The sequence below is a fragment of the Vulpes vulpes genome, chromosome 4 (genome assembly GCF_048418805.1).
Source record: "Vulpes vulpes isolate BD-2025 chromosome 4, VulVul3, whole genome shotgun sequence".
NCBI lineage: Eukaryota > Metazoa > Chordata > Mammalia > Carnivora > Canidae > Vulpes > Vulpes vulpes.
In genome coordinates, this window is record NC_132783.1 from 78,680,698 (window position 1) to 78,824,876 (window position 144,179).

Consider the following 144,179-nt stretch of genomic DNA (forward strand, 5'->3'; position numbering starts at 1 on the left):
GAGACACATCACTCTCCCCTCTCCACATCCCCCACCCCTGACAGAATCTGTCCTCCTCTGCCCACGTGATCCTTTTTCCACAAGTGGGGGAAGAAAAGCATTTGGATGAGCCAATGTGAGAAAGGAGAAGGACTGGTGAGGGAGCTAGGTCTGTGCTCCACGTTAGGTGGGTGAATCAAGATCTGTGACAACTTGGTTTGGGGGTGAGTCCCAGGTGCTAGAAGACTTCTAGACAAGCCTAGTGAGAAGGTAAACTGCAGGCTCTGCAGGAGAACTTTCTTTCTGTTGGCAGGTGCTCAGAGCCTGGTGGGTGAAGATGAAGACAAGAGAGCCTAGGGGAGGTGGAGAGATGGCTATAATCACAGATCTGTTTGGGAGCCCAAATGGAGTGCCTTTGGCATCATGGGGGGCTCCAGAACTAACTAGGGGCATGGAAGGGAGAGCTACAGTGTCCTATAAATGGGTAGAGCCATCAACACATTAACCATTTCACCTCTAATCTGTATGTGTTTAAGCTATCATGGCTCTCAACCTTACCTGCACTTGAGCATTACGTGGAGTTATCAAATCCCAATGCTGAAGGCATGCCCAGACCAATTAAATCCAAACCTCCAGGATAGGACCTAGGCATTAGGTCCATTTGACTTCATGTTTCCCAGCTGACTTCAAGATTGAAAACCAACAGCTTCAGAAAAAAATACAATAATGTTTTCCATTCTATTGCAGTTTTTAGAATGTAGCAAAAGCTACAATTTCCTCAAGAAAATGAGGTTAGTTGTGAAATTCAAACAAGAATCATAAGAAAAGGCTCTGGACACTGTCAAAGGTGGGAATCACTACTACTACTACTACTACTACTACTATTATTAAGACTCTAAGGAGCTGGCAAGTATTTAATATATTAAATATAAGAATGTGTAACATACTCTACTCCGAAGACATATCAGCGTTGTCTTCAGAGGTGCAATGGTATCAAGAATGGCATGAAATTTAGCTGAATGTAGAAATATAACTGAGGTGTGTGGAGCTGGTATATGCAGTGATACACCTACTTAACTGTAATCTCTCCCTTTTTATCTCTGCCCTTTTACTTAAAAGAACAGTAAGGAAGAAATAATATTAGAAAGAAGGATGGAGGGGCAGCCCAAGTAGCTCAGCGGTTTAGCGCCACCAGGATGGAGTCCCACGTCAGGCTCCCTGCATGGAGCCTGCTTCTCCCTCTGCCTGTGTCTCTGCCTCTCTCTCCCTCTCTGTGTCTCTTATGAATAAATAAAATCTGAAGGAAGGAAGGAAGGAAGGAAGGAAGGAAGGAAGGAAGGAAGGAAGGAAGGAAGAAAGAAAGAAAGAAAGAAAGAAAGAAAGAAAGAAAGGGAGGAAGGGAGGAAGGGAGGAAGAAGGGGCACCTGGGTGGCTCAGTTGGTTAAGCGGCTGCCTTAGGCTCAGGTCACGATCCTAGAATCCTGGAATCGAGTCTTGCATTGGGCTCCCGGCTCAGCGAGGAGTCTGCTTCTCCCTCCCCCTCTGCCACTCCCTCCTGCTTGTACTCTATCTCTCTCAAATGAATTTGTTTTTAAATCTTAAAAAAAAAAAAAAAAAGAAAGAAGGATGGAGAAGACACATCCTCTTCTACACATCCTCTTCTCTGCCTTCCTGGTCCTCACTAGTCCGTGACTTTTGCACCACATACTCCTCCTCACTTCCACACTGTCCTGGCCCCCTGGTCCTGGGCAGAGATCCCAGGTTCTACAAATATGGAGAGATTCATATTTTCAGCCACAGGTAAAAGAAACTGGATCAGAGAGCTCAAGTGATTTCCCTAAATTCCACAGGTTAGAACAAGAGAAATATCTAGTTCTCCATAAAACCTAGCCTAGATTCCACTATGAAAACATTCTCACCAAACAGCTAATTAATACAAGAAATTGTCAAAGCAAAGACATTGGAAGAAATGAAAGAGCCTGGATGGGAGGAGAAAGGACGAGAAGGAGCGGCCTGCTACAAAATATTCTGCCTCAAGGAAGGTGAGACGACACAGGCAGCTGAGAAGTAATAATGCTGAAGACACAGCCATACTGATGCATATCACAAAACCTGAAATTGAAGGGAACTGAAGCCTTTCATTGTGACACATTTCATCATTTTCTCAGTAATTGCATCAGTTTTATAATTTCTTCCATCACTGACTCCCCAGTGGTCCTGGCATCTCCTCGTCCAGGATGTGGAGGTGGCGGGTAATGGTGTTTGCCTCCAGGAAATTAAAGACCCCTCTCAATAACTGCATTAGTCATCGGCACTTGCTGCTGTGATTGATCTTGTAACCACCATCAGATCTGGGCACAGAAAGGATATGAAAATTCATAAGTAGGAAAACAATGTTATCTTCCCCTGAGCCAGCTAGATCTTTATAAGAAGTGTCTACAAGTGGGTTTTTTTTTTTTTTTTTTTTTTTTTTTTTTTGCATTTCTAATTTGCTCATCAAGGGGCATACTTTTGACAGGCTGGGTGGGATACAGCCATTCAGGACTGGAAACTATTTGGGATCACAGGAAATTGCGAATTCTGTCTAGATTTTCCAGAGTTGCTCTGTTGAGTTCCCTGTTGCTCCATTACTTAAAGGAGCAAAATATTTCAGAATTATATTTCAACATTTCAGGACACCCAGAAGGCAGGGAGCCATAACACCAAAAAAATACTCTCTCTCTCTGGCTCCGTGAGAAGTTACTGGAAGAAAAGTATACTCTGGTTTTCTTACTGCTTTATATGTTGGTCACCCCCTGATAGCAGGGGCTTGGGGAGGTGATGGGTACACTGTTCCATAAGCAGAATGCCTCAAGCTGAGCCACTCAACAATTGTGGCCTATATTAAAAAACAAACAAAACAAAACTGTAGGCAGCAATCCCAATGAACAAACACTGTTTTCTGGGTTTTCCAATCCAATGGCCCTAAGAAACTTGACAAATTGCATCAATTGTTTGTTTAAGAACATGATAATCAAATTCTAAATATATCTACTTATTCTTTGATCCATTCCAGTGCTCGCTTTTTACCCTACAGGTGTACTTCACATGCGAGAAACACTAAGTACAAAGCTATTCATTACAGAGTTATTTGTGATTGGAAAAAAAAAATGTAGGGACACCTCAGTGGCTCAGTAGCTGAGCATCTGCCTTCGGCTCAGGTTGTGATCGCAGGGTCCTGGGATTGAGACCCGCATCAGGCTTCTTCCAAGGAGTCTGCTTCTCCCTCTGCCTTTGTCTCTGCCTCTCTCTCTCTATGGGTCTCATGAATAAATACATAAAATCTTAAAAAAGAGAGAGAGAGAGAGAGAGAGAGAGAGATGGCCTAAGAATTTAATAAATTTAATGTAAAAAAAAATTAAAAAATTAAAAAAAATTAAAAAATAATAATAAATTTAATGTAAAACTATCTTTTAACCAGTTTGCTAGGCCATAAAGTTGTCATAATCCAAAATAAATGGCTTTGAAAATATGCTGTTATATATACATCTGACTGTGGTCATGCTAGACACACTGGATAATTCAAACAAATTATTGAAGAAAACTTGTCCAGTTTTCACCTTGTTTTTCCTTCAAAGAGAAAAACTATATTATCAAAGCACAGTCCCCTCACTTTATAAACTTCGAGTTGAGGAAAGTATGTAAGTGTTTAAGAATAAAAGGCCTCCTACTAAGTTATGTGGGATCAAGTATATAAAGTTTTATGTCAGTTGTGACCCATCATAAACCCACACCCAAGAAGAGCTATTTCCCATTTCTTATTGGAGGTTTCAGGCCATCACGGGAGAGAAAAGTAAACAAGAGCTGGTCTCGATCTTGTCAATAACTGGGAAAATGCAACTGTAATAAAAACAAAGTGGACTGTAGGAGTAGGGGTGATTTTCCCCTTGACAAGCACTAAAAGTCATCAATGCTATAAATCAGTCTGGTGGAAAAAGAAAAAAAAAATGAATACCCTGATTCTTAGATTCAAAAATTCTTATTTGATCTCTTATCTAGTATTTATTTGAGGGCCCACCTAAGCCATACAGACCTATGACAGGCAATTGTAGTCCAAAAGCTCATTTTATTGACTTAACATGCTATATTTTTTTACCACAGGGACATATCTGGTGAGCTGCTAAGGCTGTAGAGGCCAACCACCACCCCTGGCCCCAGCAATGCATTGTGGCCTGATGTTCTCTGACTGCTTCCTGACCTTCTACCAGACCCAGGGGTCCCCAACCAGGCCTCCCCTGAGACACTAATTCTGTGGAGGAGAGCTCCATGGCCAACTTGGCTGAGCTTGAGATTCATTCCTCCTCATGCCACCTCCTACACAGGTCCTTAGTCTTTCGGGTGGAGTGCAGAGCAGAAGGAGAGGGCAAAAAAATAATCCTAAGCAGGTTCCATATCCAGTGCAGAGCCTGACTCAGGGTTCAATCTCACAACCCTGAGATCACGAGCTGAGCTGAAACCAAGGGTCAAATACTTAACTGACTGAGCCACCCAGGTGCCCCTGACCCTTAGTCTTTTAATGTTCTTTGAATAAACACTTTGTTTTCCAATAAAACTACAAAAAAAAAACCCTTAAAAAATACTTCATTTCTATTTTTGAAGTAAAATTTGCAGATCTGTAACAATGCCAAATCACATTTTACTGAGGCGGTAAAAATGTTAATAGAAATGATTCTCTAAACAGCTGGCCCTGATTTTTTGGATTTGACAAAAGGGTAAAAATTCAAATAAAATTTAAGGAACCAACACAAGGTTGTATTTGTTTTGTTTTGTTTTGTTTTGTTTTGTTTTGTTTTAAGTTTTCATCCAAAAGAAAAAAAGTTTTTGTCTATATTATGGACTAAATTGTATTCCTCCAAAACTCATATGTTGAACTCCTAAACCCCCTTACCTTACCTTAGAATGTAACCTTATTTGGAGATAAGGTTTTAAAGAGGTGAATATGTTAAAAGGAAGCTGATAGAGTGGGGCTTTAATCCAATATGACTGGCATCCTCATAGAGGAAGCAGAAGTACCAGGGATATGTGTGCACACAGAAAAGTCATGTGAAGACACACTGAAAAGGCAGCAAGCCGAGAAGAAAGGTCTCAGAAAACAAACAAACAAACCTGCAGACACCTTGATCTTGTACCTCTAGCCTCCAGAACTGTTAGAAGCATTGTTTAAACCACTCCATCTATATATTTTGTTATGGCAGCCCTTGCAAATTAACTCAATCTACCATGATACTATTTCATAAAAGGAAGCACATTTTAAACCACAAAGGACATAAGTTCTAATAATGTAGCTTTAACTTTTTTTTAAAGATTTTATCTATTTATTCATAGAGACACACAGAGAGAGGCAGAGATACAGGCAGAGGGAGAAGCAGGCTCCACACAGAGAGCCTGATGCAGGACTTGATCCAGGGTCTCCAGGATCACGCCCTGAGCTGCAGGCGGCGCTAAACCACTGCACCACCAGGGCTGCCCAATAATGTAGCTTTAAAAAAAAGTTCCCATATTCTTTTTTTTTTCTCATTTTCCTATATACACCAGTGAAAACTCTGTCACTGACTAAGAAACCCCTGCTCTAATATTATTTTTCTTTGGGGTACCTGGGTGGCTCAGTCAGTTGAACGTCTGCCTTTGGTTCAGGTCATGATCAAGTCCTGCCTCAGGGAGCATGCTTCTGCTTCTCATTCTCCTGTAGCCTCTCCCCCTTGCTTGTAAGCTCTCGCTCCCTCTCTCAAATAAATAATATCTTTAAAAATGAATGAATAAAATAAAATTGTTTTTCTTCTTAATTTTTCATTCACTTGTTTGCAAACTAAAAAATAACCACAGACTACACACAACCATCAATAACTTCAACCTAGCAGGTATGTTCTCACTGTGAGAACATAGTTTATAAACATATCACTTGCTATATATAACAAAAGAAATCTTATAAAAACATATTTTCTCAAATAAATTATAACCTTTTCAATTTATGATTATTAAAATTAAAATAGAAATATCCAATGAAATTATTTTCAAATGCAGTTAATTTTTAAGTTCATCATGAAATTTGGGAAAATTTACAGCAGGAAAAGAAAAGTCACAGTGTCTGTCAAAATAGCTTGCTGATAAGATTTCACTAAAATAAATAAAATGTAAGGGTAAGTCTTTAATATGGATTATTAGTATCTTATATAAACTGATTATCATAAGCAGATTTTTAAATTCTTCTTCCTGCACACACATACTTTTATTTGGTGCACTCATTCAGTCATTTGTAAAGAATGACTGGTTCTTTAGACAAGTTCATCAGACAAGTAATTTCACATTTCTTTTTTTTTTTTAAGATTTTATTTATTTATTTGACAGAGAGCACAAGCAGAGGGAGGAGCAGAGGAAGAGGGAGAAGCAGGCTCTCTGCTGAGCAGGGAACCCAATGCAGAGCTCAATCCCAGGACCCTGCGATCATGACCTAAGCTGAAGGCAGATGCTTAACTGACAGATCCACACAGGTGCCCCTCACATTTCATTTTAAGTCAAAAGTCAGAAAATATTTCTTGTACATACAGCACTGAGAGATTACAGTATATTTAAGTATTATTTAAATACAGAGAGAGTTTTTTTAAATGGAATTCTATAAATAACACTAATAGGAAAATACATACCATACAAGCTACTTTGGATCTAAGAGCCTTAATTCATTCAAATATTGAAAGAAACTAGTCTGAAATTTTTCTCATTCATAAAACACATTGTGATAGAATGGGTTCAAGGATGGAGGAATCAATCGGTACTGATTCACAAACATGACAGAGAAATATAACATTGTTAAGACTTAAAGACTTGCTGGCAGCACAGAAGATGGTCTTGCTTTCTCTCTCTCTCTCCTATTGAGCAGGCACTTTTCATATTTCATAGTTTCTGAACTTCCTCAGGAGTTCTGAGGGAGCATCCCCAGACCAGCGGAAACGAAGGTGCCAAGAGTTCACATTTGAAAAACCTTTAAAGCACAGAAGAGAAGATTTTAAAATCAGAGAGGTAGGAAAAGAAAAGTCACAGTGTCTGTCAAAATAGCTTGCTGATAAGATTTCACTAAAATAAATAAAATGTAAGGGTAAGTCTTTAATATGGATTATTAGTATCTTATATAAACTGATTATCATAAGCAGATTTTTAAATTCTTCTTCCTGCACACACATACTTTTATTTGGTGCACTCATTCAGTCATTTGTAAAGAAACACTTATCTAGCACCTATTACGTATTGCCAGGCTCTGTGCTGTGTACTGTGAGACAGCAGTGCATATCTCCTGACAGGGGTAACAGAAGAATCCACCAAACTATTAATGTAGAAAAAAAATGGGGGGAAACAGGAGAATGGAAGACCAGAGAAAGGCATTCAGTGTGGACTAGAAAGAATAAAGGTAAAAACTTCTGGAAGGAAATCACATTCAAAGTGACCATGAGTAGGAATTAGCTAGACCAGGGAATCTCAAACTTCCATATGCATAGTCATTATCTGGAGATCTTGTTATACTGGAGAGTCTGATTCTGGACGTCTGGGGTGGAGCTTGAGATTCTAGATTTCTACGTTGATCCAAGTTGATTTGGACAACTTGATTCAAGTAGTACCCAATCTCCACCTCTATCCCACCCTGTCCCCTTACCCTACTTTTTTTTTTTTGGCTTTTTTTTTCTATAAAACCCTTGTGAGTATCTGATATTAAATATTCATTTATTTATATATTACACATGGAGACGCCCCACTAAAAAAAAAGGAAGGGCACTGTTGGTGGGAATGTGAACTGGTACAGCCACTCTGGAAAACTATGTGGAGGTTCCTCAAAGAGTTAAAAATAGAGCTACCCTACAACCCAGCAATTGCACTACTGGGTATTTACCCCAAAGATACAGATGCAGTGAAACACCGGGACACCTGCGCCCCAATGTTTACAGCAGCAATGTCCACAATAACGAAACTGAAAGGAGCCTCAATGTCCATTGACAGATGAGTGGATAAAGAAGATGTGGTGTATATATACAATAAAATATTACTCAGACATTAGAAACAACAAATACCCAACATTTGCTTCGACGTGGATGGAACTAGAGGGTATTATGCTGAATGAAGTAAGTCAATTGGAGAAGGACAATCATTGTATGGTTTCACTCATACAGGGAATATAAGAAATAGTGAAAGGGATTATACGGGAAAGGAGGGAAAATGAGTGGGAAAAATTAGAGAGGGTGACAAAACATGAGGGACTCCTAACTCTGGGAAACAAACAAGGGGTAGTGGAAGGGGAGGTGGGCGGGGGATGGGGTGACTGGGTGACGGGCACTGAGGGGGGCACTTGACAGGATGAGCACTGGGTGTCATACTATTTGTTGGCAAATCAAACCTCAATAAAAAAAGAAAAAGGAAGGGACTTCTTAGTGATCACAAAATGTAACTAAAATGAGGAATAGATCTCAGATTTCTTTTTCCTTTCGATTTATCTATTTTGATTTTTATTTATTTTTAATTTTTCGGGGGTTGGGGGGGCCTGGGTGGCTCAGTCAGTTAAGCATCTGCCTTCAGCTCAGGTCATGATCCCAGGGTCCTGAGATGGAGTCCTACATCTCTTCTCCCTCTCCCTCTGCTCCCCCTGCTGGTGTGCTCTCTCTCTGTGTCAAATAAATAAATAAAATCTTTTTTAAAAAAATAAATAAAGTAAAATTTTATTTATTTTTTGAGTAGGAAGTATATTTACATGGCTACAATTCAAAAGGCACAAAGAATACATACTCCAAAAGTCTTCCACCCTTCCACTCTTCTGATGTTTCCAAAAGACAAATTTGCTACCAGTTGCCTGCCTATCTTTCCAGAGATAGTACAGGTATATACAAATACATGCATACATTCTCCAACACCACCTTCTCATCCCTTCTTTAACCTAAATCCTAACATATGGTCCACTATTCTGTTTTTTCACTTTTTGTTTCTAATATAGCTTGATGTTTGGTCTTTATCGGTATATGAAGAGCTTTCTCATGCTCTCTTACAGCAGAGTATTCTGTTGTATGATACACAAAAACTCAACCCTACTGAGGGGCATTTATTTGTTATTCCGCAGTGAATAACATGGCACACATGTCATTTGGTACATAGGTGGTCTGTAGGATAAAATTTGTGGAAGTAGCATCAAAGTCTTTGTGCAGGGGCACCTGGGTGGCTCCGTCGGTTGAGCATCTGTCTTTGGCTCAGGTCCTGAGATGGAGCCTCACATCCTGCTCCCTGCTCAGTGAGGAGCCTGCTTCTCTCTCTCCCTCTGCCCCCTTCCCCAGCACCGCTTGTGCTCTTTCTCTCGTGATCTCTCTCAAATAAATGGATAAAATATTTTTAAAAAATCATTGTGCATTTGTAGTTTTAATAGACATTGCCAAACAGTTCTCCATAAAGCTTGACCCAGCAGCAGTTGTTTTCCTTCACCCTCATTAACACCATGTTAACAAACTTAGTAACCTTTGCCAGGCTAATGAACATGAAACAGTGTGGTTTTAATTTGCCTTTCTCTTAGTATGAGTGAGTTTAAGTATCTTTTCATATGTTTCAAGGCTATTTGTGTATTTTCTCTTCTGTGAACTATCTGTTCATTTCCCCTGTTCATTTTTTTTACTGAATGGTTGATCTAATGTCTCACTGATTCATAGGAACATACATTAAGAGAATTGCTAATTACATTTTGCTAATTACATTGAGATTAAACATCTTTTCAGATGTTTAAGAGCCACTGTATTTTCTCTCCTAAACTATTTATAGAGTTTCCCTCCTATCAACAAGAATTAATTTATATTTGGATGAAAGAACCTCATGTGCTTAAATGCTTAATAATAAAAGGATATTTATAGATGCCTCTAATCGTGGGAATTTGGACACTTCACTTGAAAGGAAATTGGAAACAACTTTCAAACAGCTGTCGTAACGAAAAGGTTAACAGTAAAAGATCTCTAGAAATACAAATAATTTATTCCACAATAGTAAGGTTTCTTTAATTCTAAACAACTTTGTTAAAAACTAGAGAAAAGGTCATTTTCCTTCTCTACTAGAGGGAAGGTAAACTGACAAAAGTTTTCTTGCTGGCAATTTGGCAAAATTTATCAAACTCATTAAAAAGTTTAAACCTGGGGATCCCTGAGTGGCGCAGCGGTTTAGCGCCTGTCTTTGGCCCAGGGCACGATCCTGGGGACCCGGGATTGAGTCCCACGTCGGGCTCCCGGTGCATGGAGCCTGCTTCTCCCTCTGCCTGTGTCTCTGCCTCTCTCTTTCTCTCTGTGTGACTATCATAAATAAATAAATTAATTAAAAAAAAAAAGTTTAAACCTTTAACCCAATAATTCTACTTCTAGAAATTTATCCTAAGGAAATAACCACTGATGTGCTCAAGGGTTTAACTATAAGAATATTTATCATGACATCATTTATAAATGTTTTTTAAAATCAAGAAACAATCTAAATCTCCAGCAATAGGGCAGCCCAGGTGGCTCAGCGGTTTAATGCCTGCCTTCAGCCCAGGGTGTGATCCTGGAGTCCTGGGATCAAGTCTCACGTTGGGATCCCTGCATGGAGCCTGCTTCTCCCTCTGCCTATGTCTCTGCCTCTCTCTGTGTGTCTCTCATGAATAAATAAATAATATTTTTAAAAAATCTCCAGCAATAGAAAGTTGGTTAAAAGTCTTTGATATAGTCATTAACAATTTTTTAATATTTATGGAAAAATAGAAAAATTCTTATAACATATTGCTGACAGATAGTTACAAAACAGTTTACACAGTATGATCTCATTCCTAAATTCATTATTGCATAGATATTTACATAAAATTTTTGGAAAGTCTACAAGGAATTATCCCTAAATAGTTGGAATAGATGTTTTTCATTTCTGATACTTTTTAAAAATCTGTATTTTCTTATTACTCTGCAATGAATTCCTTGTGTCTTTTTTTTAAGATTTTATTTATTTGAGAGAGAGAGAGCATGAACAGGGGGAGAGGCAGAGGGAGAAGCAGACTTCCTGCTGAGTGCAGAGCCCGAGGATGCAGGCTCTATCACAGGACCCTGAGATCATGACCTGAGCTGAAGTCAGATGCTCAACTAACTGAGCTACCCAGGTGCCTCCCTTGTGTCTTTTTTTATGTTAATACTATTGTATATTACAGAATAATATACAAAATATGCTTCCATTGATATTTTAAAATATTATCTAAATATCTAGTCAGAAAAATACACACAGAACAGTTGTCAATGATTGTCTTAAGACGATGATCTGTTGGGTAGCCTGGGTGGCTCAGCAGTTTAGTGCTGCCTTCAGTCCAGGGCCTGATCCTGGAGCCCTGGGATCAAGTCCCACATCAGGCCCCCTGCATAGAGCCTGCTTCTCCCTCTGCCTGTGTCTCTGCCTCTGTCTCCCTCTCTCTCTCTCTCTCTGTGTGTCTCTCATGGATAAATAAATAAAATCTTTAAAAAAAAAAGAAAAGACGATCTATTTGTACTATCTTTAGAATTATCAGAGAAAACAAATTTTAGAATTTCCCTTTTGGGAAAAAGAAAAAGGAAATTTCTGACAACTGTAATTGAAATACACACACACACAAACACACACAATATGTACAGTATGATCCGCTTAGTTTTAGATATACTGACAAATATAAAAATATAGCAAAAGATCAATAATAGATATGTCTCTAGGTGCTAAGATTACAAGTTGTATTTTCTACCTTTTATTTGACCACATTTCTCACATTTCTACTGTAAATATATTTGTTATTTCATAGTTTGAAAAATGGTATTTTCTAGTTTAGGTTCCAATAGAAACAGACCCCCAAACAAGAATTCAAATGTAAGTGGCTAGTTCGTTTTTTAGTAGGCTCCACATCCAATATAGGGCTTGAACTCATGACCCCAAGATTAAGAGCTGGATGCTCTATTGACTGAGCCAGATAGGCTCAGTAAGTGGCAAATTTAAAAGATGATTCACGGAGGCCCTGGTAAAAAAGTAGGGAAAGGAATCAAGTTTATAAAAAGTACATTATCATGCAAGTTGCTACCCTGGGCAACTGGGGTTTGATTGCACTAAAGACCCTTGGAAGACAACATAAAAACCCCTCAGAGCTGTCCAGTTGGAGAAGTAAAGGAGCCTCCCACTGGCATTCATCAATAGCTGATGGCTACATCCAAAGGGTGTTTATTCCCTAGCACTAAAGCCAGGGAATAAACCGGCTCAATTGCCAGAGAAAGCCCTCTGGTAGAAACTAGAGAGTTGACAAAGGGAAGGTAGATGTCCAGAACCTATAGCAGCACACATCTGCAACATATGATCTTCTTTTTTTTAATTCCAGAATGTTATACAAACTATTTTATTCTAGAATTGCATTTATCAGAAGTTATATTTATTGCATATTTGAATAGGAAGAAAGGAAAAGTGAGACTGTTTCAAACATCAGTTTTCAGAAACTGTGCTCCATATTTTACTGGTTGTAGTGAAGAGTCAGAAGAGGATGTGGAATATTTGATAGATGTTCATCACAGAAGAGGCATCAAAAGGCAAACTCCAGGGAGCCCGGTGGCTCAGCAGTTTAGTGCTGCCTTCAATCCAGGGTGTGATCCTGGAGACCAGAGATCGAGGCCCACATCAGGCTTCCTGTATGGAGCCTGCTTCTCCCTCTGCCTGTGTCTCTGTCTCTCTCTCTCTCTGTCTCTCATAAATAAATAAATAAATCTTAAAAAAAAAAAAAAAGGCAAACTCCAAAGTAAATATCAACCACTGCTTGAGGAAATTATTAAAATATGCTGTAAAGGTATGTGAGAAGCCACTCTGGACTCGGTAAAGCTGACATGAATAATATTTCTTAAATGTTGATGTCACAGAAATTTACAGTAAAATAAAGTGACAAACAATCACACAACTGCAGTTTGGTATATAAACTCCAAATGTAAGGTGCTACTCATTACACCCAATAATCTCTTAAGTGGCATTAAGAAAATACTGGTAAATGCAGCTTTTCGTAAAATCTCATAATTCTTCTCCAACAACAGCTTCTCAGAACAATGATCTTCCCGTAACACTCCCCCACCTCTTAAAAAAAATTAAATTAAAATTAAATTAAATTAAAAGGGATCCCTGGGTGGCGCAGTGGTTTGGCGCCTGCCTTTGGCCCAGGGCGCGATCCTGGAGACCCGGGATCGAATCCCACGTCGGGCTCCCGGTGCATGGAGCCTGCTTCTCCCTCTGCTTATGTCTCTGCCTCTCTCTCTCTCTGTGTGTGTGACTATCATAAATAAATAAAAATTAAAAAAAAAAACCACTCCCCCACCTCATTCCTTGGTCACAGTAAGAGAATACACCCACCATATGAGGGCATCCAAACTGACATCACAGGGGCACCTGGTGGCTCAGTTGTTGAGCAACTGCCTTTGGCTCAGGTCGTGATCTCAGGGTCCTGGGATGGGTCCCGCATCTGGCTCCCCACAGGGAGCTTGCTTCTGTCTCTGCCTCTCTCTCTGCCTCTCTCATGAATAAATAAATAAAATATTTTAAAAAATAAACAACTGACATCACACTGTATTGCACACCTGAAATTAACACAACACTGTATGTTAACTACACTGGAATTTATAATAATAAAATAGGAGTAAAAAAAAACTGATACCAAAATTTATTCTGAGTAAATTATAATAGATTTATCCTCTGGAATACTTATCTGCTATTTAAAAGAATGAGTTAATTCTAAATGTAAGAGTCTAAGGAGAAGCCCCATAATAATAAATGCCAATACCAAAAAAAAAAAAAAAAAGGCACCTACCATGTACCTGGTCTAAATATCTTACATATTTTATTTACTACTCAGAAAAACCCTTAGGAGGTAGACACTAATGTTTCGGCCATATAATAAGAAAACACAGATACAGAGAGGTTAATTCACTTGCCTAGGGTCACACAACTCATCAGTGGAAAAGCAGAGATCTGGTTCCAGAATAACATAGAAAAATGAGCACAGTATAATGCCATTCTTTATTTTGAAGCCCTCATAAGTGAACGTATATTTGTATATGCTTGTTTTAGCATAGAGAAAAATGTGGAAGGAGATGCACTTGGGCATCTGCATTGGTTACTTCAGGAAACAGAAGCAAAGAACTATGGGAGGCTGGGGTAGACACTAAGTCACTGTCTATATATGAGTCTTTGAATTTTCTGATAACAAGCTCCTATTACTTTGGGGTGTTTTAAATATATAAATAATTAATTTTTTAAAGGAAGAGAAAATTTCATGGAGTCTGCTGGGAGGGATTCCAGTGGGGCTCCCAGCCTCATGCCTGAATCTCTGACATAATCAGCTGCCCCTACCCCTCCAGTTTGGGTAAACTCAGTCTAGGTCTGAATCTGAACCAGAGTCAGAGGGAGGCCCCAGGGGTTCAGGAAGCACAGATCTGAACATTCCAGGCTGAATAGAAAAACATTTTTATGTTTGCCTATGTGTGCCTGTGCGTAGATGTTTGTACTCGTGTATTTGCTTAAAACTGTTTTTTTTCTGAAATTCGGGCTTCTGCTTTGATCAGTTTGTTACATTATAACCATTCCCAGTTATAAGGCTGATGCAACCAACCATCTGCAGACTCCACAAAAGGAAATCTTGAGTAACCGGCAGAGACACCTGAACCACACCCTAAGAATCTTTATCCTAGCAAGTAATGAGCATATAGAAGTTCTCCCCAAAGAGAGATTTCAAGTGACTATTTCTAGAAAGACAGTAATTCACCATAAATTAACTGTCTTCTTTTTCTTTTTTCAGTAAAGATTCAAGGATTCAAGGACTTTCAGGAGCCTTTGGTTTAAAGGCTAAATTCTAAAGAGGTGTGGAATCACAACCCTGAGAATCAAGCAAGAATCTGCAGGACAGCGACAGGGTGTGAATATAACACATCTAGACGAGATCAACATAGTGGGATGGCTAGAGACACAAAGAAATGATAATCATGGCTGACATTAACCCAAGACCTGCTTGGTAGGTTAATCACTGTGCTACGCATTTTGCACAGATCTCAACTACTCCTCATGATAACTCTATGAGAAGGTACCATTATGATCTTGATTTTATAGATGAGGAAACTGAAATCAGAGAAGTTAATTAACTTGTACCAAGTAATACAGATCATAAGTAGTAGAGCTAGTATGTGAACCCAGGTGGTGTAGCTTGGATGCTTAACCTCTATAATGCTCTGCTTCAGTGGATCTGTATATCACTCAGAATGTCTACAGAGCTACTTGCAGATAAGGTACCTTCTCCAGTTGGTGCAATGCCTTACAAAAAGACTCTGAAGCCAAAATACCTTCCTTCAGGTCCCCCCCTGGCTGTATACAACTTGTACAGCTTTGAGAAAATTACTCAACCTCTCCAGATGTCAGTTTTCTCATTTGTAAAATAAGAATAATATTGGTACCAACCTCACAAGCTTGTAGTGAGGATTAAATAAATTAACATATATAAAATGAATATTAAACAAGATAATACATGTCATGTAACGTACACAAAGAACATTCCTATACATAGGAAACACCTAATAAATGGCAGTGTTATTTCAGAATAACAAAAATGCCCCAAATTTTCCCTTGCAAGGAATGTATTGAGGAATGTGTCTTCCAGTTTCTGTGTCAGTGCTAAGTAAGCAATCTTTAAATTTGGCACTATTGTTTAGTTGGAAAAGGTTGAGAATAAGTACAGTATAAACCAAGCCCTTTAATTTTAGAAATTCTTTGTCTGCAAAGCTACATGACTTGACTTACTTGGAGAATCAGGATTTTGTGGGGAGAATGACTTCTCCAAGGACTTGGATTCTTCTTGCTCCATTTTCTCTGTGGTTGAACCCAGCTCCTCTTTCTTGATTTCTCTTTGCTTGTTCCATTCCTCATTTTCAATCGTTTTGTTAAGACTCTGGTCAGATTCTTCCAGCATCAGGTCTTTTTTACCTCTGACAGCCCAGTGCATTGACTACATTAATTAAAGCAGACACATAATATAAACATTATATAGTATTCCATATTTAAAGTTCGATATGTGGTAAAATCTGACATAGTATTATGAATTTTTCTGTAGGTTTTATTTCAAAATAAAAATGTTAATTTTGGGGTGCCTGGCTGGCTCAGTCAGTGGAGCAGGTGAGTCTCGCTCTCAGGGTGGTGGGTTTGAGCCCTGGGTTGGGCCAAGAAAGAAAAAGGAAAAGGAAAAGGAAAAGGAAAAGAAAAAGAAAAAGAAAAAGAAAAAGAAGGCCCTTCTGTTGGCTGGGAAGGAAAGAAAGAAAAAAGAAAGAAAAGGAAGAAAAAAAGAAAGAAAGAAAGAAAGAAAGAAAGAAAGAAAGAAAGAAAGAAAGAAAAGAGGTGGTGCCCGGGTATCCCAGTCGGTTAAGTGGCTGATTCTTGATTTCAGTTGAGGTCGTGATCTCGGGGTCCTTGGATAGGATCTCGGGGTCAGGCTCCATGCTCAGCCAGGGAGTCAAGTCTGCTTATGGATTCACTCTCTCTCTCCCTCTGCCCCTCCCCCTGCTTGTGCTGGCTCTCTCTCTCTCTCTCTCTCTCTAAAAGAAAGGAAAGAAAAAAGAAAGAAAGAAGAAAAGAAAAGAAAAGAAAAGAAAAGAAAAGAAAAAAGAAAAGGAAAGAAAAAGAAGAAAAAAGAAAGAAAGAAAGAAAGAAAGAAAGAAAGAAAGAAAGAAAGAAAGAAAGTGATACAGAAAGAAAGAAAGTGATACAGAAAGAGATGGTACGCCTGGCTGGCTCAGATGGTAGAGCATGCAACTCTTAATCTTGGGATTGTGAGATCAAGCCCCAGGCTAAGTAAGGAGAATCCTGAAAAAATAAAATCTTTAGGGGGCATCTGGGTGGCTCAGTAGGTTGGTTGTCTGAATCTTGGTTTTGACTCAAGTCATGATCTCAGGGTCATAGAATCGAGACCTGGGGGATCCCTGGGTGGCTCAGCGGTTTAGCACCTGACTTGGGCTTAGGGCGTGATCCTGGAGTCCTGGGATCAAGTCCCGCATTGGGCTCCCTGCATGGAGTCTGCTTCTCCTTCTGCCTGTGTCTGTGTCTCTCTTTCTCTGTGTCTCTCATGAATAAATAAATAAAATCTTTAAAAAAAAAAAAAAGGATCGAGACCTGCATGGGGCTCCACTCGGCAGGGAGTCTGCTTGGGATTGTCCCTCTACCTCTGCCCCTATCTCCACCTCACTCTTTAAAATAAATAAATCTTTTTAAAAATAAACATGAAATCTTTTTTTAATGTTAATTTTAGGGGTGCCTGGGTGGCTCAGTCGGTTAAACATCTGCCTTCAGCTCAGGTTATGATCTCAGGGTCCTGGGACGGAGCCCCATGTCAGACTCCCTGCTCCCCAGGGACTCTGCTTCTCCCTCTCCCTCTGCCCCTCCCCCAGCTCAAGGTTCCTCACTCACTCATTCTCTCTCAAATAAGTAAATAAAATCTTTTTTTAAAAATGTTAATTTTGGGGGATCCCTGGGTGGCGCAGCGGTTTGGCGCCTGCCTTTGGCCCGGGGCGCGATCCTGGAGACCCGGGATCGAGTCCCACGTCGGGCTCCCGGTGCATGGAGCCTGCTTCTCCCTCTGCCTGTGTCTCTGCCTCTCTCTCTCTCTCTCTCTGTGACTATCATAAATAAATAAAAAAAATTAAAAAATGTTAATTTTTGAAAAGGGCAGTGGCCTCAGCTGATGCAAAAAATAATCTGCTTTTGGTCTGATTGGTTTGGTTCTGTTGTTGGTTAGTTTGGTTTCTTCCTTTTCCTGCATGTGCACAGAATAAAAGAGGCTGGCCAGTGGCTTTCTCTGTAGAGGGAAAGGATATTGGAAAAATAGAAAGTAAGAAACTCAAGAATTCAGGGCCCAGAGAGCTGAAAATGTGGTCTGTAAACATTACAGGTCAGTTAGGTACAGGTCTTGTACCGTGTATTTACTTTGTGCTCTGGTACTTTTGTCTTGAAATAAAAGTGCCTGCTATTTTCCTTAGATGGTGTTGAGGATTAATGACTTACCTACAGTAAATGCTTTGATAGCCATCAAGCAATTGTGAGATAATAGTTTTACTCATCCATCCACTTTATAAGAATAAAATATTTTATCATCAGACCTCTGTATCTGCTGATCCCAATGAAAGAAATACACAAGGGAAAAATCCAAACTGCATCTAACCTCATATACAGGCACCTCTCATGCTTTGTACTTCAATCAAAGGACTAATATAAGAGCAATGCTAAGCAACCTGATTTACAGGGACACAATTAGGTCTTATTTCTGTGTTCACAGATTGTATTTCTCAGTTTCCCTAAGATACTAATTTAACAACACTCAACATCAAGCAAACTAGTATGGAATGACTCATTTCAATAGAATGATCAATAGAGACACCTGGGTGGCTCAGTGGTTGAGCGCCTGCCTTCAGCCCAGGGCCTGATCCTGGAATCCCAGGATCGAGTCCCACATTGGGCTCCCTGCATGGAGCCTGCTTCTCCCCCTGCCTGTGTCTCTGCCCCTCTCGCTCATGAATAAATAAATAAAATCTTAAAAAAAAAAAGATCAATAAAAATATCAAATGATAGTAGTTGACAGAGACTGAGAGGGAGATTAGGAAGAGGACAGTCTGTACAGCAAAATAATGAACTGCACCGGACAGAGTACCATTGTGTGTAGGGGGTGAACCAACACTAAATAGACACCAAGCCTGGGGGCAAAAGCCACTGTCCTACAGTCCATGAAATTAGTATGCCATGAAATTAGTACAGTCCATGAAATTAGTATTCTATCTTCTCAATTAACTTGTTTACCAGCTTTCCCTGATGTGTTTTTTCCCTTAGGAAGTCCCAGTCATTTTTTTTTAAATTCTGGACTTTGGGGCGCCTGGGTGACTTAGTGGTTAAATGTCTGCCTTCAGCTCAGGTCATGATCCCAGGGTCCTGGGATGGAGGCCCGCGTCAGATTCCCTGCTTCTTGGGGAGCCTGCTTCTCCCTCTCTCTCTCTCTCTCCCCCTGCTCATGCTCTGTCTCTCTCTCTCTCTCCCCAAATAAATACATAAAATCTTTAATATAAATAAAGTAATTAATTTAATATAACTTAATTCTAGACCTTGGTTAACAATAAAAAATTGTGCCTACATGCCAGTAAATATTAAGTAGACAAATAGAAAAAATAAACAAATAGAAAAAAAATCAATTGACTCATGTGAGCCATGGATCAGTTGAACACTATTCAAAATTGATTAGTTGTTATTATTCTGGATCAATAGAAGTAAATTATTTGCTTGTCTGGGTGATCTTTGACCTGCTTTTGGATAACATTCAATTAGGACTGACTGCCTTCTGAACAGGCCCAGAAGGTGCTTCCCATCTGACTGGGAAAAGTGCAGCCATACAGGCATAGTAGGAAGCTTCCCTAGTCATTTTTAGCCAACTGGACTCACCCCAAGGACACCTCACCAAGCCCAGGAACCAAGAAACAATCAGTAGACAAACAGACCCATATGAGGGTAACTGGCAGTCCCAACAAGTCCTATAAGAAGCAATCAATTTGTCAAACAATCAGTTCACCAAAAATGCATTTCTATTAACTCTTTTTTAAAAGATTTTATTTATTTGAGGGACAAAGAGTGTGCATGAGCAGGGGGAGGAGCAGAGGGAGAGGGAGAAGCAGACTCTCCTCTGAGCACAGAGCCTTATGTGGGGCTCAACTCAGGACTCCACACAGGGACTCAGGGCTTAGGGCTTGACACCAGGACCCTGAGATCACAACCTGAGCCCAACTCAGATGCTTAACAACTGAGCCACCCAGCACCCCTCTATTAATTCTTTATAAAATGTACAGCAACGGATATGACATGACAGTTATAACAGTTTATAAGAATTTTTCTCAGCACTTTAAGATTTTATTTATTTATTTATTCATGAGAGGCACAGAGAGAGGGCAGAGACAGAGGCAGAGACAGAAGTAGGCTCTCTGTGGGGAGCCCGATACAGGATTTGGTCCCAAGACCCTGGGATCACCACCTGAGCCAAAGGCAGACACTCAACCACTAAGCCACCCAGGCGCCCTAACCAGCACTCTTTTGATTGTGGCTTTGCTACAACCATTTTCTCACAGGCATCCTAAAGCCATTCTGCCACATATTTCAGAATTAGAGAAAAAACATTTCATACCCTGGATCCTTTGGGGTAAAATTATTTAGCATGACAGCAGTGAATTTCCCTAAGATCCTTTTAGCTAGAAAGATCTCTGTTTTCAAATTATCCCAAGACCCAAGGGCCACAGTAACTGAAAACCTCACTCCATATCTCTTTTTTAAAACCAACATCACGTATCTAAACTTAAATTTCCAGGACGCCTGGGTGGCTCAGTGGTTGAACATCTGCCTTTGGCTCAGGATGTGATCCCAGGATCCAGGGTTGAGTCCCACATGGGGCTCCTTGTGGGGAGCCTGCTTCTCCTTCTTCCTGTGTCTCTACCTCTCTCTCTGTGTCTCTCATGAATAAATAAATAAAATCTTTATAAATAAATAAGTAAATATTTTTCAAATTAAAATGTCAGGAGAGGGGTGCCTGGGTGTTTCATTCATTAAGAGTCCAACTTTTTTTTTTTTTTAATTCATGAGAGACCGAGAGAGAGAGACAGACAGACAGACAGACAGACACAGGCAGAGGGAGAAGCAGGCTCCATGTGAGGAGCCCGACGTGGGACGTGATCCGGGGACTCCAGGATCAGGCCCTTGGCTGAAGGAGGCGCTAAACCGCTGAGCCACCTGGGCTGCCCAGAGTCCAACTTTTGATTTCAGCTCAGGTCTTATCTCAGGGTGGTGGGATCAAGCCCCCTATCCACACCCCTGCCCTCGTTGGCTCTAAGCTCGGTGAGGAATCTGTTTAAGATCCCCTCACTCCCTCTGCCCCTCCCCCTCTGTCTGCCTGCCTGCCTGCCTGCCTCTCTCTTTCTTTCTACAAAAAAAAAAAAAAAAGAACTATCAAGAGAGGGGGATCCCTGGGTGGCTCAGCAGTTTAGCACCTGCCTTCAGCCCAGGGCATGATCCTGGAATCCCCGGATCACGTCCCACATCAGGCTCTTCACATGGAGCCTACTTCTCTCTCTGCCTGTGTCTCTGCCTCTCTCTGTGTGTCTCTCCTGAATAAATAAATAAAATATTAAAAACAAAAAAGAACTATCAGGAGAAACTTCTAAAAAGGAAAAGGAAAATAAATAGCTAGTAAAGTGACAGAGACTTGGTGTGGGGAAAAAATACAGTTTCATCACTCTGGGATCATAGAAATCTGTCACCCCTGAAGTTGTGCCCATTTGAAGAATTCTCCCAAAGGAAATTCCTGTGATATGAACTATATGTGATGCTGCAAAAGTGCAAAAGTGCCTTGAAGGTACAGAGACTAATATTGTTCTCACCAATTCTTCTCCTTCCAGAGGGATTATACTGCTTCAATAAAAAGCAGAAACACAGAGTTGGTGATGTAAAGGGTAGGATTTTAGGAGATTTAACAATCTACAAAGGTATAGGGCAAACAAATATGCATATGTGTTTTAGATAAATGTCACCTAAAATTTAAATCCTTTTTTTAAAAAAGATTTTATTTATTTATTCATGAGAGACACAGAGAGAGAGAAGCAGAGACAGAGGCAGAGGGAGAGGGAGAAGCAGGCTCCATGCAGGGAGCCCAATGTGGGGCTTGATCCCCGGACTGCGGCATCACACTTTGAACTGAAAACAGATGCTCAACCACCAAGCCACCCAGACATCCCTAAATTCTTAGTTGTAATCATTTTAGTCAGATGGCATATGTAACATACTTCACCCAAACACCCTAAGTAAGAATGATGTTTATCTACAAAAGGAGAAACAACGATCTCTTTAGATGATGAACAATGTTAGCATCATAATTGCTATTAATTTCTCTGTGGGGAAGGTGAAAGGATGAGCAAATCCACTCACACAAAAAACAATAACTCAATGTTATAGACAGAGGTGAGGCTTTCACTTGTAGGGCTTAGAAGAGAAAGGAATGAGAAGAAATTTACAGAAAGTCTATTTAGTTACAAAACCTGTGAGACTTGGCATCAAGGATTCAAGTCCATGGAGAAAGAGAAACAAAAGCAAATCAAAAACAACAAGATTTTGCCCAAAGAAGCGTGTATGTTAAAAAAAAAAAAAAAATCACTGCTGATTTAAAGCAGAAAAATGCTTATCATTTTTGTACCATTAATAAAAATAAATCTCAAACCAAATGCTGGCCCAGCATACTATTTCAATTTTATTGACAAGACAATTGGTGCAGACAGTAATATCTAAAATATTATTATTGTAAGACCTCAAACAGTCTGTAGTTAGGCTAAATTCAAAGCAGAAATGACATGTTTGGAGACAGAAAATTAGCATTTTTTTTAAAGATTTTCTTTATTTATTTGAAAGAGAATGCATACACATGAGTGGGGTGGAGAACCAAGGGAGAGGGAGAAGCAGACTCCCCAAAGAGCAGGGAGCCTCATGTGGGGCTTGATCCCAGATCCCTGGGATCATGACCTGAGCCAAAGGCTGATGCTTAACCCAGTGAGCCACCCAGGAGCCCCAAAAATTAGCATTTTAAGGAAAGACATCAGCCATTTAAATTAGAAGAGAAATTTGGAGAAGAGTTTTTGAGAAGTCCATAGCAAATTTGATATTTGTGGTTAAAATTAGGTTCAGTGGGTCATCGGGATGTCTGAGTGGCTTAGCAGTTGAGTGTCTGCCTTTGGCTCGGGGTATGATACTGGAGGTCTGGGATCGTGTCCCACATCGGACTCCCTGCATGGAGCCTGCTTCTCCCTCTGCCTATGTCTCTGCCTCTCTCTTTCTGTGTCTCTTATGAATAAATAAATAAAACTTTAAAAAAAAGTTCAGTGGGTCATCAAAAACAACAACAATAACAACAACAAAGTATAAATCAAAAGACATTCACATAGCAAAGGTCACTAATTCAGTTGCAGTTACAATGTGTCACACTCAGAAGAATGGAAATATGGTGATTCACATCTCTTAAATTATAGCCCTTCAGGTTTACATTTAGATTTCCTTCTTGGGGATCCCTGGGTGGCTCAGTTGGTTGAGCGTCTGCCTTCAGCTCACATCGTGATCCTGGGGTCTTGGGATCAAGTCCCACATCGGGCTCCCTGTATGGAGCTTGCTTCTCCCTCTGCCTATGTCTCTGCCTCTCTCTGTGTGTCTCTCATGAATAAATAAGACCTTTTAAAAAAAAAGAATCAATTTAAAATAATTTGCAGCTTTCTTTAATTAATCAGGCTCTGTTTTTTATGGAATTTACAAGCCTTGAGAAGAGAATATGCTAATATGAACGAAAAAGATGGAAGAGATGAATTTGCCTTGGTTCAAAATTCAGCAGTATTATATGAGCAACATGAGAAGCAGTTACCAGAATGTATAAAACAATAAATGATAACAAGAAGTGAAGATATTGAATCAAACAACCAAAGAGATTGACAATTATAGTCATGAGCTCTTCTGGTGCTGATCCATTGAATTCTCTTTCACAGGATTTCTGAACAGAGTTGTATCCAGATTCTAACAGCTTCTTGGTCTTCTCCCTCCTATTGCCTACTAATATTTTAAGCTACTATGTGAGTCGAATATATGGGCAGCCTGAGCTTCATGAATTCACTTCATCCCAGGGAGAAACCTACCGTTTTCACCGAGTCACTCAAAGCTTCCCACTGCTGAAATGGCATCGATATCTGGCTCCTCCGCCAGTGGTCATAGCGGGCACGACTCTCTGTATTAGTCAGAATATCCTTTGCCTTCTGCAGTTTCTGAAAAGTCTCCACTGGAAAACAAATCAAAGATGAGCACTTCTTTCTTGAAGGACTTATTTTAAACTCCTTAAACTCTCTCTCTGCGACTATCATAAATAAATAAAAATATTTTTTAAAAAAAAAGGGGGGGATCCCTGGGTGGCGCAGCGGTTTAGCGCCTGCCTTTGGCCCAGGGCGCGATCCTGGAGACCCGGGATCGAATCCCACGTCAGGCTCCCGGTGCATGGAGCCTGTTTCTCTGCCTCTCTCTCTCTCTCTCTCTCTCTCTCTGCGACTATCATAAATAAATAAATAAAAATTTTAAAAAAAATAAATAAATAAACTCCTTAAACTCCCAGGCAAAGTGATTTCACTGAAATATGTCTGTTGTTTACTCACTATGTGACCTTGGGTCAGTTCACCTCTTCAAGCTTTAGTTTCCTCACTTGCAGAGTGAATCACAAGGATAAGTGAGATCACATATGTAAAGTGCCTGGCTCACAGTTTATCCACTCTTTTTACTGAGCTCCAGTGATATGCCACATGCTAGTCCAGGTGCTGATGATACAGGTGAGAACAGTAGACATGAACTACTTAAGAATTGACATTTATAAAGAACAAAAAAAATTCAGTTTTGTCTCCTAGGGAAAAAACTACCTTTGCTAGTGGTAGTTGTGAGCAAGGGTAGTGATCAGTCTAGATGAACAGTGTAAATGAAGATTCTAAAGCAGGAAGGAGCATAGTGATATAGAGAAAGTAGAGAATGCCATTGTGGGGATCCCTGGGTGACTCAGTGGTTTAGAGCTTGCCTTCGGCTCACAGCATGATCCTGGAGTCACGGGATCGAGTCCCACATCAGGCTCCCGGCATGGAGCCTGCTTCTCCCTCTGCCTGTGTCTCTATCTCTGTGTGTGTGTGTGTGTGTCTTTCATGAATAAATAAATAAAATCTTTTTTTAAAAAATAGAATAAAATACTAAGAAAAAATGTTAACAAAAGAATTGCAAGACTCACATACATTGAAAACTATAAAACACTGTTGAAAGAAATTAAATATCTAAATAAATAAAGAGATCTCCACTTTCATGGATCAGAAGACCTAACATTGGTACTCCAACTGCACTATAGATTTAATGCAATCTGTCAAAAATCCCAGGTGCCTTTTTTGCAGAAATTGACAAGTGGATCCTAAAAATCCATATGCACAATGCAAGGGACTCAGGATAGTCAAAACAAACTTAGAAAATAAAAACAGAGATCCCTGGGTGGTGCAGCGGTTTGGCGCCTGCCTTTGGCCCAGGGCGCGATCCTGGAGACCCGGGATCGAATCCCACGTCGGGCTCCCGGTGCATGGAGCCTGCTCCTCCCTCTGCCTGTGTCTCTGCCTCTCTCTCTCTCTCTCTGTATGACTATCATAAATAAAAATAAATAAAAATAATTTTAAAAAAAAAGAAAATAAAAACAAAGTTGGAAAAACTCACACTTCCCAATTTAAAACTTTCTACAACACTACAATAATGAAAACAGTGTGGTACTGGCATCAGAATAAACATAAATAAATAGGATATTGAGAGTCTAGAAATAAACCCTCAAATTTACAGTCAATTGTTTTTTTTCTTTTTTTTCTTTTTTTAAAGATTTTATTTTTAAGTAATCTTAACACTCAACATGGGGCTCAAACTCACAACCCCAAGATAAAGAGTTATATGTTCCACTGACTGAGCCAGCCAGACACCCAAAGCCAACTGGTTTTCTACAAGATCATTCAACTGGGGGAAAAAATCATCTTTTTGGAGTGCCTGGACAGCTCAGTTGGCTGAGCGTCTGACTCTTTATTTCAGCTCAGGTCATAACCTCAGGGTTGTGGGACTGAGCCCAGTGTCAGGCTCCACACTCAGCACAGAGTCTGCTTGGAGTTCTCTCCCTTTATCTTCCTCTCCTCATGCACTCTCTCTCTCTCTCTCTCAAATAAATAAATAAAATCTTCAAAAAAATCATCTTTTCAACACGTGGTGCTGGGACACCTATAACAGAATGAAGTTGGGGGTGCCTTGATGGCTCAGTCAATTAAGTGTCCAACTCTTGATCTCAGCTCAGGTATTTTTTTAAGATGTATTTATTTATTCAACAGAGAGAGAGAGAGGGAGAGAAAGCATGTGCGCATAGGGAGAGGCAGTGGGAGAGGGAGAGAATCTCAAGCAGACTCCCTGCTGAGCATGGAACCCAACATGAGGCTCAATCCCACAACCAATCTCAGCTCAGGTCATGAGTTCAAGCCCCAAATTGGGTTCCACATAAGGTATAGAACCTACTTTTTTAAAAAATGAAGTTGGATCCCTACCTCATACCATATACAAATATTAACTCAAAATAGATCACAGATCTGCACTTGATCTTAACCAAAATGCTGAGAAGTGATAAAATGGATCACAGATCTAAATGTACAAGCTAAAACTATAAAACTCAGAGAAAATATATAGGAATAAATGTTTATGACCTTGGATTTGGCAATAGCTCTTTATATATGACACCAAAAGCAAGAGCACAAACGACAAAAGAAAAAAAACCCAGAAAATTGTACTTCATCAAAACCGAACATTTTGTACTTCAAAGAACATCATCAAGAAAGTAAAAAGAAAAGCTATGGAATGGAAGAAAATATTTGCAAATGATAGATGTGATGAGGGATTTCTATCTAAAATTATAAAGAACTCTTATAACTTAATAAGAAGGCTAATAGCCCAATTTAAAAGTTAGTAAAGGGGGATCCCTGGGTGGCTCAGCAGTTCAGTGCCTGCCTTTGGACTGAGGTATGGTCCTGGAGTCCCGGGATCGAGTCCCACATCGGGCTCCTTGCATGGAGCCTGCTTCTCCCTCTGCCTGTGTCTCTGCCTCTCTCTCCCTCCCTTTCTCTCTCTCTGACACTCATGAATAAATAAATAAAATCTTTTAAAAAATAAAAAAAATAAAAGTTAGTAAAGGATTTGGATAGACATTTCTCCAAAGAAGATAAACAAATGGGCACTAAGCACACGAGAAAATGTTCATCACTAGTCATTGGGAAAATACATATCAAAACCACAGTGAGATACATCCATTTCATAATCACTAGAATGGCTAAAATAAAAAGGTAGATAATAACAAGTGTTGATGAGGATATGGTGAAATTTGAAGCCTTGTGCATTGCAGATAGGATTGTAAAACAGTGTACTGCTTTGAAAAAGTTTAGCAGTTCTTCAAAATATTAAACATGGAGTTGACACATGACCCAAGAATTCCAACCTTGGGACGCCTGGGTGGCTCAGCGGTTTAGCGCCTCCTTCAGCTCAGGTCATGATCCTGGAGTCCCGGGGTTGGGTCCTGCATCAGGCTCTCTGCATGGAGCCTGCTTCTCCCTCTGCCTGTGTCTCTGCCCCTCTCTCTCTGTGTCTCTCATGAATAAATAAATAAAGTCTTTAAAAAAAAAAAGAATTCCAACCCTAAATATATACTCAGGAGAATTGAAAACATATGTCCACACAAAAACCTATATGTGAATGGCCATAGTAATATTATTTATACTAGCCGTGAAGTCAAAACAACTCAAATTTCCATCAATTGCTAGTTGGATAAACAAATGTGGTACACAGATATAATGAAATTATCATTCAGCTACAAAATAAATGAAGTACTGATATATCCAACAAAATGGATGAGCCTTGAAAACACTCTAATAAATGAAAGACAGCACTCACAAAAGGCCACATATTGTATGATTCCATTGATATAAAATATGCAGAATAAATGAGGGGCACCTGGGTGGCTCAGCTGGTTATCCATCCAACTCTTAATTTCAGCTCAGGTCATGATCTCAGGGTTGTGGGATCAAGCCCCCCAGTCAGGCTCCATGATCAGTAGGGAGTCTGCTTGAGATTCTCTTTGTCTCCCTCTCCCTCTGCCCCTCCTCCTTCTCTAAAATAAATAAATAAATCTTTTTAAAAAATAGGTGAATCTGTAGAGAGTAAGCAGATTATGGTTACCAGGGGTTGGGCAGGGGGAAATGGGAAATAATTGCTAATGAGTACAGGGTTTCTTTCTTTTTCATAATAATCATATAAGGTGGATATTATTATTATTATTATTATTATTATTATTCCCATCTTACAGAATCCAAGACTGAAGAAGTTGATGTAACTTTCCCAAAGTCTCAAAATTTCAAGGTATGGAGACACAAATCAAACCAAGCCTGCCAGGTTCCCCAGCTGGTTCTCTCCACTTGACTGCCTTTCTCCTCCTTCCATTTTCCTGCAATGGATGTTACCTTCCAACCCCCACTTTCTCCTCCACCTCCAGGGCTAATAAAATGTAACCATTCACCAATAACATCCAATTTTTGCCCTTGAGAACCTCAGAGTCTAGTAAGGAAGCAGACATATAAACAAATCATTTCAATTACAAGGTGATATCGAGGCAAGACTAGTTCTGTTTGGGAAGTCAGAAAATATTTCAGTAGTTTTCTTGGAGTCATCCTTGACTTTTACTCTCACATCTCATTTCTAATCCCTTAGCAAACTCTATTGGCTCTACTTTTAAAATATATCTAAGATCTGACCCGTTATGGCCACTTCCACTACCATCATTCTCGTTCAAACCACCATCTTCTCTTGGTTGGAGTATTATACTAGGTTCTCAACTGATCTCCCTGACTTTGCCTCAGTCTGCTTACTACACAGCAGTCAGAGAGATCTTTTAAAAAACAACATTGCTCCTCTGCTCAAAATGACTTTTAATGACTTCCCACTTCTCTTAGAGTAAAAGTGAAAATCTCTACCATCAGTGGCATGGCTAATAGTTCTGACATGCTCTGCCACCCTCTACCTTCTCTTCCTTCTCTGACCTCATTTTCTTCTACTTTCCCCATCTCCTTTTGCTACAGCTATAGGATCTCCCCTGATACATCTTGAGTACACCAAGCACACTCCAGCCCTAGGACCTTGGCACTTACTGTCCTTTCTATAAAGAATACTTTTAAACTCAGGCATTCATATAGCTGACTTCCTTCAGATGTCATCTCAAATGCTGTCTGGTAGAGGGGGTCTTCCCTGACTATGATATATAAAATGACTGCCTACCAGCCCATGCCTTTATCTCCCTTGACTTGCATTATTTTTCTTTATAATACTTGCCCTCAGCCATTGTGTAATTTTTTTATGATCTGTCTCCTCAACCAGAATACAAACTCTGTGAAAACAGAGGCTTTATCTGTTTTGTTCTCTGTTGTATCCTTTGCACAGAAACAGTATGGCAGGTGCTCAAAAAAGTCTTTGTTCAATGAATCAATGAGTGAATGCTTCCTATTTTGAATGTGAATATATCTTTATCTTTCTATATACAGTGCTACTCCCTTGAGTGCCAATCACCAAAGAAATGACACATATCATTTAAATATTTTGTGAATTAGGAATATTTTAATACCATCAGTGGGAAAACTAACTTAAATTGCCCTGATAGTGTTCAAAAATACCTCATGGTGAAGGATGCCTGGGTGGCTCAGTTGCTTAAGCACTTGAATCTTGTTTCCAGCTCAGGGTCATGATCCCAAGGTCGTGGGGTTTAGCCCTGCACCCTGCTCCATGGTCAGTGTGAGTCTGCTTGAGGTTCTCTCTCTCTCCCTCTCCCTTTGCCCTTCACCCTGCTTGCATGCACTCATGCATTCTCTCTCTCTCTCTCTCTCTGTCTCTCTCATTCTCTCTCAAAATAAATAAATAAATAAAATCTTAAAAAAAAAAAAGAACCCTTAGAAGTAGTCAAGAGTCTCTCAAACCATTGTTGTGGCAAATGTACAGTCGGTACTGACAGTATTGAAAATACTGAAGTACTTCTGTACCCCAGGTGGTAAAGAATTGCTATTCCTGAACCCCAGTCCTCCGAACACCACCATTTTAACTGTTTCCCCAGCAACCAGAGATACTCCTTGCCACAGCAGGGTTTCTCCAAGACCCTGCTTCAAAGCTGGACAGCACAGTATCTAATAGGCCATTAACTATTTTTTGAAAAAAAAAGATTTTATTCATCCATTCATGAGAGACACAGAGAGAGAGAGAGAGAGAGAGAGAGAGGAGAGGCGCAGAGACACAAGCAAAGGGAGAAGCAGGCTCTGCGCAGGGAGCCCAACGTGGGACTAGATCCCGAGTCTCCAGGATCAGGCCCTGGGCTGAAGGCGGTGCTAAACCGCTGAGCCACCAGGGCTGCCCCGCCATTAACTATTTAATATGACCACTGGAGGTGGTAGTGATTAGTGGGTTAAAGGGAAGACTTTAAAGATGGAGCTAATGAAAGCTATAAGAAACTAAACAAACTAATAAGCAGCATCTTGCCATAGCAGCTCACTCCAGTGACTAATCCTTCCTACTGCTGACAACAATTAAATATCCCACTGTACAAATAAGATGTCACTTTTTCCAACGGGAATAAAAAGCTCATTAAATTATCACCATGGATGCACACGCCAGTTACTATTACAGCAGCATTTATAAAGATTTACATATTTATCTATGAGTCACTTTTTCTTTGCACATTATTCCTAGCCTGTTTTCCAGAGTCTCCAGAATGAAAGAAGCCTGCTTGGGATTATTCTGATATCAATCCCTTAACAACAATTGATAAGCAGAAAGCTAAAATACTTTATCTTTCTTGATCAGTGGCCTTTCCTTGTTCCATCCTCTCTACCACCTTTAATAAAAATGAGATTGTGTTCATATTTGTCCTTTAATATATCAGCTAACAAAATGAGTCACACAAGATAAACATTTACCAGTTCTGGGAAGAGAGCTCTCATTTACAAGCTTGTATGAGCAAATGATGCTAGGACCTCTGAGAGACATTCCTTTTTAACTCCTAGGTCTACTCTGAAAATACAGAGGTTCTTTAAACATCGTATTTCACAATAGAATTTGTATTATTATAGTCGTACCTTAAATGTAGGCCTCTTACAATTACTTGAAAAATATTAATAAAAATATGATGTCAGAAAAATGCTTTGAAAAAAACCTGGAGGAAAAAAAAAAGAAAAAAACCTGGAGGAAAATATACCACTGTTAATAGTGGTTCTCTGGCAGGGAATGATAAGAACAGACTTCCACTTTCAAGATTATTTATTACTGTATGCTATTTTTATTCAAAGGGGAAAAAAGCAATAATTTTTAAAGTGGGAAAGCATAGAGACATGGAAAGGTATCAGTTAGCAAGGACAAGGAGCTCTCCTTCAACTATCCACATGTCTTTGAAGCCTACAAATAAATAACAAAAAATACCATCTCACAGATCCTTATTTTAGTCTGAAATCCCTTTCTTCCAGGTTGGAGAGAAGTTACTAAAGCATTGGCCTGAAACAGTTACCATCATGTGTACACACAGGACTGGCATGAGCAAGAGCTTTTTTTTTTTTTTTTAAAGATTCATTTATTTATTTATTCATGATAGACATAGAGAGAGACAGAGAGAAAGGCAGAGACACAGGCAAGGGAAGAAGCAGGCTCCATGCCGGGAGCCCGACACAGGACTCGACCCCGGGACTCCAGGACTGCACCCTGGGCCAAAGGCAGGTGCCAAACCATTGAGCCACCCAGGGATCCCCAAGCAGGAGCTTTTAACTCAGTGACATAATTTCTATAGCATAGAAAGTAGTCCTGCCTACATCACTGACACCTGAAGAGAAGAAGAGATTTCTAAAAGTCTAAAATCCTAGAATTTAGAATTAAAAAAAAAAAATGAAAAGGAGAAAGAGGTAATGTTTACTTACAAAAAAGAGAACTATCCCATTTTATTAAATTTTTCTGTTGTGGGGGCCTGGGTGTCTGTCGTTTTAAGCCTCCAACTTTTGATTTTGCCTCAGGTCATGATCTCAGGTTCATGAGATTGAGCCCTACTGAGCTCCATAATGGGTGTGGAGACTGCCAGCACCCCCTGCCCACCCATCCCACTTTTGTGCATAGATGCACATACGATTTTTTTCTCTAAGAAAAAAAATTTTATCTTGGAATGCTGCGTAAAAATAAGAAAAGAAAGTCCACTGATTCATAATTGCCAACATTCATTGAGCTATTCTTGCATGCAAGATACCTCATTTAGTCTTCACATCAGATGCATGAAGCAATATACTACTAGTCTACCACTTTTCCTATGAGAATGCTGAGGCTCAAAGAGATTGCCCAAGGTCAATTAGCTCATCAATTGGAGCTAGAAGCAATCCAGACAGACAAGACTGTGTTCCATATCTACCACTCCATCATGCTAACAAATTAGTAATTTCATTGGAAATGACTGAGACTACACTTAATGGACTACACCAATGTAATTTCTCCTACAAGCAGTTGCTCTATAAGCTTTCACTTCGATGAAATATGTTTCAAAATCTACCCAACATATTCTGGATTTCTGCCAAACTAAAATTCAGTATCTGGGGACACCTGGGTGGCTCAGTGGTTGAGCATCTGCCTTCAGCTCAGGGCATGATCTTGTGGCCAGAGATCGAGTCCCACATCAGGCTCCTTACAGGGACCTTGCTTCTCCCTCTGCCTATGTCTCTGCCTCTCTTTCTCTGTGTCTCTCATGAGTTAAAAAATAAAATAAGGGATCCCTGGGTGGCTCAGCGGTTTACCGCCTGCCTTTGGCCCAGGGCGCGATCCTGGAGTCCCCGGGATCGAGTCCTGCGTCGGGCTTCTGGCATGGAGCCTGCTTCTCCCTCCTCCTGTGTCTCTGCCTCTCTCTCTTTCTCTCTCTCTCTCTCTCTCTCTCTCTCATAAATAAATAAATCTTTTTAAAAAATAAAATAAAATAATAAAAAATAAAATTCAGCATCTGGGTGAATTTTTAATATTTTATTTATTTTTTAAAAGATGTATATATTTGAGATGGCTGAGTGGCTCAGCAGTTGATGGTCTGCCTTCAGCTCAGGTCATGATCCAGGGGTCCCAGGACTGAGTCCCACATCAGGCTTCCTGCATGGAACCTGCTTCTCCCTCTGTCCATGTCTCTGCCTCTCTCTCTCTCTCATGAATAAATAAATAAAATATTTTTTAAAAAAAGATGTATATATTTTATCTGAGGAGAGAGAACACACACACGGGAGCAGGATTGGGACAGAGAGAGAGGGAGAGGTAGACAATCTCAAGAAGACTCCCTGCTGAGCGCAGAGCTCGAGGCAGGGCTTGATCTCACAACCCTGAGATCATAACCTGAGCTGAAACCAAAGTCAGACATTTAACCAACTAAGCCACCCAGGTACTCCATTTAATATTTTAAAATACTAGGGATCCCTGGGTGGCGCAGCAGTTTGGCGCCTGCCTTTGGCCCAGGGCGCGATCCTGGAGCCCTGGGATCGAGTCCCACGTCGGGCTCCCGGTGCATGGAGCCTGCTTCTCCCTCTGCCTGTGTCTCTGCCTCTCTCTCTCTCTCTGTGACTATCATAAATAAAAATATATATATATATATTTTAAAATACTGTTATCAGTACCCTTAATCCTTCTTCAAGTGTTATAAAAAACCACTTAAATTTTCAGAAAGTCATATTAATTCAAATTGAGTAAATGGGTGCTTAAACAGATTTGAAAATAATTTCTACCCACAGGTTGAATCCTCTATCAACTGCAAGCCTGACAGGGGAGGATATGATGTCTGTGTACCTATCATTTTAAACAATATTTACAGTTCAGTGTTTTTCTGAACAAGAAGCCATGAGATAGCCCATACATGAAAACTCCCATCACTATGACAACCAGAAATGGCAATGATTGCCCAGTGATTCATTGTGTATCCCAAATAGAAACTGTTTGTCAAGGACAGAGAAACAACTCACAGACATGCTTTTCCTGGAAAAGAATCCAGTTAAAGAATAACCTGGGGTAGTGGTTGTTTTTAAGTGTTTATCAAATTTCTATACTTTTATGTTAGGGCATCTATCTTTTTTTAAAGATTTATTTATCTGAGAAAGAGTGCAAGCTGGAGGAGGAGAGGCTGAGAAAGGAGAGAGAAATTCCTCAGGCAGACTCCCCACTGAGCTCGGAGCCCCATGCAGACTTAATCCCAGAACTCCAAGAACATGACCTGAGCCAAAATGAAGAGCTGGCTGCTCAACCAACTGAGCCACCAGGTGCTCCAGGATGTCTACCTTAATAGTAACTCTAGTTCAAAGAGGTAATTAATATGTTTCCTAAATAAATGTTCAGGAACTCATTCATTAAGTCATTCAATAAATGATGTGCACAAAGTAAGTGTCCTCCATGGTAGTAGGTGCTCTATGAGGTGTCGGGCATATTACTGTGAACAAGATAGCAGGAAGCCTGTCTTACTGAGTTTTCATTATGACTAACAAGCAAATACGCAATAAGGAGATGGCATGATACACAGTTTGCTGCCTGTCGTATAGGGTGCTCTGGGTAGCTGGGCCACACGATTTCCCAAAGGAAGTGATGGCTAAGCTGAAACCTGACACAGGAGCATAACCTAAACAATCAAAGCAAAGCAGCGAGGTGTGCAAGCCTCAGAGGGAGCCAGACAGAGGAAGCAGCAGGCATAAAGGTCTGAAGTGCAGGGCACCTGGGTGGCTCAGTTGGTTAAGTGTCCATCTCTGGACTTTGGGTCAGGTCTTGATCTCCCAGGGTCATAGGATCAAGCCCTGCATCAGGCTCTGTGCTAGGGGTGCAGCCTGCTTAAGATTCTCTCTTCTTCTGCCCCTCCCCTCACCCCCTAAGCCCCTCAACAGATGTGCTCACTCTCTCTCTGTCTCTAAAGAATAAAAGTTCTGAAGAGTCGAAAACAGAGCCAAGGCTGTGTGGCAGAAACATGGGGTTGTGGGCATAGTGGTGGAAATGGAGAGATGGGGAGAGGTAGAGAGCACATGAAGGGGCTATCTATAGGCCCAGCAATGACAAAGAAGGAACTATTACTACATGTACAAAATGGGCAAATATCACAGACATAATGTAGAGCAAAAGAAGTCACACCCAAAGGAGTATATACTGTATTCCATTTGTGTGAAAGTCAAAGCCACACAAAACTAATCAATGATAATAGAGATCCAAAAATGGAAAGGATGCTGACTTTGAAGAGGATGTGAAAAGGGACCTCTGGGGTGCCAGAAATATTCCACATATTCCTCTGAGCAGTGGTTAAACTGGTTATATAGACAAAAATGTATCAAGTGTATATTTACGGTCTGTTCACGTTGCCTTAAACAAACTATGCCTTAATAAAAAGAGTAAAAATCAAATGAGCAAAAGTAATAGTTAAGTCTAACAAAAAATGACTCCATATATTAGAAAATGACCTGGTTATACAAATCAAAGGGATAAATGATTTCCAGAGAAAATTAATAAAGAGCTTTAATGCTACAGATGACTTTTCTAGTGAAGAGGAGTTTGGATCTTATCATTTGTGCAATGTGGATTAAGACAGGTCTTAATCAGGGCAGCCCTGGTGGCTCAGTGGTTTAGCACCACCTTCGGCCCAGGGTGGAATCCTGGAGACCCAGGATCAAGTCCCATTTTGGGCTCCCTGCGTGGAGCCTGCTTCTCCCTCTGCCTGTGTTCTCTGCCTCTCTCTCTGTCTCTCATGCATAAATAAATAAAATCTTAAAAAAAAAAAGATGGGTCTTAATCATATTTTCCTTATAGAAAAGTCATATACATATACATACAACACACAAACCTATAGTATGCACATACAGTAAATACAATCATCTAATTTAAGATAGTATTACCCACCCTGAGGATAAAATCAGGGTAGAAATACACAAAAGACTTCAACTGCATTCATAAAGTTCTTGTTTGTGTGTTTGTTTGTTTGTTTGTTTGTTTGTTTGTTTAGAGAGACAGACAGCATGCATGTGCAAGTGGAGAGGGGCAGAGGGAGAAGGAGAGAGAGAATCCTAAGCAAGTTCCATGCTCAGCACAGAGCCCAATGTGAGGCTCAACACCCCCCCTCCCCCACCAATCTGAGCCAAAACCAAGAGTCAGAGGCTTAACCAACTGAGCCACCCAGGTGCCCCTGCATGAGTAAAGCTTTAAGCTAGGTGTACATATATGGGCATTTGCTATAGTATTCTTATGCCTTTTTGTACCTATTAAATATTTCATTTTTTCCATGATTAAAAAGAAATCCACTACCTGTACGGTGAAGCTATTAGAGGAGTGATGTAGAGATCCAGGCATGAAATGATAAACTCACTACTCTTGGGACTGTGAAGATGGAGGGAAGAGGACCTCCAGGAGAGAAATGTGGAAGGAAAATCACCAGGATTTGGTAATTGACCGGATATAGACATAGGGGAGAGAAAGGAGATGGGTTTCTGCTTGAACAACTGAATGGATACTGGTGCCATTAACAGGGAAAAAAAAATAATAATAAACAAATAATAAATAAATAAATAAATAAAAGATGGGGAAACAGAAAAATAAGCAAGATTTTAGAGTGAGAGGAAAACAATGAGTTCAATTTCTGACAGGGTGACTTTGGAACATCTCCAAATGGAGATGTCTAAGAAGCAGTCAAAACTAGAATCTGAAGATAGGAATGAGAACCAAGTTAATGACAGATTTGGGAGCCATTAACAAATATCCACTGATTGAAACTACAGATTTGGACAAGACTCCAGAGAGAAAGTGGGGAGTAAGTCCAAAAGAATTTAGGAGGGAAACTTAGGGCAGAATTGAGAAGGAGTCACAACAAAGAGCAGCCCAAGAGTTTGGAGGAAAAGTATGAGCATGTATGTTGGTATCTAAGAGAAAAGGGTGATTCAAACAGACATGATCAACAGTGCCAATTTCTGATGCAAACACAGGGAAGATAAAAACTAAAAAGTAACTGTTGGATTTGGCAGCCAGGAAGTCCTCAGTGACTATTAGAGCCACTTCTAAGAAAGGTGAGGAGGAAGTCAGACTGGGATAAATTGAAAATTGGTAAAGGAAAATAGAGATATCAACAGTGAACTTCTTTTTCAGGAAGTTTGGCTCTAAAAGGAAAGAGAGAAATAGAAGAGGAGCAGGAGGGAGACAGGCTGATTCGTATTAATTCAAGCCAAGATACACAAAAGGCTTTATGTCAAAATTCATGTTTTCCTTTGAAGATTGTATTTATTTAGTTGACAGAGAGAGATAGATAGCAAGAGAGAGAGAGAGAAAGAGAGAGAGCATGAGCATGGGGGGAGAGGGAGAAATAGGCTCCCTGCTTAGCAGGGGGGCTCAATCTCAGAACCCTAGGATCATGACCTGAGTCGAAGGCAGCTGCTTAACCAACTGAGCAACCCAGGCAAACCTTTGATGTCAAAATTTATGATAATGGAACTTAAATTATGATAAAGAAAAAAACAAAAGTATGTATATGTTTTCAGGTTACATATAGACATATTCAGTTCCCCAAGAATGAAGAAAATACAACAAAGTTCTCATTAAGACAATCACTTGGTTACAAACATACTTAAGATATGTTAACATCAAGAGCTGGTGAATTAAAGCATAAAATGGATAAATTTTAAACCAGGAAGTAGCATGTTAGGGCAAAAGAAAAATGGATGCTAAATGCTATTGGAAAAAAGACCCTATAAGGTCCCTCCCCTCCTGCCACCCAATAGTGCAAAAACATTCTTTGGTATTGAATGAAAGAATAAGTTTGAGCATAACATACAAAAGGAAATTAAGTTACTATTCAGTAGCTTTTGGTTCTAGATGCTATTCATTTTCGTGGAAAACAGATATTATTAAATATTTACCAGCTTTGGAGTTTTCAGGATGCTTGTCAGGGTGACATTCCAAAGCTCTGACTTTAAATTCTGCCAGGATTTGTTCAACCTAAAACAAAAATCGATGTTTAAAATAAGGAATCCAGCTTAAATGGCATAAAGGAAGAAGTTGGGCATCATTCCTTCTCAAAACAGCCATGATCAACCCAACATTTTATTTTGATCCTTATATTTGTATTTTGACTTTTTACTCTAAGAAATAATTTCCTCCATAATGAAACTCAGAAAGCACCCAATAAAAACTTCTATGCAAACAGTAGTCCATGATCACAATTTAATTTGCTACTGCATTTAGATGATAGCCCAAGACACCTGTGAGCTTAATATATTTAAATGTCAAAAATAGAAGGGTTTATCTTAAGAATACATAAATTTAGACATATTCACTCATCTGAGTTCTTCATGTTTTTTCATCATCTGACTTCTTCAAAAGATGCTTAGCCATCATTCATTATTCAAGGATGCCTGTCTAGTTTATAAATTATCCATTATAAAATTCCCTCTTTCGCCTTTTGCCCCCTCCATTTTCTTTATTAAAAATTTCATGGGGATCCCTGGGTGGCGCAGCGGTTTGGTGCCTGCCTTTGGCCCAGGGCGCAATCCTGGAGACCCGGGATCGAATCCCATATCAGGCTCCTGGTGCATGGAGCCTGCTTCTCCCTCCGCCTTTGTCTCTGCCTCTCTCTCTCTCTGTGACTATCATAAATAAATAAAAATTAAAAAAAAAAGAATTTCATGATTTTTTAAAAAGGACAGAATTCAAATCTGTTAATTACGTTACCAACTAACAGTGTGGCTAGAGATTTTGATTGGGGGGAAAAAGAAACTTGAGCCCAAACTAACATGAAGCTTGAGAGGTATTTTGATTTGATTTGATTTCACTCAGCCCTCTAATCTTTGTTATACTTCATCATCAACCTGTCTTTGTTACTTGAATTCCAATGACAGCAGCAGAAGACAACAGTGGTTATGTGGCTTGTTTTATTTTTTTTTTAAGATTTTATTTATTTATTTGAGAGAGAAAGAACACAAGCGGTGGGGAGGGGTGGAGGGAGAAGCAGGGAATCCAATGTGGGGCTGGATCCCAAGACCCTGAGATCCTGACCCAAGATGAAGGCAGATGTTTAACTGACTGGGCCACCCAGGCGCCCCTGATTGCTTCATTTTAAAATCCAGTTCTGTCCCAAGACTTTAGGCAAGTTATATAACTTCCATGTGCCTTGGTTTCCTCATCTTTACACTATATGATCAATAGAAATAAGGCATTTAACACAAAGCCTGATCATAGTAAGACTTCAATAATAATAGCTAAAACCAAAGGTCAGTGGTTAACTAACTTGTCTGAAATCATTTAGCTAGTTAATTAAAAAACTGAATTTTTTGTTAACTAAGCAGTTGGACTTCAAATCCAATAATCTCAACCACTCAACTGTTTTATATGGCTGAATTCTTCAGGCTTTATGGACCTATTATCAAGTTCCATATTTACTATCCACAAATTAATGAAAGCAAATTACCTCTTGTTTGAGAAACAAATTCTCAGGCAGCTCAGCTTAATATTGTCATAAGACTCATGGAAAAAACATAAATTTATCAGTTCCATGTTATTTTTAATTTTCAAAAAAAAATTCTTCACATTTATAAAGCCAGGCTGTATTGGATAAGCATATACATTAAGTACCCAGACTAATACCTATTCTTTTCCCTGTTAAGCATCTACTGAGAATCCCTTGGGATAACAGGAAGGGATAGACTTCCTGTTAAGAACTGTAATTAAGGGGCAGCCCCGGTGGCTCAGCGGTTTAGCGTCTGCCTTCAGCCTAGGGTGTGATCCTGGAGATCTGGGATTGAGTCCCACATCAGGCTCCCTGCAAGGAGCCTGCTTCTCCCTCTGCCTGTGTCTCTGCCTCTCTCTGTGTGTCTCTCATGAATAGGTAAATTTTAAAAAAATCTTTTAAAAAAAAACTGTAATTAAGGGATGCCTGGGTAGCTCAGCGGTTGATCATCTGCCTTCAGCTCAAGGCATGACCCTGGAGTCCCAGGATCGAGTTTAAATTTTTATTACTCAGCCATTAGAAATGACAAATACCCACCATTTGCTTCAACGTGGATGGAACTGGAGGGTATTATGCTGAGTGAAATAAGTCAATCGGAGAAGGACAAACATTATATGTTCTCATTCATTTGGGGAATATAAATAATAGTGAAAGGGAATAGAAGGGAAGGGAGAAGAAATGGGTAGGAAATATCAGAAAGGGAGACAGAACATAAAGACTCCTAACTCTGGGAAACGAACTAGGGGTGGTAGAAGGGGAGGAGGACGGGGGGCGGGGGTGAATGGGTGACGGGCACTGAGGGGGGCACTTGATGGGATGAGCACTGGGTGTTATTCTGTATGTTGGCAAATTGAACACCAATAAAAAATAAATTTATTATTAAAAATAATAATAATAATAAAATAAATAAAATAAAATACTAGGGCAGCTGGGTGGCTCAGTGGTTGAGCTTCTGCCTTTGGCTCAGACTGTGATCCCAGGGTCCTTGGATTGAGCAGGGAGTCTGCTTCTCCCTCTGCCTATCTATGTCTCTGTGTCTCGCATGAATAAATAAAGAAGATCTTTAAAATAAAATAAAATAAATTTTAAAATATCAAAAATCCTAAAGATTCTAGTAGTAGTATAAGCATTTTTAAATTATTTATGAATATTCACAATCTCTCTTTGATAACGTTTATATCAATACAGAACAAAAAGTAAAAGCCACTTTACTACTTATCCCCCCCGAAAAACAGGTTTCACTCTTCAAGATACATTTTTTGCACACTTATATATATACGTACGTGTATATATATGTATATATATATATTGGAGGATTTTAATAAGATAAATGGGTAAAATTATACATATCTATCAAAGGTAGAAAATTTGGGGAGTGTTTATTGTTGTTATTTTCTTTTTTCATTCCTATCCCATTAGGAAACATTCTAGTATTAGCCCATGGAAGCAAATGTTTCAAAATGGTTCATTCTCAACAGTGCTAACGTATGTGATTGTTAGTTTCTTCTTTATATTTTCTCTTTTTTATTTTATTTTAATTTTTTTATTGCAGTTCAATTTACCAACATATAGCATAACACCCAGTGCTCATCCCGCCAAGTGCCCCCCTCAGTGCCCATCACCCAGTCACCCCAACCCCCCACCCACTTCCCCTCCCACTACCCCTTGTTCATTTCCCAGAGTTAGGTGTCTCTCATGTTTTGTCACCCTCACTGATATTTTCACTCATTTTCTCTCCTTTCCCTTTATTCCTTTTCACTAATTTTTATATTCCCCAAATGAATGAGACTATATAATGTTTGTCCTTACTTCGCTAATTTTATATTTTAAAAAAATTAAGAATATTCCATAACTGTCTTTCATTACTCTTTATAGTTTTAGTATCACAAAATTTATCATGAGTCTCCTATATAGGGCTGGTTCTGGATAAACCAACTAGTAAAGTGGGTTAGTTTGTCTTGTGAATGTCCTGGCATCCACCCCATGTGCCTGTGCCAACTGCAGCCCATGGACAAATGAGGCTCGCCATGACAAGGTCCACTGAATCCTGCCTTCTTGATCCAATGTCCAATGGTCTGGAAAACTGCCTATTATGCTGGCCAGTAAACATACAAACAAATGTTCAACTTTACTCATAATCAAATAAATCAAAACATCCAAGTCATGATAATGACCAGTGTCATTGAAAGTGCAAAGAAATGAACATTTCTATATTCTCCCAGTGAAAATGCAAATTTCCTGGAAATATGTGTGTATATGATAGAATTAGATAAATATCAATACATATACTCTTCAATACAGCAATTCCAATTCTAGGAATTTGTCTAAGAAGACAGAGGTGGGAAAATTATTTAGTTATAAGAAGGTTCAATGAATAAAATGTTCTAATTTTTTTTTTAGATTTTATTTATTTATTCATGAGAGACACAGAGAGAGGCAGAGATATAGGCAGAGGGAGAAACAGGCTCCATGCAGGGAGCCTGACGTGGGTCGTGGGACTCGATCCCTGATTTTTTTTTTTTTAAGATTTTTATTTATTTATTCATAGAAACACAGAGAGAGAGAGGCGCAGACACACACAGGCAGAGGGAGAAACAAGCTCCATGCAGAGAGCCTGATGTGGGATTCGATCCCGGGTCTCCAGGATCACGCCCTGGGCTGCAGGCAGCGCTAAACCGCTGCGCCACTGGGACTGCCCTCGATCCCTGAATTTGGATCACGCCCTGAGCCAAAGGCAGCCGCTCAACCGCTGAGCCACCCAGGGGTTCCAAATGTTATAAATTTTAAACAAAAACTTATGTGCCCAGTAATAAGACTTAAGTTAATTGAAATATTGCTATAGACTAAGATATCTTGCAGTCATTAAAAAATCATCTTGTAGAAGACTTTTAACAATCTAAGAAACATTATGTAACATATTTCTAGGAGGAAATGTAAACTATAAAGCATTAAATGATAAATTTTACTTTAAAAGGGATTATGTAATATATATGTGTATATAATAACAATAATAATAAATAGCTAAGATTTATTGAGACTTACTATATGCCAGGCACTGTTCTAAGCACTGTGCATATAGCATCTCATTTAATTCCCACAACAACTCTGAGGTGGACACTGCTATTATTCCCATTCTACAGATTAGAAAACACATCAATACAGTATATGTGCAGACATAGATATGTCATACTCTCAGATTTTAAGCATTTAGGTTAACATTTTTCTCTGTTTTCTCTGTTTTCTCTTCATATTCCACATTTCTTATTGAAAATATATTAGTTTTAGAAATTAAACTTGAAAACTTAAAAACTTACCTTTTCCATAGTCTATTAGCACAATATTTTGATCTATGTTAGGAAATACTCTACTACAGAATAACCACTAATCTGATTTCCACTTAGATGGATCCTTTCCAACTTTCCCTGGCCACACAAATGCCTGGTCTCTCCCTCCATGTGTCTAAATTTTGACCCAGTAATATCACTTCAAGCCTCATCTCTTCTCTGAAATCTTTTCAGATATTCTTCCTTTAATTCTTGTTGCGCTTATAAATAGTATCTCATAGCACCATACTTATTTTTTCTCAAATTATTTCCTTTATTATTAGCTTTGGCTCCTCAGCTGGATGCCAAGTTTCTTACACACTATTTCTCACCTTTTTGTTTTGTTTTGTTTTACTCCCATTACTTCCAGTACTGGCCCTGTGCCAAGTGTTGAATAAATACTTGATTATTGGCTGACAGATACTCTTTAAATAACATGATTATAGCATAATAGGACCTTTCTGAAAATTATGATTTATTCATCAAAATAATGAACTGATTCTAGTGATGGAAACTGATATGCTATAGAAAAGAGAAGATTCATTTTAATAAGTGAGTTAATAAGTATCCATCATTTCAATTAACTTAGCATGAAATTGGATTTTTCCCATAAAACCCCCAATATTAGCAATATCTCTGAAATAAACTCCATAAGATGATCCTACATCATTCTAATAAAATGATAATTAAAACATGAGCTAGAGAACCAACTTGAGCCACAAAATATATAATGGCAGTATTGTGTTACAATCCATAAAATACAATAATTTTAATCTATGGTGACAAAAAAATAGTTTAATAAATAAATGTGGGAGAAAAATAACTTTTCTTTACAGAAGAATTCTGAATAATAACTGTAAAATGAATGAGGAAAATAGGAAGTCACCATTAGGCAAACACCATAGTAGTAATTGTTACAGGCAAGATATGCCAAAGGATGCTAACTAAAATCAGCTGGTGAAAGTCTGCGGAGACACACTACAGTCTCAAAAAATGTCCACCAACAATATTTGTTCATGACAAAAGGGAAACTAACAACTCTACAGGGCAAAACAAAGCAGAAGAAACATGACAAACACCACCTTGACTATGTGTTCGGGTCAGTAAGACATATCAACATCATGTAGCCCAGATGTGATACACTGACAAAGGTATAATATCACTTCGGCAGTCTTCTTTCCAAAAACACATATCTTCAGTCTAATCAGGAGAAAACCTGAGACAACCCAAACTGAGGGACTTTCTAAAAAATAACTGTTCATTACTTTTCAAAGTGTCCAGATCATGAAAGACAAGGAAGGTGTGTGAAATTGTCACTGTGGAGAAAAATCAAGGAAACGAGACAACTAAGTGTAAGAAAGGATTCTAACTTGGATCTTGGAAGAGAAAACGGACAGTAGTAGAGAAACTGATGAAATTAGAATGAGACCTATCCTTTATATCAGAGGTTGACTAACTCTGGCCTGAAGGTCAAAGCTGGGCTGTCCCTGTTTTTTTAAATAAAGTTTTATTGGAAAACAGTCATCATCATTCATTTAACATATTATCTATGGCTACTTTCTTGCACTACTAGCAGAACTGAGTGGCTGTGATAGAGACCATAAGTCCTGCAAAGTCTAAAATGTCCCCTAGCTCAAAAAAAGTGAGGGTGCCTGGGTGGCTCAGTAACTTAGGTATCAGACCCTTAATCTCTGCTCAGGTCTTTTTTTTTTTAAGATTTTATTTATTTGTTCATGAGAGACACAGAGAGAGAGGCAGAGACACAGGCAGAGACACAGGCAGAGGGAGAAGCGGGCTCCACACAGGGAGCCTGGTGTGGGACTCGATCCCAGGACTCCAGGATCCCAGCCACCCAGGGATCCTCTGCTCAGGTCTTCTTGATCTTGGAATCATGAGTTCAAGTCCTGTACTGGGCTCCAGGTTGGGCATAGAGCCTACTTTAAAAAAAAATAAATAACAAATATAACATAACAGGGATCCCTGGTGCCACAGCGGTTTGGCGCCTGCCTTTGGCCCAGGGCGCAATCCTGGAGACCCGGGATCAAATCCCACGTCGGGCTCCCAGTGCATGGAGCCTGCTTCTCTCTCTGCCTGTGTCTCTGCCTCTCTCTCTCTCTCTCTGTCTCTCTCTGTGACTATCATAAATAAATAAAAAATTAAAAAAAACAAATATAACATAATATAACAAACATAACATAAGATGTTTGCTATCTCAGAACTAGTACTGGGGTGAGACAAGCAGAACACCTAGATTTAAAGAGGTACTCTCTCTTTCTTAGGTTTCTGCACTTGCACAACCCTAAGAGTCAGTGCCTCCTTAAATTTTGTGTCCTAAGTGCCTTGCATGCCTCACCCTAGTCCTGACTCTATCTGGTCCTTTACAAAAAAAAAAAAAAGCTTGCTAGCCCAGGGTTAATACTACTATTGTGCCAAAAAAAAAAAAAAATACTATTGTGCCAAAGCTAATTTTCTAATTTGTATTCTTTTACTGTGCATGATAACTGTAAATATAATGTTAATATTAAGGGAAGCTGGATGCAGTGTATATAGAAACTCTGTAATATTTTTGCAACTTTTCTATAAATCAAAAATTACTCAAATAGATGGAGCACAGAGGATTTTTAGAGTAGTGAAACTATTATGTATGATAAATGTCATTATACACTTGTCCAAACATATAGAATGTACAACCCCAAGAGTGAACCATAATGCAAACTATGGACTTTGCATGACAGTAATATGTCGGTGTAGGTTCTTCAGTTGTAACAAGTGAACCACTCTAGCTATGCATGAGTAGAGGGGAGAAGTATAGGGAAAAGCTCTATGACTTTTGCGCAATTTTGCTATGAATCTAAAACTGCTCTTAAAAAGTCTATTAAAGGGACACCTTGGTGGCTCAGTCAGTTAAGCCTCTGCCTCCAGCTCAGGTCATTACCCCAGGGTCCTGAGATCGAGCCCTACATTAGGCTCCCAAGCCTGCTTCTCCCTCTACCCCCTGCTTATGCTATATTTCCCAAATAAATAAATTAAATATTTTTTAAAGTCAATTAAAAATCATTTAATGGGGAGGTCCCTGAGTGGCCCAGTCAGTTAAACGTCTGTCTTGGGCTCAGATTGTGATATTGGGGTCCTGGGATCCCCCTGTGTTGGGCTCCCTGCCCAGCGGGGTCTCTGTTTCTCTCTCTTCTCTGCCTGCCACTCCCCTGCTTGTGGTCTCTCTGTCAAATAGAAAAAAATCTTTATTAATTTTTTTAAAGATTTTATTCATTTATTCATGAGAGACAGAGAGGCAGAGACATAGGCAGAGGGAGAAGCAGGCTGCCCAAAGGGAGCCTGATGCAGGACTTAATCCCAGGACCCCAGGATCACGACCTGAACCAAAGTAGATGCTTAACCGCTGAGCCACCCAGGCATCCCAATAAATAAAATCTTTTTTAAAAAAAAAGTCATGTGCAGTCCGGGTGGCTCAGCAGTTTAGCGCTGCCTTTAGCCCAGGACGTGATCCTGGAGGCCTGGGATCAAGTCCCACGTTGGGCTCCCTGCATGGACCCTGCTTCACCCTCTGCCTGTGTCTCTGCACCTCTGTGTGTGTGTGTGTGTGTGTGTATCCCTCATGAATAAATAAAATCTTTAAAAATAATAAATAAATAAATAAATAAATAAATAAATAAATAAATAAATAAAAAAAAAAATTTTAAAGTCATTTGGAGAAACCTGACTGGCTCAATTGGTAGAGCATACGACTCTTGAGCTTGAGGTCATAAATTCAAGCCCTAGGTTGGGCATCAAGCTTATTGCAAAAAAAAAAATTAACAGAAAATATTCATTGAAATGTCAATCATAGAATAGTCCAAATTTACAAGGTTCCAAGTCTACAATTACTGTGAGGCCAAAATCGCCCACATACACAACTTACTATGTCCCAGGCACTGTTATAAGCATGTTATTTATCATATATCATTTAATCCCCATAACAACTCTATGAGATGGGTACTATTATTACCCCCATTTGCAGATTAGGAAACAAAGGCATAGAAAAGTTAAACCATTTTCCCAAGGTTACATAACTAGTAAACAGTAAGATTTAAACCCAGGTGGTCGGGATCCCTGGGTGGCGCATTGGTTTGGCGCCTGCCTTTGGCCCAGGGCGCGATCCTGGAGACTCGGGATCGAATCCCACATCGGGCTCCCCGTGCATGGAGCCTGCTTCTCCCTCTGCCTATGTCTCTGCCTCTCTCTCTCTCTCACTGTGTGCCTATCATAAATTAAAAAAAAAACAAAAAACCCAGGTGGTCTAAAAAAAAAATAAACCCAGGTGGTCTGAAGTCAATAAGAAAGAGAACTAGAAACAAAAAATAGGTATCTCCATTATCAAGTTTATGCTCAATTTTCAAGTCTGTGAAATCTTGAAACCAAGATGCCTTATCATTGCTACTGAAATGGTGACCAAATATCAAAAAATCAAGTAAGATATAAACCAGAGAAGAGGGATCCCTGGGTGGTGCAGCGGTTTGGCGCCTGCCTTTGGCCCAGGGCGCGATCCTGGAGACCCGGGATCGAATCCCACGTCAGGCTCCCAGTGCATGAAGCCTGCTTCTCCCTCTACCTGTGTCTCTGCCTATCTCTCTCTCTCTCTCTCTCTCTGTGTGTGACTATCATAAATAAATAAAAATTTTAAAAAAATAAAAATAAAAAAAATAATAAACCAGAGAAGATGCTTTACACCACTGGTGTGTGGTGTATGCATTAGTAAAAACTTTAGATTTCATAACATGTGTCTTTTGTGTAAAATCTAGTTCAAGGCAAAAAAAGCTGACTAACTTGAAATCAACCTTCTCCAGTAAATGTTTTTGAAATGAGGGTATGTTGTTTTCTACTCAACAGTGTGGAAATCCTCATGGGATTTATATATGTCATTTCTTCAATTTTCAACAGAAGCTTGTAATTGTAAGAACTATATACTAGAGGAACCTGGGTGGCTCAGTCGGTTAAGAGTCGGCCTTCAGCTCAGGTCATGATACCAGAGTCCTGGGGTGAAGTCCCGGGTCTGGCTCCCCATTTGGCTGGAAGTCTGCTTCTTCCTCTGCCTCTCTCCCACTCGTGCTTATTCTCTCTCTCTCTCTCCCTCTATTGCTTTCTCAAATAAATAAAATCTTTTTTTAAAAAAATCAGAAAAAAGAACTATATACTAAAGCAAAAGTATTATATGTGTGTGTGTCAACACAGTTGTTATAAATAGAATCAAAATATTAAGTTGCTTTGAAACTATAACTGCTAAATTGCTTTTGAGTATGAATAGTTCTGGTCAACTTTTTAAAGCATCAAATCAAGGAATATTTGAAGTAAAAGAAACCATCCAATACAAATCAAGTAAAGGAAATGTCACACTAAATATTCAAAAAATGGAATTAAAATATTTTAGGGGGGCTGGCCTGACTTAGTAGAGCATGTGACTCTTAATTTTGGGGGTTGTGAGTTCAAGCCCCACACCGGGTGTAGCGATTACTTACAAATAAAAAAAATTTTTAAGATTTTATTTATTTATTCGACAGAGAGAGAGCACAAGAAGGGAGAGCAGCAGTCAGAGGGAGAGGGAGCAGCAGGCTCCTTGCTCAGGGAACTCAACTGCAGGGTTCAATCCCAGGACGCTGGGTTCATGACCTGAGCTGATGGCAGACACTTAGCTGACTGAGTCACCCAGGCACCCCCAAAATAAAATATTTTTAAATGGGAAAGATATAAATGAAAAAAGGGGAAAGATACATATAAAAGGAATTGACAAAATTGTGACAGATCATTTTAAATAACTGATTGTAATCCTAAACATGCTATGTCATTGACAGAATCAGTAAAGAAGGAATAGCAAGACAATGCTTTCATTCTCCTTTTAATATATGCCACAGTACATACATGGAAGTATGACATAATTGGTAACTAAATTGCTGGCTATAATGAAAGAGACTGTTATAAACATTATTCATAAACAATAGGATTTTTTTTAGTCTATTCAAAACTAATCCTCCTTCTTTGTAGACTGAGTAAACAATAATATAACTATAAAAGACTGACTAAAAGGGTCTAGAGATTTATTATGGGGATATAATGACCCTTATTTTATAACTCAGCATGACAATGTTTTTTAATCCAAATTGTGAAGCTTATCAAGGTAAATTACGTTTCTTTGATTTTAAAAATCTCCTTCAAAAATTATTTGGCAATAGTATAATTCATAACACAGATGGTAAAAATTGTAATAAATGTTCTCTATTGCTATAAGTAAATCACCACCAAAGTAAACAAGAATAACATATTATCCTAAAGAAGAAATATGCAACTAAAAGAGTATTATAACCTGGGCTGTGTGTGTGTGTGTGTGTGTGTATTTAACTACAAGATACTTAATATAGGGCAGCCCCAGTGGCACAGTGGTTTGGTGCCACCTGCAGCCCAGGGTGTGATCCTAGAGACCCGGGATCGAGTCCCACTTTGGGCTCCTTGCATGGAGCCTGCTTCTCCCTCTGCCTGTGTCTCTGCCCCTCTCTGTGTGTCTCTCATGAATAAATAAAATCTTTAAAAAAAAAAAAAAGATACTTAAGATAACTCCCTCAGTGTGATGAAGATAGAGATTTTAATCCTTTACATCCAACGTCACATTCTATTTTCCAAACAAAATTAAGCACATTTTGTTACTAAACTCTAGCCTTATGAAACAAAGATAAATAGAAAAGTGTTTTGCTTTAAAATATTTTAATATTAATAGCTATATTTTAGTAATAAAATAAAACATTTTAATAATTATTATATAAGATATATCTAATAATTGAAATGTACTTCTTACTCATCTCAATAGTATTTAAAACATTGAAAAACTAGGAATAAATGAAATATTTAACAATAAGGGGATAATCAATTGTAATACAACAATAAAGTGAAATGTTTAGCATTAAAATATTTATGAAGAGTGTTTAATAACATGGAAATGTTATAATGTTAGAATATTATAAATTTTATAATGTTATAATGTTAGTGGATAAAAAGCCAGAATCAACAAGTAACATATGTTATCTTCCCAAACATGTCTTAAAAAAATATATATATATATAGGAAAAACACTGAAGATTAATAAACAAAACATTAATAAACAAAATATTAATAGTGTTACCCTTGGGAAATAGAATTATAGGAGTTTTCCATAATTTAAAAAACTTTAGCAACCTTCATCATTGTCTATGTGACCCTTTAAAGACATTATTTCAATGTAGATCAAGTGAACAACTACAGCATTTTCACACATTGTGTTTCAGAAATCACCCTTTTAAGTAACTTCTCTCACATGATTTTAAAATGTTAACATAAAAGGATGTTTCTTGATTTACATAATTTAACTGCTCATATAAAAATACATATTTTAATTAAACATTTTAAAAACACTAATTACTAGAAAATTATATTTCAAAAAAAAAGAAAATTATATTTCATCTCAATTTTGGTATAAATTACCATAACAAAGCTATAGCTTATGTATTCTGTGAAATACTGCCAACAACATTACAATAAAATTTCAAATACATATTTTTTAGTATATTTGAAATAAGTCTATGGCCATGTGCCAGAATACACATATTCAATCAGAAACATCTATAAAATCACAAAAGGACACTATCCAAATAAAGACCCAAGCTTTAAACCCTTAACTGTCTCTAAGCCAAATGTGCTTTAAAATAATATAAGGTTAGGTTTTTAGGCAATGTGACTAAAAGTACAGAGTTACAACCTTAAATAAAAACTTGAAAAAGAACAGCATTATCCACTGTCTTACCGAAGACAGTTCATCACATCCTAATAGCATGTAGTAATCTTCAGTGTCTTCTGACCTGTAATTCAGAATTGCATCCATTTCGGTTACTAAATCAGCTTCTCTTCCCTCTGAAATAAGAGACAGAATAAGCTGTGAATTAATCAGAAAAGCCTTTTTAAATCTGGTTCTCAGCAGCACGTTCCAAACAGCAGTAACTAGATTTAAGGCTGGCCACAGTCAATACACCATATGTCATCCTAGACCTTTGTAAACTCTACCCTTCATTGGCTGTTTGCAGAAGAGAAAAGAACAGGCCACGTGCCTACCTGTTGCAATGCTGTCTGGGATCTGTAGTTTGAGTTTATGTAAATAATGCATTTGAACCATTCTTTTTTTTTTTTTTTTTTTTTTTTTTAAGATTTCATTTAACTTGAGAGCGAGAGAGAAAGCACAAGCAGGGAGGAGCAACAGAGGGAGAAGGAGAAGCAGACCCCTGCTAAGCAGAGAGCCCGACACAGGTCTTGATGATCTGAGCCAAGGGTAGACACTTGATGATCATGATCTGAGCCAAGGGTAGACACTTAAACCAACTGAGCCACCCAGGCACCCTTGAAACATTCATTTTATGGGTTGACAAAGTCTGTCTATTTTTATGTACTCCCCAAATTAGCCATTTCTCCATTTCTTTTTTTTTTTAAGATTATATTTATTTATTCATGAGAGACACACACACAGAGAGGCAGAGACATAGGCAGAGGGAGAAGCAGGCTCCTCGCAGGGAACCCAATGTGGGAACTCAATCCCCGGAACCCAGGATCACGACCTGAGCCAAAGGCAGCTCAACCACTAAACCACCCAGTGCCCCTCCATTTCTTGTATATTTTTATCTTTTTTCCTTTATTTTTTTACGAGATAGAAGAAAATTTGAAGCAATACAATAAAACTCTCAGAATTTGTTAAATCTGGGTAGTGGGTGTTTTTCTGAGTGTTTAGACTATTTCATAATGTTTTAAATAGTTTGAGCATAGAAGGAAATAGACAAGGAGAGAAAATTCTCAATCATTTGATAGTTTGTTCATTAAACAAGTATTTATTAAGAACCTGTTCTGCGTCCAGTGTGATTGTGGGAAAAGGTGTGGTAAGTCAGTTGGTTCTTAACAAGCTTACATTTTGATGGAGGAAGACAGACAAGAAACATGAAAACAAACAAAATCAATTAAAATAGTGATTTATACTATGAAGGAAATAAAATAGGGCAGTAAGAAGAACTGTATGATGACCAGGTTTGGTTCACTGTACCTTTGCTCCTGAGCTGGTTCTTTCCAGACTCAAAAGTGTGTCTGGTGCAAAGTGTGTTCAGGGAATATGTTTCAGTTCACTGTGGCCCTAGGATACACAGGTCAGATCTAGGATTTAGAGAAGGTGAGTAGTCACAGATGGAACATTTTAACCATCTTAACCCTTTAAACATTACCTTGAAAAAAGAAATGTTTTCATGGAGCTCACCTATATGCATCTTCTTTAAAATTTATTTTGGAAAAGAAATAAAGCACTGAAGCACCATTCTTACAAAACCTTCATTATATATCCTCTCTTACTAAATTTCTGTATGGAATTTTAAAATAAAGGATAGCTATTTCTGTTTTGGAAACTTTACATCCCTTGGGGTATTTAGACACTTATTTGGAAATCACAAAATGCTGATTAGAATAACTAACAAACAGCCTTCAAATAATGTAAAGTTGCTGCTATGGAAAATAGGGTAGTAAGTCCTCAAAAAGTTAAACATAGAATTACCATATGATGCAGCAATTCCACGTCTGGTTATTTACCCAAAAAAATTGAAAGCAAGGACTTGAGCAGGTATTTGCACACCCATGTTCATAGTATCATTATTCACAACAGCCAAAAGGTAGAAACAACCCAAGTGTCTGAAACAGGAAAAAATAAAACACAATATAGCAGTGCCTGAGGGCTCAGTCAGTTAAGCATTTGCCTTCAGCTCAGGTCAGGATCCCAGGGTCCTGGGTTCAAACCCCAAGTCGGGCTCCCTGCTCAGAGGGGAGTCTGCTTCCCCTTCTCCCCCTGCCGCTCCCCATGCTTGTGCTCTCTCTCTTTGTTAAATAAATAAATAAAATCCTTCAAAAAATAAAATGATGTAGAAACATACATAATATCTGGGAAATGTTCATATTCCAATTTTTTGGTGAAAAAAATTTACAAACCAGTATGTACTATGTAAAAACTCACTGAGCACGAAGACTCAGTGGGTAAAAGTCTTATCTCAATCTAAACAGGAAAAATAGGGCAGCCCAGGTGGCTCAGTGGTTTAGTGCCACCTTCAGCCCAGGGCCTGCTCCTGGAGGCCAGGGATCCAAGTCCCACGTCAGCCTCCCTGCATGGAGCCTGCTTCTCCCTCTGCCTGTGTTTCTGCCTCTCTTCTCTCTCTGTGTATCTCATGTATAAATACATAAAATCTTTAAAAAAATAAATAAATAGATGGAAAAATATAAAATTAAAATTTTTAAATATGTATGGTACAATATCAGTTTTATAAATATGTTATGTATATTGATAAAATACGAAAAAGCATATATACCAAAACATACCATTATCACTACATAATGGGGTCACAGATAGTTTACATTTTATTCTTCTTACTCATCTCCATTTGCTAAGATAAACATATATTATTCTTTTAATTAAAAAGGAGGAATAAAAATAAAAATTAAAAAGGAGCAATAAAAAACAAATCAGTAAAAACTGCAAAATGCCAAACATCACACAGCTATTTACAGACTTAATAGAAATGACAATTCAGAGTTTGTTCTTCAGGTGGTTTGATTTGGTTTGGTTTGTTGCATTCCCCACTGCAGCTATGTAGTTAGTCAATTTACTCATCCTGGGAAGCTAACATTGTGCTGTAGAGTTGACAAAGAATAAAATGATCTCTGCCATCACAGGGTGGCCCCTCTCTCAGGTATCTGGGCTACTATCCATTCCAACCGGTAAGTCCAATTGTTGTATCTTGGGAAAAACTCCTTGCTTACAGGAATCATAATGCAAGGTAAACAATGCCAAACCCTTCTCCTTATTCCTAAATGATATTTATACTTCAGAACTTCTTTTAAGGGTAAAGTATTGCACTGCTATATCCACACTAAAGCTGTGATCAAAAATAGCAAAATAGCATGGGGCGCCTGGGTGGCTCAGGTCATTCTCAAGGTCCTGAGATAGAGCCCTCCATTGGGCTTTCTGTTCAACCGGGAGTCTGCTTCTCCCTCTCCCTCTGTGCACTTTCTCTCTCTCATATGCATGCTCTCTCTCTCTCTCTCTCTCTCAAGTAAATAAATAAATCTTTTTTAAAAAAATAACAAAATGGCAAAAATATACCATGTACTATGTAGAATACACCATATACCATAGACCTCAATAAGCCAACTCTAAGTTCCATCAAAAGACAATCCAGGGGATCCCTGGATGGCGCAGCGGTTTGGCGCCTGCCTTTGGCCCAGGGCGCGATCCTGGAGACGCGGGATCGAGTCCCACGTCGGGCTCCCGGTGCATGGAGCCTGCTTCTCCCTCTGCCTGTGTCTCTGCCTCTCTCTCTCTCTCTGTATGACTATCAAAAATAAATAATTAAAAAAAAAAAAGACAGTCCAAAAAAATTAAGTAAATTTGAGTCCAAATATGTATATATATTACATACAATTATTATAGTGCCTATATTATAATCAAATGCCTACACGTAATACTTTCATTATTTAGTTACATACAAAATGATCAAATGATCTCACAATATTTTTTTGATCTCACAATATTTAACTTTTAAAATTTCCTTTAAGTTACATGTTTTAAATCATACATTATGAAATAAATGTAAGTTTACAAGTACAAGGCATCTACCTTTTTTTCTAGAGGATGATATTGGGGGCAGCCTGGGTGGCTCAGTGGTTTAGCGCTGCCTTCAGTCCAGGGTGTGATCTTGCAGACCCAGGAACTAGTTCCACGTCGGGCTCCCTGCATGGAGCCCGCTTCTCCCTCTGCCTGTGTCTGTGTCTCTCATGAATAAATAAATAAAATCTTTAAAAATAAATAAATAAAAAATAAAGGATGATATTCGGAAAAACTTTGCCTTATATCTGAACATATGTAATACTTTTTCAATTTGGGAATCCTACTTCAATAATTCTCATGTTTTAAAATCATTTTCATAAATTTTTTCTCTTAAGTTATATATTATTTAGAAAAGTTTTCATTCCTTATTTTAATAAATATTAGCAGTCTTTTGGGGGCATGGTTCAGAAAAAGTAATAATACAAGATAACCAGGTATTCTGAGAATAGTTGGAGTGCCACTTATTTATTTCTACTCTTTCCCAAAATTAACCTCCAAACCTGCCATGGCATCTCATTATAGGGTTTGTTTTTAATGTTCTTTGGGGTTTTCTACCCAACAAAGGTAACAAAAATCATGTTGGGACCTCTGGTATTTGGAGAAATGATAAATGATAAAGCTAGAACCATTTCTCCTTATGCCAAAATAAATTACATACAATCAAATAACCCAGAAGCCATAGAAAAAGTAACCAATATGAGTATATCATTTTCTTTTTAAGTAGCCTCCATACCCAGCAGCCCTACTCGGAGCTTGAGCTCACAACGGTGCGATCAAGACCTAAGCTGATGGGGATCCCTGGGTGGCGAAGTGGTTTGGCCCCTGTCTTTGGCTCAGGGCGCGATCCTGGAGACCTAGGATCAAATCCCACGTCGGGCTCCCGGTGCACGGAGCCTGCTTCTCCCTCTGCCTGTGTCTCTGCCTCTCCCTCTCTGTGTGTGACTATCATAAGTAAATAAAGAAAAAAAAGTATTTAAAAAAAAGACCTAAGCTGATATCAAGAGTCCATCGCCTTAACCAACTGAGGCACCCAGACCCTCCAATGTGAGTATATCAATAGTAAGTGCATTTTTGTGGCAAAAAAAAAACAGCAAAATCAGAAAGTTAACAATGTGCAAGGAGAACAATTTCATAATTCTCAGACAAAAGACTAACTTCCTTAATTTACAAAAAGTGCAAACAAATTAGTAAGAAAAAAACTAACAACCCAGTAGAAAATTGGGCCGAGAATATGGATACTTTTAGAAATATAGATGGCCAATATACGTTAAGAGTATCATCTCATTTATAACTATGAAACTGCTAATCAAAAGAAAATAAATTGTTCACCTTTCAGGAAAGTGGAATTTGTAAAGTTTGATAATACCCAACACTAGTGAAAAAGTAAACACACTCATACATTAATGGATAAGAGTGTAAATTGGCACAACTTGGCAAATTGGTGGTATTTAACTTTTATAAAGCTGTATCTCCTTAACCAGGCAATTTTGTCTCCATGAATTTACCCTGTGGATTTGCACCAAAATATGTTCAAGGTGATCACTGCAACATTCTTTCAACAGAAAAAAATCAGAAACAACTAAAATGTCCCTCAATGGACCGGAGAAGAAGATGGCAGTAGATGAATAAATTATGGTATTTGCAGAATAAACTACTATACAGTCATTAAAAAGAGTAAGATAGCTTTCTCTGCAAGTACAGAAATGTATTATCAAATGAAAAGGGAAGTTTGAGAAGCATATTATAGCATTATCACTTTTGTGCAATTATACATATTGCACCTTGTATCTTCTTTTAAAGCTGGTGTTTGGGACGCGTGGGTGGTTCGGTGGTTGAGCATCTGCCCTCCACCCACGGCGTGATCCTGGAGACCCGGGACTGAACCCCACGTCGGGCTCCCTGCATGGAGCCTGCTTCTCCCTCTGCCTGTGTCTGCCTCTCTCTCTTTCTCTGTGTGAATCTCATGAATAAATAAAATATTTTTTAAAAAATAAAAGAAATAAAAAGCTGGTGTTTTTCTTCTTAGGGGGGGAGCTGGGCAGGTACAGAAGAGAGGCTTTTCGTTTCCGTTTATACCTTTCTGAACTGTTGGTACCAAGTCCAAGTAGCCACACCACCAGTTTTGGTTTTTTGTGCTTTTTAGTATTCTAAAAGAGCAACTACCATTTGTTTTATTTACATATGGCTACTGAAAAAAAAACTTTCAAAACACATACTCCAGAACACATAGTTCTACATGATTATGTAGAACTTTTTAACAGACTTACAGTTCTTTGCACCTCAAGACTCTGAGTCAGACGCCCAACCCCAGAACCAACCGCAGAAAAAATACCCAATCTCCTCTGGCACCTGGAGGCGTCGCCCACCCCCGGGACTACAACTCCCACGAGGCACTGCGGGACTGGCGTGAAAGGGCGTCGCCGGAAGTCCCAGTTACATCGCGCCTCCGGGAACGATCCCTTCGAAAGGGTTTTTGGTGTTTGTTTTGTTGGGAGTTGGGGGGTTAGTTGGGGGGGGTTGCTTGCTTGTTTTTTAAGATTTTTATTTATTTATTCATGAGAGACACGGGGGGGGGGGGAAGCAGAGACACAGGCAGAAGGATAAGCAGGCTCCATGCAGGGAGCCCGACGCGGGACTCGAACCCGGGTCTCCAGGATCGCGCCCCCGGCCGAAGGCGGCGCCAAACCGCTGAGCCAACCGGGGATCCCCGGGTTTTGTTTTTTGTTGCTTTTTTTTTTTTTTTTTTTAAATCAAATGCTCTAGTCTTTAAGTGGCAAGGGAAAAAGGAGCTAAAGGTCGTGGAAACCAGAGGAAACCTAGAAATTCTGACTACCAGCGTCAGAAGGGCCGAGGGAGAAGAGAAATGAGGCAGCTGGTCGGCGGGCTCCGCGCACCCCGAGCGCTTCTCAGCCCGCCGCTCTCCGGCTCGCGGCTTCCCTTCCAGGCTCGCGCCAGGTTTCTGTCGTGCTAAACAAAATCGGCACTTTCCCATGGCGGTTTTTGGCGACCCGAGCTTTCATCTTAGGTTTAGTTACCCGGCTTCCAGAAACTGCCTTTATTTACCCCTTCGTCTTGATTTCCCACGGCGCCCCGCCCCGCCCCGCCCCGCCCCCGGCTCCGGCTCCGGCTCCGGCTGGGATCCCGGGCGCCACCGGAGCGCTGTTAGGCCTCCGCGGGGCCAGGCTCTAGCTCCGTGCCTGCGTGTTCCCGCGGGAAGGACCGAGCCCGCCAGGACCTCAGCCTCACCTGTGTCCGCGTCACCAGGTCGTCCCCTCCTGGCTGTGAGGGCGAAGCGGGCTTTGGAGAGCAGTGCAGGATGTTGAAAGGAGTCTTTCTCTTAAATCAGACATACAGTCGAATTTGTGAAACATTCTTTAAAGGCTGTTGAAAAAAAATAAAAAAAAAAATAAAGGCTGTTGAAACATTGCTTTGAAGCTTTAATCTGTGATCCCGTTCCTTTTTTTTTTTTTTTTTTTTTTTTTAATTTTTTGTGATCCCATTCCTAATAGTATAGGGATATGGATAGTGGGAAGGTTATGCGTGTTGGGGGGGGGGGGGGGTGGTATGTGGAAACTATACTCAATTTTGCTGTGAACCTAAAACTCTAAAAAGTACAGCTTTTATTAATTTAGAAAAGTAAAAAGAAAAAAAATTAGAAAAGTAATAGCAAGAACAGGAAATGTAGGGCAGCCCAGGTGGCTCAGCAGTTTGTGCCGCCTTCAACCCAGGGTGTGACCCTGGAGACCCCGGATCGAGTCCCACGTCCGGCTCCCTGCATAAAGCCTGCTTCTCCCTTTGCCTGTGTGTGTGTGTGTCTCTCTCTCTCTACTCTGTGTCTCTCATGAATAAATAAATAAAATCTTGAAAAAAAAAAAAAAAAGAGAACAGGAAGTGTAATAACCCATATTGAGCTCCTACTCTGTGCTAGCAGTAAAGCTGGGGTTTGAGCGCTGCTGTGTCTGACTCCTGAGCCCATAGAGAAGAAAATGCATAAAAACACTACATTAAATTATCCAGCCAGAATTTTGGTGTATTGGAAAATGCACACTACAAGGCTGTTAGGAGACCTGATTTCTAGCATCAGCTCTCCACTGGCTCCTTGTAGAGCCATACTTCCTTGATTTGTGCCAGAGCAATGATTCCCAACCGTAAAGGCTTCCGCCGAATCATCTGGTAACCTGGTTCAAGGCCAGCTTCTGCTTCAGGATATCTGGGTGTGGTTTGAGATTCTCCGTATTTGACAAGCCCCCAATGAAGTCCCTGTTGATCCAGGGATCACACTCCAAGTAGCAAAAGGACTCGCTCTAACACTGGAGCACTCTTATACTCAGTAGTTCTTTCCCCTTTAAACTTATGGCCTTTACTCTCAAGGAATTATTAAAGGATTGTCAAAAAGGAGAGTAAATAAAAATGCCTCTCTCAAGACATAAAAATAAAAAATAACTTTTTAAACGATGGTAAAAATGCCTCTAGAAAGATACACAAGAAACTCATAAGAGTATCTGCCTTCAGAGAGGGGGACTAAATGCCCAAGTATAGGAATGGTAGGTAAATTTTACTATATACTTTTATATCTGTGGAATTTTCACTATTCTGTATGTATTTTCCATTTTTAAAAAATTATTCATTTTAATGATCATAAAGTGGTTAATATGCCATTTGTTAGTAAACAAAGAAGTCCTCAAGTTATTGGTTTCTATTACTCTAACAGATTTATTTTAAACAATAAAATTCATTAAATAGTCACTTGATAATATTTGGGGAAAAAAGCGCTTAAATATGTTACTGAAGGAGGTGCCTGGCTGGCTCAGTCAGTGGAGCATACAACTCTTTTTTTTTTTTTTTTTAGATTTTATTTATTTACTCCCGAGAGACACAGAGAGAGAGGCAGAGACATAGGCAGAGGGAGAAGCAGGCTCTTCACAGGGAGCCCGATGCAGACTCGATCCTGGAACCTGGGGATCACACCCTGAGCCGAGGGCAAATGCTCAACCACTGAGCCACCCAGGCATCCTATAAGCCACCTGAGCATCCCAGAGCACGCAACTCTTGATCTTGGAGTTGTGATTTTGAGCCTGCATTGGGTATAGAGATTACTTAAAACATCTTGTAAAAAAAAAAAAAAAAAAAAAAGTCCCTGATATTTCAGCTTTTTTCCCCTTCTCAAATAGAATTGCAATGGAGAGGCAGCCCCAGTGGCGCAGCGATTTAGCGCTGCCTGCAGCCCGGGGTGTGATCCTGGGGACAGAGAACCGAGTCCCACATCGGGCTCCTTGCATGGAGCCTGCTTCTCCCTCTGCCTGTGTCTCTGCCTCTCTGTGTGTGTGTGTGTCTCTCATGAATAAATAAAAAAAGTCTTAAAAAAAAAAAAGCATTGTAATGGATCATATTAGTAATACAGTAATCAAATCAGATATGATGATCACTTTAAAAAGTAGTGTCTTGGGGATCCCTGGGTGGCTCAGCGGTTTAGCTCCTGCCTTTGGCCCAGGGCTCGATCCTGGAGTCCGGGGATCGAGTCCCATGTCAGGCTCCCAGCATGGAGCCTGCTTCTCCCTCCTCCTGTCTCTGCCCCTCTCTCTCTCTCTCTCTCTCTCTCTCTCTCTATGTCTATCATAAATAAATAAACAAACAAATAAAGTAGTGTCTTAAGGACATGAAACTGGGCCAAATCATCCATGTGATAACTCCTGGCAGTAAGATATGTGATTCTCTGACCCTATGAGTCCTGACTCCCAGAACATACACAAGGATCTTCTAGTGTGGCTACACATTAAAATCACTTTGTGAATATATCTATACACACACACATACAAATATACAGGGCAACCTGGGTGGCTCAGCGGTTTAGTGCTGCCTTCAGCCTAAGGTCTGATCCTGGAGACCTGGGATTGAGTCCCACATCCGGCTCCCTGCATGGAGCCTCCTTCTCCCTCTGCCTGTGTCTCTGTGCCCCCCTCTCTCTCACGAATAAATAAATATACATATGTGTATATACATATACCTACACACATACCAATGCTAGGACCATCCTGCAGTCTGAATTAAAAAGGAGGTTCTGTGGGTATGGCATGAGTATTTTGTAAAGTTTCTCTCAGTGATTCTAATGTGCAGCAAACCTACACTGAGGATATTAATCTGAGGATTATTACTCAGGCAAATTAATGGAATAAAAACAAGAAACTTTCATTATTTTTTAAATTTTATTTTTTAAGTAATCTCTGCACACAAAGTAGGGTTGAACTCAAAACCCCAAGTTCAAGAGGTGCTTGCTCTACAGACTAAGCCAGCCCAGCATCCCCAAAACAAGCAATTTCAATTAATATTTTCTATGTCCTAGGCCCCCTTCTCTTTGGTGAATTCAGAAAATCATTTTGGTTTTGTGGTAAATTCACAGACACTATGTGATTCTGTGAAAGCCCAAGCTGCCAAATGAATGTTTGCCAAAAGGAATTGAAATCTAAGTATAGAGTAATACTCATGAGCAGCTTCATGGCTTAGCACAAATTCTTTGAGTACATGGTGTGTACCTACCACTGTGTGAGATCTAAAAGGAATCTGTTTTAGTGGTTCCTCACAAGAAACTTGCATTGCAATTAAAGAGACAAGATTGAACTTGTGACTCACAGATCAAGTCAGGCCTACCAAACCATGTACCTAATAATACATGAATTAGCTGCCAACATCTTAAAATTGGGCAGCTAAATATTTAAACTTTACATAAAACTCTAGGCTTCTATTTCCTTTGAAACATTGGAAGAGGGATTCCTGGGTGGGTCAGTGGTTAAGTACCTGCCTTCAGCCCAGGGCATGATCCTGGAGACCCAGGATCAAATCCCACGTCAGGCTCCCTGCATGGAGCCTGCTTCTCCCTCTACCTATGTCTCTTCCTCTCTCTCTCTTATGAATAAATAAATAAAATTTAAAAAAAAAAGAAACATTGGAAGATCTGACAATTTGGGGTTCACTTGGCATTCCCAGTGGCAACATTTGCCTGGAGCTAAACTGGGACTACCCCCTTTAGATGGGGCCTATGCTATGGTGTCAAGGTCTCCTGACTCCTTGTTATTTGTTGACACTGAAGCCAAGTGTGAGTTGCCAGGCATTATTCACTCACATTTTTATCATAAAGAGAAAAGAAATATTTAGAATAAGGAAAGAAATATTTAAAAATATTTCTTGATCCCTATTTTTATCAAATGTGGAACAATGAAAGATAAAGAAAGAAGGCCCTATGTTTCAAGAAAAACAAGAGGACATAATCCTTTGAGAAAATACAAAGTGTAGTATCAAGTTCTCTGCACTCACATTCTGATCCCTATACACATCTGAGTTTATGACCCATGATCTACACTGATTAAAATATATATGTAATATCTATCTAAATAAACAATATATTCAAATATAGGTAACTGATTAAATATATGTGGTCTAGAGTCATACAGGGATTCAATACCAAGCTACCATTTACCAGCCATGATCCTAAGGTATGGGTCTGTGTCTTAGGTAGCCCCTCTCCATCTTTCTAAGGGTAGTGATGATAGCAAATACCTCACAGTTGATTTGAGGATTGAAAAAGGTAACATGAATTAACATGGTATCTGGTACCCAGTGACAGCTCCCTAAATGTCAGCTATTTTTATCCTGGCCAGGAGGTACTAAGGGGTGAGTTAAGAAATGGACAAAGCATGTTGTTGGGGAACATGTGTAGAAGGGGTGAGCTGACCAAGATGGGGAGAGAGACATAACTTATCCAGGTGGAGACAAGACAGGGAAGTATAGGCCTCAGCAAAGGCTCAGAAGAGATGCTGACCAGGCCCTGGATGTTTAAGTTATACAGTTGCAAAACAACTGAACTGCAGCATTTTCTTCACTTTTTAATTTTAAAATCTGAAGGTTTTGCTGGCTTCTGCTTCATTATGTACAATAAGTGATTGTAACAATCACTGTAGAGATTTTGTGGTTTTTCTCCACCCACAATTTGTCAAGAATTACACAATTTCAAGAATTTAAACTCTAACTTTGACAGAGTTTTCCTTCAAGATTTTTTTAACTCTCACTGTAGGATGCTTGAGCCTGGACACCGTTACCAGCAGTACCTCAGGAATACCACTAGAGGGACCAGAACCAAAGGAATCATCAAGCTTCCAGGTACAGTATTCATTTTACTAGATTTCTACTCAACATTCTGCATTAAAACAAAACAACCCACCTTTTTTTGAAGCACCTTTCTTATTTTATTCATTTTTATATACTTTAAGAAATTTGGACTCCTCTTGAAGATAGAAAATTTAAAGAATCCCCAATACCCACCCACAAAACAGCCACTTAATAATGTTGAGATTCTTGTGTGTCCTTCAAATATTTGCAACTTATGTATAAACATAAGTTTTACATAACATAATACATATGTATTATTCTATTACTTCAAACCATGATTTGTCCCCTGACTACCACTCTGACTTCATCTCCTACCAGCTTCCCCTGTTACACAGACTGTATCCAGATCTTCAAATTTGCCAACGTGTTCCAGTCTCAGGACCTTTGCACTCACTACATTATTTTCCTAGACCACTCTTTTCCCACATCCTCCTTATTCAGATGTCAGCTCATTTGTCACTTCCTCAGGCTTTTTGTGACATCCATCAAATAACTATTTCTCAAATCAGTCTCTGTTACCTTTGCTTATTTATGTGCTTGCATACCTACTCACTACTAAAATGTAGTCTTTATGTTAGCCAGAGCCTTGGCTGCCTTGTTTACTTCCATATCCCTAGATTCTAGAACATGTATTAGGAACTTAAAAGTATTGTTAACTAAATAAATGAAAAGGTGTTATACATACTATCCTGCAACTTGTTTTTTCACTTAATGTATCTTGCATAAGTTGTATTTTACTTTTGTGGATAAACTTTATTCTTTTATTTCAGTTATCTTAATTTTAATTTAATTTTTTAGGTTAGATATTGACATGGCTCAAAAATAAAACAATATAAAAAGGTATTCAGAAAAAATCTCACATTCACTTCTATCATCTACCTAGCTCCCACTTAACGAGATTATCATTTGCATTCGTTTATTGTGTATCCTTTTTTTAAAGATTTTATTTATTTATTTATTTATTTATTTATTTATTTATTTATTTATTTTTATTTATTTGACAGGGAGAGAGAGAGAGCACAAATAAGGGGGAACAGGAGTGAAACAGGCTTCCTTCTGCTAAGCAGGAAGCCCAAGGTGGGGCATAATCTCAGCACCTCAGGATCATGACCTGAGCTGAAGGCAAGTGCTTAATGGACTGAGCCACCCAGGTACCCCTATTGTGTATCCTTCTTTATGCAAATACACATATTCTTATTCATATTCTTATTTTTATTTTCTTCCCTTTTCACACAAAATAGTAACATGTTATGTATACTCTTTCTATACTTTCATTCATTTAACCAAACACAAACCCATAATTTATATGGATTTATTTTACTTAGCACTCTATTAATGGACTTTTAGTTGTTTTCAGTTTTTAATGATTTTTTTCAATTGTACTGTTACAATAATTATTTTAATGCTCAATAAATGTATAGCAGAATCAATCCCTGGAAGTGCAATGACAAAATCAAAAGGTGTTTGTATATTGAATCATAAATGATCTTACCAAACCTCCCCTCCAGGAAGATCACCTCAATTTATACTCCCAGCAGTGTACAGGAGTGCTAACCTCCCCACACTCTTGCCCGTGATAACTATTGACTTGAAAATGTTTGCCAAAAAAAAAAAAAAGGAAATGTTTGCCAATCTGATGGATGAAAAATGGTTGCTCACTACTCTTCTGATTCTCATTTCTTTATTTATGAATGAAGTTGAACATCTTTTGTATTTCAAAAATAGCTTTATTGATGTACATCTTACATATCGTATAATTCACCCACTTAAAGTGTATTTAGCATATTTACATTAGGCTCCCTGTTCAGCAAGGAGCCTGTTTCTTCCTCTCCCTCTGCCCCTACCCTGGCTTGTGGGCATCGTATGTATTCTCTCTCTCTCTCTTTTTTAAAGATTTTGTTTATTTATTCATGAGAGACAGAGAGAGAGAGAGAGAGAGAGAGGCAGAGACAGAGGCAGAGGGAAAAGCAGGCTCCATGCAGAAGCCTGACATGGGACTCCAGGATCACTCTCTGGGCTGAAGGCAGGTGCTGAGCTGCTGAGCCATCCAGGGATTCCCTCTCTTGTTTGTTTGTTTGTTTGTTTGTTAAGATTTTATTTATTTATTCATGAGAGACACAGAGAGAGACAGAGGCAGAGACACAGGCAGAGGGAGAAGCAGGCTCCATGCAAGGAGCCCAATGCTGGACTGGATCCTGGGAATCCAGGATCACGCCTTGACGCTCAACCACTGAGCCACCCAGGCGTCCCTCTGGTGCTTCAAATTAATAAATGCCAGTTGTGGTCTCCAGTTAGTGTGACTATGGAAAATTCTCTCCTGTATTTCCAAGTGCTGCATGGAGGTGAGGTGGTCCTGATGAAATCTTCTATAGCTTATAAATGAGGAAACAGGGGCAGCCCGGGTGGCTCAGCGGTTTGGTGCTGCCTTCAGCCCAGGGTGTGATCCTGGAAACCTGGGATCAAGTCCTGCATCAGGCACCCTGCACGGAGCCTGATTTTCCCTCTGTGTCTCTGCCTGTGTGTGTGTGTGTGTGTGTGTGTGTGTGTGTCATGAATAAATAATTTTTCAAAAAAAATTAAAAAATAAAAAATAAATAAATGAGGAAACGGGTACAGAGAAGTCACTGAGTGAGGAGCTCTGACTTCTTCCCATGTTCTTTCCATTGTTGCTCCTTACTCTCACTACTCAAGGTTAATGAAGTAGCAATTCTCCCTTGGAATCTACCCTTACTGCCCACATCTTTCTTGCCTTTCTTTTCTATCCTTTTTTTCTCATTTGGCAATTCAATAGGCTCGAGTCCAATTAAAACATTTCATCCACTTATTTTAACACATATTTATTGGATCTCTGATATATTTCAGGCTCTGGTCTAGGGTCTAGAAACAATGGTGAACCAAACAGACATGGCCGTGACCCTGGTGGCCAAAGTGAGGGAGATGAACAATTTTATTTGTTTATTTTTTTTGAGAAAATATTAAATCATTTATTGATTACACATGATAATGGAGATACACAAGCTTTAATCCCATCTATAATTTTATCTGATACCATACTTCAATTTAGATATATTGCATAGGATGTGCCAACAATCATAATAACCAGATAAACTCCAGGACTTTTCTTGGGTGACCCTTTTAATGGTGAACTCCAGGTCATAACACATTAACTGTCAGTTCAACCACACCAAGGTTTGTGGAGACAATGGCTTCTGTGCCCAAGCAGGTTGCAAATAAATTTCTAATGGAACCTGGCATCACCCTGAAGGAATTCTAACTTCACACTGTTGGGGTAGTTTACCAAGATGGCTTCAGAGTAGACTAACTTTACGCAGCACATTTAAAAAAAGACACATTTATTCAGCGTCATGATCAGACTATTACATTTAGCAATCAACAGCACGGGTGCAAAAAAGAAATCTACATTAAAACCCTTTGTTGGAATGCTTTACACTTTCCACAGAACAGAAACTAAAATAGCCTGTTATACAATTAGTCACAAATACAGTCCTCGAGTATTTTGCGCATACACATGAGTTGTCTAAACCATGTCTTCTTTGTAGCAGGTAGGCCCTGCCACCACTGTGCTTGGCTGAGTTCACAAATCTGTTTTAACCTGTAGCTTCCCTGTCACTTCTCTGTCTCTCCTCTCCTGCTAAGCTTTGTTTCCTAGCAGTAATTAAAACCTTCTGCCACTGCCATAGCTGCTGCTGCTGCTGTTGGAACCGCCACAGCCATCTTGGTTTCGTGGTTTGGCAAAGTGCTGACCTCCACCACCACAGAGGCCAGAGCTTCTGCCTCCAAAATTTCCTCCTTTCATGGGTCCAAAGTTTGAGGATTGATTGTTGTAATTGCCAAAGTCGTTATAGCTTCCGCCAACTCCAAAGTTGCTTCCATCATTACCAAATCCGTGATAGCCATCCCCACTGCCATGGTATCCACCACCACCTTGACTGCCACCGAAGCCACCTCGACCACTGAAGTTCCCTCCACAACCAAAGTTGTCATTCCCACCAAAACCACCTCCACGACCACCACCAAAGTTTCCAGAACCACTTCGTCCTCTTCGGCTGGATGAAGCACTAGCTATCTCTTGCTTAGATAGGGCTTTCCTTACTTCACAATTGTGATATTTTTCACAGTATGATATTTTTTTATGACAATCTTGTCTGCAGAGTCATGGTCATCAAATGTCACAAAAGCAAAACTCTTTTTGCCACTACCTCTGTCAGTCACAATCTCAATCACTTCAATTTTCCCATACTGCTCAAAATAATTTTTTTTAAGATTTTATTTATTTACTCATGAGAGACACACACAGAGAGAGGCAGAGACACAGACAGAGGGAGAAGCAGGCTCCATGCAGAGAGCCCAACGTGGGACTCGATCCAGGGTCTCCAGGATCACGCCCTGGGTTGAAGGCAGGCGCTAAACCACTGAGCCACCTGGGTTGCCCTCAAAATAATCTCCTTTTTTTTTTTTTTTTAAGAATTTACTTATTCATGAGAAACACAGAGAGAGAGGCAGAGACACAGGCAGAAGGAGAAGCAAGCTCCATGCAGGGAGCCCGATGTGGGACTCGATCCCGGGTCTCCAGGATCATGCCCTGGGCTGAAGGCAGAGGCTCAATTGCTGAGCCACCCAAGTGTCCCTCAAAATAATCTCTTAAATGATGTTCTTCAGTGCCTTCTTTAATGCCACCAACAAAAATCTTTTTCACAGTTAAGTGGGCACCAGGTCTTTGAGAATCTTCTCTTGAGACAGCCCTCTTTGGTTCCACAACTCTTCCATCCACCTTGTGTGGCCTTGCATTCATGGCTGCATCCACCTCTTCCACGGTGGCATACTTGACAAACCCCAAGCCTCTAGAGTGCTTGGTGTTTGGATCTCTCATTGCCACCCAGTCCGTAAGCGTTCCCCATTGCTCAAAATGGCTCCTCAGGCTCTCATTGGTTGTTTCAAAGCTCAAACCTCTGATGAAGAGCTTCCACAGCTGCTCAGGCTCTTTGGGAGATTCTGACTTAGATATGACGGCGGTGGGAGGGGAGACTTTACCGATGCTTATTCGGTGGCATCCAGGGGCAGAAAGCAAGATGAACAATTTTAAAGTTGAATAAACACACATAGGTAATTATTATTTTTTTTAAATATTTTATTTATTTATTCATGAGAGACAGAGAGAGAGAGAGAGAGAGGCAGAGACACAGGCAGAGGGAGAAGCAGGCTCCATGCAGAGAGCCTGATGCGGGACTCGATCCTGGGTCTCCAGGATCACGCCCCGGGCTGAAGGCAGCACTAAACCACTGAGCCATCGGGCTGCCCATGGGTAATTATTAATGTGTTAATGGCAGAAATGAAAAGAACAAAGGAGAACATAATTTAGAATTGGGGCACCAGGGAATACCTCTAAGAGGAAGTAACATTTAAGATGATGCCCAAAGGCCAATAGGACTGAAGAGGAACAGAGATGAGCAAAGACTCTGAGTAAGAAGGTGCTGGGAAAGACCAGTGTGAATAGAACACCATTATAAATGAGCACAGCCTAGAGCCTGCAGATGGTGTTAGAGGACTAAGAGGGATACAAGGACTTGCTAGCCACAAGGGGGAGTCTGCAGTTTATTCCAGGAGTAATAGGGAGCCATTAAAGATTGTGAGCAGAGGATTGACATGATCCAATTTGTGTTTTCAATTTTTAAAGATAAGGGGCACCTGGGTGGCTCTGTCTGTTAAGCAGCCAACTCTTTGTTTCAGCTCAAGTCTTGATCTCAGTGTCCTCAGATGAGCCCCCCTCTAACTCAGAGCTTAGTGGGGAGCCTGCTAGAAAACACTCTCTTCCTCTCCTGCTGCCCCTCCCTCTGCTCATGTATGTGCTCTCTCTCTCTCTCAAATAAATAAATACATAAATAAATCCTTAAATTTTTAAAGATCTGAGGTGCCTGGCTGGCTTAGTTGAAAGAGCATAAGACTCTTGATCTCAGGGTCATGAGTTCAAGCCCCACATTGGCTGTAAAGATTACTTAAGTAAACTTTTAAAATAAAAAATAAATTTAATTTATTTTTTTAATTTTCTTTCTTTCTTTCTTTATGATAGTCACAGAGAGAGAGAGAGAGAGGCAGAGAGAGAAGCAGGCTCCATGCACCGGGAGCCCGACGTGGGATTCGATCCCGGGTCTCCAGGATCGTGCCCTGGGCCAAAGGCAGGTGCCAAACCGCTGCGCCACCCAGGGATCCCCCTAAAAAAATAAATTTTAAAAGAGCACTGTGAACGAGTGCACGATGGGAGATTTCATTTCAGCGAAGTTCAATAACTGATCTAGGGTAATGAAAGTCAGAAAAGCAGGTCCTTATGGGGAGAGTGGCAGGGCTGACTATGAGAGCATAAAGAAAATTCTGGGGTCACAGCTACACAGGTGTATTCATTTATCAAAACTCATCAGAATGTTAATATCTGTGCATTTTACTGCATGTACATTTTACCTTGATTTAAAAAAAAAATCATTCTGGCTGCAGTTTCTTAAACGAAGCAGTTTTGTCAAGGGCGAGTCTGTTTCCTGGCCCCGGTTCTTGAGCTTGGTCAAGAAAGAATTCGAAGACAAACTCTTAAGCAAGCTAGTGTTTGTACAGCAGTTATGTGAAGGTATCCTCCGGAGATAGAAGAGTGGGCAGGTCAGGGGAGGGTGAGGGACGAGCTACACCAAGGGGGTCAGGGCTGTCTTTCCTTTTTTTCCCCCCCTCTTTTTAAAGCAATCTCTATGCCAAACCTGAGCTCAACCTCACAACCCCCAAAACCAAGAGTCTCAGGCTCTACTGACTCAGCCAGCCAGGAATGCTCCTTTTTATGTTTAAATAGGTTAAGGGTCATAGCCAGGACAGTTCCTGACCAAGGTTGCAACCAATGATCTGACTCCTCCTATCGGTTGGGAGGGGCAGTTCGGGGCCCTACAGGATCCTTGTCCCGACTGTTACCACCACTTTCCCTCCCTACCATGCTGGGGGGGGGGGGCGGGGGGAGGGTGTTTCAAAACCACAATGTAAACATATTATAAGGAAGCAATATATTACTTTAGGGCAGTGGCCATAGGGAAGAGAGCAGGCATGTCCCCTAGGGTCTGCCCCAGCTGCTTGGAACTTGGTTTCTGCCCTTTTATCAGAGGGATAGCGCTTGTTCCCTGCTTGTATCTAATTACCTACTCTGTCACTGTCAGGGTTCAAACTACATAAAATTGAGGTTATAGAAATTGTTTTTAACCAAGGCCCAGGGCAGCCCCAGTGGCTCATCGGTTTAGTGCTGCTTACAGCCCAGGTTGTGATCCTGGAGACCCGGGATCGAGTCCCACATCGGGCTCCCTGCGTGGAGCCTGCTTCTCCCTCTGCCTGTGTCTCTGCCTCTCTCTGTGTGTGTGTCTCTATGAATAAATAAATAAAATCTTAAAAAAAAAAAAAAAAAACCAAGGCCCAGAAAGATTAATAACTTAGAGTCTCCCAGGCCTCAAAGTACCATTTAGTTCATTTAAAACTACTGTGCTCTAGGGGGATCCTTGGGTGGCTCAGCTATCTACAAGTGGGGCTTCACACCATTTTGGGATCAGCTGAGCAGCTTTAAAAATATGAACACCTGGACCCCTCCCCAGAGATTCCAATGTAAACTAGTCTGGGGGACGACCTCGGCATTCAGATTTTTAACCACTCCAAGGCTGAAAGGTTGCCAAAGTTGGAAATCCCTGCCTACCCAGTTCCACCTGGATTCCATTCCTCTATCTTTAAAATGACTCCCATCAAAGATTGCCTGAGCGTTTTTGCATAATAAGGGCCCTGGAAACTGCCATTGACTTCTTTTGGATTATGTAAAGATAACTTTAAGACCTTACATTAAGATTTAGATTTTGGTATTTTCTCAATCCCCAAGTCTCAAACGGTTTTATTGCAGACCTGAAATCAGCTCTCCAGCGTCCCACCCCCATTTTTGGAGCTCTGAGGCCATGATTACATCTACCCTTCTGGATATAATCTTGTGGTTCATTCAGTGCCCCACTCCCCTTGGCAGAGTTTGCTTTTGAGTGTGTTTTCTGACCTTCTTCCAGCTTGCTGGGTTAAAATTTTTTGTCTCCTAAAAATGAGTGGGAAATATCAGAAAGGGAGACGGAACATGAGAGACTCCTAACTCTGGGAAACGAACTAGGGGTGGTAGAAGGGGAGGTGGGCGGGGGTGGGGGTCACTGGGTGACGGGCACTGAGGGGGGCACTTGATGGAATGAGCACTGGGTGTTATTCTATATGTTGGCAAATTGAACACCAATAAAAAATAAATTTATAAAAAAATTTTAAAAATAAAAAAATAAAAACTTCTCTATAAAAAAGGAAAAAAAAATTTTTTTGGTCTCCTTTATCCAGTTCTCTCAGGTCTAAAAGGGATGGAATGAATGAGGGAAGAATAAACCATTCGTCCTCCTTCCTCTTCACCCAGAAGGCTAGAAGGGAGAGTAGGAGAACTGCAAATCCCAATTCAATGGGGGCAGTACAGACCAATTACATTCTAGCCTCAGGCAAAGCAAAACTACCTCCTTCTGCCATATTGTGCTTTTTTTTTTTTTTTTTTTAAGGTATACTAATGTTTTCTCCTACACTCCCCGCTCAAATCTCCTTCAACTTGTTCAGGATTTCTGAAATTGCCTCATTTCCACCATGTATGTACAGTTTCCTGACAATACTTATTTGTCAACCACCTTCCAAGTTCCAGATGAAACATCTCCAAGTCCCCATGTTTAATTTACAGAATAAAGTGCTCCCCGTAAAACACAATCAACTGTACTACAGAACTTTTCTTCCTTGGGTAGTGCAAATGCATTGTTTAAGAATCTGTATCATGAAACGGTGAGATCCTGTGACATAAGAATATTATGTAAATATGGAGATAATACAAACTTCCTAAGTTTACAAATTCAATAATACATGATTTCAGAGTCAGGGAGCTGGGTCAATTGCAAATATTGTTGGTACATAAGCTGCTAAACAAAGATCATTTTGCTGTAGATATTTGTCCAAATAAGTCTTAAAAAACACGATGTTTGGGGCACCTGGGTGGCTCAGTGGTTGAGCATCTGCCTTTGGCTAAGGTTGTGATCACAGGGTCCTGGATTGAGTCCCATATCAGGTTCCTTGCAGGGAGCCTGCTTCTCCCTCTGCCTATGTCTCTGCCTCTCTCTGTGTGTCTCTTATGAATTAAAAAAAAAAAAAAAAAAAGAACCATGATGTTTGAATTGATGTGAGACCTTCAGGAGCATAGAAGATGTTATTTAAAACGAAATGATTCTGTTTGAACTTTCTGTACATGAGTCCATTTTCCCAACTGGACTGTGAGTCCCTGAAATCAGGGACCTGCCTCTCATATCAGCAACCCCTTCCCTCAAAGAACCACAGAACTTTAGCAAGGTGGGTGTTCAACAAATCTGTGTTGGATTTGTAGTGCTTAGACGATAGTGGTTCAATTCACATGGTAATTTCTGAAGTAATGTGGTGATAAAAAGATGGCCTCTGGGAAATAAATGTAAGGGAGAATGATGAAGCAAGAATCGGACTGGTTATCCCACTCTCTCCAGGCAGAGGGACACTTTCTAGCAGACCAGAGTCTCCTGTGCCCAGTGAAAGGCCATTGTCTACTTTTCTATTACCTGCCTCACCCAGTGTTAAGGGAGGACTGGAGGGAATAAAGATCATAAGATACAGTCACTGACCAGGATTAATTTATATTCTAGGGCCGAGGTCTTCAAACTGGAGTACTGGAAGATTTGCCAGGGGATATGTAGGTGCATATAATGTAAGAAAATTGTATTCCCAATAAAATCTTTACTGTTTTTTAAATATTTTATTTATTTATTCATGAGAGACACAGAGAGAGAGGCAGAGACACAGGCAGAGGGAGAAGCAGGCTCCTTGCAGGGAGCCCAATGTGGGACTCCATTCCAGGACCCCAGGATCATGCCCTGAGCCAAAGGCAGATGCTCACCGCTCTATTACCCAGGCGTCCCCCCAATAAAATCTTAAAAAAAATAATAAAGGTACCTCAACTATACCCTTCAGTAGTCTGATTCAGACTATCCTTATCCATTTCCTTTCATGACAGCATTTCTCCTACCTCACAAATAGGTCACTCACTACCCATCTCTGTCCCAAATACTACTGTCCTGTAACATCTCCAATGTGACAACTTATTAAGATGCCATACAAATGGACAATGGAAAATGGCCCAATTTAATGTTCAGTAAAGATAGCATAAACCCTCCGTAGCTTCCTGCTATTCCCAGACTTAAACATATTTCTGTTAAGGGTGGATCACTAATTTATAAAAGGGGTGTACTGGCCTTGGCCTTGGCCTTGGGATGTTCTGAAATCAGTGTGGACGGTGGAAGCAATGACGGTTCTGGTTTAACCTAATTTCTTTCATCCTTCAACTATTGTCCAGGAATGCACTGTTCATGAAGGAAAGCCTGGGAAAAGCAAAGAGAACTTCAGTTCTAGAACAATCTAGACTATTGAAAGGCTTAAAATAACTTATTATGAATTTAAGTTTGTTTTTTGTTTTTAGAGAGGGAGAGAAGTGGGAGAGGGGCAGAGGTAAGAGAATCTCAAGCAGGCTCTGCGTCCAGTGCAGAGCCTGACGGGAGGCTTGAGCTCATGACCCTGAGATCAGGCCCTGATCTGAAATCAAGAGTCAGGGATCCCTGGGTGACGCAGCGGTTTAGCGCCTGCCTTTGGCCCAGGGCGCGATCCTGGAGACCCGGGGTCGAATCCCACATCGGGCTCCCGGTGCATGGAGCCTGCTTCTCCCTCTGCCTGTGTCTCTGCCCCTCTCTCTCTCTCTGTGACTATCATAAATAAATTAAAAAATTAAAAAATAATAATAATTAAAAAAAATGAAATCAAGAGTCAGATGCTTAACCAACAGCCACCCAGATACCCCTGAATTTAAGTTTTAAAAATTATCTTCATCTGTTACAGCATTAATCCCCAGGATGTGTCATTAGCTGGAAAGAAAATACAATTGAGTAGTTGAAGTTAGTAAGATTGATTCTCTTATTTTATTTTTTTTAAGATTTTATTTATTTATTCATGAGAGACAGAGAGAGGCACAGACTCAGGCAGAGGGAGAAGCAGGCTCCACGCAGGAAGCCCGATGTGGGACTCAATCCTGGGTCTCCAGAATCATGCCCCAGGCCAAAGGCAGGCACTAAACCGCTGAGCCACCCAGGGATCCCCAAGACTGATTCTTTTATTTAATTTATTTAATTTTTTTTTTTTTAGCCCGACGCGGGACTCTATCCCCAGCCTCCAGGATCACGCCCTGGGCTGCAGGCGGCACTAAACCGCTGCACCACCGGGGCTGCCCAAGACTGATTCTCTTAAATAAAACTAGAAAGTTTCCTTGAAGTACCTTTTTTTTTTTTTTTTTGAGTAAATATTCCACCCAAGGTAGAGCTCAGTCGCATGACCTAGAGATCAAGTCACATGCTTTACTGACTGAACTAGCCAGGTACCCCTAGAGTACCAAATTCTTCAAGTTTTTGACACTGGATAAAACCCACAGGTGAATATTTTGCATAATTTATTTTAGATTCTGTGTGGATTATTAAATACCATAGTTACCACATTAAATCACATCAAAAATATTTCTTCCCTTACTACAGGCCATCTGGGTAAGTTTCCTATGTTTCATGAAAAGTTACTATGAGAGGCACCTGGGTAGGTCAGTCATGCCTTCAGTTCAGGTCATGATCTCAGGGTCTTGGCATGGAGACCCACATTGGGCTCCCTGCTTAGTAGGAGTCTGCTTCTCCCTCTGCCCCCTTCTCCTGCTCCTGCGTGCTTGCTCTCTCTCTGAAAAAAATAAATAAAATCTTTAAAAAAAAAAGAGAGAGAAGAAAGGTTATCATGAACCACAGACTCCATAGCTCTAAACAGAATAGTTATTGCTGCAGTTTCCATAGGTCAAGAGTCCTGGCAGGGTTTGACTGTATCTGCTACTCAGGGTCCCACAGTCCACAGTCAAGGTGTAGTCAGGGAGTCTGATCTCATCTGAGGCTTGGGGTCCTATTCCAAGCTCACCGATTGTTGGCAGAATTCAGTTTGGTTTTTGTAGGACAGAGGTCCTAGATATCTTGCTTATGTCAGCTGCTCCTAGAGACCCCTGCCGTTCCCCATCAGGTGGCCAGCTCACAAACTCCCTCACCGCGGGAGAGCTTACTTCCTGGAAGCCAGCAGGAGAATGTCTCCAGTGAGCTACACAAGGTTTATAGAAAGTGACTTAATCAAAGGAGTAAGCATCCCATTGCAATTACAGGCCCCGCCTACATGGGGGGCGGGGGGAGCAGGGATGATAGATGCTGCAGGGCAGGAATATCTTTGAATGTTTTGCCCACCCCACCATTTTCATCTCATTGCTATTTTTGAAATGTTTAAAATTTTTTGCTATTACCAAAAAACAAAATTATATTTTACTGGCTAGAGCAGCTGATTAATTTCTAGCATTATATCACTTCCTCTTTTTTGCTAAAATACACAGGGAAAATGTGATGATGTATCCAGAAAAATTAATAGAATGATTTTGGATCCATCTTTAAGTAATGGAATTCTTTAATAATCCTTATTTAACTATTCCTTAAAAACAATATCGGAGGGATGCCTGGATGGCTCAGTGGTTGAGCATCTGCCTTTGGCTCAAGTCGTGATCCTGTGCCCCCCCCCCCATCTGTCTTTCATGAATAAATAAATAAAATATGTATATAGTGGATACTTTGTAAAATTGAAGACCTAATACACAAAACCATAAGGGGCACCTGGGTGGCTCAGTGGTTGAGTGTCTGTCTTTGGCTCAGGTCCTCATTCTGAGGTCTTGGGATTGAGAGGTCCTGGGATCAAGTCCCACATCAGGCTCTCTGCAGGAAGCCTGCTTCTCCCTCTGCCTGTGTCTCTGCCTTTCTCTCTGTGTCTCTCATGAATAAATAAAATCTTTAAAAAGAAATAAATGAAATCTTAATATCCTTACAAAGCTTATCACCAAACAGGCGAGATAATACAAATGCACAAATAACTATTATAATGCTGGATGTGTAAAATAAAATAAAATCACACCAGTTTCTATAGAAATGTTCAAAATTGAAAATAAGTGAAGATTTCAAGGTAGAATTAATATGACAGGTAAAGCTAAAAACCAGGGCCCAATAAGGATTTTTTTTTCCCAATAGGGTTTTAAATCAAACATATTTGATATTACTTAAACCGATAAAATTAGGTAGAAACATCAGAGGGCTTCATACAAGAGGTGTAAGTGGCAAAGATGTTTCCAAGAAAACATCATGACCTGGATTTCTGTCTATTTCTTAATACTTCAGGAGCTGGCCTGATAATCATGGCATACCTTGATTTTGCCCAGAGGACTTTGTTATCTTCGAGGTGAGCCAGTGCTCTCTTTGGAAACCTAAAAGTAAATACAAAGCTCCTTCACCAGTTCTTCCTCAGAGGGTTTATGCTATTAGCACAGAATCTCATGTACTAATCTGAAGTTAGCTTGGAATATTTATCATTTAACCCCAAAGAAATTTCTGCTACATGAAGCCCAGGACAGATCAATAGACAAAAGCAGATCATTTTGCTCTCTACTACTATCTCTCAGGTATGGGGTAATATTTGGAATGAGTAAATACCATTCAAGGGCTTCCCACCATTAGGAATTGGGAGTGATAGAAGAGAATATTACTCATCCTAGTTTCCTCTGTTGAGTTTCTTCTGGCTCTTCTTTGAGACACTAGTACCAAAACTTACTCGGCTAAATGAAGTTACACTGTATTAATGATTATGAAACTTTTGATTCATTAAAAAAATATTTCTTGAGCTCCAATGCTAATGCTAGACATTGGGTCAAAAGTTGAAGCCAAAAGTGAAAAAAAAAAAAAGGTCAACAACCTTACAGAGTGGAAAAGAGGAGATACTCATTCAAGTTCTTTCTTTTTTTAAAATTACTTTTTAAGATTTTATTTATTCATGAGAATACACAGAGAGGAGAAAGAGAGAGGAGAAAATGCAGAGACACAGGCAGAGGAAGAAGCAGGCTTCATGCAGGGAGCCTGACATAGGACTTGATTCCTGGTCTCCAGGATCACTCCTTGGGCTGAAGGTGGCGCTAAAAAAGCCATCCGGGCTAAGCCAAATGGCTGCCCTTTTTTTTTTTTTTTTTTTTTTTAAAGATTTTATTTATTCATGACAGACACAGAGAGAGGCAGGCTCTATGCAGGGAGCCCAAAGTGGGACTCAATCCTGGGACTCCAGGATCATGCCCTGGGGCGAAGGCAGGTGCTAAACAGCTGAGCCACCCAGGGATCCCCACTCATTCAAGTTCTTGTGACATTATTAATTACATATCTTTTGGGGTGTCTGGGTGGCTCAGCAGTTGAGCATCTGTCTTTGGTTCAGTTCGTCATTCTGAATCCTGGGATTGAGAGGTCCTGGGATCAAGTCCCACATCAGGCTCTCTGCAGGAAGCCTGCTTCTCCCTCTGCCTGTGTCTCTGCCTCTCTCTGTGTGTCTCTCATGAATAAATAAATAAAATCTTAAAAAAGAATTCATATCTTTTTAAAAAGTACATATCTTTAAAATTCTACTTATACATTAAATTAGAGAAGTAACAGTTTGTATTTTAGTAATTTGTGACTTGATCTTATGAAAAATGAATGATTAAGTATTTTTTGTTTCTTCATTTTTCTTTATTTTTTATTGAGGTATCATTGACATATTAGTTTCAGTTATATAATATAATATGTATATATTGATACACTGTGAAATAATCATAAGTCTTGTTAACATCTGTCATCCACACATAGTTACAGATATTTTTCTTGTGATGAGAACTTTCAAGATCTACCCTCTTAGCAACTTCCAAATATATAATATAATATTGTTAACTATAGTCACCATGCTGTACAGTACATTGCCCAGGACTTGTTTATTTTATGACTAGATTGTTTGTATTGACCACCTTTAAAATCTTATTTGGGGATCCCTGGGTGGCGCAGTGGTTTAGCGCCTGTCTTTGGCCCAGGGCGCGATCCTGGAGACCCGGGATCGAATCCCACGTCGGGCTCCCGGTGCATGGAGCCTGCTTCTCCCTCTGCCTGTGTCTCTGCCTCTCTCTCTCTCTGTGTGACTATCATAAATAAATTAAAAAAAAAAATTTAAAAAAAAAATCTTATTTGGCTGCTTTTAGTAACTTATTTTATATGACAAATCTTTATAAAATTTTTTTCATTTTTAATTTTTTAAAAATTTAAATATTGTTGATATGCAATGCTACATTAGTTTCAGGTGTACAATATAATGATTCAATAAAATTAAATGTTACATTATGCTCACAACAAGTATAGCCCTTATAAAATGTTTTTAATAATTTTATAAGTTATCACACTGTGTATTAACATCATTTCTTGTTAAGAAATGAGGACTTGGGGGGCATCCCTAGGTGGCTCAGTAGTTTAGCAACTGCCTTCGGCCCAGGGCATGATCCTGGAGTCCCAGGATTGAGTCCCACATCGGGCTTCCTGCATGGGGCCTGCTTCTCCCTCTGCCTATCTCTCTCTCTCTCATGAATAAATAAGTAAAATATTTTTTTTAACAAAATCTTTTTTAAAAAATATTTAAATGTAAAAACCAAGACAGCGTAAGTTTTATTATATTGATTATACTTTGAAATGATATATTTTAATATGTTAATCTAAATGAAATACATTATTACATTAATTTTGCCTGTTTTAATTTTTTTTTAGTATGGCTACTGAAAATATTAGAATTATGTATGTGACCCACATTCTATTTCTACTGGACATCATTATTTTGTACATTGGGCTAAATTTGGAATTTCAAAGTTTTGACAAAAATATATTCAAACTGCTTAATAAGATAAAAGAATGTTACAAAAATGTATTGACTTAACAACATTTGGGATCCCTGGGTGGCGCAGCGGTTTGGCGCCTGCCTTTGGCCCAGGGCGCGATCCTGGAGACCCGGGATCGAATCCCACATCGGGCTCCCGGTGCATGGAGCCTGCTTCTCCCTCTGCCTGTATCTCTGCCTCTCTCTCTCTCTCTCTCTGTGACTATCATAAAAAAATAAATAAATTTTTTAAAAAACAATATTTAATATTCTAATCTTTTTTTTTAAGATTTTATTTATTTATTCCTGAGAGACACAGAGAGAGAGGGAGGCAGAGACACAGGCAGAGGGAGAAGCAGGGAGCCTGACATGGGACTTGATCCTGGGTCCCCAGGATCACACCGTGGGCTGAAGGCGGCGCTAAACCACTGGGCCACTGGGGCTACCCATAATCTTTCTTTATTAAACGAAATGTCGGGGATCCCTGGGTGGCGCAGCGGTTTGGCGCCTGCCTTTGGCCCAGGGCACGATCGTGAAGACCCGGGATCGAATCCCACATCGGGCTCCTGGTGCATGGAGCCTGCTTCTCCCTCTGCCTGTGCCTCTGCCTCTCTCTCTCTCTCTTTGACTATCATAAATAAATAAAAGTTAAAAAAAATAAACAAAATGTCTCCTATAGAAGAAAATTGGATACAATTGCATATTTATTTGTCAGTCTTGCTGAATCTTTTCACAAAATGAGAAAGTGAATGACACTAATCATTGAGTAACAAATCTTTTTGAAGATCAAGTAGTTTCCAATTCTTTCCTTCCAAAATCCAAAGGAAGAACTAGTCAAATTGTCAGCTATTAGATCATTAAGAATAATTTTTGAAAATAGAAATTATGTGATTTTTGGCACATAACTAGGAAGAAGTTCAAAGAACTGGGTGACAGCAATAACAAAATTCCTTTCATTTTCAACTACTTAGGTATGTGGACAAGGTTTTTCAGAGCTGATTGATGCTGAACCTCTCATTCTAGTCATAATATTCATTCTGTAGATGCTTAAATTATTTTTTTAAAGAATTATTTATTTATTTATGAAAGACATAGAGTGAGAGAGAGAGAGAGAGGCAGAGTATGTCACAGGCAGAGGGAGAAGCAGGCTCCATGCCGGGAGCCCGATGTGGGACTTGATCCCAGGACTCCAGGATCGCGCCCTGGGCCAAAGGCAGGCGCTAAACCGCTGAGCCAACCAGGGATCCCCTAGATGCTTAAATTAATTGAAAAAAACTTTCATACTGATTTGTGTCATTAGGTATACAATTCCAATTCAAATTTTTTCTTAATAATTATCAGAATTGGGTAGCGTGAGTGGCTCTGCAGTTTAACACCTTCAGCATGATCCTGGAGACCCAGGATCAGGTCCCACGTTGGGCTCCCGGTGCATGGAGCCTGCTTCTCCCTCTGCCTGTGTCTCTGCCTCTCTCTCTCTCTCTGTATGACTATCATAAAAAATAAATAAATAAATAAATGATTAAAAAAATATATAGAAAGTAACTACTTGAGGACACTTAAAACATAGTAGCAGGTAGATTGGGGAGGGGAACCAAAGGGGAAGGACATACACAGTTTCCAATATTTTTCCTCTTTTATCTCTTTGCTTTGACTCCAAGATGGCTATAGCACATAACAGCACAAGTGGTACAGGCATCAAAACCTAGAGAAATCCTGTATTTCTGGTCAGATGACCAGGAAAGGGGGTTGCTGCAAGCAAGAGAGTGTGGAGGAATCTTTCTTGTTTTTTCTTTTGCCTGACCCCAGGACAACCCCAGTTATAGAGCTGTATTGTAGTGGCAGTGGCACAGCCTTTTAAAATGTCCAGCAAGAGGGGTGCCTGCGTGGCTTAGTTGGTTCAGTGTCTGACCCTTGATCTCAGGGTTGTGAGTTCAAGCTCCAAGGTGGAGCCTACTTGAAAATAAAAAATAAAATAAAATAAAATAGTAAAATCTCAGATAGGATGCCTGGGTGGCTCAGTGGTTGAGAGCCTGCCTTTGTCTCAGGGTATGATCCTGGGATACCGTATCCAGTCCCACATTGGGCTCCCTGTGGGGGAGCCTGCTTTTCCCTCTGCCTGTGTCTCTGCCTCTGTGTGTGTGTGTGTGTGTGTGTGTGATGAATAAATAAATAAATGAATAAAACTCTCAGTGCACCTTGGTAGCTCAGTTGGTTAGGCATCTGCCTTCATCTCTGATCATGATCCCAAGGTCCTGGGATAAGGCTCCCTCATTAGTGGGGAGTCTGCTTCTCCCTCTCTCTCTAACCCTACACCCTGCTCATGCTCTTGCTGTATTTCTCTCTCAAATGAATACATTTAAAAAAAGAAATCTAAAAAACAACTCTCAGCAAACTAGGGATAAAAGAAACTTCCTTCTCCTGAGAGAGAAAGTCTACAAAACATTGCAGCTAATATTACACATAATAGGAAAGACTAAATGTTTCTTCCTAATATATGAAGAAGACAAGGATGTCTGCTCTCATTACTCACATTAATCATTGTATTGGAAATTATAACCCATACAATAAGGCAAGAACAGGAAAAGGCATACCGATTTGAAAAGAAAGAATAAAACAGTCTCTAATCTCAGATAACCTGATTGTCTATGTAGACAATATCAAATAATCTACCAAAAAGCTGTTAGAACCAGGGGTTCCAGGGATCCCTGGGTGGCTCAGTGGTTTGGCGCCTGCCTTTGGCCCAGGGTGCGATCCTGGAGTCCTGGGATCGAGTCCCACATCAAGCTCCTGGCATGGAGCCTGCTCCTGTGTCTCTGCCTCTCTCTCTCTCTCTCTCTCTCATAAATAAATACATAAATCTTAAAAAAAAAAAAAAAAAAAGAAAGAACCAGGGGTGCCTAGGTGGCTCAGTTCATTAAGCATTTGCCTTTGGCTCAGGTTGTGATCCTGGAGTCCTGGGGTGGAGCCCCGTATCAGGCTCCCTACTCAGTGTGGAGCCTGTTTCTCCATCTCCCTTTGCCCCTCCCCCTGCTCATGATCTCTTTCTCTCAAATAAATAAATAAAATCTGAAAACAAACAAAAAAGCACCTCCTAGAACCAGTGAGTTTAGTAAAGTCATAGATTACTAGCTTAACATTAAAATTCAAATGTTTTTTCCTTTTAAAGATTACTTACTTCTTCATTTTTATTTAACAGAGAGAGAGAGAGAGTGTGCACCCGCACAACTGGGGGGGGGGGGACAGGGAGCAGCAGGCAGAGGGAGAGGGAGAAGCAGGCTCTCTGTTCCTTGGGGTCATGACCTGAGTGGAAGGTAGTAGCCCCATCAACTATATTTTTATATTCTAGGAATGACCAATTAAAAAATTTTTTTTTAATTTTTATTTATTTACGATAGTCACAGAGAGATAGAGAGAGAGGCAGAGACACAGGCAGAGGGAGAAGCAGGCTCCATGCACCGGGAGCCCGACGTGGGATTCGATCCCGGGTCTCCAGGATCGCGCCCTGGGCCAAAGGCAGGCGCCAAACCGCTGCGCCACCCAGGGATCCCGGAATGACCAATTAGAATTTGAAATTTTAAAAGTACCCATAGCCCACCAAAAATGAGATATTTAGGTTTATATCTAACAAAATATGTGCAAGATCTATATACTGTGGAACGCCTGGGTGGCTCAGTGGTTAAGCATCTGCCTTTGGCTCAGGTCATAATTCCAGGGTCCTGGAACTGAATCCTGCATCAGGCTCCCTGTAAGGAGTCTGCTTGTCCCTCTGCCTATGAATCTGCTTCTCTTCTCTGTGTCTCTCATGAATAAATAAATAAAAATCTTAAAAAAAAAAAAAAAACTAGCCCAGATGAAGTGGACTTAAATGTAAGTGAACAACTACAAAACTTCTGGAAGAGAGCAGCCCAGGTGGCTCAGCAGTTAAGCGCCACCTTCAGCCCAGGGCCTGATCCTGGAGACCCGGAATCGAGTCCCTAGAGTCCCACGTCAGGCTCCCTGCATGGAGCCTGCTTTTCCCTCTGCCTGTGTCTCTGTCTCTCTCTCTCTCTCTCTGTGACTATCATAAATAAATAAAAATTAAAAAAAAAAAAGAGAATGAAAGACAAACTGCAGACTACGATAAATATTTGCAAATCACATATCCAACAAAGGACTTTAATCCGAAATATATAGAGATCTTATAAGACACAGCAAAACACTATGACAAAAAAGCCAAGAATATACAGTAGGGAAAGAATAGTTTCTTCAATAAATGGTATTGGGAAAACTGGACAGCCACATGCAAAAAATAAAACTGGACCACTATCTTTTACCATACATAATTTCAACTCAAAATGGATTAAAGACTTGAACATAAAACTTAAACCATAAACTTCCTAGATGAAAACATAGGGGGAGTAAAGCTCCTAGACAGGAGTCTTAGAGATGATTTTTTTAAAAGATTTTATTTATTTATTCATGACAGACAGAGAGAGAGAGAGAGAAGCAGAGACATAGGCAGAGGGAGAGGGAGAAGCAGGCTCCATGCAGGGAGCCCGATGTGGGACTCAATGTGGGACTGGATGTGGGACTTGATCCCGGGTCTCCAGGATCACACCCCGGGCTGAAGGTGGCGCTAAACCACTGGGCCACGGGGCCTGCCCTAGAGATGATTTTTTAGATTTGACACCAATAGCAAAGGCAACAAAAGCAAAAACAAACAAGTGGGACTATATCAAACTAAAAACCTTCTGTATAGCAAGGAAAACCATCAATGAGATGAAAAGGTAACCTATGGAATAGAAAAAAAAATCATAAATCATATATCTCATAAGAGGTTACTATCCAAAATATGTATTTTAAAAAAGTAAAAAAGGGGATCCCTGGGTGGCACAGTGGTTTAGCACCTGCCTTTGGCCCAGGGCGCGATCCTGGAGACCTGGGATTGAGTCCCACGTCGGGCTCCCTGCATGGAGCCTGCTTCTCCCTCTGCCTGTGTCTCTGCCTCTCTCTCTCCGTGTGACTATCATGAATAAATAAATAAAATCTTTTTTTAAAAAAAAGTAAAAAATAAACGCATACAATTAAAAAAAACCCACAATTTATTTTATTTTTATTTTTTAAGAGAGTTTATTTATTTATTCATGAGAGACACAGAGAGAGATGGGGCAGAGACATAAGCGAGAGAGAAGCAGGCTCCATGCAGAGAGCCTGATGTGGGACTTGATACCAGGACCCAAGGATTATGCCCTGGGCCGAAGGCAGGCGCTCAACCGCTGAGCCACCCAGGAGTCCCCTCTGTCCATTTTTAATTTTTATTTTATTTATTTTTTTAAAAAATTAATTTATTATTTTTATTATTTTTTAAGATTTTATTTATTTATTCATGACAGACACAGAGAGAGAGAGAGAGAGAGGCAGAGACACAGGCAAAGGAAGAAGCAGGCTCCATGCAGGGAGCCTGACATGGGACTCAATCCTGGGTCTCCAGGATCACGCCCTGGGCCAAAGGCAGGCACCAAACCCCTGAGCCACCCGGGCTGCCCCATCTCTGCCCATTTTTTAATTCAATTGTTTGTGAGGGGACGTCTGGGTGACTCAGCGGTTGAGTGTCTGCCTTTGTCCCACCATGTGGTCCCAGAGTTCTGGGATTGAGTCCCACATCGAGCTCCTACATGGACCTTGCTTCTCCCTCTGCCTATGTCTCTGCCTTTCTCTGTGTCCCTCATGAATAAATAAATAAAATCTAAAAAAAAAAAAAAAAAAAAAAAGAGAGACTGGGCAGAGGATCTGAATAGATATTTTTCCAAAAAAAACCATACAGATGGCCAAGAGGTACATGAAAAAGTGTTCAACATCACTCACCATCAGGGAAATGCAAATCAAAACCACAAAGAGATATCACCTCACACCTGTTAGAATGACTATCATCAAAAAGATAAGCAATAGGGATGCCTGGGTGGCTCAGGCAATAGGGACACCTGAGGGTCTGCCTTCGGCTCAGAGCGAGATCCCAGAGTCCCGGGATCGAGTCCTGCATCAGGCTTCCTGCATGGAGCCTGTTTCTCCCTCTGCCTATGTCTCTGCTTCTCTCTCTCTGTCTCTTTCTGTGTCTCTCATGAATAAATAAATAAAATCTTAAGAAAAAGATAAACAATAATAAGTGTTGGCAAAGATGTGGAGAAATGGGAACCCTTGTGTACATTTAGGAATGCAGCTACAATAGGAAACATAATGGATGTTCCTCAATAAAGTGAAAATAGAACTAACAAATAATCTAGCAATTCCACTTTTGGATATTTATCCATAGAAAACGAAATCACTATCTCAAAGGTATCTGCACACTCATACTCACTGAAGCATTATTTACAGCAGCAAAAACAAGGAAACAACCTAAGTGTTCACTGAGGGATGAATGGATAAAGAAAATGTGAAAATATAATATATGTGGAATATTACTCAGCCATAAAAAGAAGAAAATCCTGCAACAACATGGATGGACCTTGAGGATGTTATGCTAAATGAAAGAAGTCAGAAAAAAGATTAGTATTGTAGGATTTCATTTACATGTGAAATCTAAAACCAAACCACATTCTTTCTTTCTTTCTTTCTTTCTTTCTTTCTTTCTTTCTTTCTTTCTTTTTTTTTTTTTTTTTAAGATTTCATTTGTTTATTCATGAGAGACACAGAGACACAGGCAGAAGAAGTAGGCTCCCTGCAGGAGCCTGATGTGGGACTTGATCCCAGGACCCTGGGATCACGACCTGAACCAAAGGCAGATACTCAACCACTGAGCCACCCCAGCGCCCCCAAACCAAATTCATAAAAACAGAACAGATTAATGGTTACCAGAAGCAGGGGGTAGGCAAAATGAGTGAAGGTGGTCAAAAGGCATAAACTTCCAGTTATAAGTCCTGGGGATATAATGTATAGCATGGTGACTGTAGTTAACAAAACTGTATTATATATTTGAAAATTGCTAAGAAAGTAAATCTAAAAGTTCTAGGATCACGCGCTGACCCAAAGGCAGATGCTCAAATGCTGAGCCACCCAGGTGCCCCTAAAAGTTCTCATCACACACATACATGCAAAATTTTGTGACTTTGTATGGTGGTAAATGTTAACGAAACTCATTCTGGTAATCATTTTGGAATATATGCATATATCAAATCATTATGGTGTACACCTAAAACTAATACAATGGTATATGTCAACTATAGCTCAGTAAAAAAAAGAGAGAAGAAAACAAACAACCCAATACAAAGAACAAGACTGATAAATTAGCCTACATAAGATTAAGGCTTTTGTTCATCAAAAGACACCATAGAAGAGGTGGATCCATTCCATTGAAAGCTAGATAGAAACTTTTTTTAAACTTTTTTTTAAAGATTTATTTACACATTGTGAGAGAGAGAAGGCAAATGGAGAGACAGAGAGAACCTCAAACAGACTCTCTGCTGAGCATGGCACCCGATGCAAGTCTTGATCTCATGACTGTGATCATGACCTGAGCTGAAATCAAGAGTCAGATGCTTAGCTAACTGAGCCACTCAGGGGCTCCTGGAAACTCTTTACAGTTATAATAAGTGGACTTTCCCCTACATTGACTACCTGAGTCACACTATAAGAAGCAACAATGTCTCCACCATCTGCTCAGTAGCCACAAAGCAGCAACCATGTGTGAATGCATCTCCATCCATGTTGGCCAGGCTGGTGTCCAAATTGGTAATGTCTGCTGGGATAAGACCATTGTGGGAGGAGATGACTCTTTTAACACCCTCTTCAGTGAGATGGGTGCTGGCAAGCATGTGCCTAGGGTGATATTTGTAGACCTGGAACTCAGAGTCATTGATGAAATTCGCATTAGCACCTACTGCCACCTCTTTCACCCTGAGCAGTTCTTCACTGGCAAGGAAGATGATGCCGATAACTATTTCTGAAGGCACTACATCATTGGCAAGGAGATCATTGACTTTGCCTTAGACCAAATTTGGACACTGGGCAACCAGTGCACAGGTCTTCAGGGCTTCTTGATATTCCATAGCTTTGGAGGGGGAATTGGTTCTGGGTTCACCTCCCTGCTGATGGAATGTCTCTTTCGATTGTGGCAAGAAGTCCAAGCTGGACTTCTCCATTTACCCAACTGCCCTGGGTTTCCACAGCTATCTTTGAGCCCTACGATTCCATCCTCACTGCCCACACCACCCTGGAGCACTCTGATTGGGCCTTCATGGTAGACAATGAGGCCAACTATGACACGTATTGTAGAAACCTCCATATTGAACTTCCAAACCACACTAACCTAAATAGGTTGATAGGTCAAATTGTGTCCTCCATCACTGCTTCCCTCAAATTTGATGGGGCCCTGAATGTTCATCTGAGAGAATTCCAGACCAAGGTGGTGCCCTATCCTCACATCCACTCCGTCTGGCCACATATGCTTCTGTCATCTCTGCTGAGAAAGCCTACCATGAACAGCTTGCTGTAGCAGAGATCACCAAAGCATGCTTTGAGCCAGCCAACCGGATGGTGAAATGTGAGCCTTGTCATGGTAAATATATGGCTTCCTGGACATTGTACCATGGTGAGGTGGTTCCCAAAGATGTCAATGTTGCCGTTGCCACTGTCAAGATCAAGCATACCATCCAGTTTGTGGACTGGTGCCTGCCTGGCTTCAAAGTTGGCATTAATTGCCACCCTCCCACTGTGAGACCTGGTGCAGACCTGGCCAAATTACAGTGAGCTGTGAGCATGCTGAGCAATATCACAGCCATTGCTGAGGCCTGGGCTCATCTGGACCACAAATATGACCTGATGTATGCCAACTGTGCTTTTGTTCACTGATATGTGGCTGAGGGCATGGGGAACGAAGAGTTTTCTGAGGCCTGTGAGAACATGGCTACCCTTGAGAAGAATTATGAGAAGGTTGGTGTGGATTCTATAAGAGGAGAAGGTGAAGGAGAAGAAGAATACTAAAGTTAAAAATGTCACAAAGGTGGGACACTTGGGTGGCTCAGTCTGTTAAGTTTTCAGTTCTTGATTTGGGCTTAGGAGGTCATGATCTCAGGATTGTGAGATCAAGCCCCAAGTTAGGCTCTAAGCTCAGTGGGGAGTCTGTTTGAGATTCTCTCCCTCTCCCCTCCACTTGTTTGCTCTCTTTCTCTCTCAAAAAAATAATTCTTTTTTTTTTTTTTTTAACAATTTGGCACATGACTATCATGGTGCCCTCTTTTTTTTTTTTAAGATTTATTTATTTATTTATGATAGACACACACACAGAGAGAGAGAGAGAGAGAGAGAGAGAGAAAGAGGCAGAGATACCGGCAGAGGGAGAAGCAGGCTCCATGCCGGGAGCCTGACGTGGGACTCGATCCCGGGACTCCAGGATCACGCCCTGGGCCAAAGGCAGGCGCCAAACCGCTGAGCCACCCAGAGATCCCCAATAATTCTTTTTTTTAAAAAAGATTTTTTTCTCTCTCTTTCCGTCTGCTGCTCACCCCACAACAACAACAACAACAAAAATATCACAAAGGTACTGCTTTTACAGGGAGACTTATTCTGTTTTGAACATTGAAAATTTGTACTCCAATCAGTTAATTTGTATGTGGCAGCATGTACTCTCATATACAATAACTGACCTATACTTTAAAAAATGATGATTTGTTACGGATGTAAATTGTGCATTTCTCTGGAGGGTTTGAATAAAGTATTTCATGTCTTAAATGGAAAAAAAAAACTTATAATGAGTGGATCCTCATCATCGTCTTTTGTTTGCCCTCAACTTTATTCTGTCACCTTGAAGGATATAATTTCCCAGGATTCCTGGTTTGTAGCCACTTGATTCTTTTTAGGTAGTTGAATGGGACAAGGAGTAGTGTCTATTCCAGGACTGGCCAATAAAACCTTTCAACAGATATTAGTTACTTAATTTCCTTTGCCTGTCCAGTGGCAGAGCTACAAGATAGAACTCTTGTTCACTTTTCAAAGGAAAGTTGACTCCAAAAGCCACCTGATGAAGAGCAGTGGTATAGGATTGTTATATGAATGAGAAGTAAGTTTTGTTGCATGTAGCCATTGGAATCCATGGATTATTATTATAGCAATTAGTCTACCCTAATACAAATCTAACAGTGGCTTTCTTACTATGTCTTTTTTAGGACCCTAAATCTTCTTAGTGATGTCTTGAGAGATGCTGTGGTGGGAACTTGGGTCGTCTGCTTCAAAGAGAACAGCCTTCTTTTTATGTATTTAAGATATGTAATATATGACATACTAACACACGCATGTATGATATTTAGTGATGCACATGGTGAAGGCTTCAGAGCACACAAAAGATTTTACAGTAAAAAAAACAAAAACAAAACTCCTTTATACCTTTGCCTTTTAGTCTCCCATTTGCTCCCCCAGAAGCAATTTCTGGGAGTTTACCCATTTCCTGAGTTTAAGTGATAATTTACGTACATATAAACATATGTACTGGTTAAATGTTTAACCAGTCCCTCACTCGTGGACAATTAGTGTATTTCCAACTTTTTGCTAACAAACAATGGCACAGTGAATGTTCTTGCATATATGTTATTTTACATGTATGCAAGAATATCTCTAAAATATATTTCTAGAATTGGAATTGTCAGATTAAAAGGCATATGCATTTTACATTTTGATAAATAGTGCCAAATTGCCCTCCATGCGGTTGTACCAATTTTCACTTTTTTTCGAATTTACATTTTTACTATTACTATACAAGTGGGCCTGGCTCTTCACATCCTTTTTTTTTTTTTTTTAAAGATTTTATTTATTTATTCATGAGAACACAGAGAGAGAGAAGCAGAGACACAGACAGAGGGAGAAGCAGGCTCCAAGCAGGGATCCTGACGTGGGACTCGATCCTGAGTCCCCAGGATCACGCCCTGGGCTGAAGGCAGTGCTAAAGTGCTGAGCCACCCGGGCTGCCCACTTCGCATCCTTTTCAATGTAACATATGGTCACATTTTGATTCCTTACTACCTTGATCTTGATATGTGAAAAATAGCATTTCATTGTGAATTTATGAGTAAGGTTTTACATCTTTCACATATTTATTTTTGTCTTTCCTTTCTCTTTCACATGTTTAAAAGCTACTTGCGGGCACCCGGGTGGCTCAGTGGTTTAGCATCGCCTTCAGCCCAGGTATGATCCTGGAGACCCAGGATTGAGTCCCACATCGGGCTCCCTGCATGGAGCCTGCTTCTCCCTCTGCCTGTGTCTCTGCCTCTCTCTCTCTCTATGTGTCACTCATGAATAAATAAATAAAATCTTTAAAAAAAAAAAAAGCTACTTGCATTCCCTTCTCTGTGAACTCTTTATCTTATTGTTGAAAGTCCTTTAATACATATTAAAAGAAATGTATCTGTATTTTGTAATAGAGTTAAGATCATTAAACAGATAAATTCTGCTGCTAAAAACCAAAGTTTGAGAATCACTATGCTTTTTCTTTCTTTTCTTTTCTTTTCTTTTCTTTTCTTTTCTTTTCTTTTCTTTTCTTTTTTTTTAAGTAATCTCTATACCCAACATGGGGCTTTGAACTCACAAGCCCAAGATCAAGAGTTAGGTGCACTACCAACTGAACCAGCCAGGCACCCCACTGCCTATGCTACTTTTTAACCCAACCTTGCTAATAAAAGCTTGCCCCTTCATCCCCTTGGGAATCTTTGTCCCTTAGAGTCTCAACCAGTACTACTTGTCCTTATGGTTGACATCCTAGGACAAAGTTTCCGAATTGTGTCACTGCTCTCATTTTGGCTGGAAAATTCTTTGTTTTGGGGGGCTGCCCTCTGTATTAAAGAATGTTTAGTAGTATCATTAGCCTCTATCTGCTGAATGTCAGTAGTCCATCCCTCCCTCCTCCATGGAGTTATAGACAACCAAAAAAATGTCTTCAGATTGTCAAAATTCCTCTGGAGGATAGGGGGCAAAATTGCCCCAGTTGAGAACCACTGGTCTAGGTCTTTATATTGTTGGAGGAAGGCAGGCTGCACTACCGTTACTATTTGCTTTAGTTTGGATATCCCACACATCTACCCAAATGGTATTTGATAATGTATAGAATACTAAGTTTTGCATGGAAGTACAATACTTATGTTATAAACTAATCAAAAAGACAAAATAAAGGGGCACCTGGGTGGTTCAGATGGGTGGGTGTATGCCTTTGGCTCAGGTCATGATCTCCAGGTCCTAGGGTCCAGTCCCACAGTCAGGATCACAGCTTGGTGGGGAATCAGCCTCTCCTTCTCTCCCTGCCTGTGCTCTTTTTGTCTGTCTGTCTCTCAAATGAATAAATAAAAAAAATCTTTTAAAGAAGACTAATATACACGAAACCATCAAATAACATCTGCGAAACTTGTGGTTATACCTAGCAAATTTAAAAACAAGCAATAGAAGACAGGAAAGTCAGCCACCACTTAAGTCTCAGAGGGTAGGAGGGGCTTGATGAAATCTCCAGAACCCAGAGTGTAGCACTCAGGTTGTAGGTTTGTTTTGTTTTGTTTTAAGATTTTATTTATTTATTCATGAGAGACACAGAGTGAGAGGCAGAGACACAGGAAGAGGGAGAAGCAGGCTCCCTACAGGAAGCCCAGTGGGGGACTCGATCTTTCCACCCCAGGATCAGGGCATGAGAGAAGGCAGATGCTCAACTGCTGAGCCACCCAGGAGTCCTTGGTTGTAGTTTCAAAAAATGGTTCCATTTTTTTTTCCATTTTTCTTTTAATTATTATTTATTTTAAATTATTATTATATTGACTAGTAAATCAGTATATATCATACTTATTATCATATATTACACAAATTATTATATACTATACATTTATTATATCTATATATTATATTTATTAAATTAAATATTTCATTAAAAATCATTTACTTATATATATAAACGCTCATTTTAATGTGTGAAATTTTAGCAAGGAATATTTATTGACATGTCCTCGATTCTTTTATGCCTACCCTCTCTGTCAAGGATATTAAAATGTTAACATTTTGACAAGTAACTTTCTATACTTTTCCCAAGCCTCTATACCCATATTTATAAATAGAGCTTATAAATAGGTTTGTATATAGGTATATAGAGGTTTTAAAAATAAGGGGTAATTATTGAATAAAAAAAAGATCAGGAGCAGCCCGGGTGGCTCAGGGGTTTAGCGCTGCCTTTGGCCCAGGGTGTGGTCCTGGAGACCCGGGGTCAGGCTCCCCCCATGGAGCCTGTTTCTCCCTCTGCCTTGTGTCTCTGCCTTTCTCTCTGTGTGTCTCTCATGAATGAATAAATAAAATCTTTAAAAAATAAAAAAATAATAAAAAGATCATAATATACACATTTTTGTACAACATGCTTTGTCATATAAACATTTCTCAAGATCAGTTATAGATCTTCTCAATGATTGCATAATAGGCCATAGTAGGTGTACACCATAATTTGATCAAGTTTTCCTATTGAAGACATCTGGATTGTTACTTTACTTTTTTCTCTGCAACATCAATACCATAATAAACATTCTTGCAGTCATAGTCTTACATTTTTGTTAATAAATGGGATTTTGGATTGAAACGTATGTGTGTATTTATAATTTTAATAAATATTCCAGATTACTTTCCAATACTCTGATAGCAATGCACACCTATGAAAGTATCAGTTTCTCCATAGCTTGGTAAGCAATAGATGGTAACAATAAAATTTGTTTGATTTACCTATTAAGAAGTGAAAAATCGTACCTTATTTTACTTGCATCTCTCTGACTTCTAATAAATTTGAATATATTTTAAATTTTTGGATAGTCAAATGTCTATTTTATTTTTTTAGATATTTTATTTATTTATTTGAGAGAGAGAGAGACAGAGATAGCTAGAAAGAGCAAGAGCAGGGAGCAGAGCTCCACTGAGCAGGGAGCCTGATATGCGGCTAGATCTCAGGACCCTGGGATCATGACCTGAGCCACCCGGGGGGCACTCTCTCAATTTTTTTAAACATAAACTGTTTTATTTAGTAGGTTTTTGTTGTTCTTGTTGTTAAGTAATCTCTACACCCAAGCTGGGGCTTAAACTCAGAACCTCAAGATTAGGAATGACTGGGTGGCTCAGCAGTTGAGCATCTGCCTTAGCTCAGGGTGTGATCCCGGGGTCCCATGATTGAGTCCCACATCAGGCTCCCTGCAGGGAGTCTGTGTCTCCCTCTGCCTATGTCTCTGCCTCTCTTTCTGTGTATCTCTCATGGATAAATAAATAAAATCTAAAAAAAAAAAAAAAATCCCAAGATTAAGAGTTACTTGCTCTGTTAACTGAGCCAGCCAAGTACCCCGAATTTTCTCCCAATTTTGATGGGATACTGACTCTAAACATTTCATATATTACATTCCCACCAATGTGGTTGAGAATCAATTTATGAAATATTTTATAGGTAAGGAAGAGAAAGTAGAGGAGAGAACATGTACTGAAGAGTATTAGCCAGGAATGGTGAGGTGCCTATGTAGTTAGGAATTGGGGAGAATGTTGGAGGGAAGGAAGGGCAACAAGATTCAGTCACCAATTGGTTAGAAGGCATCAATCTGAAGGAACACTTCAAATATGATTCCAGGGCTTCAAGAACAAAAGGGATCACTGTTGGAAATGAAAAGTGACTAGTATGGAAAGTTTCTCAGTTTATTTTTATTTATTTATTTATTTATTTATTTATTTATTTATTTATTTAATAGGCATTTTTTTTTAAGATTTTATTTATTTATTCATGATAGTCACACACAGAGAGAGAGAGAGAGAGAGGCAGAGACACAGGCAGAGGGAGAAGCAGGCTCCATGCACCAGGAGCCCGAGGTGGGATTCGATTCCGGGTCTCCAGGATCGCGCCCTGGGCCAAAGGCAGGCGCCAAACCGCTGCGCTACCCAGGATCCCAGTTTCTCAGTTTAATTTGAAGTGCAATCTTTTTTTTTTTTTTTTAATTTTTATTTATTTATGATAGTCACAGAGAGAGAGAGAGGCAGAGACACAGGCAGAGGGAGAAGCAGGCTCCATGCACCGGGAGCCCGACGTGGGATTCGATCCCGGGTCTCCAGGATCACGCCCTGGGCCAAAGGCAGGCGCCAAACCGCTGCGCCACCCAGGGATCCCTTGAAGTGCAATCTTTAAATCTTTTGGATTTAAAGATTTTTTAAAAATTCATTTATTTAAAGATTTATTTATTTTAGGGAGGGAGAGAGAGCACAAGCAAGCACATATGTGAGCACCAGCACCAGTGAGCTAGGAAGGGGCAGAGGAAGAGAATCTCAAGCCGCCTCCAACGGAGTGGGGAGCCCCAGGTAGGGCTGGCTGCATCTCACTACCCTGAAATCAAGACCTGAGCAGAAACCAAGAGTCAGAGGCTTAACCAAACTACCCAGGCATCCCCAACTTTTGGATTTGGATGGGACCTTAGAGATACATTTCCAACATTCTTTTTTTCTTTTCTTTTTTTTTTTAAAGAATGAAGAAACAGGGTGCCCTCGGTGGCTCAGGTCATGATTCCAGGGTCCTGGGATCTAGCTTCCTGTTGGGCTCCCTGCTCAGCAGGGAACCTGCTTTTCACTCTCCCTCTGTTGCTGGCCCTGCTCTGCTCCCTTAAGCACACGCCCTCTCTAAATAAGTAATATATATATATATATATATATATTTTTTTTTTTTTTAAGAAAGGAAATAAGTTGCTTGCCTAAATTTTCACAATTGGCTCAGTATAGGCAGGCCCCCTGGTTTACTATAAACTTGGAGAGGTCCTTTAGGCAGTTTTTTTTTTAATTTTTAAAAAAGGTTTTATTTATTCATTCATGATAGAGAGAGAGGGGTGGGGGGGGTGGGGGTGGGGGCGCAGAGACAGGCAGAGGGAGAAGCAGGCTCCATGCAGGGAGCCCGATGCAGGACTCGATTCCCGGGCCCCAGGATCACATACCCTGGGCAGAAGGCAGGCGCTAAACCACTTAGCCACCCAGGGATCCCCCCCCCTTTTTTTTTTCCTTTAGATAGTTCTAACGCCACACTGCACAGGTGGTAGATGCCCTACCAAATATTGGCTCTAGATCTGCCATGTATTATTGGAGTCTTTAGTTAAGGCTAGATGTAGAGTGACAGTGCTCTGGAATTTCAGGAAAGTGGAAAGTAGAAGGGCTTCTAGTATGCAAGGAACTTCATTCATTCATTCATTCATTCATTCATTCATTCATTCAGGGACTGGTATTTTTGAGCTACTAGGTAGTCCTCACTTTACATCTATCTTATAGCTTATCAGTATAGGTCTTACAACCCTACAAATGTTACCATTTTAAAGATGAGAACATTGCCTATAGAAAGGCTAAATTGCTCATGCTAGTAGGTGAGAATCTCAAATTCCAACCCAAAGTCCCAAGCGTAGACCCGCCAAGTCATGTTCATCCTGCTCTTTGCGAATGGCCCACTTGACCCGATGCGTTCAGAAGGAATTCAAGACACCTTTGCAGCCCAGGTGGTGCCAGAAAACAAACAGGCTGATCCCCAGCGCCCCAGGTCAGGGGTTTTCAGGGGGAACACATGCCTTTAAGGATGACAATTTACACCACCCTACAAGTGATCAAGTGATGGGGGGGGGGGGCAGTCAGCTAGAGACAGGAGCAAGAAGTAGGAAAAGGAGCCAAGAGGCGCTGTCCACTGGTGTGAGGATGAGGAGTGAACTCTTTTATCCTCTACTCACGCTGGTGGACGCGACTATCCAGCGTGCGAAGCTCGGCCTTGGCCAGCTTCATTCCTCACCGTGTCTCAGGAACTAAGTTTTAACCCTTTACCTTAAACCTAGAAAAGACTAAAGCAAGCAAGCCGTGCGCCTCAGACTTCAGTGGAAACTCGCAGGGTGAACCAAAAACTTGGGCCGGCCGGGCGACAGCGACGCGAGGCCGGTTTCGAAAAGCAGCCGGGAGCCGGGCGAGCGCGGCGGCTGGACGCGCCTGCCGCAGAGGGGTGGGGCCGCGCTTCCTCCCAGCCCACGCCGCCTCCGCCCGCCACGTGACCCGCCGTGTTGTGGTCCGGCCCGCGTGGGTGGCGGGAGCGGCGGGAGGGCGGGGGCGACGAGGCCGGGTCACGTGACGGGGTTTAAATCTCCCGCAGCCGGAGCCGCGGGGGCGCCAGTGCCGCGAGTCGAGCGGGAGCAGAGGAGGCGAGGGAGGAGGGCCAGAGAGGCAGTTGGAAGATGGCGGACGAGGCGGCGCTCGCCCTTCAGCCCAGCGGCTCCCCCTCGGCGGTGGCGGCCGAGAGGGAGGCCGCGTCGCCGCCCGCCGGGGAGCCACTCCGCAAGAGGCCGCGGAGAGACTGTCCGGGCCTGGGGCGGAGCCCGGGCGAGCCCGGCGGGGCGGCCCCTGAGCGGGAGGTGCCGGCGGCGACCGGGGGCTGCCCCGCGGCGGCCGCGGCGCTGTGGCGGGAGGCGGCGGCGGGCGGCGAGCGGGAGGCCCAGGCGGCGGCGGCGGCGGCGGCGGCGGCCGGAGAAGGAGACAATGGGCCGGGCCTACAGGGCCTCTCCCGCGAGCCGCCGCCGGCCGACGACTTCTACGACGACGACGACGACGACGAGGGCGAAGAGGAGGAAGAGGCGGCGGCGGCGGCGATTGGGTACCGAGGTGCGCAGGGCGCGGGCGGCTGGGACTGCGCATCCCCTCCTCCCTCTCTCGGGGCCCCTTGTGGTGTAGGGCTTTGGGGGCTCCGGGGGGCCGGCTGGGGGCTCAGGTCTGGCCTGCGGCGCCCCCTTCCCACCGCGGGCCTCGGCTGCGCTCCTCCCCGGCTGCCGGCCGGGCTGCGGGAGCGGCCCGCGCACCCCCTCCCTCCGCTCCCTTTTTCCCTCCCTCCGCCGCCCGCCTGCGCGGCTTTGCGTTTTGCGCAGCCGCCGGGCCGCGAAGCTCCCGCAGTTGGTTTTAAAGTAAGTTTCTCTCTCCTCCTACTCTTAGCTTATTGCCTTTGTTTAACATCTTTCGCTTTTCCGTACCCCCGCTTCCTTGCACACGTTAAGTCTGCAACTTTTGCCCGTCCCTTTTCATCAACCTTTTGCAGTTGTCTTTGCAAACTGATACACCTGTGCAATTCACGGCTTTTTTTTTTTTTTGAGGGCCTTTATTTTTAAATTTTGAGGAGCAAAGCTATTTCTAAAGTCATAACCCACAAAATTTGAGAAGCATCGCTCAATTTCTGAAATGTTGCAATTAATGCTGCGTATAGGGAGAGTGATAGTACTTTGACTAGTTAAGTAGGCTTTTTTCTTTTCTTTTTTTTAAAATATAAGATTGTGTTTATTCATGAGAGAGATAGAGAGGCAGAGACATAGAGGGAAAAGCAGATTCTCTGCGGGGAGCATGATGGGGACCTGATCCCAGGACCCCGGGATCATGACCTGAGCCAGAGGTGGACTCTCAACCAACTGAGCCATCCAGGCGCCCCAGTAGTACTTTTTTTCCTAATTATATATACTTAGAATGTTTTTTAGATTAGATATAATTTTGCGTGTATGTGCGTATCTGATAACCCTGAAACACAAACTGATTTTGTTGTTGTTGTTATGTTAAAGCAGATGTGTGCAGATGCATCTTTGAGAGTTTTCGTATTTTTTAGTCTGAGGAGTTTCTGTCGTGGATGTTCGTCTTTACCAGTAAATTCAATCTGGTGCTCCAGATTGATCATAGAAGTGCATTAAGTTCTTGATCATAGAAGTGCATTAAGTTCTTGATTAGTAAATCACTTACTGATTTCTGTAAACAGTTTAATATGGGAAACGAATAATGCAAATATATCTTTGGAAGTCTAGTATTATGTAAGAGAAGGGCAAATAATTGTCATGAATTTGAACGATTTCTGTTACATTTTTGACCAGTTTCATGAATTCCCATTACTTGTGATCAATAAGTTCAGTTTAGATTACTACTCTGTGTTTTGATTAAGTAAACCTAACTTATTTCTAGATTTTCATGAGCTGAAAGTTTTAAGATTCTGTGCAGAATGTGTAAAGATGAGGATATATGGCTCTTAGAATGGTGCAAGCTGACCCAGTAGGCGGTTTTTAACCTAGGTACTATGAATGAATGTTCAGTGGTTTATTCATTGAAAGTCATTGCATCATAACTGTTACAGATTTGTATACACTTTATTTTATCTTTAAGGATTTTATTTATGTATTCATGAGAGACAGAGAGAGAGAGGCAGAGACACAGGCAGAGGGAGAAGCGGGCTCCTTGCAGGGAGCCCGACGTGGGACTCCATCCCGGGTCTCCAGGATCACGCCCTGGGCTGAAGGTGGCGCTAAACCGCTGAGCCACCCGGGGTACCCAGATTTGTATAGATTTTAGAGGCAGATTGTTTCATCAGCCTTTAGTTACTTTGGTTTCTTTTGCAGATAACCTTCTGTTTGATGATGAAATAATCACCAACGGTTTTCATTCCTGTGAAAGTGATGAGGATGATAGAGCCTCACATGCAAGCTCTAGTGACTGGACTCCAAGGCCCCGGATAGGTACGGTTTCAGAGCATTAGAGAATAATGTCTTTTTCTTTTTTGAATTTTTTTATGTCAATTAAAAATACAGTTTTCTGTACCCTTATACCTTGATGAGGTTTTTAGGTGCTTCTTGAGATTTAGTGTCAGCTTGTGTTTCTACGGAAGGTCTAGTACTTTGTTCTTTTTGGTTTTAAACAGTTTAAGCCCCTGGAAGCTGGCCTCTGGTATTTCTCAATCAGGTCCTTCTCACACCACCAGTTCTTTTCACTTGTACCTTTCTTGTGTGGAGTGCTTTTTCTCCAGCGTATCTTGCACTCTCTCAATTCAAGTCTTTTTTTTTTTTCCTTAATACTTAATCACTTTTTTTTTTTTAAGATTCTATTTATTTATTCATGAAAATACACAGGAGAGAGAGAGAGGCAGAGACACAGGCAGAAGGAGAAGCAGGCTTCATTCAGGGAGCCTGACATGGGACTCGATCCCGGGTCTCCAGGATCAGGTCCTGGGCTGTGCTAAACCGCTGAGCCACTCAGGCTGCCCCTTAATCACTTCTTAATAAGCTCTGTATCTTAAACATTTTTTGTTACTTCCTGTACTAGGATGTAAGCCCAACAGGGGCAGGGATTTTTGACTGGTATAGTGTTTTGTCAGTATTTAGAAAAGTGCCTGGCCCACAGTTTGTGCTCAATATTAAGTATGTTGTTGAAATGGGAAAGTATTTTGAAGTAGAGAACACCATGAGATTTTTATACCAAAGTTATAACGTGATCATATTGAAAATGGTCTCTTTTCTTTTTTTTGAGAATGGTCTTTTTCCTAATGTGCTCTTCTTCTTTTAAAAGTACCTTGACTCTTTAAACAGCGGTGATTAGTTCCTCCTTAGTGTCTGTAATGTTCACTCTATTTTTGGTTTTCTGAAACTAGGAAACTAAGAAATTTCAGGGTAAAAATTATTAATATTCAAAACATCGGTATGTCATTTTGGGGGATTGGTTAAGATCAAATTAAAGATTGTTACTGGAAAAAAAAAGGTTGTTACTGGAAAAATTTAAAGAGTAATTATGTATAGATTTCCTGTGGGCTTTTGGGACTGGTACCTTTTCCTTTATTGATTGGTAAAACTGATTTGTAGAACTATTTTGTACACACTCTGTTATTAGTGTGTATTCTAGATCTTAGCCATAGAAATTTAATTCTGGTAGGTTTTTTTTTCTCTTATTTTGTTCAATATTGTACTAGAGGTTCTAAATATTACAATAGGCAAAAACAAAAAGGAATCTATTAGAAAGGCAGCTATAAAGCTGTTATTTGCAATAGACAAGATTAAGTAGAAATTTTGATGGAATGTCAAAAACTTACTAAAATTAAGTGATTAGAGCAAAGGTATAGGGTACATGATTGTTATTTCATATTTCAGGGAAGGCTTATGTGAATTAATAACTGACACTTCCAGACATTAAGTACTTAGTAAATGAAGGTGATTATTACCAGTATTTGAATAATTAGTGTTGTAGTCTTTTGACCCAAATCAACTTAACATACTAAATTTTTAAGTATCACATGACAAATTTTTTTTTGAAAGAAAATATTAAATGATCTGAAGAGTAAATTATAGTTTTATTTTTAGAAACAGGAGAGAAGAGGCTGGATTTAAGAGCTCTAAGAGCAGGTACAACTCTTGATTTGATCTCCCTAATTTCCTTGGGAGGGAGTAGTCACTAGCTCTAAAAAATGAAATACCTATATAGTTCATTTTCCTTGCAAAAAAACTTTAAAGATTGCTAATTCATTACTTTAGAAAATGAGATTTTTGAATGACTAAAAGGTGGATTAGATCTAATTCTTTTCTCTCTTTATGTAGGTCCATATACTTTTGTTCAGCAACATCTCATGATTGGCACAGATCCACGAACAATTCTTAAAGATTTACTACCAGAAACAATTCCTCCACCTGAATTGGATGATATGACACTGTGGCAGATTGTTATTAATATCCTTTCAGAACCACCAAAAAGGAAGAAAAGAAAAGATATTAATACAATTGAAGATGCTGTGAAATTACTGCAAGAGTGCAAAAAAATCATAGTTCTAACTGGAGCTGGGGTATGTAAGATGTAATAAAACACTAGTAAAAAGGGCGAGGTGGTGTGTGATTTTTTTCTTAGCCTTTTCCAAGTAAGAAACATTTTTTGTTTAGAAGAATTTATCCTAACATGATAATGGGAATTTGTGTTTGGAAACCATGAAAAGTGCTGCAGCAGTTGTTAAATTGGTTCATTTCTTTAAAAACTTCTCCAACAAACTTAGGAAGTATTCCTGTTTGTTAACAGTACATGGAATTAGGGAAAGGTTTTTTACTTATAGTATTCTGCTATAGCTCCTAAAGGAGATGCAGGGAATTCGGTTTGCATAAACTGGATCAGGGTCTGCTGGAAAAATTGGGTCTTTGTTCCATCTTTCTGGGGGAAACCAGGAACCTAATTAGTGTTCACAAGTAAATAAGTTGGGAAGGCAACAGGTTCCTGCCTCCTCTCCTTTTTTTTTTTTTTTTTTTTTTGATTTTAGTTATTTACTCATGAGAGATACAGAGGTAGAGACACAGGCAGAGGGAGAAGCAGGCTCCATGCAGGGAGCCCGACGCGGGACTCGATACCGGGTCTCCAGCATCCCACCCTGGGCCGAGGGAGGCGCTAAATCGCTGAGCCACCTGGGCTGCCCCCCCATTTTATTTTATTTTATTTTATTTTATTTTAATTTTATTTTTAAAGGTTTTATTTATTTATTTATTCATGAGAGACAGAGAGAGAGAGAGAGAGAGAGAGAGGCAGAGACACAGGCAGAGGGAGAAGCAGGCTCCATGCAGGGAGCCTGACGTGGGACTGGATCCTGGGTCTCTCCAGGATCAGGCCCTGGGCTGAAAGCGGCGCTAAACCTCTGAGCTACCAGGGCTGCCCCCCAACCCCCATTTTAATTTAAGGTGATGTGAGGGCATTTGCCTCACTTTGGGTTTGTACTTAACTACCTAGGGCCATTGTGTGTTGAATACAGAATACGTTACGTGTTATTGACCTAGGGTGATTGTTGGAGTAAAATTCAGTCCTGCATTTTGCCATTTTGAGTTAAGGCAGAGTGCTATTTAATCATAAATGATTATCAAGAATAGTTCTGCTTTGTTCCCAGATGTGATTTAGACAGATTAGTTTTATCTGAGGTCAGAGTGGAGTCAATTGATAAAATTGTGAAACAATAAGTTAGTTGACTTCTGAAATTCCTATTTGAAATATCAGCTAAGAATTAAAATACTAAAAAAAAAAAAAAAAGAATTAAAATACTGGGGACGCCTGGGTGGCTCAGCGTTCGAGCATCTGCCTTTGGCTCATGGCTCCTGGAGTTTGGGGAACGGGTCCCACATTGGGCTCCCTGCATGGAGCCTCCTGCTTCTCACTCTGCCTGAGTCTGCCTCTCTGTGTCTCTCATGAATAAATAAATAGAATGTTAAAAAAAATTATTGTACAATAGAGTTTTTAAAGAAAATACAATAATTTAATATTCTTGAAGTAGTAGAACCCTGACCAGATGACATTTTTGTTTTTGCAAATATGTGACTGATAGAAAATCTTGCCTGCTTTGTAGTTAAAATAATTTGAAATGGTTTATTTACTCTGTTCTCAAATTGCAGTTGCTTTAATTCATTGATTAAATGCTTAAAGGTTTAAAATTAGAAAAAAAATTAGCCTGACTTAAAATTCCTTACCCCATTATGATTGGAAAATATGGTGGATTTCATTATACTGCTTTTTGGTGTTTGTTATATTTGAATTTGAAATTAGAGTAGGGGAAAAAAAATAAATTGGAGTAGGGCAGTATTTTTGTTCCCTCAAGTTTTAAAGCAAAATATTTTTCAATTCTTCCCTAATTATATGATGAAAGAACTAGTAATTATAAACGTAGAGATAGAAGATTTAATTGTACAAATTATGCCATGCATATTTCAGGTTTCTGTTTCTTGTGGAATACCTGACTTCAGGTCAAGAGATGGTATTTATGCTCGCCTTGCAATAGACTTCCCAGACCTTCCAGATCCTCAAGCAATGTTTGACATTGAATATTTCAGAAAGGATCCAAGACCATTCTTCAAGTTTGCAAAGGTACTATGAAATCTTCTAGTTATTCTTTGGCTTTCTCTCATGAAAATGTATTCTATTCGCATTGGGGCTTCTTACGTTTACAATTCATGGTCTAGTAAATTGGGTAGTAGAACTGTGGTAGAGTAAGATCATTGAAATAAAGTCATTTCAGTCAGAATTTTCTTCTTCCTAGAAGAGGCTCTATCAGTTACGTTTCATTTTAGGATTGGGCTTATTTTTAAAGAAGAGACTACTTCTATCTTTCAAGTTTGAATTTTAGTAATGGCCTTTATATCGTTCAGGCTATTTTAGAGATTAGTAGACCATATGAAATTAACAGCACTTTGATTTTTAATATTTTTTATGAATCAGAAAGGTTGTAATCTCTGCTTTGGTGTGTTTTTTTTTTTTTTTCTAAAGATTTTATTGATTCATAGAAACAGAGAGAATGAGAGGCAGAGACACAGGCAGAGGGAGAAGCAGGCTCCATGCAGAGAGCCTGACTTGGGACTTGATCCAGGATCTCCAGGATCATGCCCTGGGCTGCGGGTGGCGCTAAACCGCTGCGCCACCGGGGCTGCCCTGCCTGGTGTGTTTTTTAGTAGCCAGAGTTTAACACATGAGGATATGCCTGAAAAATTTGTGATTGGGGATGAAGATTCTTAGGTTGCATGATGTTAGCCAAGTTTGCTTTACATTGTTTTAGAGTTTCTTGAGCTGCACTGTCTTAATCCAGAATCCTCTAGTTACATGGGTCTGCTAAGTACTTAAGTATATTCAGATGTGATATAAGTGTGGAAGACACCAGATCCTGGAAACATAGTACGGAAAATAATATTGTTATATATTAACAAATACTGATTATATGTAGAAATAATATTGTATTTGATATTGGATCGGAAATTACGATGATTTCATGCTTTTAGTGTGGTTACTAGGAAATCTAAGTTGTGTGTACATGGCTCACATATTTCTTTTGGGCAGGTCTGTTGTAATAAAGTTTGAGATTGTTACACCATACCCAGGAGATTTTAGTCATTAGAAAACTTTTTATTTTTTTTTATTCTATAGTTTAATCCTATGGAAAGAAATTATAAAATTGTTGCTAAGCTTTGGTATATTTTTTAATGATCTTTTGTATTGATTAGTTTTTCATAAATCTAGAAATTAAATGAAACTGAATTTTAATTAAAAAGTGCTATTTTCAAACCATAGTCTTTTTTTTTTTTCTCCAAAGATTTTATTTATTCATAGAGAGAGAGGCAGAGACACAGGCAGAGGGAGAAGCAGGCTCCATGCAGGGAACCAGACGTGGGACTTGATCCTGGGTCTCCAGGATCACATCTCAGGCTGCAGGCAGCGCTAAACTGCTGCACCACGGGGGCTGCCCACCATGTAGTCTTTTTATATAACTCAGAAAAGTTTAACATTTTCACTGCTACTGGTAGTACACGATTTTTGAAGAACAATGAAATACCACATAATTCTAGGTTTCTTGAATTGGACCTAGGTCACTTACTTAATAGCTCTAGTTAGCAGAATCAACCCTTAGAAGGCCAGCAAGTAACTAGAAATTACTTTGATCTTATTATTTGATGATAAAAGTTGATTCACTGGTACATTTATGTAATGCTTACTAGATTTATGCTGTAAATTCTGTGTTCTGAGAAGAAACATGTTGCCCAAACTAACTTAGCTTTTTTCCTTAAGTATATATTAAATTGCCTACTAAAGTAGTAACCTGATACTTGGAAAAATTTGGTAACTGAGAATTGAAACAGCAAGGGTAAGAAACCTTAGTTGTCTAATGTCCAAACTGAGTATTCAGTTTAGCTTAAACTAGCTTGGGCATGGAAGAATCTGTAGAAGCAATTCAGAATTACTCTGCTAAAGACAAACTGTAGGAGGAACTTAAAAAAAATGCACCTAACTGAAATCTAGACTGCATAAGAGAAAATAAGTGAGTTATAGTAAAAAAAATGGCACACTGTTTATTAACAGTTATAATGTTTTAAATCACCTATATACATCTTTCATGCCACCTGGGAGAAGTTTGGAGGGGCAGCATTTTTCTCTTCTATAAAAGTTTTAAGAATTTGTCTATTTAGTTAATGAAGTGAAAAAAAGTTGAGTCACTTAAAGTACATCCTTTTTCAGTTTTGTTTATGTAAGTTTAATTCTGCATGATTGAGTGTTCATTAAGTTATGTTGAGAGCCAAATATATTAACCTTTGTAACTGCTACTCATATAGAATTGTTATACTTTAATTCTCGCATTAGGAACTGTCTAAACAAATGCTTTTGAGTCTCGAAGTAGCACTTAAAATTGATAGTAATGGTAACAGACTGAGTTAATTTTGGCCTAAAAATGAATAGGAAAAGCTTAAGGGGAAATAAGGACAAAGAATGAAAGATCATTTACAGAAATGGAGAATGAGGAGAATGTATAAATATTCCACAGTTTTTTACTAGAATCTTTATTTTTTTAAAAAATTATTTATTTATTTATAGAGAACACAGAGAGAGAGAGAGGCAGAGACACAGGCAGAGGGAGAAGCAGGCTCCATGCAGGGAACCCAATGTGGAACTCGATCCTGGGTCTCCAGGATCACACCCTGGGCTGCAGGTGGCGCTAAAACGCTGTGCCACCGGGGCTGCCCAAACTTCCGTATTTTTTTGAATGTTTTATTTATTTATTTATGAGAGACACAGAGAGAAAGAGAAGAGAGGCAGAGACACAGGCAGAGGGAGAAGCAGGCCCCATGCCCGCAGCCCGATGTGGGACTTGATCCCGGATCCTGGGATCACGCCCTGAGCCAAAGGCAGATGCTCAACCATTGAGCCACCCAGGCGTCTAGAATCTTTAAATATTACATAAATAAAATACTCATAACCTAAAATTTTTACCAGTTTCTCTAAATGGGCAGAAAGTTCATAAAGATGGTTTATGATTTTGGCCTGTTAGTGAATTTAATATGACACCATGAAAAGAGTAAATATTACTGGTGAAATTTAGACATTTGGAAGGAAGGAGTTTCTACACATGTATTGAGGCAATGATTATATATAATTATTGAGAAGAAACATTTCATTTAGAGGGGAAATTCCAAGTAAAGGAAAAGTGTGTTGAGATTATTGGCCCATTAGAGTAGTTTCTTACCCAATTGACATTTTGGGATGGATAATTCTTTGCTATCAGGAGCTGTCCTATGCATTGTAGGATATCTAGCAGCATTCCTGGCCTTTTCCCACTAAATGTGATTAATAACACTGTCACACCCAGTCTTGACACTCAGAAAAATGCCTCCAGACATTGCCCAAATGTCCCCTGTAAAACTGTTTCCTCTTTGAGCACCACTGTATTATACAGTGTGCCTACCTGTGGTTTATCTCTTTGAATCCTGGTGTATAAGGAAAAATTAAGCCTAACATTAAAGCTGTATAACCGTGTTCTGAACCATTATCATTATCCTCCTGCATGGTAAGGATTTGGATTGATAGTGAGTTGTGGTCGTGGTTCTCAGGAGTCTGCAAAATAATTCACTGATATGGTTAGAAAGGAGTGGCTGTATTAAGAGTCAAGGTGAAACTGAGAATATACAAATAACTTTGTTGTTGAAAAGGACTGTGTTCAGAGAATATAGATGTTACGCATGTTGAATTCAGTGAATGCCCTTTACCCTAAAGTGATTAAAAGTCGAGAAGAAGTAGAGGGAGAGATTAAACTGAATTTTATTAACTTACTTCCAAACATCTTTAAATTTTATTCAGTAAATTACTGCTTTATTGATAATGTGTAAACATACCAGATCCTGTAGTTATAAAGTTTAGGAATCTTAAAACCAGTTCATTACCTAAAAGTCAAAAAAATGCAAGTCAGAAAAAGCCATATAGTCCCATTCATCTGAAAACAGGGATAATACCTATATGTATGTGGGTTACTTATGTATAAATGCATCTATAGTTTTATACCTGGATGTATATAATTATATGAATGGGCTCTTTTGCCTACTGCTTTGGATTTGTAGTCTTTGTATTTAATGAACTTTTTCTGTCAGATATTATAATGGTTATAATGTTCATCAATGGTACTGTAATTCTACAAATGTGTATTTTGGGTGTTTCCTACTTTCTTTTATTGTAAATAGTGTTGCTGTGATTGTCCTTTTTGGTGTGTTTCCAATGTTGTTAGGATAAATTCCTGAAAGTGCAGTTGCTGAGGGTTTTGACTCACTGCTACCTGGAAAGGTAGAATAAAATATACTATCAGAAGTGTTTTGGGATGCCTGGGTGGCTCAGCGGTTGGGCGTCTGCCTTCAGCTTGGGGCATGATCCTGGAGTCCCAGGATCAAGTCCCACGTCGGGCTCCCTGCATGGAGCCTGCTTCTCCCTCTGCCTGTGTCTCTGCCTCTCTCTTTCTCTGTGTCTCTCATGAATAAATAAAATCTTAAAAAAAAAAAAGTGTTTTAGAAAGCTGATTTTTAGCATGCCCCTCTCCCCTACATACCCCCAAAACCCTCCGTAGTACACTATTAGCATTAAAATACTTGAAAGAAAAGCACATGCACATGTGTGTATTGTATATATGGTTTAAGAAATTCTAACAGTACAAAACATGTTAGTTGGCCTCCCCCTTCAGTCTTCTCTACCTCTAATCTCTTCAGAGATTACCATGGTAAGATAGTTGGGTTTCCTTCCAGGAAAAAAAAAAAAGAAGTAAACTTGTTTGTATATATAGGTGAGGGGCATTATTTGTAGGTTTCCAGGATTTTGAAAATAATTACCAACAGAATCATACACCTTTTTCTCTACTTTGCTTTTTATTCCCTGCTTAATATTCTTGGAAATAGTTTCATAATGGTACTTAGCAGATATAAATTATTATTATTATTTTTAAAGATCTTATTTATTAGAGAGCACAGGCAGAGGGAGCAGACTCCCTGCTGAGCAGGGAGCCCCATGAGGGGCTCTATCCCAGGACTCTTGATCATGACCTGAGCTGAAGGCAGATGCTTAACCGACTGAACAACCCAGGCACCCCAATACACCTCATTTTTACGATAAAGGTTGCATAGTATAATAGTTATACTACAATATATTTAGTCAGTTTCCTATTAATGGATATCTAGAGTTGTTTTTAAGGCAGTTAAAACTATCAGTTTAATAAATAAAAATGAGTGTCTTCTTGTATTACTGTTTTATTGTGGTTTATTAGTGTAGAGGACTACTTTTTACTACTGGCCACATGTGTATTTTTTGAGTTGCCTATTCGTAGCTGTTCTTTTCCATTGGGATGCTTTTCTTTTTGCTACTGATTTGTGGATACATCATGTATATTTGAAGACTTTTTCTTAGTTGGTGATTGGAATTCCAGGTTGCAGTAATCCCATGAAGATGTGCACAATGAAGTGTATTTCCTAGACTGGTTTTACAGGACTAGCTTGCAGTACATAATAGTGGTGCCTATTAGCTTAAAAGAGAAATCAAAAACTTAATTTTGAGGGATCAAATTTGAAAAAGACGGTCTTTTACTAGAATTTTAGTAGTAAAGTGATAAAGAGTCATAGTGATAAAGAGCCATGTTTTGTTGTCAAAACTGGATTTGAATGATAACTTTGCTACCTACTGGCTCTTGGGACTTTTGGCAAGTTATTTCTGTGCTTTGGTTTTTTCATTTGCAAAATGGGAATGCATATGTCTATAGTAGAGTCAGCAAACCTTTCCAGTATAGGGCCAGATAGTAAATACGATTTTCTTTGTAAACCATATAGGAACTCTGTCATATATATATATATATATATATATATATATTTTTTTTTTTTTGCTTTTCCAGCCTTTTAAAATGTGAAAACCGGAGTCCTCAGCCTGGTCTAAAGCATTATAACATAAATAAAGGTGTTAAGCCTGGTACATGCTAGAAGTTCCATTAAGTGGTCACTAATAGCTTAACTAATTGAAATTCTCTTGTGTTTATTTCTGGATACATTTGTGTAGAAGCATTCCTTTTTTTTTTTTTTTTTTTTTTTTTTTAAGATTTTATTTACTCATAGGGGTGGGGTGGGGGGTAGAGACACAGGCAGAGGGAGAAGCAAGCTCCATACAGGAAGCCCAGGTCTCCAGGATCACACCCCAGGCTGCAGGCGGCGCTGAACCGCTGCGCCACTGGGCTGCCCAATGCATCTTTTTAATAGCATTTAAAGCATTTGGTCCCAGTTCTGCTTCCATTCTAATCTAGAAGTTACCCCATTGGGTAGTAACAGAATGGCCCAGCCCACGTGATTGTATTGTTATCCTTTTTTTTTTTTTTTTTTAAGATTTTATTTATTTATTCATAGAGACACAGAGGGAGACATGCAGAGAGCCTGACGTGGGCAATCCAGGGTCTCCAGGATCACACCCTGGGCTGCAGGCAGCACTAAAATGCTGTGCCACCGGGGCTGCCCCTGTATTGTTATCCTAATAGTACTTAGGATGTTGAGATTTGTCTTACTTTGAACAGGGCTAGCTAGCATGTCAAACATAGGAGATCAGTCCATACCTTTGTGACTTTTTTTAAAGGTTTATTTGAGAGAGCAAGCGAGCATGAGTTGGGGGGTGGGGGGAGGCAGAGGGAGAGAGAGAAAAGCAGACTCTTTGCTGAGCATGGAGTCCAGGACCCTAAGATCATGACCTGAGCTGAAGTTAGATGCTTATCTGACTGAGCCACCTAGGCACCCAATTCATACTTTTATCTGAAAGTTATCCCCAGCCCATTTGGTTTTTAGCTGTCTTCATGGTAAGAGCATGAGGACAGTCTTTTACCAGAATCTTTAAATATTACATAAATAAAATACTCGTAACCTAAAATTTTTAGGAGAAGTTTCCATTAAAAGTCCTTCCAGGGTAATTTCTTTTCCATTATTTCAGATTATATCCCTTAGTTTGAATGTAGTATTTGAATCTAATGACTCAGTCACGGTCTACTGTATATTCAAAAGAAAATAGACAAAGTTAAGATACAAATCACTTAGGTTCTAACATAAAATACAGGCTTATAAGATAAATTATTCATAAGTTATTCACAAGTTCTCCCCAACCACAGGAATTGATTTGTAACGTTAAGGGCTAAATTACCCTGAACTGTTATGGATTGGATATGATGGGAAACTGGAGTGTGGAGTTGAACTACTGTCCCAAACATTTTTTTTTCCACACTTTTTTTTTTTTTAAGATTTTATCATTTATTCATGAGAGACTGAGAGAGAGGCAGAGACACAGGCAGAGGGAGAAGCAGGCCCCATGCAGGGAGCCTGATGTGAGACTTGATCCCGGGTCTCCAGGATCATGCCCCGGGCTGAATGCAGGCACTAAACCGCTGAGCCACCCTGGGATCCCCTTTTTTGTGTTTCTTACCTTCCTCTTTAAGAAGGAATGGGGAAGGGGTACCTGGCTAGCTCATTAGAGCATGCAACTCTTGATCTCAAGGTGGTTCAAAGTTCAAGCCTTGTGTTGGGTGTGGAGCCAACTTTAGTATATGTGCTGCTAAAGTGAGCACAGTGAAGCCTTCTTTAAAGAATATCTATATCTATGAAGGAAATGGGGGATGAGGAGACACAGAAAAATTCATACTAGGAGGGTAGAGTCTTGTTACTCTTGTTGCTCTGGAGGTAGTCATTTGTTCATGTTATGAGTTTGGCATGCTATTCTTATTTTGCTTATTAACTTAGAACTTATTTTTGTCTGTAACCTAGCATATTAGAATATTTGTTGTAAAAATATATTTTTTTAAATAAAAATATTTTAATAACCATTTCCAGAAAGAGAGAGCTTAGTAAAATAACAATGATGATTAATCCTTTAAATGTCCTAGAACAAAGCATCCTGGAGAGAAGACAGTGGTTAGTATAGCACGATGCAAGTGCAGTGGTTCAAAAGATAATGCGGCTTTTGGTTTTCTATAAATATAGCTTAAATAAGCCCTTCACTTGTTACTACTTTTTATATGCATTTCTGTTTCTTAAGTTGTAAAGTTGTCCATGAAATTCATGAGAAAAATTTGTGAGGTAGAATTTTTTATTTTAAAAATTTTAAAAAAATCTTTTATTTTTGTATAACCTTTTCAGTAGCATTTGGACATATGTAGGGTGGTAGTTATAATGAGATCTGCTGATTATATTTACCTGAAAGGTATCCCTGTAGGTAGTTTTTTTAAAACTTGAAATATTAAAAAAAAAAATAAAACTTGAAATACTAAATAGGTTAAAAGTAAAGTCATCTATAATCTTACTAAACTTTCTTGTATAATGTCAGAAGTTGAAAGTTTCCTCACCTGTTTATAGCTTGTTTGCATCCTTCTTGATGTTTGTATGAACTTACTGTATACATGTGCATATAATTTCCATTTTTGCTTAATAACAAAACAACAAAAAACTCTACACACTGGTGACTAACTTGCTTTTTTTCACATTGAACCATTGAACCATTTTCCAGGTCAGTACATCTAGACCTCTCACGTTCATTTTAATGGCTGCATACTCCACTATTATGGATGTACTGTATTTCTACAACCAGTCCCCTATTCCCACAGACATAACAACTGTGTCTGATTTTTTGTTAGCATTGTAATAGGTTAGAGGCTGTAATGAATGGTAAGGAAGTAGGTAGCATTACTACTTTAAAAAAAAAAAGTAGAGAAGAAAACTTCCTTTGCCATAGTCACTAAATGAAATTTAATAAAAACACTGTCAAAAGTTGAGAGGACCAAAATTGATACTTTTTCTCTGATCTTTTTGCCATGTGTATATCTGAATTCTTTGTTTTTAAAGAAGAAACAGCATTGAAGCATTATTTGGGGGGAAAAACACACACACAAAATCCAGCAACTCAGCATTCATGAGCAACTCTATACTATACCAGTATGTGCCTGTGCAGTGGAAGGAAAACAATTTTGGTAAGGAAATAAAACTTTAGCTTTAAACTTCCAACAGGTTGATATTTATAATGAATGATAAATAAACAACTTTTAATATTGTGTTTGACAGTGCCTTTTAGTTTTTAAAAGAAGTCACCATACCTTTGGTATCTTTAATTTCAACTTACTTTTCTTTTTTCTTAAAAAACAAAACAAAAACAACAAACCCTGAATTTGCAGCCAACAAAAAATTAGATATATTCTCAGGTGTGTATTTCTTCTGACTTTATTAAGAAAAACCTGTTAACATTTATTAGAGATGCTTATGGGTTGACTTTTTCCTTCAAGGGGCAAGTTCACTAATTGCTGAGTTTATGCATATTACAGCAGCAATCCTTTTGTAGGTGTGTGTTGCAACCATCTAGATGTTTTGAGATGCTCATGTATTTTTTAATTTATTTATATATGGGGGACTATCATTGGTAGTTTTTTGGTTAAACCTAAACGTGACATGTATTATACTTACTTCTTTACTGTAATCTTTTTTCTGCCTTTTGCATTATATAGGAAATATATCCCGGACAGTTCCAACCATCTCTCTGTCACAAATTCATAGCCTTGTCAGATAAGGAAGGAAAACTACTTCGGAACTATACTCAGAACATAGATACACTGGAACAGGTTGCAGGAATCCAAAGGATAATTCAGTGTCATGGTTAGTAAACCTCAGAATTGCTTTCTTTTAATTAGTTTTATAGGAGAAAATAGGATTAGAAAGTAGGCTGCTTTCCTGAAATGGAAATTTAGTCATGTTATCTGATTAGTTGTAGATAAGTTTTAAAAAATGGGGTGCAAAAAAATTAAACCAGAATTATTGGCCTTGATACTTAATTGTACAAAATATCAGCTTAATGTCCTATTGTGTTTCAAAAGGTTTAGTGGTTGTATTCCATTAAATTCTTCTAAATAACCTCCTTTGATTACAAAAGTAATAATAACTCATGTAAGAAAAATATGACCTGTTTAGTTTATGAAACCAAAGGAACGGGGTAATTCAGATGTATAGAATTTAGCAATTTAGAAGACTTTCCAATCTAAAACAAGTAGGAGCAGACCATTTTCTTACGTTTTTTATGTATAACTGTTAAGCTAAGGTCCTACAATTACAACCTTCCAACTCTGCAGATTTTAACTTTCAAGGAATTGGTTTATTTCATTGAAAGACTATCTTTAGGAAGTGTCACTATGTCAACATCTCAATAATTGAGGATTGGATTCTGTCTGTATTTTAATTATTTATCCCTGAGTTTCCCCTGTGGAGTGTCCATTCTCTTTTCTGGTATCAAACTTTATAATCTTTGTGGTATGTTTAAAGAAATAGAAATCTTCTTTAGCAGTGCATGTGTTGTTTTCTAGGTTCCTTTGCAACAGCATCTTGCCTGATTTGTAAATACAAAGTAGACTGTGAAGCTGTACGAGGAGATATTTTTAATCAGGTAATTTATCACCCGTATTTTAGAAATTGTGCATATCTCTGATCTGTTTCTTCTTTTGCTTTCACATTTTTCTTATTTATTTATTTTTTTTTCTGAAAGTTTGTGATACAGAAAGATCCAGGAAGATAATGTTAGCATTGGGAATTCTGATGACCTATAGAAGAACCTTTAATCCCTTAAGTTTAAAACATTGCTCTATAAATAATGTCTCTAAAATGATGAAATTGGCTTCTTAATATCTAAGTTAAAAGCCCAAATCATAAGTGAAGTGTTGGATATATTAAAGTTTCTCAAAAAAAAAAAAAAGTTTCTCTTACTTTCCCTTTTTAGTGCCTGTCAGATTTTGAATCTTAAATTTAGTTTTTGGTAATCCTTTAAAATATTTAAAAAGTTATTATAAAAGGTATTTCATGTATGATCACTGTCCCCAAAAAACAAATTCAGGAAAATAATGACAGAGAATAAAAATCATCCAGATATAAATTACATGTGCTTAGCTGCATATATAGTTAATTATACATAATTATGAGTGGAGAATAGCATATTAAAAAGGGATAATTTCTTACATTTTTTAAAGGATTAAGTCCTGTGCATACATATATACAGATCCTTGATCTGCTGTGGACTCTTAAATATCAAATGTAGGTGTCTTCCTGGACATTATAATAGCTACATACTCAGATATTAACATCTTTGTATTTGATCGTATGTTGATAAAGTCATTTGGCATTGCCATTGAGAGTTGTATCCAGTTTTCCCTACTACTTATCCACAGCTTTTCTGTTTTCTTCGATAATTTTTTCCCCTAAGTATTTAAGTACACGGCTCTTTTTCATATGCTTCCACACTTCAGCTTGAAAACACATCTTTTTTTACGTGGGAATTCTAGTTTTTTAAGTTTTTAATTTTAATTCTACTATAATTAACATACAGTATTAGTTTCAGGTGTACAATATAGTGATTCAGCTTGATAATTTTGAAATGTGTTCTTGCGAAGTGTGTAAATGTTGACTATTTCTAACTTGGGCTTCCCCCCTCCCCCCAATCTCAACCAAAATCTGGAACACGTAGGTGGTTCCTCGTTGTCCTAGGTGCCCAGCTGATGAGCCACTTGCTATCATGAAACCAGAGATTGTCTTTTTTGGTGAAAATTTACCAGAGCAGTTTCATAGAGCCATGAAGTATGACAAAGACGAAGTTGATCTCCTCATTGTAATTGGGTCTTCCCTGAAAGTAAGACCAGTAGCACTAATTCCAAGTAAGTAGCTGATGATTTTTAGAGAATATTTCTGTATAGATGGCCATAGGTTGTGGGGTTTGTACAGTGGACCCAATGATCTTATTCTCTTTCAGGTTAAAGAGTGGTGAAGAGCCAAACTTTACTTTTTAGGTGATACTCAACATTCACGAAGATTGGTTAATATGACATTTTGATGTAGGGGGTGTGGGAGAGGCTTATCAAAGCAGAAGTAATGTCAAGTTGTGATGTATATGAAAAATTAAGACAAAGGGAAATAGTTCAACTTTTAGCAGAATGTATTTTTTATATGACAGGAGTTAGCTTCAGCTAATTCACCTACGCTTAGGAAACAGTCCTTAATCTTTGTTATTTCTATTCTTAGATTATAGTTTATCTTTCAAATTTAGTTGATATTAGGTTTAATAAGTTCAAATGTATAGCTAGATATGAATGTAATCTATAGAATTGTAATATGTTAGAGAATTTGGGGGCTCAATATAGTCTTGTTTTTATAAGAATAACAGTCATGTTTTGGGGCGCCTGGGTGGCTCGGTTGGTTGGGCATCTGACGCTTGATTTCAGCTCAGATCATGATCTCCGGGTCATGAGGTCTGGTCCTGCATCAGGTTCTGTGCTGGGTGTGGAGCCTGCTTAGGATTCTCTGTCTCAAAAAAATAACAGTCATGCCTTGTCCTAAACATTGTATGTGGGGGATGCTTGGGTGGCTCAGTGGTTGAGCATCTGCCTTTGGCTCAGGATGTGATCCCAGAGTTCAGGGATTGAATCCCTCATTGGGCTCTTGTATGGAGCTTGCTTCTCTTCCTTCTGCCTATGTCTCTCTGCCTTTCTCTGTGTTTTTCATGAATAAATAAATAAAACCTTCAAAAAGAAATTGTATGTGGATCAGTTTTACCTATAAGGGTGTTTGTATATGAAAATGCTCAAATGCAATTTTAAGTCCTGTTTACTTTCAGGAATATTTAACATGTGCTCTCATATTATTTCTTTTCTCCCTCTAGTGAGGAAGCAAGGGGAGAGGAAGTTAGAGGGGACTAATTCATTAACATCAGGTGTGCCCTAAAGATGAGAGAGAGAATATTGAACTTTTAAGGATTTTATTATTTTAGAGAGAGCATGTGAGAGCAGAAGGAAGGAACAGGAGGAGGGAAAAGGAGGGGGAAAAGAATCTCAAGCGGACACCTGTGCTAAGTGCAGAGCCCCACATGGACTGATCTCTGATCCGGAGATGACCACCTGAGTCAAAACCAAGAGTTGGATGCTTAACTGACTGCGCCACCCAGAATATCAAACTCTTAATCAGAGAATTAAATTAGAATCCTACACGAGCAATCATAGAGAGAGCCAGAGCAAACAGTTGGAAGAAACAGGAGTTCAGCTCTACAATTCTGTATCTTTTCCCTACCAATATGTAATGGCTTTATCAGTTTCAGTCGTCTCCCCAAAAGATCTGTGAAATTCTTTGTCAGTAGAATATAGGATAATTTGTAATGAAATTTAATGAATAAACTCCTTCATTTTTGAGTAATTTTTTTCTTTTTTTTCAATTTTTTTCTCTTTAAAGGTAAGCAGAGAAATTTTTTTAAGCAGAGAAATTTTTAAAAGATTTTTATTTATTTATTCATGAGAGACAGAGAGAGGCAGAGACACAGGCAGAGGGAGAAGCAGGCTCCACGCAGGGAGCCCAACATGGGACTCCATCCCGGGTCTCCAGGATCACACCCCGAGCTGCAGGTGGCACTAAACCGCTGTGCCACCGGGGCTGCCTGAGAAATTCTTTTTTTTTTTTTTTTTTTAAGATTTTATTTATTTATCCATGAGAGACCCAGAGAGAGAGAGGCAGAGACATAGGCAGAGGGAGAAGCTGGCTCTGTGCAGGAAGCCCCATGTGGGACTCAATCCAGGGACTCCAGGATCACACCCTGGTTCGCAGGCAGGCACTAAACCGCTGAGCCCCCTAGGCGTCCCGAAATTCTTAAAAGCTTTCTTTTAAGAGGCAGTATAATAGTGTGTTGCTAATAGGCAAAGGTAATTTTTTAAAGATGTAAGATACAGGTATATAATAGTGGAAAATAGACTTAAATGAATTTCCACATGCTATATCAGGAGCTGTTTTGATAGAATATCACTATGTGCCAAGAGCTTTTCTTTTTCCCTTTTTTTTTCTCTGAATTCAAGAGCTTTTCTATGCGCTTGACAACCTTGTGAAAAAGTATTCTTATCCCTATTATGTAGACAAGGAAATTGAGGTACAGGGTAGAAGAGTCTGAGTAGATAGCTCAGAAATAATCAGGTGATGGGAAACAGGACCTGAAATTTTATGAAGATGCTTAACTAATGTTTATTTGATATCTTGATAAAATGTGATTGCTTGGTTGAGTAGTAGTGGTGCATTTCTTTTTTCATTATAGGGAGCATGTTAGATTCTTGTGTAAAACATTTGTTGTGGCTTTCTTAAGTTAGCTTCCTTCCCTTTTTCTAATATATCTTTCATCTCTCTTTTAGGTTCCATACCCCATGAAGTGCCTCAGATATTAATAAATAGAGAACCTTTGCCTCATCTGCATTTTGATGTAGAGCTTCTTGGAGACTGTGATGTCATAATAAATGAATTATGTCATAGGTTAGGTGGTGAATATGCCAAACTTTGCTGCAACCCTGTAAAGCTTTCAGAAATCACTGAAAAGCCTCCACGAACACAAAAAGAGTTGGCTCATTTGTCAGAGTTGCCACCCACACCTCTTAATATTTCAGAAGACTCCAGTTCACCGGAAAGAACTTCACCTCCAGATTCTTCAGTGATTGTTACAATTTTAGACGAAGCAACTAAGAGTAATGTTGATGATCCCGGTGTGTCCGAATCAAAAGATTGTATGGAAGAAAAATCACAGGAAGGACAGAATTCTATTAGGAACATTGAAAGTGTCACTGAACAGCTGGAAAGTCCGGATTTGAAGAATGTTGGCTGTAATACTGGGGAGAAAAATGAAAGAACTTCAGTTGCTGACCCAGTGAGGAAGTGCTGGCCAGCTAGACTTGCAAAGGAGCAGATTAGCAAACGGCTTGATGGTAAGGAAATGCTGAAGGTATAATTATTTTACCGTTTTGAAGGTATACTTATTTTAACAAAATATTTCCAAGATATAAGCAATTTTTGCAAGGTCATTGATAAGGTAGCTTTATTTATAGCTAAATCAACAGTTGTGTTTAGAGAAACTGTAAAATTGAGAATTTAAGCTAGAGAAAGGATAAACAGTGGTATCTTACAATAAATCAAGGGAAGAAATAATGTGTTTAAGTCTTCTCTGTATCTTGTGTTTCTTCAGGGAATGAGAAGGTAAGCATTGAATTGAGAAGAAAATTGGAAAATCTATTGTGCTCTGCCATTGTCTGGTGAGCTTTAGCTGGTAAAACTGATGACTGAGATTTGGGTATGGTTACCAGAGGGCAGCTATTTTATCTTATATACATTATTTGATTTTAATCTCAGGAACTATTATTACTTCACTGCTGTTGGTGGGGATACTGAAGGCCGTAGGGGTTAAGTACCCTGTGCAAGGTAACAGGACATGGAAGAGCCAAACTGGATTCCAGGTCTATCCTCAGGGCCTGTCCTCTTAACCACTATGCTCTGTTGTCTCAAATCTAGAAAACATCTTTGATCCTTCTCAATAGAATATTAGGAATAGCAGGTACCTAGTTTTTTGTTTTAATTGAAATATAGTTAACATGCAAGAGTACCGCATAGAGATTATATAGCTTAGGAAATGCTTACATGATAAGTGTAATACTGTCATCATACAAAGTTACTACAACATTCTACCCTCCCTTCCTCTTTGGCAACCACCAGTTCTCTTTGAGTCTGTTTTGTTTTTTAGATTCCACATATAGAGGAAACCATATGGTATTTGTCTTTCTCTGACTTACTATTTTTTTTTTCCATTTGAAAGTAGTCATTTATTAACTGACCAGATTACAAAAATAATCATGGTAGATACCTTAGTTCATCCTTCTAATAATAGCCTATTGATCTGGTCTTCCCTGTTGCAAGCATCTCCACTTTCTACAAAATGAGTGGTGTTTTTCTTCCGCCGTGTGGAAAAGATCATTTGAAGGGCCATAAAAAGTTGTTCGCTTCTTTGAAACGTTTTCCAACGGTATAGATCTCGTGAATCGGATCCTCCATGCAGATGATGCCATATTTACCAAGATATTGGGCAATCAATGTGTTACCTGTCAGGGCAATTTGATTCCTGTTGATCTTGCCATAACCACGCTTGTAGATCAATTCATTCACTGACTTTCAGGTTTGGGTACCCCCATGCTATATATGCTATAATTCTTAGCATGTTAACTGAAGCCTTGTTGAGCTTAACAAAGGTGCCATTGAAGATCTGGCGAAGGCGAAGAAGCTGCAACACCTTTCGAACCTTTGGGCTCACACCATTGATACCTCTGATCCTGATGACAAATGCCAACTTGGGTTCTGCAGGCACGTAGAAGTTGCCAGCTTTTCTTGCCATCCTCGCCATTTGAATCTGTTCTGTACATCTGCCTGTATTCCTGTGGTAATGCTTAGATTTTTCATAGGTAAGCTTCCTCCTTGCCTTTGGAAGCATCTTTTGGGCAAACTTTTTTCTCAGACGATCTTCAACTCTGCGAAATTCCTTCGCTTTTTCTTAACGACTTCTGGCACAGCAGGAACCTTCTCTTCTGCACCCTCCGTGGATCCAGCTGGAAAAGAGTTGTTGACTTCCTTTGCATGACATCCTCTAGGTCCATCTTTCACAAAAAGCAAGATTTTATTCTTTTTTTTATGGCTGAGTAATATTCCATTGGAGATATATATATATATATATATATATATATATATATATATATATATTTTAAGATCTCATCCATTTTTCCTGAGACACACAGAGAGGAGCAGACACAGGCAGAGGGAGAAGCAGGCTCCATGCAGGGAACCTGATGTGAGACTCATCCCAGGACCCCAGGATCACGCCCTGGGCCAAAGGCAGGTGCTAAACTGCTGAGCCACCCAGGCATCCCTCCATTGGGTATATACAACACATCATCTTTACCCCTTTATTGATGGATATTTAGGATGCTTCCATATCTTGACTGTTGTAAGTAAATACTTAAGTGAACATAGAGGTACACAGATCTTTTCAAATTAGCTTTTTGCTTTCTTTTTTTTAATTTTGAGAAAGAGCATGAGCAGGGTCAGGGACAGAGGGCTGAGCAGAAAGCCTGACGTGGGGCTCAATCCCGGAACTCAAGGATCATGACCCAAGTTGAAGGCAGAGTTTAACAGACTGAGCCATCCAGGTGCCCCATGTTTTTTGCTTTCTTTGAAGGAAAATACCCAGAAGTAGAATGGCTGGATTTATTTTTGTTTCTAGGTTTCTGTTTCTGACTTTTTAAGGAACTTCCATATTGTTTTCCACAGTGGCTGCACCAATGTACATTCCCACCAGCTGTTCACGAGGGTCCCTTTTTTTCCATATTTGTGCCAACACTTGATATTTCTTGTCTTTTTGATAATAGCCATTCTGTCAAGTGTTAGGTCATCTCATTGAGGTTTCATTCTGCATTTCCCTGATGGTTAGTCATGTTGAGCATCTTCATGTGTCTGTTGGCCATCTGTATATTGTCTTTGGGAAAAATGTCTATTTGGAGTCTCTGTCCATTTTTTCTTAAGATTTTATTTTTAAATAATCTCTACACCCAGTATGGGGCTCACACTCAACAGCCCCGAGATCAAGAGTCACATTTTCCACTGACTGAGCAAGCTAGGTGCCCCTATTCTATTCCAGGCCTCTGCCCATTTTTTAATCCAGTTGGGTGTTTTTTATAGGAGTTTTTGTAGAATCTGTATGTTAACCTTTACTTGGACCTGTCATTTGCCAAGTATCTTCTCCCAGTCAGTAGGTTTCCTTCATGTGTAAAATTTTAGTTTGATGTAGTCCCAGTTTTGTTTTGTTTTTTTAAATATTGTATTTATTCATGAGAGGCAGAGACATAGGCAGAGGGAGAGAAGCAGGCTCCATGCAGGAGCCCCATCCCATGCGGGACTCGATCTTGGAACTCTGGGATCACGACCTGAGCTGAAGGCAGATGCTCAGCCACTGAGCCACCTAGGCATCACAGTGTAATTCGTTTTAATTTTCAGGTCTTTCATGTATTTTGTGTTTATTTTTGTGTGTGGTGGTATGAAATGGTTGAGTTTCATTCAGTGTGGAGCTTTCTAGTTTTCCTAACACCATTGATTGAATAGACTGTCTTTTCCACATTGCATCATTGATTGAATAGACTGTCTTTTCCACATTGCATATTCTTGCCACCTTTGTCATAAATTGACCAATAAGTCTGGGTTTATTTCTGGGCTCTGTCTTCTTTTCCGTAGATTTATGTGTTTTATTTTTGTGCTAATACCATACAGTTTTGATTACTGTAGCTTTGTAGAAGAGTTTGAAATCAAGGAGCATGATCCCTTCTGTTTTGTTCCTTGTCAAAATTGCTTTGGCTGTTTGGGGTCATTGTTCCATTCCCATTGTTCCAGTTCTGTGAAAAATGGTACTGGTATTTTGATAGGGATTGCATTGAATCTATAGATTATTTTGGATAATAATATATGTTACTGGGATCCCTGGGTGGCGCAGCGGTTTGGTGCCTGCCTTTGGCCCAGGGCGCGATCCTGGAGACCCGGGATCGAATCCCACGTCGGGCTCCCGGTGCATGGAGCCTGCTTCTCCCTCTGCCTCTCTCTCTCTCTCTCTATCATAAATAAATAAAAATTTAAAAAAATGTTACTAAAAAAATGTTACTAATAAAATGTGGACATTTTAATAGTAACAATTACAATGTGTTTAAATTTGTGTTTTCTTCAGTTTCTTTTCATCAGTGTCTTACAGTTCTCAGAATATAGGTCTTTTACCTCCTTGGTTAAAATTATTTCTAGGTCTTTTAGTCTTTGATGGCAGCTATAAATAAGATTGCCTAATTTCCCCTTCTGCTACTTCATTATTAGTGTATAGAAAGACAACACACACACACACACACACACACACACAGACAACACATAGGAACTGGGCAGCCCCCGTGGCCCAGCAGTTTGGCGCCACCTTGGGCCAGGGTGTGATCCTAGAGGCCTGGGATTGAGTCCCATGTCGGGCTCCCTGCTCAGAGCCTGCTTCTCCCTCTGCCTGTGTCTCTCTCTCTTTGTCTCTCATGAATAAATAAATAAAATCTTAAAAAAAAAAAAAATAACACATAGGAACTCTTTACCAAGTAGTAGGGTGAAAAATCTTATTAAAAAAAAAATTCTTAGGGCACCTGGGTGGCTCAGTGGTTGAGCATCTATCTGCCTTTGGCTCAGGCCAGGATCCCTGGGTCCTGGGATCAAGTTTCACATGAGGCTCCCTGTGGAGGGCAGCCAGGGTGGCTCAGCGGTTTAGCGCCACCTTTGGCCCACGGCGTGCTCCTGGAGTCCCGGGACCGAGTCCCACGTTGGGCTCCCTGCAGGAAGCCTGCTTCTCCCTCTGCCAAGGTCTCTGTGTGTCTCATGAATAAATAAAATCTTAAAAAGTCTTAGACATAACAATCTTGTACAACTTAAAACATTTCTATCCCATTCCATTTACAATATATGGTGTAAACTGACATTTTATGTCAATATATTACTACTTGTTCTAATCATTTGTTTATTTGAATAAGCCATTGTGCCTTTCCATACCAGGCAGGCTGTTTTAAGTTCTGGATATACAGTGATCAGTCTGTTAATGTTTGTGTATAATTATAAAAATAGCTGATTAAACAAAATAGATGATCTTAAGAACTATAGATGCTACTTGTAGGGGATTATATAGAAGGTTTTCCAAAACCTAACTTACGACTTTGGTCTTGAACAGTAAGTAAGGAGTTAAAACAGGGGACATCTTCCCAGGAGAAACTAGGAAAAGCATAGAAGACTGCTTATATTTGCAAATGTGACAAGAGTCAAAAATAGGAAAATTGCTGTTTAGGAGCACCTGGTGGCTGACTCGGTTGGTAGAGCATGTGACTTTTTGTTTTTTTTAAGATTTTATTTATTCATGAGAGACCGGGCAGGTGGGCAGAGGGAGAAGCAGGCTTCATGCAGGGAGCCTGATGTGGGACTCAATCCCAGGTCTCCAGGATCAGGCCCTGCGCTGAAGGTGGTGCTAAACTGCTGTACCACCCGGGCTGCCCCAAGCATGTGACTCTAAATCTCAGGGTCCTGAGTTCAAGCTCCACACTGTGCGTGGAGCTACTTAAAACTGCTGTTAGGTAAGTACTGGAATCTATTACATACAAAGTCTGCCTATGTATTGGAAGACTTTTGTATTGGAGATTTCTTTTGAGTATCTTTTTGACAGATGGGTCGAACAGCAAAAACTCTTTGCTCCAGGTTTTAATCTTTGTTTCTAGGGGCAGTCCTCAGGTTTTTGTCTATCAATTTAGGACTTAAAAGGGAATTAGACCCGAGTTCTCAGATCTATCTTGGGCAAAATTACTTAATCTGAAAACTGGCAGGGTGGGGGAGGGGGCGCCTGAGTGGCTATGTGAAGCCACTTCTTGATTTCAGCTCAAGAGGTTGTCGTCAGTTGTCTCAGGGTCATGAGATTGAGCCCTACTTCAGGCTCCACACTCAGCATGGATTCTGCTTCAGGATTGTCTAATTCCACCCTCCTCCCCTGTATTCTCTCTCTCTAAAATAGCTCAAGAGGTTGTTCAGTTGTTGTCTCAGGGTCATGAGATTGAGCCCTACTTCAGGCTCCACACTCAGCATGGAGTCTGCTTTAGGATTCTCTTAATTCCACCCTCCTCCCCTGTATTCTCTCTCTCTCTCTAAAATAAATCTTTAGAAAAATGGGAATAGGGCACCTGGGTGGTTCAGTGGTTGAGGTCTGCCTTTGGCTCAGGTTGTGATCCCAGGGTCCTGGGATAGAGCCCCGTATCGGGCTCCCCACAGGAAGCCTGCTTTTTCCCGGTCTCTGCCTCTCTCTGTGTGTGTCTCATGAATAAATTCTTAAAAAGAGAATAAAATAGCATACACTTCAGCATTGTGAGAATTTAAAAAGATAACATGTAGAGTGTAAAATTCCAGCTGTTAGAAACAAATTACCGCAGTAGTCCTTAAATTTTTTACTGTGATTTTTCTGTTGGTAAGATCAAGGCTGAAAAGAAAGTGGGAGCATATATGAGGCAAACTTTAAATCTGTCTTGATGGTCCCCAAGAAGAGGCAGAACCAAACAGGTATGAGATTCAAGGGCTGAGAAAGAATGTTCATCAGAGGGGCTAACACAGAATGAAAATAATGTTTTAGGGCAACTGGGTGACTCAGTGGTTGAGCATCTGTATGCATTTGGCTCAGGTTGTAATCCTGAGGTCCTGGGATTGAGTCCCACGGGGAGCCTGCTTCTCCCTCTGTCTGTATGTCTCTGCCTCACTCTTTGTGAGCATTTTTTAGAAGCATGGGCCGGGATCCCTGGGTGGTGCAGCGGTTTGGCGCCTGCCTTTGGCCCAGGACGCGATCCTGGAGACCCGGGATCAAAACCCACGTCGGGCTCCCGGCGCATGGAGCCTGCTTCTCCCTCTGCCTATGTCTCTGCCTCTCTTTCTCTCTAACATAAATAAATAAAAATTAAAAAAAAAAAAACTAAAAAAAAAATAGAAGCATGGGCCAAAAACTATAGAAAAGTGGACACAGTCATGTGCAAGGACCCTTAAAAGAATGATGTTAAGAAATTCCAGATAGGTTTTTCTGTTAGCAGCTAGAATACAGGTACTCTCATCCAATCATGGAAATTAATATTTAGCTTAGAAAACTGAAGAGTACTGTGTATTCTTTGAAAATAGAAGGAAACATGGTTTTCACACTGTAATTTGTGATGAAGTGGAATGTGAAATCAATTTTGTGGATTCATATCAGAATTTTTATACACCCATATTAGGTTGTTGTAAAGTGAGAACCTGGGTCATGATCTTACAAAGTTTGAAAGCTATTTTAAAGAGAAACCTAGGTATATCTTCAGATAAGATCTACTTCAGATCAATTATTAGCAGCCAGGCTTTTGTGAATCCTTCTGGCATATGGTGCAATAAATATGACATTTATTATAAGAAACAGATGAGTTAGAAGTTACTCTTTCTTATGAATTCAAAGGTAGAAATATATTTATTTTTAAAAGATTTTATTTATTCATGAAACACACACAGAGGCAGAGACACAGGCAGAGACACAGGCAGAGGGAGAAGCAGGCTCCATGCAGGGAGCGTGCTGCGGGACTCAGTCTGGGTCTCCAGGATCACGCCCTGGGCTGAAGGTGGTGCTAAACCGCTGAGCCACTGGGCTGCCCTCACCATTAATATTTAAAGTTCCTACTAACAGGTGCTGTTAACCTGGACCCATAGCTTAGAGGAGAGAGAATTGTCCTTACCAACAAAGGTCACATCTTAAACTGTGAATGCAAATTTGAGAGGGAATTGGGAGTTTAACATCCAATGCTAGATCAGTAGTGTTTCTCATACTGAGAGTCTAACTTTTCCTGTGATGCCACTGCTGCAAACTACACGTTTAAATAGGTGGTGAAGGAATTTGATTATGGAATCAAACCTTTTAATTCTAGGTTCATGAAGTTAAATAAAAATAACGAAGGTGTCTTGAAGATAGAATACAGGCATTAGAGAAGTTCTATTCAGTGAACATGAATTGAGTAATGTAGGCCGGCCTTGATATTTTAGGTCATAAGATCTGTTTAGAGGACTTGATTAAGTAACCCTTCATTGAACATAGTTCCTTACTTTTCCAGATGAGGAAATTGAGGCATAGAGCTTAATTCCCCAAGTTTATAAAGCTGGTTGGTGGCAGAACTAAGATTTGCAGCTGGGAGTGAGCACTTAGCAGCTTGTTTTTGAAGAACGCTACAGTAACAAGCCCCCTTGTAATGATGCTCAGGTTTAAAAGGCAGAGCTGGAACCTATAATCAGACTTAAAAAACTGGGAGTAACTTACCATTTCACTTTTATTACTGTATTTCAGGTAACCAGTATCTCTTTTTACCACCAAATCGTTACATTTTCCATGGCGCTGAGGTATATTCAGACTCTGAAGATGACGTCTTATCCTCTAGTTCTTGTGGCAGTAACAGTGATAGTGGAACCTGCCAGAGTCCAAGTTTAGAAGAACACTTGGAGGATGAAAGTGAGATTGAAGAATTTTACAATGGTTTGGAAGATGAAGCTGATGTCAATGAGAGAGCTGGAGGAACTGGATTTGGAATTGATGGAGGTGATCAAGAGGCAGTCAATGAAGCTATATCCATGAAACAGGAAGCAACAGATACTAACTATCCATCAAATAAATCATAATGTAATAATTGTCCAGGTACAGGAATTGTTCCACCAGCATTAGGAATTTCAGCATGTCAAAATGAATGTTTACTTGTGAATTCAACAGAGCAAGGAAACCAGAAAGGTGTAATATTTATAGACTGGTAAAATAGATTGTTTTTTCATGGATAATTTTTAACTTCTTATTTCTGTACTTGTACACTCAACACTAACTTTTTTTAAAAGAAGGGTACTAAGTATCTTTAATCACATGTTGGTCAAGACTTTCTTTTAAAGGTTCATTTGTATGATACATCCATATGTATATATAATTTTGTTCTTGCCTAGTGAATTTCAACATTTTAAAGTTTTCAAAAAGCCATTGGAATGTTAAATTAATGTAAAGGGAACAGCTTATCTAGACCAAAGAATGGTATTTTCACACTTTTCTTTGTAACATTGAATGGTTTGAACTCCTTAAATGTCTGTTCTGCTAAACTTTTGATTCTTTATTAGCACACAATTACCTATTTTTAAACACTGGCATTTTCCAAAACTTGTGGCAGCTAACTTTTTAAAAATTTCATGACATGCAGTATGTATAGAGGGAAGTCAACAATATGTGGGAGAGCACTCAGTTGTCCTTGCTTTTTAAAGTAAGACTTGGTGCTAAGAGTTTCAGGAATACTGTATTGTTGAAGATGGCTTTTGTACTTCCTGTGGACATGTAGTAATGTCTATATTGGCTCCTAAAACTAAGCTGAAAAAAAATAAATGCTTTGGAAATGTTTCAATTGCTTTAGAAACAATAGTCCCTGCCTGGGTACCCCTTAGTTTCAAGAATATTTGCCCTTGTTTAAATACCTATGACTGTGGTAGAGCTTGCATTGCTTCTTTCCCACAAGTATTAAACTGCCCATATGTGAATATGCAAAGCCTTTATGAATCTATAATAATGGTACTTCATCTGGGGAGAGTGTAATATTTTGGACCGCTGCTTTTCTTTTCCATTAATGAGGAGAGCAACAGGCCACTGATTATGGTTCCAAAGTACTGAGATGTTAATTATAACTCAGCCAGTAAGTACATGTCTCCTGTTGGGAGGATTTGTGTAATAGACATCAAACTGCTAGCCTGGTATTATGAAGATGAACATGGTAATAACTTTTAATAGAATAGTTAATAAATGAAACTAGTTCCTATAACATCTTTATTTAAAAGCTTAGCCTGCCTTAAAACTAGAGATCAAACTTTTTCAGCTGCAGAAGCTTCTTAGCCTTTCAAAAAAAGTTCATACTTTATAAAATTGCACAGAGCAATTTATTTTCCACACCTTCCCCCACATTACTCCCACATGATAAAGTATTCTTCCTAATGTTGCTTTAGTATTTATTACAGTTTTAAAAAAGGGTTTGAAATATAGCTGTTCTTTAAGGATAAAATATCCAGCCAGGACCATTACTGCCAGAGAGAAAAATTTTATTGAATGGCCATTATTTCCCTACTTAAAAGATGTTTCAATCTGAATTTATTTGGCTACACTAAAGAATGCAGTATATTTAGTTTTCCATTTGCATGATGTGTGTTTGTGCTATAGATGATATTTTAAATTGAAAAATTTGTTTTAAATTATTTTTACAGTGAAGACTGTTTTCAGCTCTTTTTATATTGTACATAGTCTTTTATGTAATCTACTGGCATATGTTTTGTAGACTGTTTAATGACTGGATATCTTCCTCCAACTTTTGAAATACAAAACCAGTGTTTTATACTTGTACACTGTTTTAAAAAGTCTATTAAAATTGTCATTTGACTTTTTTCTGTTAAATTACATCGCTCAAGGTATAAAATTTTAAAGAGAATTTGTACAGCTTTGAGGGCCATATTAAGATGCTTTCTTCTCACATTTTTTCATTCTACTTATGAGTCTAACCAGAATAATAAGCAAACACTGATACTGCTGATTGTAGGAGTTGTGTCCTTCCCCAAAGTTTCAAAACTAATATTTCAATCTCAAGCCCCAAGAGCCTTTGTTAGGTGAGAGGCAAGGCAAGGCCCGAAACTTGACATATGAAAGACCGGACATAGGCTTAGCACTTTGGGATTGGGGAGACAAGTATAGTGGAATCGTAGTGAACTCGAGTTTATGTGCTATAAAAGCTGTGAAAGTCTAATGCTTCATGGATAAGACAAGTTTTTTAATACACAGGAAGGTGTGGACAAAAAAATGGAGACCACATTTGGTATGAAGTTTTCAAGGCTGATCTGCATCCTTAGTCCATCAAGTTCTTGAGTGACAACGTACTGTTAAAACAGCTAGGGACATGCCCCTTTGAAAGTATATGTAATGAATAAAACCTTGACTGGCAGTTTCCTTATCTCAGGACTCTTGCCTTCCTCACCAGTGAACTTTTTTTTTTTTTTTAAAGATTTTATTTATTTAAGTCATGAGACAGAGAGGCAGAGACACAGGCAGAGGGAGAAGCAGGCTCCATGCAGGGAACCAGATGTGGGACTCCATCCCAGGTCTCCAGGATCACAATCTGGGCTGCAGGCAGCGCCAAACCGCTGCGCCACCGGGGCTGCCCACCAGTGAACTTTTGAAGTGAATTTTAAAGTAGTACTCTGCCCTGGTATGTCCGGTTATCACTAGAACTACCTTTAAAATCTCGTCCTCAGATATAAAAATAAGGAACAGTGACTCCATTCGCTATATGCACAAAATGGGAAGGCAGTTTATACCTTGAAAGGTGGTGGTGGTCATTTTAAGTAGTTAAGTATTATTCTTAATTTTTATTTGAAAGAAGTCTAAACTAGACTTGTAACCTCGAAGGGGAGTGTGTGTAGTATGCACACCATAAGCTCTCCTCAGAAATGAAGAAAGTCTAAAGTCTTAAGCTAGGATGTTTCCAGAAATACAGAGAAATAGTCTAATGACCTCTCCTACCCTCAACCATAGTTGCCCGGGCATCACCCCTTAGAACATTTAATTAGCGTAAGGAGGCCTGTGCATAGTTTTTAAAAAAGGTATTTCCAGGGGATTCAAAGGTATAGCAAGGGTTGAGAAAGGAAAAAAAAAAAAAAAACAGGAGTTCCCTTCTGCATGTAACATTCCATTGGGGGGGGGGCAGCTGGCCTCACAGGAAGGTAGACTTAACAGGAAACAGACCACTCTCCATTCGTCTCTAGAAGTAGTTCACCAATTAGCAAACACTGGCAAGAATAGCTACTGAAATAGGGTGAATTCCTTAGTGTAAACCTCCATAAGGAGTATGGATGGCTAAAGTGCAAAAGAAAATGGGGAGTTGGGAAGTGGCTGTGAACAGGAACATCTATCTGCCCTTGCTCTCAGCTTGCCATTCGCTCTTCAAGGCAAAGACTGCCCTATTATACTTAGAAGACTTGTTAAACTAAATGCGGTAAAAACCAAATGTTAAGAAAAGCCAGGACTTAACTGAATCCAGGAGCTACAAACACATAATCGCTCTTACTAGATCTGAATGGAAGCCAGATATTTTCTCGTTTACAGTCAACTCCATTATAGTCCTTACAATTTAGTGAACTCAGTATTTGCTTACCTTTTAATCTACTAAGCTCAAGATATATATATATATATATTTGCTATTTTTTAAACTAGGCTCCACACCCATTGTGGAGTCCACTGCAGAGCTGGAACTCGAGACCGAGATCAAGACTTGAAACTGGGCCACCCAGGCACCCCTCTTGCTATTTTTTAAAGGAAATAACTTGAACACTCTTAAATGGTATTTTAGTTTTCCACCATTAATCTCCTTATTAATGCTACTTACTGTATGTCTGCAGCAACAGAGGGAGGAGAAGAGTATCAGACTTACCTAAATTAAGCCTTGTACTGTTGTGCTTCTGGATAAGAAGCCAGGTTCTTGTTAAAATATTTGTTCAATGAAATCCATCTGTATTAATCCAAAGTGGCTATTTCACAGATCAGCTACATAAGCATAGAGATTACTAAAGAGAAAAATCATATGACACATATACATTCATGTGTTTTCAATGTGAACAATCACTACCCTCAAGAAATGGATGCACAGGGAAACAGTATAAAAAAATGAGTTTTCAGAGGGAGACTGTTACTTTGTGCTCAATTATCATATGTGAGAATACTGTTACGGGCTTCCATCTTTATGAAGATGGAAATAGCAAAACCTATGGCTTACTACTGGGAGTTCTTAAGTTAAATTGAAAAGTATAGGTCCAAAATCCCTTCTCCAAAAACCTTGGGCTCATTTGCATTTTGGGATTATGAATGTTTATGAAATTTTTATTTTTAAAAATTTATTTTTTTTAAAGATTTTTATTTATTCATGAGAGACACACAGAGAGGCAGAGACACAGGCAGAGGGAGAAGCAGGTTCCATGCAAGGAACCTGACGTGGGCCTCAATCTGGGGTCTCTAGGATCACGTCCTGGGCTGAAGGTGGTGCTAAACCACTGGGCCACCTGGGCTGCTCCTGAATGTTAATGAAATTTTTAAAGCGCTCTACCAAGTCTGAGGAGCACCTAAGCTCAAACACTAAGTAAAGCAAACCTAGTAATACCACAGTAAAAAGTACAAATAGTCCCATATAATATAAAAGCCTCAACAATTCAGGTTTTGCTGCAAAATGAGATATGCAAACTATTTTCAGAGGAGTATGGATTCTGGAATATAGCTAAGAAAACTGGAGACCTCTGTAAAACAAATTCTGTGTGGGAACAGAAATAATCCAAAATTTAAAAGACCTTTCCCTGAGACATTGAGGAATCTGGAATTTTCTATGAGAACCACTGAAAGGTTAAATATTAAACCAATAAATCTTTATTACTTAAACATTTCACGGCATTTTAAAAAATAAATTTAAAAAATAAATATTTGCATTATAGCAGAAAGTCACATGTGTTGCATCAACTCACTGTTACAGTTCATCACAAGAGATAACTAAGCATCAGCACCATAAAAATCATGTTAATAAGATTTGTTTCTAAAAATTCAAGGAAATAATTCTAAAGCACTGAAAATTCTGAAATAAATACCAACCTGCAGCATCAGTAGTTTTTGGAAGCTATAAGCCAGCAGTTGGTTCTCCTAGTAGCCAGTTTCTATTCTTGGCAGCTATAGGACTTTTTTCCAGTACTAAATATTAATCTTTCTGATAATCTCCCATTTATCAGTAGCATCTCCAGGTTCACAAAAGCAAAGAACTACAAGTTATTTAGATAATTCCTATCTGTAATTTAGATTTGCACAAGGATATTTATTCTAGTAAAAAAGCAAAAACTGTGTTTCATCATGCTAATTTTTTCCTTTTATAGATTCTCAATAAGATTTAATCATAATTATTAAACCTTTTAAATGTCAGCTCAGTTCAATTACAACCATAGAAACTGTACTGGTATCAGAACATAACTATTTTATTACAAAACTTAACATTATTTACAAAATGAAAAAATAATTGAATGACTATTGCAGGCCAAAGATAAAGGTTTTTCACTCAGTGATTGAAAATTAAGCAACATTTCCATGCATTCACACACCAGATCATTTGTGAAATATGCAAACTCTTAAAATTCATGTTAGTAAAACTTCAATGTATTCACAATACTTGTATGTTTATTGGAAGATGGCAAAAAAAAAAATCCATGGTTCTGTACATTAAGTCTAATATTAACATATTGTTTGTTCATTTTCCTTTTATATTTTTTGGCTTTCATGAATACTCATAGCATTGAACATTTTGCAAGTAAGAATTATTATAATAAGTACCTCTGTCACCTTGCTGAATTCATTACCACAAGAAAAACACAAATAATTAGTTTAATGCTTTTGCAATAAACTGATTAGTTATTTCCAAAGTTATATTAAACTGAAGCCTTCATTATGATCAATTGCTTGAATCAGCTTAGAGCGTAGAGTTTCTTTTTCGGTGTATTTTGGAAGATCCAGAAGATTAAAACAGGTATGGGAAACTGGGAGATATTCCTCGCCACCTCCTGTTGACTGGATGACTAGTTTTAGACTCTTCATACCAAGAATAGGTATTCGATCACTACCTGTCAAAAATACTACCAAGAAAAAAAATCATTCAGCCAACCACTTTTATCAAAACAATGTGGAGTACCAAGGTACTTAGTACTATCACCATGGCAAACCTTTACATTAATTTTTGTTTTTAAAAAGATTTTATTTATTCATGAGACACAGAGAGGCAGAGAGGCAGGCAAAAGGAGAAGCAGGCTCCCAGGGGGGGAGCCTGATGCAGGACCAGATCCCAGGACCCTGGGATCAAGCCCTGAAGCCAGAGGCAACACTCAACCACTGTACCATCCAGGCATCCCTACATTAACATGTAATGTGGAAGCCTAACCAGATTTATGGAAGCATGATTTGAGACATACTAATTATGCATCCATACAATATTTTTTCTTTAAAGGTGTAATCTTAATGTTAGCACTTAAAAAATGTTTGATGAATAAATGACTATTATTCTTGACAAAACATTTGAGAGCCATTCTTTTGGGAATAGCCATTTAGTCTATATATCAAATATAAAATGTAGGTTTGATTATTATTCCCTTTTTAATGTTTTTTTGGGCATTTCTGAACAAAAATTTATAATGGACAGCCAAAACTCAAATCACTTGAATGACGTGTCATTCTTAGAATATACAAAATAATCTAACTAAGATTCACATTTCAACTGTCAAAAAGGGATTGACCAAAAGATTCTTGGCGATGCAGGAATACCAAAGGGAGTGTCATTTCCTGATGAATGGATAAAGATGTGGTGTATACACACAATGGAATATTATTCAGCCATTTTAAAAAATGAAATCTTACTTTCAAAGACATGCATGGAACTAGAGAGTATTATGTTAAGCGAAATAAGTCAGAGAATGACAAACCACATGATCTCATATGTGGAATTTAGGAAAGAAAACAGATGAATATATGGGCAAGGGGGAAAGAAAAAGGAGAGAGGAAAACAAGCCCTAAGTGACTCTTAATAATAGAGAACTGAGGGTTGGAAGGGAAGCGGGTGAGGGATGGGCTAAATGGGTGATGGGTATTGAGGAGGGCACTTATTTTGATGAACACCGAGAATTGTATGTAAGTGATGAAGCACTGAGTTCTACTCTCGAAACCAATATTGAGCTGTACGTTAACTAACAAAATTTAAGTAAAAAAACCCCACAAACACAGGGAGTGTTATTTCAATTAGAACCCACATCTGACAGATGAAAGACATAGAAATTAGGATATAAATAAGTACTAAGTCCTAGAAAAAGTTCTATTTTCTACAGAAATTCCCAAAGTTTTGATGTGGAAGCCAAAAGAAAAAAAAAGGAAAAAAGCTATCCTCTAAAGATCTTTTTAGAAATTCTACAAGGAATTACAACCCCAGTTGATTGTAATCAGTGTTACAGTTTGTTTTCATTTGAAAGAACCAATTTTATTTGAGGCAAATTGAATGTAGCTTTCAAAACAAAACACAATAACGCAAATCAAAAATTTACTCAAACTGAAAACAACAGTACCTTGGAATAATACTATAAGGAAAGAACCTTATCCAACAAACTGAATCAATTAATCTCCTATGAAAATAAGTTTAATAGTTAATTCAATTTCCCATAAAACAAAGTACAGTTAGAAATACTTACACAGAAATTGTTTTTTCTTTTCCAATGGTAATTCATGAAATACTTCCCAAAAAATTTTTATCGTTGGATGCTCTGCCCAATACTCCCCTTTGTATTCTGTATTCTAAAACAACATAATCTTTCATTAATATTAAGTGATGTTAGTTTTGTCTTGTATCTGACAGATTTTCTTGGTAGTCAAGTGTCTACAATGGCCCCGAATGATCTGTCTCCTGCTTGCTATTCATGGCCTTGTGTAGCCCCTCCCACAGTGTATAGGCCTGACTATGTAATCATTAAGATACTGTGGGTAGGAGAAATACATGACTTCTGAGGCTAAATCATAAAACACTCTGTGGCTTCAACCTCTTTTTGACCATTCACTCTGGGGAGAGCCTGGTGCTATTTCAAGAGGACAATTATAGAGCCCTATGGAGGGATCTTTGTGGTGAGACACTAGGCTTTCAGTCAATAATCTTGTGAGTGAGCCATCCTGAAAGGGAATCTATCCTTAATCAAGCCTTCTGATGACTAAAGCACCAATCAGTATCTTGACTGCAACCTCATGAGAGACTGCTAAGTTGCTAAGTTAAAAGCACCCAGCTAAAGCCTTCCTGAAATTCTAACTCAAAGAAAGCGAGAAAATAAATGTTCACTGCTACTTTTAAGCCATTGAATTTTTTAAAACATTACACTTTTTTTTTTTTTTTTAATTTCATGACAGACAGAGAGGCAGAGACATAGGCAGAGGGAGAAGCAGGGTTCCTCTAGGGAACCTGATGCAGGACTGGATCCCCAGACCCTGGGATCATGCCCTGAGCTGAAGGCAGATGCTCAACCACTGAGCCACCAGGTGTCCCTTAAGCCACTAAACTTTGGGGTACTCTGCAGCAATGGAGCTATGGTACTTCTCTTTTAAAAATATACTAGCATTAAGAGAAAAGTTGTGGTAGAGAGAAGCACATTAGTAGATCTTAAACTGTAAAGTGCTCTCTAAAATTCAGCCACTGGGGTGCCTGGGGTCGAGCTGCATCAGGATTCTAGCTCAGTGGGGAGCCTGTTTCTCCCTCTCTCTCTGCTCCCCAACCCTCGCTCCTGCTCGGTCTAATAAATAAAAAATCTTTATAAAATAAAATCCAGCCACAGCTGGCCTTAACTTTTAGTTCTTAACAAGAACCTTCCAGCATTAGGGCCTTTGGACACACTGTTCCCTCAACCTAGACCTATTTTAGATACATCCATCCTCCTTCTTGCTTTGTTCATCAGGCTAATTTCTACTTATCCTTTAGGACTCAGGTTAAATGTCACCAAATTCACTCATGATTCATTCAACAGAGTTTTAGTCAAAATCTGGAGCCCTTGGGGAAACTGTAGTGAACAAAGTCCTTACTTACCCTGAAGAGACTACCGTCTACTCAGAGGCTTCCCCAGATATGTGTATAAGTTCCTCTTTATATACTATTCACTGAACACTCTTCCTTTGTATTCATCAGAGTTTGTTTGTTTTTTTTAAGGTTATTTATTTGTGAGAGACACAGAAGGAGAGAGAGAGGCAGAGACACAGGCAGAGGGAGAAGCAGGCTCCATGCAGGGAGCCTGATGTGGGGGACTCGATCCCAGGTCTCCAGGATCACGCCCCGGGCTGAAGGCGGCGCTAAACCGCAGAGCCACCGGGGCTGCCCTCATCAGAGTTAAATTATTTCATGTCTACCATATTACAGGGCAAAAATCACATTTCAATCTTATTTATTGATGTCTCTCTAATGTCTTGCATGTTACTAAGTATCTGTAGGGGCTCAATAAGTATTTCCTGCTAATGTCCTTCTTAAATTTTGGGCTATTTGTAGCCATGATTATCTCAATAACTGATCTCTTAAAATCTACAAAATATTTGCTATTTATTTGTAAACAGGTTTGGAGAAAATGGCTGAAATTCTAGCAACCAGTTAATGGATTAATGAATATGAATTATAGTCTGTGAGCATGTTTAGTAGGGAATGAAAGAAGGATGGCTAAAGTTTTTTTCCTTTTTTAAAAAAACTTCTAAATGCTTCTGGGGAAATATGTACACAGTCCTGATGAAAGAAAGCATTTAAAATCACAAATCATAATTACTGAAATTAAAATGAATCACATATACAAGGGAAGAAACCAAATATACTAAATAACTAAACCATCTTACTGAATATTTCCATCAAGTGAGGTTTTAAGTACTTACTGAGTGCTCTTCTGTGCTCTGGGAATATAGTAGTGAACAAAGAGACAAAATCCTACCTTCATGGCGCTTACAATGTAGTTGGGGAAGGAGCCACAGATGGTAAAAGACAAGTCAAATTCAAAGAGAAAATAAAGCAGGGAAGGGAGACAGGGTATGGGTGTGGGTGTATATGCACACTCAATTTTAGGTAAGTTAGCCATTAAAGGTCTCTGAGAAGGTATAAAGACAAAGGAAGTAAGAGAAAGAACTCTTTTGGAATTATCAAGGTGAAAAGAGTTCCAAGCACAGGGAATAGCAAATAGAAAGGCCCCAAGACTGGCTCTGCAAAGAGGCCATTAAGGCTGAAGTAGTTTAAGTGAGAAGAATGACAGGAGAGGAGGCTAAAAGGACAAACTGTGTAGGATGTAAAGTGTGATGAGAAGCCATTGTATCTTTTTCATTTTAGGGTGATTGGAGGTGGAATCCATTTCCACTGGGGTCTCCTTAAAGTCAGTACAGCTTTCTTCTCTTTAGCAGATCAATTTAACCCCAAAAAAGAAATCTTCAATTTCCTTCCTGAAGGATTTAAGCTTGCCTATCAGCTTTCCCAGATTCTGTGGCTCTCCCTAGAGTTGTCCTTTGCCGGGTCAGAGAGAGAACCTGAGGAATCTAGCAATCTCTTAAATTAGCTCTGAAGTAATTCTATTGCTTTTAACCTAACCAAGCATACTGCCACTACAGCAACACAATGTACCAATTCCTGACCCTTTTAGAAATTTCAGGGTGTGAAATGGGCTGTCTCTTAAAAACCCTCTCAGGAGGCTTAGAATTCCATTTTCTTTGCTTTAATCATTCATCAACTTATCCATGCATTTTCTGTCTTCCAAAATTATTTTTTCCCTTGGTTAATAATATTTTTAGACTATATTTAGAAATATTTATATTTATAAATATTTATAAATATATATTTAAAAGACTTCATTTATTTATTCGAGAGAGAGAGAGAGAGAGAGAGAGAGAGAGAAAGGCAGAGGGAGAAGCAGGCTCCATGTAGGAAGCCTGATGCAGGACTCGATCCTGGGACTCCAAGATCACGCCCTCGGCCGAAGGTAGGCGCTCAACCACTGAGACACCCAGGCGTCCCTCTCTATTTCTATTTTTATTCCTTTATTGTCATTCTAGTGAGATTTTGGAAAGGAAGAGAGATAAACGTGTTTATTCTAGTATGTTCAACCAGAAGTCATAATTATTTAAATTAAAAAAGTGTATTCCTTAAATTATTACACAGTAAAATTGGCTTTTTCTGGTTCTAGGACTTTTAAGCACATGTACAGACTTGTATACCTACCACATCAGGATACTGAACACTTCCATCACCCCAAAGAACTCTCTTGTGTTACCCTCTGCTGTCACAAAGTCCCTCCATCCCTAGTCTTTTCAAAAAGTCCTATATATGGAATTGTAAAGTATATAACCCTTTGAGATTGGCTTCCTCACACTACACAGGACTCTAAGAGTCATCCCTGTTGCTGTATATATCATTAGTGTATTCCTTTTTATTGCTCAGTAGTATTCTACTGTATGGATATACCCTAGGTTGGTTTATCCATTCACTCACTGAAGGACATATGGGTTGTTTCTACTTTTTGACATGTTTGCAGATTTTTAAAAACAAAATTTTAAAAAATTGTGGTAAAATACCTGTAACAAAGTTTACCATCTTAAACTCTTTTTAAATGTACAGTTTGGTGGCATTAAATCACTTCACACCATTATGCAACCATCACTACCATCCAGCTCCAGAATTCTTCATTCAGCTAAACTCAAACTCTGAACTCTAATTAAACAGTAATGCCCCATATCCCCTTGTTTACAGATTTTTGTGTGAATATGACTTAATCTTAGAGTGGAACTGCTAGGTCATGTAGTAAGTACATATTTAACTTTATAAGAAAATGTCAAACTGTTCCCAAAGTGGCCATACCATTTGTATTTCCACCAGCAATGTATGAAAGTTCCCAATGCTTTGTATCCAACTATTAATGCAAAAAAATCTATCAGAGATTGCTAGATTACAAAGATGTTATCTTTGATAACAAAGTTTGATTGATACAAAGTTATCAATCAAACTTGCATACATCTTTCTCAAAGCTGATCTAACCTAGCACTTTTTATTCAATGTTTATCTGAGGAAATACCTGAGAGTTCTTTGTACAGAGAAGAAGGAAAAGAAAAAAGTTGTTTAAAAATTCCCAATCTTCTTCCTAAAGATCCCTTTATTGGCTAAGGCACTAGTAATGAAGATCATGAAGATTATTTACTTTCTGCTAAAAAATTTAATATTGAGAGTAATCACAAAACAAAACAAAACAAAACAAAAACCAATGACCTTAAGGAAATGTGTGTGCTTTGCATAATGGTTTTCCTATGACTGGGCAGAATGAAAACTTAAGTTTTAGCTGAGACCTTTATCTGACCTCTGTCATAAAGGACTTTTTTCCAATGAAAACTATCACTACCACAAATACAAAAATCTAGTATCTAATTCATATACAACTAAAATTCATTGTGGAGTAAGAAGGGTAAAGTGTTTTCCTATAAATAGGACTGCAATAAATAGTGTAAAGTGGAAAACAGTAAGTGAGAGGGCAAATTTTCCATCAACAAGACCATATTTTCCTTTTGCCTTTCCATTAAAACAATTTTATAGATTTGTTTTCCCCTACCTTTTCCAGTTCCTTCCAATCATAATTTGTGTTTCCAATAACCATTGCTTGTAGTTCATTTGGCTGGAAGAGCTGAAGGACCTTTCCTCCACAGACCTTATGAAAGCCCGCATGAAAAGCATCAAACAAGGAAGCCACTGATTTATTGAATATGTAATCCACATAAGCATCAACAAACTCCTGCCTAGAAAAGAAAAGGCATACATGGCATAGAATATAAAAATAATTTTTTAATGGAGAATGTAGTCTTATTAAAAGTTTGAGTGCTCCGTACTTTTTGCTACTCATATTTAAAACTGAGAAAATATGAGTAAGATTCTAAAGGGACAAAGTGTTTATGGACAAGTTTATTATTCTTTCTAGACAAAAATCCAGTATATACTAGTAGGCATGTAGACTTAATCTATCATTCATAGCCTAATGTAAATGAGGTTATTCTGAGGTAAAATGTCATTTCCTAATGGGAAGAATGATGATGCCAATGTCTATCAAAATAATTTTTAAATACTCACAAATTATTGAGATTTATATGCACCATTCCACATGTAGCCCTAAAAAGAATCATCTGTCAAAAAATATCAGGTGATGAAAAAATGAGAGCTCTGGGATTCAGACTAATGAGACAAGTTACAGTCTGTTTCTCCTTGAGTTTCAATGAATCTGAAAAGAAAATTTCTTTTAAGTACCCTCTATGCCCAAGATGTAGCTTGAACTCATGACCCTGAGATTAAGAGTCACATGGTCTACCAACTGAGCAAGCCAGGTATCCCAGCAAAATTCATTTTAAAAACTAAATACCCAAAAGGGTTATTAAGCATTCAAAAGGATAATCATTAAAGATTATAAACACCGTTTCTTTTCAAAAGTAAGTGCATATACATATATGTAGCCATATGCACATAAACACTTCTGATGCTTTTTCCTGCCATGATACAAAAGGAAACTGTAAAAAAAAAAAAAAAAAAAAAAAGTTCCTTTATCCAGTAATTAGCACCACAGTTTTATTCATTTTGTTCTGTTAACTACAAACATTTTATGCAGCTATCTGGTCAAATAATAAGAATGGGTACCAGAGAATTTCAGTATTTTATACGTCTGTCTTCCAAATTAAAAAGGATAATTCTGTAAGTGAGAATACTGGCAAATTCAGTTATCTATAGGTAATTTTCTTAGCAAATTATAAAATAATTCCAAGTGAATTTACATTAAAAAAAAAAAGGTTAAAGGAAGCCATTGTAATATAAAATTAGGCAGGCCTAAGGAAAAATAAGTAACATATGTTATTAGGTTCTGATGAAAAAGCAGCAGATAATTTTGGTATGCATAATTTTATAATTCATTTAACTGGAAAGTGAAATTTATCTGTACAAATGCCTTAAACACAAAAGGCTAAATTGTTTTATATGCTAACATTTTTATCTTCAATACTTTCATTAACTAGGATTGGTAATACAAACATAAAAATTCTTTAAGTTATTTCTAAACTAGACTTAAAAAACTAGAGACTTTAAAAGTAGAAAAAGGGATCCCTGGGTGGCGCAGCGGTTTAGCGCCTGCCTTTGGCCCAGGGCGCGATCCTGGAGACCCGGGATGGAATCCCACATCGGGCTCCCGGTGCATGGAGCCTGCTTCTCCCTCTGTCTATGTCTCTGCCTCTCTCTCTGTGTGACTATCATAAATAATAAATAAAAAATAAAATAAAATAAAATAAAATAAAATAAAATAAAATAAAAGTAGAAAAAAAATCCTTCTAAATCACAAAGTTTTTCAAAACCAGTATTTTTTTAAAGAGTTAGATCTAATTTTTTCACATTATTTTAAAAACAGCTTTATTTTTACTGAAATAAGACATATGCACAGTTTAAAATGTCAAATAGTAATATTCCTAACAGCCAACATTTACTGAGCACGTGCATGTGCTAAGTACTATTCTAAGCATCTTAGAATTATTGCCTCATTTAATCCTCAAAATAACCCTATGAAATAGGTACAATTTATCATCCCATTTTACAGAAAAGGAGACTGAGGCATGGAGACATAGACTAATTTACCTACAGTTACACAGTTTCTAAGTAGCAGAACCAGGATTATAACCATTTGGATAAAGTCCCTGAAAACAGCCAATAAGCTAACATTGTCTAAAGAACTGTAACACAGTAGAAGAGAATGAAGCAGTTCTGTCTTGCAACTTTCCCATTAGAAATTCTTGATATTCGAAGGCAAATACTTAACTTTCTGCTATTCCTTCTGATATTTACCTTCAAACTTAAACAACCTAATTACAGTTTTTCCTTAATTTTCAATTTAAAATATAATCTAATAAACTGAGTATTGTGAAAGTTGAGAATTTACCTTTTACTTAATTGCCCCACTCTCACTGTCTCCCCAAAAGCTCCCATTATAACAATTTTGGTTCACTATTTGCTGTTAAAATTTTTATGATTATAAATATTATTCAGAATTAAGCTAGAGTATTTTAGTTACCTGCCTTTTCTTAAAAAGAACTTTTGCTAAAAGAAAAAAAAAAAAAAAAAAAAGAACCTTTGCTTCCCTAATTTACTACTACATCCCTAACTTCAACAGAAGTGTCAATCTCCTTTAGATTCATTCAACTCCAGGGAGCATCAGTTATATTTTTCTCCTGGAGCCTTCCATCCTCTTGATTTACCCACATTGGTTGCTCTTTCTTGCAGAAGGATTCCTCCTTGCCTCTCTTCTATACTGGATCCTGTTTTTTGAATCTCATGTCTTTCTCTTTCTTAATTTAATTTCCTTGTTTAGTAGAACACATCCTTTAACTTCCTGAGAAAACTGCACTGGATGTAGATTTCTCTGAGATTCTGGATGTATGAAGATGTTTTTACATACACTCACATACTTCATAGTTTTGATATAGAATTCTAAGTTAAAAAAATATTTTTTTCCCCAGATTTTGATCTCCTGTCTTCAATGTCATTCTTTAGAAGTTTGACGTTATTTGATTCTTAATTCTTTGTACATGGTGTGCTTTTTTACCCTGAGATTCTGAAAATCCTATTTTGCCTTGGTATTTTTTGTTTGTTTTTTTACTTTCCATTCTCTCAGTTTTAAAGGCATGTCTTTTAAGGCATATTACTCAATTCTGGCAAGTTTTTTTGTACCATTTCTTCAACAATTTTCTCAGGGAATTTTTTTCAGTTTTTAATTGAAAATTTTTTTAATTGAATTTTTGAAGTTTAAGTGAGTAATTTTTAATCCATATAGATGAGAATACTGTTTTCAGTTTCTTTTGAAGTTTTGTTCTTCATCCTGCATCGTTTCTCTTTTCTTACCGTTCAACTGTTTTGGTTTTTCCTTAATTGGTATCAATTTTTGGCTATCCATTCATATATAAAAGTAAGGCAGTTTATCCAAAGAATCCTTCAGTACACAGTGTCAAGGACCTGGAGCTGTAGATTCAATCTACTTGTTTTCAGCTCTGCCTCTTACCCCCGGCTGTGCTTAACTGTACTCAAATCCAATATGGTCTCCTCACCCACTCCCCAACATATCCAAAGTCCCTTCAGTTCAATCTCCCCAGAAGATAAATTTCCAATCTTCTGCCCAGGTCAGAATGGGGAAATTGCCAGAGTACTACGTTAATTAAAATGGGTTTCTAACTGCTTTTAAAACAGAAATCTTTCTGTTTCCAGCATTCCCCTAAGCCCCATACACTTTTTTTTTTTAAAGCCCCATTTAGCCCCATACACTTCTAACGTTTTTTATTCTCAATACCCCAAGCTTTTGTTCACCAGTATAAACTGGCTGCTTTCTTGGCTCCTCCCAGTCCATCTTATGTTGCTGCTGTCTCTGGTTAGCTAAAGTTAGTTACCCTGTTTTCTAGTTTCCAAAAAAGTGTTTGCTGTTCTCCCCTTTTCCTTCTCTGTGTTTTGCTTATGATCTTTTTGTCCCAAACTTTAGTAATGTCTTAAAGAGATTTCAGAAGCAAAAGGCAGTTACTTCCTTACTAACCATTCAAAAAGTAAGTTTTATCTGAGTAAAAATTTAAGGCTATGACAGGTTTCTATATACAGAAGAAAAATGCCTACGGAATCTTATTACTACCACTGATGCTGCTATAATTCACTTACCGATTTTGTTTGTTAACAGCTGTGTCTGCACCATTTAGAACCAGCTCTTTCACTTCTGTTGCACCAAAGTTTTCAACTGTGATCTATTAATTTAAATTTTTAAAAAAAGTCAATGTCAGACTCAAAACTTCTTAGATTTTAATAACCTGTTATTATATTCTACCTTTCCCTCATTAAATATAAGAATAAAGTTGAGGTAAAATTCTGCTACTATCATAAGCTTATCTGTGAATTCTGCGTAAGACTACAACTAGAAATTTTCATCCTGTGTAGTTAGTCCTACCGTGACTAATTACAAATTACCAAGTGTTTAGTTAGTTAAGATCAAGAAAGTATTTATCATGTGTAAAACTTTAGAACAATCACTATAGGAGTAAAATATTAGAAATAATGTTTTCATTATACGCATGACAGAATCAAGTGTCAAATGTATGCAGTCCAGACCAGCTACACATTCTTCTCACATGACAGCTACTCCTGTGTTCCTAATACCTGCCTTGTTTGCATTCTTGATCACAGGTGGTTTTTCAAAGTTTGCTATTAATTGGGTTTATAAAGACAGTCAATTATTTTGAAACATTTTCTTTCCCTTACTGGTCTAATTTTCCTATTAATATTACCATTCCCACCTTTGTATCTTTTCTCTTTCTATCCCCTCTTTTTGGAATATTATCCTCTTCTATTAAAACTTTTTTTGGTACCAGCTATTTATAAAACATTGCGGTGGCATTGGGATGGTAAGAGATGAATAAATCCCCTGCTGTGGAATTCACCATCTAGTTAAGGAGGAGAAATGTGTTATGTAAACAACTTCTTATAATAAAATAAATGCTGTAATAGAGACATGAAAAAAATGCTATCAGACCACAGAAAAAAAACCACTGATTTCTAAGCGGAGGAAGTATGAAAGACCTTGAGGAAGAAATGTCATTTGAAAAGCACCTAGAAAGATGAATAGGGCTCTCAAAAGATCGACCAGGGATTTCTGACTGAGCAAAGAGATTGGATAGGATTGATATGAGAGTAAATAACTTCTGAAAATGTATGGCCCTAAAAAACAGGAAGCTAACCTATGAGAGAATACTGTGTGTCATGATAAAATTTGGTATGATTGGCGGGATGCAACAGAAGTCAGAAAGAAAGTCAGATTACATATGTCCTTGAGGCCCATTCTAGAGTTATTACTATGCAAGCATTAAAGAGCCACTGAAAATTTTTGGGAGAGAAATGGTAGTGGGAAGGAATGTTTAAATTACCATTAATATATTAAGCATTCATAAACTTGGTGATTGACAAATTAGAAATTATATTGCTTGGAACCCAATGTTTCAGTCCATTGAGATAATCAATAAAGATTCAAAAATAACTGATATCATTAAAAGTGAAATTGAAGAATCAAATCATTAAAATCAACCATTCAGTTGAACAAGGGAACAAGGGAACTCAAAATTTCATAGTAAATAGAAAAAAGCCAAAGGGGATGTTTTTTCTTGAAAAAAATAAAATAAAATAAAATAATTAAAATAAACTCAATTATTTCATCTTAAATCTACTAAATTTTCTTACAACTGTACTATGTGCCAATTCTTAAAATGATAAAAAAATGGCTAAACTTTTTTTGCAGGGGCATGTAATTCTTTTGGCAAACTGTGGGATAGCAGAATATGGTTATCTGTCAGATTTGATCACAAGATCATAAAGAGGACTATTTGAGGGGAAAGCAAACAAATACAAAAGTTTTTGGAAAGAAAACCAAAGATTTTTATCATTTTCCCAAGAGTCTAATTTATAATATTGAAATCTTTCCATTCTGAAGTGTCTTCTTATAATCCTTGCTGATTTTCTCTTCTTTGCCAACTGTCTACTTTTGCCATATCCTGGTTTCTCAATGGCTTTGCACATGGATGGGTAAGTTATTCAATATCCCCTTTCAAAGAATTAACAAAATTCTGTATTTTTGACAAGATTTGCAATTTCATTTTCCAAATAACATTCCAACATATTTGCATTTGACTGTAGTATGTCATTTCAAAAGTAAGATAAATGGGCAAGGATAAATAGTAGTATGAAGCAGAAAGAGATGTCTGAGTAGGAATTAATCTTTTAAGTGGTAAGCTCATTACTGAATATTCTAGAGTCCAGTAACTTTTGCTTCTCTAAACATTCTTATAATTGCAGACTCAAAAAAACAAATGCTTGAATAAAGAGGTCTTCTTGTATTTGTATACATATACAAATATTTAGCATAATAATAGAGCACTAGGCTTTGAAGCCACAGACCTGGATATACATATTATTTCTGACATGTAATGATTGTTTTCAGTTTTCTTCATCTATAAAATAAGGATAATAATTACTGATCTCATAGGACTATTATGAGGATTAAATGAAATAATGTACGTACTGTGACTAGAATATAGTTAATGCTCAATAAATGTTAGCAAAAGGGTTAAAAATTCCACCCGTCAAAATAAAACAAAAACCATAAGGCACAGCTGTTAAGTAAAAGGGATGATAAGCAATCAGGCTATTCTGTCTTTCCACCTTACCGTAAAATTAAGACAAAATGTTTCCTCAACATCATCTTCTGGATAATCCAGTAATTGTTGCATG

At 39.1% G+C, this 144,179-nt stretch overlaps 3 protein-coding genes and 2 pseudogenes across 14 annotated transcripts in view; 1 reads left to right on the forward strand and 4 right to left on the reverse strand.

Annotated features, from left to right (window-relative positions):
• Positions 1-6,322: 6,322 nt before the first annotated feature.
• DNAJC12 (DnaJ heat shock protein family (Hsp40) member C12) lies at positions 6,323-57,474 on the reverse strand. 3 transcript variants are annotated; one of them, XM_072756143.1, is made up of 6 exons: positions 57,449-57,474; positions 50,327-50,433; positions 37,599-37,677; positions 23,748-23,887; positions 15,811-16,015; positions 6,323-6,994 (listed from the first exon to the last, which is right to left on the reverse strand). In XM_072756143.1, the coding sequence occupies exons 2-6, from the start codon at positions 50,402-50,404 to the stop codon at positions 6,900-6,902; spliced, it is 597 nt and encodes a 198-aa protein (XP_072612244.1). In that variant the 5' UTR covers positions 50,405-50,433; positions 57,449-57,474; the 3' UTR covers positions 6,323-6,899. The 3 variants fall into 3 exon arrangements, with proteins under 3 accessions (XP_072612244.1, XP_025859270.1, XP_072612243.1); XM_026003485.2 differs by lacking the exon at positions 57,449-57,474 and adding an exon at positions 56,470-56,580; XM_072756142.1 differs by lacking the exon at positions 57,449-57,474 and adding an exon at positions 51,605-51,686.
• Positions 57,365-67,484, reverse strand: LOC140598751 (heterogeneous nuclear ribonucleoprotein A1-like; annotated as a pseudogene).
• Positions 67,485-95,389: 27,905 nt separating this feature from the next.
• SIRT1 (sirtuin 1) lies at positions 95,390-126,706 on the forward strand. Of its 5 annotated transcripts, none has more exons than XM_072756149.1 (10): positions 95,390-95,890; positions 97,651-97,767; positions 99,379-99,420; positions 99,613-99,854; positions 101,747-101,899; positions 111,336-111,483; positions 112,185-112,264; positions 113,336-113,522; positions 116,028-116,591; positions 124,589-126,706. In XM_072756149.1, the coding sequence occupies exons 1-10, from the start codon at positions 95,467-95,469 to the stop codon at positions 124,915-124,917; spliced, it is 2,286 nt and encodes a 761-aa protein (XP_072612250.1). In that variant the 5' UTR covers positions 95,390-95,466; the 3' UTR covers positions 124,918-126,706. The 5 variants fall into 5 exon arrangements, with proteins under 5 accessions (XP_072612250.1, XP_072612247.1, XP_072612249.1 ...); XM_072756148.1 differs by lacking the exon at positions 99,379-99,420 and having other exon boundaries at positions 95,395-95,517; positions 95,698-95,890; XM_072756146.1 differs by lacking the exon at positions 99,379-99,420 and having other exon boundaries at positions 95,392-95,890.
• Positions 117,422-118,202, reverse strand: LOC112923644 (large ribosomal subunit protein uL30-like; annotated as a pseudogene).
• Positions 126,707-129,692: 2,986 nt separating the features above from the next.
• The window catches only part of HERC4 (HECT and RLD domain containing E3 ubiquitin protein ligase 4), a 158,127-nt gene continuing 143,640 nt past the window's right edge, over positions 129,693-144,179 (reverse strand). For all 6 annotated transcript variants that reach the window (XR_012001097.1, XR_012001096.1, XM_026003496.2 and 3 more), the window contains 5 exons: positions 144,116-144,179; positions 141,567-141,649; positions 137,458-137,641; positions 132,556-132,658; positions 129,693-130,959 (listed from right to left, as the gene is read on the reverse strand). The exon at positions 144,116-144,179 is cut by the window's right edge and continues 3 nt beyond it. Coding sequence is in view for 4 of the 6 variants with exons in the window: in XM_026003496.2 (XP_025859281.1) it covers positions 130,751-130,959; positions 132,556-132,658; positions 137,458-137,641; positions 141,567-141,649; positions 144,116-144,179 (643 nt within the window). In the remaining 2 variants the exon portion in view is untranslated. The remainder of the gene's footprint in view (positions 130,960-132,555; positions 132,659-137,457; positions 137,642-141,566; positions 141,650-144,115) is intronic.

Coding starts and splice junctions, on each gene's coding strand:
- DNAJC12 (XM_072756143.1), bottom strand. CDS start 50,404: ATGGATGCAATTCTGAATTACAGGTCAGAAGACACTGAAGATTACTAC. Junction 37,678..50,326: donor GATGTGATGAACTGTCTTCG/GTAAGACAGTGG, acceptor TTTTTGTTTTAG/GTTGAACAAATCCTGGCAGA. Junction 16,016..23,747: donor TGAGTGACTCGGTGAAAACG/GTAGGTTTCTCC, acceptor TAATTAATGTAG/TCAATGCACTGGGCTGTCAG.
- SIRT1 (XM_072756149.1), top strand. CDS start 95,467: ATGGCGGACGAGGCGGCGCTCGCCCTTCAGCCCAGCGGCTCCCCCTCG. Junction 97,768..99,378: donor GACTCCAAGGCCCCGGATAG/GTACGGTTTCAG, acceptor TTTTATTTTTAG/AAACAGGAGAGAAGAGGCTG. Junction 116,592..124,588: donor GATTAGCAAACGGCTTGATG/GTAAGGAAATGC, acceptor ACTGTATTTCAG/GTAACCAGTATCTCTTTTTA.